The sequence below is a fragment of the Lathyrus oleraceus genome, chromosome 5, assembly GCF_024323335.1.
Source record: "Lathyrus oleraceus cultivar Zhongwan6 chromosome 5, CAAS_Psat_ZW6_1.0, whole genome shotgun sequence".
Lineage (NCBI taxonomy): Eukaryota > Viridiplantae > Streptophyta > Magnoliopsida > Fabales > Fabaceae > Lathyrus > Lathyrus oleraceus.
In genome coordinates this window covers 249,105,319-249,249,497 of record NC_066583.1, presented here as the reverse complement: position 1 = coordinate 249,249,497, position 144,179 = coordinate 249,105,319, and the positions used below count along the sequence as shown (strand labels likewise).

The 144,179-nt window shown below is 40.1% G+C and overlaps 1 protein-coding gene across 3 annotated transcripts; it reads right to left on the bottom strand.

Annotated features, from left to right (window-relative positions):
* Nucleotides 1–12,180: 12,180 nt before the first annotated feature.
* On the bottom strand, nt 12,181–16,135 carry LOC127083548 (uncharacterized). Of its 3 annotated transcripts, none has more exons than XM_051023858.1 (7): nt 15,695–16,135; nt 15,396–15,592; nt 14,681–14,761; nt 13,428–13,688; nt 13,141–13,218; nt 12,671–13,058; nt 12,181–12,599 (listed from the first exon to the last, which is right to left on the bottom strand). In XM_051023858.1, exons 1-6 carry the CDS (start codon nt 15,810–15,812, stop codon nt 12,708–12,710), a joined length of 1,086 nt encoding a protein of 361 aa, XP_050879815.1. In that variant the 5' UTR covers nt 15,813–16,135; the 3' UTR covers nt 12,181–12,599; nt 12,671–12,707. The 3 variants fall into 3 exon arrangements, with proteins under 3 accessions (XP_050879815.1, XP_050879814.1, XP_050879813.1); XM_051023857.1 differs by having other exon boundaries at nt 12,181–12,521; XM_051023856.1 differs by having other exon boundaries at nt 12,181–13,058.
* Between the last annotated feature and the right edge of the window lie 128,044 nt (nt 16,136–144,179).

Here is a 144,179-nt window from a genome sequence, read left to right as displayed (position 1 = left end):
CATAAGTAATCCCCTTATAGGACATGGAGAGTGAAGCATGAAGCAAGCTTCAAGAAGCACCCCTAGAGCCAGTGGATTAGAAAAGGAAGCTTATCCTCAATGTTGGCATTCATTTGGTTGTTTTAGCATTCCATTTGTAATTTATTTCCATGTTAGACGTTTATTTACTTTTAAGCATTATTGTTTTCTTTTAAATGGTATATTAATGAAGTGATTATGCATTTTTCTGAATTAATCATGCGTATTCACTCATTTTTCATTTATATCAAAAAACAAAAAATATTTATGTCATTTCACTTGTCTTTATAAAATTGTTGTTTTAACAAATATTGGAGGGAGGATGATGAAAACAAAATACACATAAATTCTAGGAAATGTTTTCGAATAGAACTTTGTTGATGATGTAAGACATTGTTTCAATCTCCAAATACTGAAGAGATAAGGAGTTAATCCCAAGTCAACCACTTTGAGCCTAGAAGTCGGTGTTTTTTTCGGAATTAAAAACCCTTAATCTTAACCCGGGGAAGGGTAGTTTGTTCAGCTAATCTGGCTTTGCATTCAAATTGCAAGAGAAAACATCCCACTTGAGGATTAACCATATGATATCCTTCACATACATCTTGAAGTGTCGAAGAAGTTGTGAAAAGCCAAAAGATTATAGTGGTTGTTCCTTAGTAATCAATAACATGGAAGTCGCATTTTTTCAACAAAAAAAAGTTCGCTAAGTCAAACACCACAAAAAATGACTTAGGAAAAAACCAGGGCATCCCGGTGGACCAAGTGCTTCAAAGAAGCGGTCTAGGAAAAATTAGGGATAACAAAAGAGGTCATAGAATCCCTAACAAAAACAATAGAAACAAATAAGGTGATTGTCATTTCAAAAAAAATCATCTTGAATCCTCATCTTTACCCTTACATTGTCAAACTCTCTTGAGATTTGAATGTGTATGTTGAGTTAATTGAACGTCTAGAAATTATCAGGAAGAAGGGGTGGGTTAAAATTAAATTTTGAGCCATATATCCTTTTGTTCAAAAGCCGTGAACCAGACCATATTACAACCTTTAAATACCGAACTTAGGCATGGTTTATTCTAAAAGCATACTACAACAAGGTTACGTTAACATGACTCCAAACGATCTTTGTTAATCAATTGTATTGATTGCATTATCTTCCATATTGTGAATGGCTAGATCAACATTGTGTTCTGATCATTAACATGTTTACTGCTTTTTACCAAATTGATATCAATAAATTTTTATTTCGAATTTTTGCATATGCACTGCATTAAAATTACCATTTTGAATGAACTATTTTAACTGCAATTCAACACTTAGCACTAAAGGAATCCCAACTATATGCAGTCAGTTGAGGAACTTGATCAGGTGAAATAAATCTAGTCAGGGGAAAATCACTTTGAGTATCAGTCAATCCGAGTCAATCAGCCTAAGAGTTAGGTTAGTCAAGAACAAATCTCTTTAAGACTCGGACTAGGGAAAACCTTAAAGAGCACAGTGAGTCCAACTCTACAAAGGTAGGTCAATCAGAAGTCTATCATTCAAAGAACCATTTAATCAGCGGAAGACCACTTCGAAGATTCAAACATTAGGGTCAAGCATGGCAAGACTACTTTCAATTCCTTTCAAGGCAAATATTTCCAAAGACCCGGCAGACTGGGGCCAGATGAGACACAAAGGGGCAAGTCCTCTCTTTGCCTTTAGGTTGCTTGAGTAAACTTTGGCATACGTCAATAATTATTAAGTTTGAAATGAGTGTCGGGAAATCATGCTAGTGACCCATCAATCCTCTGAAAGTATCCCCTCGGCTATTTATAACTATCAAGCTTGATAGAATTCTCCTTTGAATGCATCTAGCACAAGATATTGGTTGAGTTCTCATTTTTGAGGAATCAACACCTCCATAAACAGCCTCTACAAACTCCCAGTCTGCATAGAGTTTGAATTTTCATATCATGATCATTCATACATCATGCATAAATTCATAAAGCATGCATAACCCTATACAGCTTCCCAAAGACTTGTTCTAGTCAACTTTTTTACCCTTTGATCAAAGTCCAACTTCATTGGCGCCTATAAAGAAAAATGTTTATTCGTTAGGGTTCAATGGCCCATTTACTATCTGATGTACTCCCTGATCTCCCTTTTTATTCTGATATATTTCCAGAACCCCTATTTTGTATCTGAGGCATTTCCATATATTTCCTTTATAATTCTGATGCATTTCCAAAGTTTGTTTCTTTTACTCTCCGACGAATTTCCGGACGTGTCGTTTTTGTTCTGATGTATTTCCAGAACCCCTATTTTGTATGTGAGGTATTTCTATATACTCCTTTGTAATTCTGATGCATTTCCAGAGTTCGTTTATTTTACTCTCCAATGAGTTTTCAGACTCGTCTTATTTGTTCTGACATATTTCCAGGACCCTTTTATTATTATCTAATGTATTTTCAGTTATTCCTTTGTAATTTTGAGGCATTTTCTGAGTTTATTTTTTCATCCTCTGATGAACTTCCAGATGCGCCTTATTATCCGACGTATTTTTGGATTATTCCTTTATCTCTCTAATGAATTTCTAGATTGAGTGTTGAGTTATGAGGTATTCTTATAACCTATCCAATGTTTTTTTGGATTATTCATTTGTCTCTCTAATATATTTCCAGATTGAGTGTTGAGTTCTGAGGTATTTCCAGAACTTATCTAATGTATTTCTGGATGTTTTCCCGCCTATCTGATACATTTTCAGATATTCCATTATCATTTTGATGTCTTTCTAGAATTTGTTTCTTTTATCCGATGTATTTTTGGATGTCTGTCTATCATTCTAATGTATTTCCGGAACTTGTTTCTTCTAACTGATGTATTGTCGAATGTGTTTGTCTTTAGGTTGTATTTTCATAATTTATTTGTTCTTCTATCTAATGCATTGTCGGATGTGTCTTTTATTCTGAAGTATTTCCATAATATGTTTCTTTTATCTAATGTATTATCGAATGTGTTTGTCTCTCTAATGTATTTCCAAATTTAGTGTTGTGTTCTGAGGTATTTCCAAAACCTATCTGATGTATTTCTGAATTATTCATTTGTCTCTCTGATGTACTTCTAGATTTAGTATTGAGTTCTGAGGTATTTCTAGAACCTATCCAACGTATTTCCAAATTATTCCTATGTCTTTGTGATGTATTTCCATAATTTGTTTCTTTTATTCGATGTATTGCCAGATGTTATCTTTCTGATGTATTTTTAAAACATACTTTGAATATACCCTAGTGTCTTTTCTCCAGCAAATTGTCATCCCCAGTGAGTCTTCACCATCATTGTCCTTTTCGTTTCCTATGAATCAATATTACACATATTCCCATCATTCCCCACAGGTTCACCTTTCATTCTCTATCCATCATTAAAACATCTCGCTAGGGTTCATTTCGTATCACATCATATCTCAAGCAAACCAAAACAAACAAAAAAGAGTCAAATGCATAACATATCATCTCATATCATTTCATTTTATTTCATCAAGGGAAAAAATTTGAGTCATTTAGTATTTATTTATCTCCCACTGCGATCATATGAAGAGTGTCCCTCTTCATATTCACTGGTTGAAGATACTTAAATAAGGGCAACTGTCTCACCCTAATTTTGCCCCTCAATCAGAAAATCGATACATACATCATAACATTCACATCATCTGCATAGTATAACACGTATTTCATCCCACATAATTCTTAAAATGTCGACCATAATAATTTTTCAGTTTTACAAACAGACCGGGTGAATCGTTTCTCAAATGTGCGTCAAATTAACGGGTGAAATTTTTTGAGATAAGGCTTGCAGTTTTCAATTTTATTCATCTATGGTTCGCGTAATTCAGCCTGGCGTGCTCGTTTATATTTTCGACTCCATTTGCGCTCACATTTCGATCAGTCTGGGCCTTTTCAACCGAGCATATTTTATTGCAAAATACGATCTTTATTTATCTATTTTCTGGAAGTTTATTTCGCTTACTTCATGCAAATGCATTCACTTTATTTTTTCGAGCATTTTTGCGCCAAGTTTTTACTCATTTTAATCCATTTTGTTTTTGTTTTTTTGTCAACATGTTCATAAAAAAAAGGACTATTCTAATTTTCATTTTGATTTTTTTTGTGTGTTTATTTAAAATTGTTTGATTTTTACTTGTTTTAATTCATTTTCATCTCAAAAGCATCTAAAAGGGTATTGGTGACATTATAAAAATTAATAAACCATAATTCACTAATATAAATACACTTGTTGTGAGAGAGGGAACACACAAAAAAGCACTAGGCGACGAATCCCTTCATTGTTCAAAAATCAGTAAAAAGAAAAAAAAAGGTGAGAAAAGATAGGAGGGACCCATTAAGAAGCACACACGCAACACACATGAGAAGGAGGATTTTGAAAGTCTTAATTCAAAAAAAGAAGAAAATGTTTTTAAAAAAAAAAAAGACATCTCCTTTCAGACTTTTTTTCTCTTCTCTTGCCATTTTTCGCTTTCCTCATTTCATTTTCATTTTTCCATTTTTCTTTCCTTATTTTCCACTGACATTTTCCTCTTCTTCATAACCGATCCAACATCATTCCACCTCAACCTCCACACCGTTCTCCCTCCTCCACCACCTCCATCACCACCCTCCTCTCTTTCTTCTCAACACTTAACATCTTCTACCTACACCCTCCATTAAATCTCAATCATATTGTTCCTCTTCCTCTTCTTCATCAAACACTCCCCAAACCACCAAACACGACCAGTAACCGCCACACTCACTCCCTCAACTGCCTCAAACAATACTCACCCTCCGTCTTGCTCCAAAACAAAAATCATATCACCACTTCAACAACACCCACGACCACCTCACACACCGTTGTCTCCTTCCTCACTCACCATTCAAACCCCTCCAAAATCGGCCAATAACCACCACCTTTACACTGTGAATCACACACACTAAACCACCCATTCAAGCATATATATCCACACCGTTGTTTCTCGTCGTACGACTCACTGTTACACCATCAAAACCAAACCTCTCTCAACAAGTCTTTATCCTTCCATTTAATTATGTAATACATTGTAGTCGAATAATAATAACATGCATGGGTTGCAGTTGTTATATTTATGCTTTTGGTTATGTTGAAATCGTGTTGAATTTGTGTCGATACGTTGCTTCATATACGTGTGTCACGTGTGGCATTTTCTTCGGTTGCGATGATTACGTTTTTGTGTTAGTTACATAATTGATTTCTCTTTAAATTACAGGAAATTATGTCTTAGCACGTTAAGTTTCATTTTCTTTGCGTTTTCATTTCCCTTCAGTTGGATTTTGCACGGTTTTGGTCCATTTTGCGATGATCGTGTTGAGCGTAGCAAGTTAATGGATGATTTTCATGGTTTTTTTGTGACATTTTAGTGGTGGTTGTTGGGTTTCAATTTTGTATGTTCGTCTGATGGTTTAGAATAGCGACAATCCGCACTTGTTCTTCTTACCAATTCGCGTTTCGACTTACAACGTTTGCTTTCACAATGTTATATTTTATTGCTTCTTGATTTTATTTTCAATGGCCGCTTACGCGTTAGAAATTTGAAATTCAATTTATGTTAGATACATCAATCTAACATCGTTATATTTAAATCGAATCTGAATTTGTTATGGTAGTTTTCCATGTCTTCGTGTACGCGACATTGATTTTCACCCTACCGTCATGATTTCGATTCGTGCATGTTTCATTTTGATTTATTCTTTCGATTTAATTATGATGGATGTGCGCTATAAATATCATGTATGCTTTTGTATCCTTTTATCATGTTGAATGTCTTGTATATACTCGATTTGATCCTTGTAGCGCTAATTTATGCCATGTGCTTGAGTTTGCGTCACTAAACTTTAATTCACACCCCTTTCCATCCAATTCACACCTTTCTGTTATGATTCCTCGCTTCCCATTCATTTCAAACCATTTTCACCATCGATTCAAGATCACTTCAAACCATTTTTTTGAACCATTTCGCAAACGCAAATCAAACACTCGATCCAACGTCAAACTCTTTTCCCAAATGAAAATCCAAAAAAAAAATTAATCATTAACTAATATCTTTTTGCAAATAAAGATAAAAAGGAAATGTGGTGTATCCCACGAGCTCCCGAGAGTTAGGGTACAAGATGTGGTTCTCGACCATCCGAAACTTGTCATCCTTTAAAAAAACTCTCAATGCGATTGTTGCAAATCATTTTCACAAATAAAACCAAAAACACTTTAAAATATATAAAAAAATCAAAGCTCGTCATCACCCAAAAATATCCAACACATCAAACTCTTTTGTTGCCGCCGCACAGTCAAAAAATATTTTTTAAACGAAATATGTTTTTGTCTCGAGACATTTGCAAAACAATGCGTCTACATATGTTTTAGTTGAGTTATGTGACATTTTCTCGTGAATGTTGATATCTAAAAATTCATTCAATATGATGCAAACGCCTGCTCCTCTAAACTCTTTTGAGTAAGCAATATTTTCCATTCAATTGTGACAACGACAACTTTCACTAAAATCGACCAACAAACAAATATTTTCTACCCAGAACTACGTAGCTTTGATTTGTCCATCGCACCGGGAGATACGTAGGAGCGATATTTTAAGTCTCGTCAGACACCCTAATAAAAAATAAACCTTTTAGTCCTATTCTTTTTCCTTTTTAATAACCCGAGGAAGTCAAGCATTTCAAAAGCTAACACTAATGCACATAACTAACTAAATGGTTCTCGTTGACTACAATAGATGTGAAGGGTGCTAATACTTTCCCCTTGCATAATCGACTCCCGAATCCGATTTGGTTTTGACGACCATATCCAAGTCGAAACCTCAAAAATATAAGAATTCCAAAATGTAAACCAAGTTTAAATCAATAATTCCAAATCTGAAGCACAAAATTCAGAACCATGAAAGCTTACCAAAACTGAATCCCATAGCACAATTAAATCGAAGTCAAAACTGAATCGTAATTGAGAGAGATTGAACGGATTGGTTGTTGTTGTTAGGTAAGCTTGAGTCTGAGCATTTCGTTGTTATTAATTGTGTGAGAGGGGCGTGCGAAAAATGCTTGTCCGAAAAAATTGTGTTTGAGAAGCGGTTATATGTTTTTTCTCATTTCCATTGTGTTTCTACGTTTTTATTATTTATAAGTTGGTCACATATCATTACTTGACTGGTCATTGTATTAAATTATAGACACAATCTTATGCGCATATCTTATAAACCTTATCATGGTTATGCGCAATTATAATAAATAAAAAATTAAATGAAGATAAAAAGATTAAAGTTTGTTTAATCGGTTATTTTTGTTAGTTAATTTTAATTAACTTAATGATTGTATTAATTTTTTCAAATAAATCATGATAATTAATTTTAATTAGTTTAATTAATTGATTTGATCAATCTTAATTAATTAAATATGATAATTCATTTGATTATTTGATTAATGGGCCTGAAATCTCTTTTATTTACTTCATTATCCCCATGTAGTCAAATGTACCTTCATCCCTTAATTGTAATTTCTCGCACCATTTCAATATGCTTCCTTGTTGTTTAGGTAGTTTAATTGAATTAACTAAATAACTTGACTACCTAAAATCAACTTTCAAAATGACCAAAAATAAGCTTAACCCAACGTCGAGCATATTTACCAAATCAAACTTAATGCAACGCTAAAACGATGGATCTAACGTCAAGTTCCATTTTTTTATCATTCAAATTATTTCATAAGATTCAAACACTTGATCCAACATTAAGTAGTTCATTTTCAAAAGCTTTTCACAATAACTTGGATTAAAAAGGATTGATTGGGTGTAGACTTTCTCTTTCCCCGAGTGTTTGGACATTATTGTAGAGCTCCATGTTCGAACACTCGTCTTCTGTATTAAAACACAATAATTGATTGAATTAAGTTGGTTATTCTATAGAAGAAAAATGATTGATTGGGTGTAGACCTTCTCTTTCTTCGATTATTTGGGCACTATTATAGAGCTCTTTGTGCGAATAATTATCTTCTGTTAACGAACCTTAACTTAATTTGCCACATATTTTTCACAATAAATATGAAGAAAAAGGATTGATTGAGTGTAGATCTTCTCCTTTCCCGAATATTTGGACACTGTTGTAGGGCTCTCTATCTGAATACTCGTCATCAGACTAAAAACACTCTCAACACATCAAACTTATCTTTTCTCGTCCTTATGCGACTTTGAAAACCTTTTTTCAAAATGAGTATGTTTTATCCATTTCGACGTGAAACAAACAAAGACTTCTGCCTCCAAGAGTGAGCAACAAGTAAAGGTTTAACCGCTCAAAATTTTCTAAAGCATCACTCTCTAAAATCAATCAAAAAAACATTTTTTTTACAAAGAACTACGTAGCCTTGAGGTCTCCATCCCACCTAGAGATACGTAGGATCAGAATTTTGAAATCTTATCAGGCACATTAATAAAAAAAACTAAAAATATTTTCTTTCTTTTTCTCACCCAATAGATAGAAGATTGCAAACTAGTATCACACTTACATTCATTCGCATAACTAACTAAATGGGTCTCGTTGAGTACAACGGATGTGAGGGATGTTAATATATTTATCTTGCATAACTGACTTTTGAATCTGCTCTTACTTGCGACGACCATTTCTTTTTATCTCCGTGGATTTTATCGATATTTTCCTTTCTTTTTGAAATAAATAAAGCTCGATGGCGACTATATTTTTATTTCGAGCGTGTGATGCTCTCGGATAATTTTTGTGTTACGACACACATAATCATCTATCATCTTATACAAATATTGTATCTCGTTCTAGGATCTTTGATCTCTTTTTGTAACTTATTCTTATGTTTATATATTTGCGTGGTATGAGTGATATTCTCAAGATCCCACTCTTGCAAGGACAAAAATATATGTTTAGGTGGAACGTGACGTTTTATCAAATCAACAATATGGTTCCGCTCGTCTGAACTCAGACGACCAACAAACGTATTACCTTCAAATCTATCAGGTAAATTGTGGTTGTGTAATCCATATTTTACATCAATCTTCCATCTTGAACCATCTTTAGACGTTGTTGATTTGATTTTGAATGGACAACCACATTTTTTATTAACACTTTATGTTACACTTTCCGCTTCCTTGTATTTTTTTCATTTATCACATTCAAATATTAATTTGTTGTTATTCGTATCTTTTCTGTTTTGGTATTTGGACGAGTAATGATGACAATTATTTTAGGTCTGATCTTAACCTCCTTAATCCATTTTATTATTTTTTTTCTCGTGTAACAAATTCTGATGTAATTGAGAATTAATCAGTTTTATCTACATATATTTTATTTTTATTGCATATCATTAAAGATATATATATATATATATATATATATATATATATATATATATATATATATATATATATATATATATATATATATATATATATATATATATATATATATATATATATATATATATATATATATATATATATATATATATATATGTGAAACATATAAAAAATTTAAAATTAAAAAACAATACATATCAATTTCCTTGTAGGTGAGTTATTCGGTCAACAAAATTTACATATAATGAATTACTTATAACTAAGTTATCTGATGATAACAATTAATATCCAATAATCAATATTGTATAACATTTTTGTGATAATAATTAATATCCAAAAAAATGAATTATTTTTTTATTTTTTAAATTTTATTTTAAGAAAAACATTACAACTTTTTTTCAAAAAAAAATTAAAACAATTTTTTGTTTAAAAAGTATTTTAAAATTTTATTTTAAAAAAATGATAAAAAAATTAAAGTATTTCGTTCTTTTTTTTTTCAAAAGATAAGGTCTTAAGTCTCCTTTTTTAGGCCTCCTAAAAAACATGAATATATATTAATATTAGGAGGCTTAGAAAATGTTCAAGTAATTGGCCTAATTAATGGGACTTTATCATGTAGGATTTTTTAAGAATCGCTCTTTTAACTTTTTTCGCTAAGCTCTCTTAGTAATTATTGGAGATTGTTCGATATATTTTATGTTTTACTCGTATATTATGCCAAAAAATTTAAAATACCTTTAAAATCTGGATTTTGAATTTCGTACGCATTAAAAATACGCAGATAAGAGTAAAAATATATGAATTTTGGAATCTGAACGCACCACACACCATAATAACTTTGTTTCAGAACCACAGTCAAACTAAAAATAAAAAAATTATAGATTTCAAAATACAAATTTCAATCTTCAAACGGTTTCATTTAAGTATTTGTGCCCTCTCTTTCCCTCTTTTTTTCCCTTCCATTTGAAACAAAACAAAACCAACAGAAGAAGCAGAGCTCTCATCTCTCACATTGATCCGAAATTTCTCTCAATTTTTACTAATGTGCACTGAAACATATGATTTTCATCAAATTTTATTCTTTTCCATTCAAACTAAGCAGAAATATCTTTCACAATTGATAAGTTTCTCATATTCTTTCTTTTTTTATGATGCATGCAAAATTCTGCAATAGGTTACAATTAAAATGCGTTAGGATACACTGAATAGAATTTGGTGTGAATTTGAGACTTTGACGGTTAGAGCACGTACAAGAACGCATTTTGCTCTGGTGCGTTTTAGTCTGAGTTTTGAAATACAGACCCTTACTACGGATAACAAAATTTGGATTATATATTTTTCATTATGTTTTTTTAATTTTGCTTATTGATATATTGATTCATCTTCTTTGGTTTTGACATGTCTTTTCTTGTTTGATTATAGAAAATAATGGCTGAAGAACAACTAGATACATATATGATCGAGTGGTCAAATATGCTTAAGTGTGTAAGGAGAAAGTTAGACTCTCATGACCCACAGCTAGAGAATCGTCGTGTACTACTGAGGAATCGTCTTCACGAGATCATGTATCTCTGGCTCATGGCGAAGCACATACTACTCGTGTTCATGTTGATATACATGCACGTGATCCACATCCTGCATAGGACCTGATGTTGCACTTGTTAGTTTTTTAAGAGGCCCCGAAGACACTTCACTACTTCCTATATGCACAACATGGTGCAGTTCACGTGTGAGAGTAAGAGGTAGCATAAATATTTCATTGCTCTTTTAAATATTTTGTTATACTAATTGAATTGTTTGACGTTCAAATATTTATTTGTGTAGTATCGTGACACGTTGAAATGTGTAAACCATGACAGGAAGATATCAAAGATGACGTAGCCTTATGAACCAGGAAGTCTTAGAGCTATCTAAGGTGAAGAACTTTACTAGGACTAAATATGATTATATAGAACATGATTTATATTTTACATTCGTTGAGAGATGACACGCAGAAACATCGTCATTTCATCTTCTGATTGATGAGATGACTATCACACTTGATATAACATACCTCTTACATCCTCCAATCACTTAATGATTGTTAGATCACTCTAGAATTACTAGACCTAAGACTCCGACTTGATGATGGCATAATTAGAGGTTGGTTCAGGGAAAACCCTAGAGAAGATAGAAGACCCTAGAGAATGTCAAATTAGATTATCATATTTGAATTTCTAGGTAATCACTACATGAGATGAGATGTAATGAAGACTACTCTAATAATTTTAGAGCATCCCATGTCCATTGTGAAGACAATTAAGTGCATATTCTTTTGCTTTGGTCTTGTGGTTGACTATGTTTGGGGCTTGACCCCTTGTTACAAAAACAAAATCACTAGATACAACCCCATTTGGTTCGGCTTTTTGCTATTTGTTTAATCAAAACACCAACTTTACAAACTATGGAGTTTAAAAAAACAATAACATGCAATTAGTAGCAAAAGATACAGAGCATGAGATCGCGTGGGTTACATCATAATAAAATATAGATAAACAATCAATTTAGAGAGCAGTTGGCAAATTGTGCCATTCACTTTGGATCTACCAAAGATGGAAAATGGAATCAAAATACATCAATTTTATTATCTTGTCTCCTATCTTCCTATTTTACTTTAAATATACACCAACCATGCAATAAAATCCATTATATTCTCCTGAAATGTTAAACTTGTGCCGCAATATTCCTAAACAAGTGAATGGCATTAGTCATCTAATATTCTTTTTTTAATAGAAAGCTAAATAAATAAAGGGTTGACTTTATACAACAATAATAATCAAGTCTTATCCAATTAAGCGAGATCAACTACATAGATAATATTCGCTCTAATGTTCTATCAAGAACTATTCTTCTATCCAAATCGTGATAATGACACGACAGAAGATGAAAAACACTAATAAGCAATATCAAAGTTGAGCATATGCATAACATCAATGCCTTTACCTTAAATCATCGACACAAATTTACAAGCTGATATTTAGATTACTAGCTAAAAGGTTGGAATTTCAAGCTATAGGTTGGCCTAAGCTTCGCAACAACAAAAAACAGCCGGCAGCAAAATATAGTACTTCACCTAGCATTCCCTGGTACAGCAAGATACCATTATCAGTCTAGGTTGGACAAGAATTTCTAGCAAAATATAGTACGTCATCTAGCATTCCCTGGTACAACAGGATACGATTATCAGTTTAGGTTGGACGAGAAGAATTTCTAGCAAAATATAGTACATCACCTAGCATTCCCTGGTACAACAAGATACCATCACCAGTTTAGGTTGGACGAGAAGATTTTCGAGTAACTCTTCTTAAATCAGTGACAGCTGATGATGATTGAGACGCAGTAGGGCCTGCTATATCTGCTTCATGAGTTCTCCGTAGTCTAGTCCTTCTTCGCACCCGTTCATTGTCATGCTGGCTTTCTCTATGTTCATTGAGATCGTCCTGATTGCTGCATCCAACTCCGTCATCCTCAACAATCATATTGGCTCTTCGCTTCTTTCCTTTAGAACCAGTAGGCTGTTGGCTTTGCCTAGGCCCATTATCATCTTCAGTCTCTACATATTCTGCTTTGGGTATTGTAAATGGCCATGAAGTGCCACAACTTGGGCAAACTTTTGCAGCCTAAACACCAATGAATAACAGCATTAAGACATACAGGAACTCCACATTTCTAAGATGGTAAAAATTGAGCTAGACTTCATACCTTTATCTGGGAAAAAAGTTGCTTCAGGCAGTATTGATGAATTCGTACAGTACAATTTTCATTTTTGCACAACTCTGCCTGTTATGCAATGACCAATGAATAAGTAAATAATCATATCAGTAGTCTTTTTCAACATTTTCCCTACAATTTCCATGGTACAGAATATTGAAAACCCAACAGAAAAAGTAAATATAGAAATCTATGCTGATTCAAAATAACTACAACCAATGATGTGAAAAGGAAAAAGAAACTGAGAGTAAGACTGTAAAAATGTAAAGCGGGACAACCTTAATTCCAGCTTCATTGCAAACTTGACAGGATGGAACATCATTACTTCGAAACCAGCTGCGGAGATCAAGGAATGATTTTACACCAAGTCTAACATCACCATCTGTGGTCAAATTAAGCCACGAGTCCCTCACAAGTTCATTTAGAGTTTTTTCCTTTTGAGACAAATTAAAACTCTTAAATGCATATGGCACCTGTGGTTGGCTTCCTTGACATTGTTGTTGCCCTCCTTGAGACTCTGAACTGGTCCCAATTGTAACCTGCACATAGCCCGTGAAATTTGAGCACTATTGTCACCAATCATAAATATGTGAGTTGTATAGAAGATTTTCTGATAACAATAGAACTGCAGCATGGGTCTATGTCACTCTAACTCCCTATAGGTGTTACAACATATTTAAGAACTGTGTTTTAAAAAACAGAGTATTGAAGAGCTGGTACCATAAAGAATGCAGTTTCATAATGACATGCCGGATAGCATCCCACAAAACAGGGTAGCAGTATAGCGCAAAATGACAATCCTAATTGATGAAGAGAAACATCAAGTGGTGGGCCTGTGTTATGTAGTATAATGGCAACTGCCCTCACAAAGCCAAATAAGTTCAATTGAATATATTTAATAGTTTCGTCACAACCTCATAAAGGTAAAATATATAAATGAATTGTAAGAGAATGATTTATGATAATTTTGACGATGAAAATTCATACAACGTTTTCAAAATATGTAAATGACAATTCTAATTGTATAAGCTTCGCTATTTTGGAGTTTTTTTCCATAAGATTATATACTATATACTTTGTAAAAGTTTATACTGTAATGGTTTTCTTTATAAAAATTTATGGAATATTTTCTAGACCAGCCATTGAGACAATGAGTAAATTCTCAACATGAGCTGGGAAGAAGATTTGGCAATCAAAGGTCTGCCCTGCCATCAAATAAGAGCGAAAGAAGTATAGAATCTAAGTTTAATGAGATGAGAATTGGTAATGTTTATCAGAGGAAAACTAGAGATTGTATGATAAGAGTTACATAATTTCCATTTGATTGCACATATTAACAAGTAGATTCTCACTAATTAGGGTTGTTTGGCCCTGTCCAAACATCAAAAAATTCTCATGTATCTGTTTTGTAAATTGCAAGTGCTTTAAATTGATGTGTTTGATTATACTTCACAGTATCAAAGGCTAGTAAAGTAAATCAAAATTCAATTTCTGATGAGCAGAAAAATCTAGGTAGGTGAAAATTTATAACCTGGCCATCCAAATTAAGATTGAGAGCACCAATGGTGGAGATAAAACCATTTGCCGTGTCATCTTGAACTATTGCTTCAATCTGTTGTTTGACATTAAAAGAAAATAATAAGTGGTTAGTCTCAAGATGTCATAATATAAGACCAAGGTATTAAACTGAACAACCAAATGATATTGTTCACATAGAAACATGCATATTCTATGTTGAACATACGCAAATGGGAGAAGAGGTCCTAATCCAATTAATAATTGTTGAAATCTCTCCTTGAATTTATCAGTTTGTGGCTACCTAATAGTAAGAGTAAATGAGAATTTATTACACACAACATGATTTGCAGTTTATGAAAGATTCAGAACCTTATTTCTGACCAATCTTCTTTTAACTCTATGATCTTGTACACATGGATAACATTTGCACGCTGAAAACTCAGCAACCTCATCTAACATACAATCAACATTAAACTTCATTCACTTTGACCTTAATTATATTATTGACCAAAACCATTTAAAATTTCCATCCTCAGATTTCAATATTTCCTTATAAATCATCCCTAGTAAGACATTTACTACAAATAACCGTGTGTCCTAATATGATAGACAGACAAACCAAAAGAACTTCACCGATAGTGGATTATACAAAGCAATTTGTAGAGCCTATAACTTCTATCACGCACTTATGCAAACAGAAAAGCAGAGGCAAGTACAATTACACTTACAATAGCCTTATAAAAAGCAATCTGCGGAACTGTGTACTTGGTCCCGAGCTTTGATTGTTCATCGGAAACAGTATTAACAACTCCATAATAAACATGGCCATCATATTGATCAATGCAGGCACGTAACTCAAAATTGGCACAAGTTAGAGCCTTGTTTATTGCCAGAATAAATGCATCAAATAGCCGACGGTCAGTGCCTATACAAGAACAAAGCAATACAATCAAAATCATGATAAAATAAAAAGCGGAAAAATAGTAGCAATCAAAAGTAAAAAATTAGGAAAATGAAAAATGAAAACCTGGACTTTTCTTAGTGAGGTCCTCAAACATGGAATGTAGGTCTTTCTCCTTGAGTGGACCTCGTGACAAGAGAGCTTGAACTATGACGTGGTGTGTTGGGCTTAACCCACCCGACATGAGAAACCCTAATGTGGAATCAACTTTGGGAAATTAGGGTTAATCTGCTAGTTTTTTGAAGAATGAAAAGTGATTGGTGAAAGTTTTCAAGGATTTGAATGTTGGAGCAGTAAGGTTTTGGTGTTTAGAGGGAAATTATACGGTTAGAAATGGAGCATGAGCGGTGTGAATGGTGCCGGAAAAAGGAGAAATTAGGGGTTAGAGAAGTTGAAATGCTGGGTTGCCGAAAATAAGGGAGGAAAAGAGAGGGAAAACAAATAAGGATATTTCTCACCGAAAATTTGGGGAAAATAAATCTGCCTCTCGCGGGATAGATAACAATGGAAACAAAATGAAATTCGCACTTTATTATATTATTTATATAAAAAAAATTAAATACATTCAATAATTAATTAATGTATTTGAATAATATATAGGTCAAATACAATACATCATTAATAAAGTCATCTTTCTATATATAATGAGCCAATTGCTTGTGCTAGTTATCTTAAGAGGTGTACACCAAGTTGAAAAACAACTCGAGTGAAGGCTTTCAAGATTTATGATAGGCACACAATTGAAATATTTTCATGTAAATCTAGAATTTCATATGAAGTTAGGAAGAGATAACAGATAACTTTTAAATGCTTCAAGAGAACTACTTCATATACGTGTGAACATGCATTCATAAAACATGATTAATCATTACTACAAAATATATCTTTGATAAAACTGTATTATTATGGTCCCCTAAATTACTGTGGTAATAACTGATATTCGCTCGCCTTCAGAAATATGTAACACTTGTGAAGTGTTACAGTATGTTTGAATTCAAAAATATGCAACACTTCGTGAAGTGTTGCAGAATATTAAATAATACAACCTTTGAAAATTGTTGTAATGTGAAATAATGCAACCTTTGAAAATTGTTGCAGAATGCGAAATAGTGCAACATTTGATAAAAGTGATATTGTAGATGAAACAATGCAACATTTAGCAAAAGTGTTGTTGAAACAATGTCAGTTTGACCTATAAATTGAGCATTCAAAATTCATAAAAATACATTAAAAAAACATATTTTTTTCACACAAAATTATGGATTTCATCTTCCATACATTCGAGTTTTCATCGATCTTGTGCAAACTCGAGTATTAGCTGAATTATTCGAGTTACTCTTACATTCCAACTCTAAGACATTTGAGAGTGCTTCAAATATTTATAAGGAAGATGATTTCGTTCATGATTCTAACTCGGATCTATTCATATTGAATTAATTTTCTAACAATCTTATAAGTGTTTTAAATAATGACAACGAAGGTTTCCCTTTTAACTATCAAATGATAAATTATTGTGTCGTAGACACATTCTAAACACAAACAAGAATTGATGTCATAAGCCCGGATATGATTTTATTGTTTCTCATAAAAATTCAAACATATAAAAATTATAATATCAAAATCTCAAATGTAAATTTTTTAGATTGATATTATGATTTTTAAAATTTTTTAAAAATGATTAATACAATAGTATTTTGAAATGATTGACATGCATATATAAATAAAACATATTTGAACGTTACTGATGCATTTATTTAGTGTTAATGCTACGTTCTATGTCAATAAATTTAATTTAAAATAAAAATAATTCATTAGATATTGTATCATATATTATGTTGTTCATATATATATATCGGATAAATTTAAAACTTAACCTAACATGTATACATATTTCATAATTCATATGTCATACAATTTAAAGTTTCAATAATAATAATTATTGAGATTAATCATTTTAATCACTATACTTTAAGCTAATACAGTTGGATTAGTTGTATGGTTAGTTAATTGAGTTTACTCTATTGTGATTGGTGGTTATGAGATAAGGTTGCAATATATAAGCAATGCATTGCCACATGTAAACCATCTAATTGAATAACAGTTTTCTTAATATCTTCTTCTTTCTTCTTCGGTTAATTCCTTTGTTAATTCATCTTCCTTATGTTAACCGTTTAACATTGCTTCTGTTATGCTTCTCAATTGATGAAGCTGGATTAATCATAATATGGTATCATTCGCCAATTCGATCCTCCTTCCGCTGCTATCCAACTGAATCTTTTTACACCATTGCATCTCTTCTTTCAATTCTTTCTGCATCCATGGCTCCCTCTCGAGCTTCATCTTCATCAACTGATCCTGCTTTGGATCAAACCTCACCCTATTTTGTTCATCCCAGCGATGGCCCTGGTTCAGTAACAATCCTTCCCAAACTCACTGGTTCCAACTATCATTCATGGGCTCGAAGCATGAAGAGGGCTCTTGGTGGCAAAATGAAGATTGAGTTCATTGATGGATCTCTCCCTGTTCCAACAGATTCTTTCGATCCATCTTTGTGTGCTTGGAACCGCTGCAACATGCTTGTACATTCTTGGATCATGAATTCTGTTTCAGATTCAATCTCACAGTCCATAGTTTTCATGGAGAACGCGCTTGATGTATGGAACGATTTGAAAGAAAGGTTTTCCCAGGGTGATCTCATACGAATTTCTGAGCTGCAACAAGAAATTTACAACTTAAAACAAGAAACCAAATCAGTTATTGATTTTTTCTCTGATCTTAAAATTCTTTGGGAAGAACTGGATTTGTATTTGCCTCTATCAACCTGCACCTGTCGCATAAAGTGTACATGTGACGCTATGCGCAGTGCAAGGTCTCATCACCAGCTACTGCAGATTATCAGGTTCTTGACTAGTTTAAATGAACAATTTGCTGTAGCGAAGTCCCAAATCTTGTTAATGGATCCTTTGCCAACTATGAATAAGATATTTTCCATGGTGATTCAACATGAGCGCCAACTCCAGCTCCCTATTCCAAATGATGAATCTCAAACATTGATTAATGCTGCTGATTCCAAGAGGTTTGGAGCAAGAAATAATGCTTTCAAACATGGTGTTCGCATTTGCACATTTTGTGGCAAGACTAACCATACTGTTGAAAATTGCTTCAAGAAACATGGTGTTCCACCTCATATGCAGAAACAGTTTTAGAATTCAGCTAACAATGTGGCATCAGATGGAAATAATGATGGATCTTCATCTCATGGTGTTGACATTCAAAGTGACAATTCACCTATGACTCAAGGTCAATTCAGTGCCTTAATGGATCTACTTCAGAAATCAAGTATTGGTCAATCTTCAGGACATGCTTCTTCCAACCAAGTTGCTATTGGTCATCCATCAACAGGTAACACATATCATTGCATGCATAGTAGTAGTGGTGGTTCTTGGATCATTGATTCAGGAGCCACTGATCACATATGTAGTTCTGTCAAATGGTTTCATTCACATAAGAAAATTATTCCCATCACTGTTAGATTACCAAATGGACAATGCCTTGTTGCTAATCACTCTGGCACAATTTATTTTTCTCCTGATTTCATTATGCATAATGTGCTTTTGCTCCCTGAATTTTCTCTAAACTTATTATCTGTTTCAAAATTGTGTGAATCCTCTAATTACAATGTCAATTTCCTCAAATCACAATGTGTCATACAGGACAAAATCACCATGAAGATGACTGGTTTTGCTGAGCAGAAAGATGGATTGTACTATCTAACACTGAGAGATAATGATTCACCTACTACACACACACCTGATTTAACCTCTACTTTAGCAGCCAATGTCATTTTACCTGATAAAGCCTTATGGCACTTTAGATCAGGACACTTATCTCAAAACATATTATTGTACCTACATTCCCAATTCCTTTTTATCAAAGTTAATCATAAAGATTTCTGTGATGTTTGTTGCTATGCTAGACAAAGAAAACTCCCTTATACTGTTAGTAATAATAGAGTTGCACGCCCTTATGACTTGGTTCATTTTGATATTTGGGGACCTCTTGCAGTCCAATCTTTACATGGCCATTCATGCTTTTTAACTGCTGTTGATGATTGTAGCAGATATACATGGATAACATTGATGAAAACCAAATCTGAAGCTAGACAGCATGTTATAAATTTTGTCAATCTCATAGAAAACCAACATAAGCTCCATGTCAAAATTATCAGAACTGATAATGGCCCTGAGTTTAACATCCCTGGATTTTTTTCATCTAAGGGAATCATCCATCAAACCAGCTGTGTTGAATCTCCACAACAAAATGGTCGTGTGGAGAAGAAACACCAACATTTACTAAATGTTGGAAGAGCCCTCCTTTTTCAATCAAAACTTCCAAAAGAATTTTGGTCATATGATATTCTGCATGCAACATTCATTATAAACAAACTCCCTACACAAGTTTTAAACAATCTTTCTCCTCATTTCATACTGCATAATGCACATCCAGATATGCATAGTCTCAAAGTATTTGGCTCTCTTGCTTTTGCATCCACACTACATATGCACAGAACAAAACTTGAGCCAAGAGGTCGAAAATGTATTTTCTTAGGATATAAGAATGGTATGAAGGGGTGATACTCTATGACATTAACAATCATACAATTCTTGTCTCTAGAAATGTCATACATCATGAACATATTTTCCCTTATTCAAATGTTAATTCCACTAATTGGACATACCATCCTTACAAAGATCCTAATGACTCACCACAAAATGAACCTATCATACATGTTCCATCACAAAACATTGAATCCACAACTGAGGAACATGAGCATCATCCTAACACAACCATTGACACACTGCATCATTCAAATATTCACCCTGAATCTTTAGATAATACTGATGAAAACCATGACACTCAACCTGTCCCTGATACACCAGATATTGACAGCATCCAATCCAGGCATGTTAGAGCTAAACATACACCTCATTATCTCTCAGATTATGCGTGCAATACATCTGATGTATCAGCAGTCAAGTCATCATCAGGTACAACCAAAACTAATTATCCTATTTCAAATTATGATTCCTTGCATTTTCTATCTGCATCTCATCATGTTTTTGCATCCAATATCACTCTTACACATGAGCCAAAGAACTACAAAGAAGCATGTTTGTCTGAACATTGGATCAAGGCCATGAAGTCTGAATTAGATGCATTAGACAAGAATAGGACTTGGAACATAGTTGATTTGCCACTGCATGTTAAACCTATTGGCAACAGATGGGTTTTCAAAGTGAAACATAGAGCAGATGGCACAATAGAAAGGTATAAAGCTAGACTTGTTGTAAAAGGGTACAACCAAATTGAAGGGCTTGACTTCTTCGACACCTTTTCACCTGTAGCAAAGCTTACCACTGTCAGAACCCTTCTTGCAACTGCAGCCATCAACAATTGGTTTTTACATCAACTGGATGTTAACAGTGCCTTTCTACATGGGGAATTGCAGGAAGATGTGTATATAACTATACCTGAAGGTGTTACATGTCACAGGCCCAACCAAGTATGCAAACTCCAAAAGAGTTTATATGGTCTGAAACAAGCCAGTCGCAAATGGTATGAAAAACTAACAGCTTTACTACTGCAACAAGGATACACTCAGTCTACTTCTGATTATTCTCTCTTCACTTTGAAAAATGATGCTCACTTTACAGTCATCCTAGTATATGTTGATGACATAATTCTAGCTGGAACCTCTTTGCCTGAATTTGATCGTATTAAGCTCATCCTAGATGAAAATTTCAGCATCAAAAACCTGGGCATACTCAAGTACTTTCTTGGCCTTGAAGTTGCTCATTCACATGTAGGGATTTCACTATCACAAAGAAAATACTGTCTTGATCTCTTGCAGGAATCTGGTATGCTTGGATCCAAACCAGCTCCCACACCTACTGATCTATCTGTTAAATTACATGCTGGTAGTGGCAAGGCCTTTGAAGATATTGGAGCATACAGACGACTGATAGGACGTCTGCTGTATCTTAACACCACACGCCCAAACATCACTTATGCCATGCAACAACTTAGTCAATTTCTGCATAATCCAACAATGGCACATTATCATACTGCCTGTAGAGTCATTCGCTACTTGAAGAACAACCCTGGCAGAGGAATATTATTTCGAAGAAATGCTGAACTACAACTGCTTGGTTTCTCAAATTCTTATTGGGCAGGCTGCATTGATTCAAGGAGATCCATTTCAGGATACTGTTTCTTTCTTGGCACTTCTCTCAGATCATAGCGTACAAAGAAGTAGGACACTATTTCCAGATCATCATCAGAGGCTGAGTATCGAGCACTGTCGTTTGCCACATGTGAAATGCTTTGGTTGATAGTTCTCATGAAGGAGCTGCACATCAAGTGTGCCAAACTCCATGTTCTTTATTGTGACAGCCAAAGCGCAATGCATATTGCGTCCAATCCGGTATTCCATGAACGAACTAAACATCTCGAAATCAATTGCCATTTGGTCTGTGAGAAACTTCAACAAGGTTTACTTCGACTCCTACCTATTTCTACTCATGAGCAGGTTGCTGATTTTCTAACCAAGGCATTACCAACTTCAACCTTCAACAATTTTATTTCCAAGTTTGGCATGATCAACATTCACCATGCTTAGCTTGAGAGGGTTTGTTGAGATTAATCATTTTAATCACTATAGTTTAAGCTAATACAGTTGGATTAGTTGTATGGTTAGTTAGTTGAGTTTACTCTATTGTGATTGGTGGTTATGAGATAAGGTTGCAATATATAAGCAATGCATTGCCACATGTAAACCATCTAATTGAATAACAATTTTCTTAATATCTTCTTCTTTCTTCTTCTGTTAACTCCTCTCTTAATTCATCTTCCTTATGCTAACTGTTTAACATTGCTTCTGTTATGCTTCTCAATTGATGAAGCTGGATTAATCATAATAATAATAATTATGTATGTATCAATATTATTATTTTACTATATCATTTTCTAAATATCATTAGTAATATTATTATAGTTAATTGAATTTGAATTATTATATTAATGCTTGTTAATTACTAAGGTGATTAAATTTATTTAAATTTTATGATTTTAAATTATGTGTCTTAATTATAATACTAATGTTAAGTGAATAACACGCTTTTATTCAATGAAATTTATTATTATAAGTATATAAAGATCATCAATAAAAATCATGACTTATATAGATTTTTAAATTTGAAGTTTAATATAACTATTGAATTCTGAGATGTGAAATTTTTTAGAATCTTATCACAAAGAATAAGGAATTCGAAATTCCCACAAATGAAGAACCTCGTGAGGAAGGTTCTCCACGGATTATTGAAACACAAATTGAAAGTTTGTCACTAATGAAGAATCTCGTGAGGAAGATTCTTCATGGATTGTTGAAAAACTATTCGAACTTAGAATAAGCAAGAGAGTCTAAAAGACTAAAGATTCAGAACCAAACAAAACTGATAGTCAATTTATTTGTTTTATCTAATGGAAGAAAATAGTAAGAATTTTGTTCGTAATATTCCTATTATTCTTCAAGTGAAAGATGATCCTGAGACTTATAAGAAAGCAATAGCTTCAAGGGACTCATCTTGTTTAGAAGAAAGTCTCATAGTGTGATGGTACACTAAACACCTATAAGTCCAAATTAATGACCAAAAGTTTTTTAAACAAAAAGAAGGTGTTTATCATTTGACACATATACACTAGTAGTAAGCACATCAAAAATTAGAGCATCTTTTGCATTAGTTTATTTGCATAATCTTATAGTTCCTGAAATCGGTGTTAAAATAACATTCTTAAATAGAGATCTCGATGGGGAGATTTAAGTGGAGTAACTAAAAGGTTATGTGGAAATGAACAAAAGGTGTGTAAGTTTGACAAATCATTGTATGGATAAAAAGTTTGACTCTGTCATTATAAGATTCACCAATTAAGGGGAGACACGCAACTTAGGGGGGACTTTTCAATAATTATCAAAACACTAATTCAAAGAGTTTTTCATCATCAAAAGGGAGATTGTGAGGAATACGTCTTATATCTAGTTAAATTTTGATGAAGACAAAGATTATCAAAGAAGAAAAGGTTCAAAAGTGTCATGCACATCATTGATGAAGTTGATAAAAAAAGGTTTAGCATATAAATTCAATTGAATATTTGAGACAAGTTGTCGCATCCGCGAAAAACAACCGGCGGGAAAAAACAAAACAAACAGAGCCGCCACCGTGCGTTATTTATCCTAAAAGAGGGAAAGGAAACGCTCGAAGTAAACCTGGAAAAGACATGGTCTCGCGACCAAAGAGAGATGGGATCGGGAGTCGGTTACGCAAGGGGAAGGTATTAACACCCCTCACGTCCGTCGTACTCGACGGGATCCACGCTCAAAAAGATAGAAGAAAGGTTGCTAAACACTGCTCAAAATAATGCACACACACACTGGAAAGAAACACAGGTGGGAGAAGAGGGGAAAGGGCTCGCTAGGATATCGCATCCTATGCCTACGTATCTCATTTGGAATGAGAATCAGAGCTACCGTAGTTCGGCTCACGCACGCCAAACAAAACACACACATGAAACCGACCGCCAATCGCTGGACTTACGTCAGACTCCACACAAAACGGCAAACATGGAAACCGAATGCCAATTGCTGGACTTACATCAGACTCCGAACCAACAAACACACACAGGAAACCAACTGCCAATCGCTGGACTTACGTCAGACTCCTACACACACAAAGGGTTTAACCGGACGCTGAATCGTCAAAAGCAACAAAAAGTTGAACAAACAAGCTAACAGGGAGTCTGGTACTCGAGCCTGCTAGCTGTCAAGCAAACACACACAAAAAGGAAAAGGGTGCCCGGAGAGATCTCGCACGATCTCCTGCCTACGTACCTCATCTGGTATGAGGATCAGGGCAACGTAGTTCCCCTTAACAGGGGAGAAACTTTCTCCTAACCAGAGACTGGGAAATGACAAACTAGAAGGGAGACTGACTCGAGCCTAATAGTTATCATGCAATCCACAGTGGTCCTAGGTTGAGGTTTCTATCTAACTTGCACAGGCAGCAAGCTATCCTAAACAGCACAGGCAAAAGCAAACATACACACAATTAGCACACACTATATACAAACAAAGTGGGCTCACACAAGGTTAGGCTATGAAACACAAGCCAGCTGGAATCGGGTGTAGTTAGCTCTTAACCCTAACATTGAGAGTTAGGGTGAAGCAGATGAAATGGGAAGTGAGGGTAAGACCTCACAGCTCTTATCCCTATCCTGGGAGAGCTTCAGACAAATGAAAGTGCGGGAGTTCAGAAAGTTGGAACTCTTCTCCGCATATGACTGACACAACATGATCTTGGGTTAATATCCACAATGCATCAACACATGGTGTGAGCAAAGTGGATGACACACAGAATAGCAGGAGATGGATTGCACATCTCTTTTATCTGCCAATTGCCTTATCAAAGGACTTTTCCTGCTTGGCACAAAGATAAACAAACACAAGCATTGCCTCTTAAGGAGGGCTTCAGACAGGTGCCTGCCCAAGTAACAGGACAGGTCTTCCAGACTACATGAAGTCAGAGAGTTATACCTATGTGGTTAAGCAACCAAGCAAAAGCAAGTTCAAATTGAACTTAAGCAACTTATGTACCTGTGGAAACATCACACAAATCAGTTCAACTGTACAGACAAACAGACAACACTAATATCAACAGTCAAACCCAATGATCAAAGGCATAAGCAAACAAGTCAAACTCAAATGAGTTAACAACCCTACAAAATACACAAAGTTAGTAGCCAAAATCAAACATCAAATGCTCAAGTGAGGTAGCATCATGAACCATAGAACCTGGATGTTCAACCTGAAATCAAAGCTCAAAGATGAGACAAACCACTAGGTCAAGGCCTAGGGTCAAAAAGGGAGAAAAAATTCAAAACAGAACATGAAAATTGACATGAATCAACTTCAATCAATTAAGAATATAATCCAAAAAATCCCACATCAATATCAATTACCAATTTCATTTCATGAACCAAATATGGCAAGGTATGCACATTGTAACCACATTGTGACAACAGAATGAACAAATGCACATTAATTCAAAACTGCTTCAATTAATTTTGGCAAAAATCATGGGTAAACAGAACACACAACATGATCATCACACAAAAAATTAGAGCATTTGGGCAACATTAGGCATGGTAATCAAATTGCATAAGCCAAGGCAAACATAAACAAGCACATGTGTGACACCAAATGGTACACCAACTTAGCATAAGCCTAAAACAGAAATGAAACATGGTAAAAACCTTAAACCAAAGCCAAAACACCATTCAATATGTCTAGAATTAGTGTGCCAAATTTCACATCCATTGGATAAAGAACAAGCATTTCACAATCACATGAAGATCAAGACACTTCAAAAGCTCAAAAATGACCATCCAGAATGAAAAATCTCAATCAAATCAGAAATCAATCCACAAATTCTACCAAAAATCATGAGCATTAACAACATTCATATCAAGCACCATACAAAAAATCAGGACATTTGGAATTCATTTGGCATGGTAAATGCATCAATCAAGTTGAACATCACAAGGTGTGACACAAATTGTCACACCTACCTTAGAAAAATCATAAGTCAGTAATGGCAATTGATAAAAATTCAAACTCAACACCAAAATGTCCAGCAAGATGTCTAGTTTCTACATGTCAAATTTCATGAGCATTGGATGAAAATTGAGCATTTCACAAATGAAGAAGCAAGGCAATGTTAAGATATGATACATGTACAATAACCCTAGGGCAAAAAACAAAACCAGCCAAGCAAAAATTCCATTTTAATCATAAAAAAAACTAGACACAAAATGTGATCTAATGCAAAAATTCCCATATTTTTTGGATCATTATTTGATTTGTTATGAATTTTTAAAGTTAAAGAAAAAATAAAAAATGTATGAAGCCATGGCATATGAACATGTGAAGAAAATAAATGGAGCATATGAAGAAATGTTGAAGCCAAGGATCAAAGCATGTAGCATTTTGAATATCCAGCGCGCCAGGCCAAACGACAACGTTTCAATATGAAACCCTAACGCGCGCTCAAAACATATTTCAAAAAATCCGCAGGAAACTCCCTAAGTAATGCTATGAAGGTTGCAACAGAATTCGCAGGTAAACTTGTAGCAAATCTGGACATGCATGCACACGATGAAGAACACTATGAACAACTTCATCCAATTTCCAGAAATTTTTTCAAACGTTCCAGAAATGCAAATCACGTATATCATTCAACTTATCATGTATCAAGCAACAAGAATCAATCATTATTTCATGAAATTACACACAAACACGCATGAATCGAAGGATCTAACATTTCACATCCAAACTTAAATCACACAGTTCTCCATGGATATGGCACCAAATCGCTCGATTCAAAGTGCAGATTACTCATCATTCAATGAACTACAAGAATATATCAACAATTTTGAGAATTAAGGAAGTGGAAAAAGTGACCTCTTGAAGTGCAGCTTTGAATCCACGTGCTTCCAAGGCTTGGCAAGGCTTAAATCTTCTTCCAATGTGCTTCTAGAGATGTATGATGATGAAATGGAGGCTCAAATGCTCTTGAATTCGACTGAATCTCCAACTGCCATGAAAGCTTCAATCTATGAACATGAACTCTTCAGCCACGATTTCCCTTGAATCTTGATCCAAATATGCTCCACAATACCTCTGGATGATGAATGAACCAAGGAAGAATGCAAGTGTTTGAAGAAATTTGAGAAAAAAGTGAGAGAGAATTTTGAGATTTTGAGAATTCTAGATCTAAACTTGGGAAATGTGATGAATTCTGTTATGATTTGTGTTATATATGCTTCACTAATCATGTTTAATTAACCTAAACCAAGTGCTAATGAAAATTAATTAAGTTTGGAGGTGTTTTGCAAAATTGATCTTTCACCCTTATGCATGGACATGCATGGATGAACAGTACGAATTTGGCCTTGATTTCACTCAAAATGATGTTTTGGAGCCAATGGTGATGGTCACATGTGCAAATAATTCACCAATTTTGAATTTCATTTTTCCCTCCAAAAATTAATTGAATTTTCAAATATTTACGTGAATGTAATGCATGTCATGTAATGTATGTTTTGGATAGTACATGTCAAGACATGAACAATGCAAAAAGAACCACTCCATTTGGCCTTTTGGTTTGAAAGTTATGCATGTTTGAAGTTACATGTTCACTTGACCAAGTTTGATCCATATCTATTCAACCACACATGAGAAGTTAATGATCTTGGACTTTTTGGAAATGGGAGAGAAAGATCTACAACTTTCATGTTCAACAAAATTTCATTTGAAGCATTTTTGATGATGTAATCTTGAGTTGAAAACCTTTCCATTTTTGGCAATTTCAAATTATAAGTCACTTTCTATTTTTGGAAAGTTTTGTCCTGACTTTATTTTCTTCAATGTTGATGTTTGAAATGTCAAATGAGACTTGTTTGAACATGAATGAAGTATTTCTAATCACCTCCCACCTCCAAATCCAACAGTTGACTTGTGGTTGACTTTTGTTGACTGATAGATGACTTGGTCATGCACAGATGAACTTGAGCCTCAATCCCTTGATGAAATGGCTCCAAAATGAAACCCTAGCTTATACAAGCTCAATAAAAACACATGAAGATCTCCATCTCATTAAAGACCTCCTCTCCTTGAAAAACCCTGATTGGCATAACTCCACTGATTAGGGTTGACCAGAGGTCAAAACCCTAATCCCAAGGAACTGATCAAGGACAATGAATCTTGATGATGATGATGAGACCATGATGATGATGATGTACCATTTCAACCAAGATAATACCCAATCTCCTTGAGGAACCAAGAACCCTAATTGAAGCACAAAGCCTCAGATGATTAGTGATCAATTCATGAGACCCTCAAGCTTGAATCTTTTAACCTTTTTATCTTCTGAGCAAGACTTAGGAGAAGGACTTGCTTATTGTTTCCACATGATATGCAAAGATGTAATGAATAATGTCCTAAAAAATGAAATGCAATATGCTAAGCTAGTCCCAAGAGAGGAGGGCAAATTTTGAGGTGTTACAGTTGCCCCTATTCAATCCACTGTGAACCTGTCGATATGAATAGCCTCGGCTTTCAGATGATCAGGGTGAATAATGATTGAATACCAAGAACAGACGAACAATTTGCACTCTGATGGGAAAATAATTAACAATGCCTATCAGAATCGGCAAAGAAGCAATCTCAAAAGAAGAATTCGTCTGGTACGGAGAAAGTCGACCTGAATACCGAAAAGAAACGTTGACCTGAATACCCAAAATAAATGGTAACACAGGAATAACCATGGCCTGAACACCGCATCCTCTGGGGATTATTATCTTTTTTTTACTTTTTCTTGAACCCCGGAACTTTCTGATTGATACTCTTTTTTGCTTTTCTTGAACCCCGAACAAATATTTTCTTCGCACGATTGATCCCGGATCACCGCATTTGAACCCCGACAACTTCATAGTACTCGTGCTTGCCAAACAATGAACCCCAGTCTCCATTTGAACCCCATTCGCCTGACGATAACTTGTGATCACCATTGTGAACCCCGTTCTCCAAAAAACACCCCGTGTCTCCCTTTCTCCATTTGAACCCCGTTCTCCATTTTCTTGTGATAATTCCGTTGGCAACGTCGGAAATAACACCAAAACCCCACTCTGATGGCGACATATCAGAGGGTACACCTTCACAAAAGGAAGGCAACATGTGCATCTCTTCCTCAGAAGACACCCATAACGACCTCTGTTGACCTCAGCCAAAGTCTAAGGTGACACATGAACAGAAGATAATCCTGAGGACCTCATCCCGGATATAATCTCCAACTCCAATCTCCGTTTGAACCCCGCTCTCCAGAAAATGTCTCAACACTTCCTTTTCTCCAATTGAACCCCGTTCTCCAGAAAATGCCGCAACACTTCCTTTTCTCCGATTGAACTGTATTTTCGCGCTGATCGCGTAACGTCCTTTGATTTTATTTCCATCTCCGCCCGACGGAAAAGTTTCCTCCAGTATCGTACTACTGGGGAACATTGCTAACATGACGTCATGATGCTAAACTCCTCAGAGTAACATCTTCCAACTTCTATCTCGCACGACAGAAATCTCCTCCAGTATCATACTACTGGGAAATACGGTTGACCCAACACCACGATGCTAAACTCTTCGGAGTAACATCTTCACCATCCGGCGAAACCAAATCTCAAGTGGTAACCACGGCTCGAGTAACTGATACTTGCAATGCTGCTGATTTTCTAACTAGCAAAACCACTCCTCAAATGGTAACCACGGTTTGAGTAGCATCTTCACCCACTGGCAAAACCAAATCTCAAACGGTAACCACGGCTTGAGACTAGCTTATGCTTGCAATGATGATGCATGACTTTTTTCAGCGTAATGCTCCATAATCATGGAAATGCTACGCGATTTATTATGCAATATGTTATGCTTATCTACATGATGAATGCATAAAAAAGTATCCCCCTTAAGGGATTCTTCTGGGGAGGTCGAGGCAATCTACTGAGGAACTCGCCAATACTCCAATCTCCACCCTGCTGGGGAATAGCACTGCTGCTGGGAAATAGGCCACCCTCACCAGGAATAACCTCCTCTGCACCCGATCCGCTTGGGGACCTCGCTGGGGAATAAACCACCAACGCACTCTGTGGGGAAACAACGGTCTCTGACTTGCTGGGGATATAATAATCCCGACTCTGCTTGGAGAAACCACTACCAATAGATACCTCTTTCTGGGAAACAGCAACCTTCGGGCCTGGCTGCTGAGGAAACACCGATCTAAAACCTGCTGGGGAGATAACAATCCCGACCCTGCTAGGGAAAACACAGACCTTGAATCTGCTGAGGAGGTAACAACTCCGCCACTGCTTGGGGAAAACAGGAAGTTCCGGTACTGAACACCCGTCGACCCATCGAACCATAGCATTCATCATCCAAATCCAATGTCAGCTTTCCAATTTTGAGAACTCCCAGACTCGTCTGGACTTTTCTGATTCATCCCCTTGTATTCTTGACTGCTCCGTCCTCTACGGAGAACAAACTCTTTATATTGGTACGAACTTTCTAATCTTCAGACTTTGAAGAGTCTTCTTGATTAATTCTCAAGGATCGTCGTACGTCTTTTCGCCGTCTTTCCACCATTCCTCAATTCATTCGTCCCTGATTGGACTCCGTGGGGATCTTTTGTCAAAAAGCTTCCACATCACAACCTGCAAGTGAGTGAAAATATCTAACAGTACCTGCAAAAGAGATCGTTAGATAAAAACCGTGCCCCATGCGTGTCGAGATTCAACACTTGAGTCACTCCACCTTCCGAATAAGATTTCAAGTTTCAATCTTATAAACATGCATTGGAAGGGACCTGTATGTCTTAAAATGCAAAGATTCTTTATCACAAACAATTGGATGTTTTTGCAATCAAAGCGGTAATGAAAACAAAAACAAAATTATTTGACTGAATATGCATTTTATTGAGTGAAAAGTGTGGCTCATGAATGAGCAATACAAAGGAAGCAATTCCTGAAAAGAGGTAATTGCGCACAAAAGGAAAAATCTATCCTAATGGCAATGTGAAACCGTGATCTCATCGAGTTCCAACTCAGTTACACCCCATATGTCCTCAGACTCTCCGTGCTTTCTGCCTTCTGAACAAGCCGTTTCCGACTGATCCCTACCGGGGATTATCCATGTCATATCCAAAGTACAAACGATCATGCCAGACGCAGTTGTTCGTTTCAATTCCTCTTTTGCCTGGACCGCCCTTTCGGGTTTTCAGTCCACCGGGATACCCTTTTTTGCCCAAGTCGCCTTTTCAGGTTTTCGACTTGCCGGGTGTACAGTTTTTCTTTTTTTATCCCTAATTTTTGCCCGAACCTTTTTTTCATTTTTTTTTGGTTCGCCGGGATGCCCATTTTTGCCTGAACTATTTTATTCTTTTCGTCCAGCGGGTCTCTTATACGAAGTATTTTTTAACTGCGTCCGCATTCACAGGGGATGGAAAATCCTCGCCATCCATGGTCGTTAACAACAAGGCTCCGCCAGAGAAAACTTTCTTGACCACGAATGGACCTTCATAATTGGGTGTCCACTTGCCTGTCATACGGTGAACTGGACCTTATTGGATTTGTAATCGCAATGTCGCGGTTAGCAAGAGTCGCCACCGACTTTTCTTTTATCCCATAAGGAAAGGTGGAAAAGAACAGGAAAGACCTTAATTTTAAATTCTTAGGTTCGGGAGGTACTTTATACAAAGGGAAGGTATTAGCACCCTTTGTATCCATGGTTATCCATGGGCTCTTAATTGCTCAATCATTTATGTTTTATAATTTGAAAAAGGTGGTTGAGAAATGTGTGAAAAATGTTTTGAAAAATGAGAATTTAACTTTGTAATGATTCTTGCATGAATATATACAAAGTGGTTATCTCGTTTGGTTTTTTTCGAAAGTAGTTTAGAAAAATATAACTCGGCAATGATCCTAGTACGGATGTATGCTAAGTGGTGACTTTCCAAAAAAAGAGGTTTGAAAGGTGTGAGGTGAAAAGTATATTTTTGTTATGAATGAGCAATTAAGGTTATACCTATCCGAGGTCTTTCCGGGCATTTCCTATCCTTATGAGGGTAAAACTGTCTTTACTATTGAGAAGTAAGTAGTTTTATCCTGGGGATGTAGGAGGGTCATCGTAGGGTCATTGATTGGTCATTGAAGGCAACAGTTGTGAGGATACCTTAGCATTCGAAGGGACTATCATCATTTAACCGTAGGCTACACCGAAGGGTCATCGAGGGACAAAATCGTATTTTCGAAGGCAACATCCGAGGGACTATGATGATTTTACCGAAGGGTCTTTGCTAAAGATATCCCCATATTCGCGGGACATGACCGTAATATTGTAATCGTGGGGTAATAAAGAGAGGTCCGATATCATTTAATTAAAGTCCATGTTTTAAGTTCATTAGGTAATTATGGTGATATCGCATTAAATCGATACATTAAAATCAACACATTAAAGATCAATACATTAAAATTGGTTAGGCGACCAATATGAATTTTCACATTGAAGTGAAATAATTTAGAATCCATCTCCATGAAGGCTTCCCATGCGTAAAGTGGAGTACCTATTTCTTCGGAAGTATGCTAGCCTTTACACCATGAACACACGGATTAAAGCATCGAGGTAAAATACAATTGGAAATTGCACCATAAAATAAATATAACAGCCAGGAACTTAAGCCAAATAATGCAGAATCATCATTAGGTAAACATAAAATGGGCAATAAAAAGGCAAAGCAGCCCCTGGCCCGTTCGCTTCTGCTTCGCCTAGCGAAGGCTCAGCGAAGGCTCGCTGCGGGCTCGCCTAGCGATGAGCTAGCGAGCGGCCACGGGTTTGAAATTATGACCTCAATCAGCAGCATGGCCTATGGCCTCTAACACATAGTTATATGGTTCAGTTTCACAATGTTCAAGCACATTTAAATTCTCATGCAAAGCTTCAAAATGTTTATGAATTCAATTATGATATCCTCCACTAATTAAGAACATGAAGTGGTACCATATACCAAAAGAGAGTACAAAACGATGTCACATGCAAATTAAGACACTAATGCGGTACCACATGCAAAATAAGAATACCAAGTGATAATCATGTGTAAATTAATATCCTAAAGTGATATCATATGCCAATTAAGAAACTAAAACGATAATAGTGAGGCAAACCTGTTTGCAAATCGAGTTGCAACCTTGAATTGGCGAGCCGGATTGAGTTGGGCGGCGGTAGCTTCGGAGCGGGTAAGCGGCCTTCAGGGTTTCCGCCTTCTGAACTCTTTGGATCAGCAGGGTTTCTGTGTTCCTCACTCCGGATGCGTGTTTCCGTCCGTCTTCGTCCGTCTCTGTGTGTTTTTTTTCGTGGCAGCAGAGCATGTATTTATAGTAGTGGCAATGGTGACCTAATGGGCTTAAAGTGAAGTCCAAAAATTCAAATTCTCGCAAGCTTCGCTAGGCGAAGGAATTGCTCGCCTAACGAGCAAACTAGGTCTGGGCTTTTTTGCTGGATCTGATGCTTCGCTGGGCGAGTGGTATGATGCAATGTTCGCTAGGCGAAGCCGCTGCTCGCCTAGCGAGCAAACTGTTTTGGGCCGCCTGTGGATTGGGCCTGTAGTGAGCTGGGCTCTTGTCCATTTGGCATCAGTGCCTTGCAGAACAAGTCAGAGGGTCTTGGAAAATGCTTTGTAACACCAATGGGCAAATTTTGGGGTATGACAGCTGCCCCTGTTCAATATTCTCGAACCGAGAGAGTAGAATGGCATGTGTCGTTCGTGGTCTGGAGGTGAAAGATTATTGAACACTAGAATGCCCCGAAAATTTGCGCTTGTCCATCAGTCTTGACGGAGATGGGCTTAAAGATGCCATCCAAGAGACTTGCTGAGGAGATTTCCAGATTGTGTCGTACGTTAGACGATGTCTGCAGATATGGATGTCATACCGGGTCATACGCTAGACCGTATGGTGAGCCATCCATTATGCTGTCGACTTCGCTGGGGAGTCAGAGTATGCTATATGCTGCTGGGGATATGGGATCAGCATGGATCGTACGTTAGACCGCGTCTGAATACCAAAGTGAGTTGTTCATTAGGCGGATGACTTTGCTGGGGATGAAAGATCAGAATGGATCGTATGCTAGATCGTATTTGAGTTGCAGAATGGGCCGTACGTTAGGCTGAATCTGCTGAAAAGGGAGTAGTCGTATACTAGACCACCATTCAGGAATGTACCTGTCCGAAGGTAGCACCTGAGCAAGGGAGTAGCCGTATACTAGACTACCATTCAGGAATGTACCTGTCCGAAGGTAGCACCTGAGAAAGGGAGCAGCCGTATACTAGACTACTATTCAGGAATGTACCTGTCCGAAGGTAGCACCTGAGAAAGGGAGTAGCCGTATACTAGACTACCATTCAGGAATGTACCTGTCCGAAGGTAGCACCTGAGAAAGGGAGTAGCCGTATACTAGACTACCATTCAGGAATGTACCTGTCCGAAGGTAGCACCTGAGAAAGGGAGTAGCCGTATACTAGACTACCATTCAGGAATGTACCTGTCCGAAGGTAGCACCTGAGAAAGGGAGTAGCCATGTACCAGACTACCATTCAGGAATGTACCTGTCCGAAGGTAGCACCTGAGAAAATGAAGGTTTAACTTGGTCGTCCATTAAACCATACTTGAGTTGTTGAAGATCAGAACGGATCGTACGTTAGATCGTATCTGAACTGAAGATCCAAATGGGTCGTACGTTAGACCGTATTGGAGTTGCAGAATGAGCCGTACGTTAGGCTGTATCTGAAGAAGAAAGTAGTCGTACGCTAGACTACACCCCGGAATATACCGTACGCTAGGCAGCATCTGAGGATTTGAATATCCAAATGGGTCGTACGTTAGACCGTATTGGGGTTGTTGAGAGTCAGAATGGATCGTACGTTAGACCGTATCTGAGTTGAAAGAGTCATATGTTGGGCTGAATCAGAATGAACCGTACGTTAGGCTGTATCTGATAATATTTGCTGCATTGGCGATAAATGTCTGGGATGGGCTTATAGATGCCATCGTTGGGAGGATGTCAGTATGAATGTTGACACAGAGTATATCTGAGAGCTGTACTCGAACCTTGAAGGTGATCAGGAGGATAATTAGCCTGAAAAACAAAGTTAGCTTCATGCGATGTCATGATGCATGAGATGCAAATGTTACATGCGTGCGGACCTGGTATGCATGTGTATGCATGTATATGTTATGAAATGATGTAAAGTGTATGATGCGGAATGAAGTAAATGTGAGCGTTGTATGCAGGTATGTAATATGAAATGATGTAACGAATGCATTAGGCGTCTGAAACATTCTTCCAGGGGACACTACTGGGGAGATAGATCTCAATCCGCTGGTCGGAGACATTGGTATTGATGGCCCTTCCTTAGTTGGGGGTTTGGGTTCTGTCCAACGGGGCCTGGCTGGGGATAGAAGGGATGACCTTTCGGTAGGGCGGTGCCGACCTCTTCTGGGGGATAATTGGCGTTGCCGGGGAATTGGATTAACAACGGACTCCTTGGGGTAGCGTGATTAGACCTTCTCCTCGACCCTGAAGTCGTGTAGTAATTGCTATTGCTATTTTAGGCATGCATTTTTGTAAACATTGGTCATATTCAAGTGCATAAGTCAATTCAAGTTAAATCGATGGACGTTTACGCAAACAAAACAGAGAAAGTAAGACAAAATCATGAAATTGTATTGATTTTGAAAGAGAGCCTATAAACAGGCAATTTGTGTACAAGGAGACAGAAATCCTAGTAAGAGGAAATTGTCAAGACAACAAAAAGAAAGCTATGCAGAATAAGTCCTATTGATTTTGATTCCACTACTGTCATTATGTCTTTAAGCATCCCATCTCCTGCTGTCGGATAGAAGTGATTGGCTTGTTCAGTCCCTTGAACTTGGTTGAAGCTGGCAGAGAACGGGACATAGTCATACGCTTTAATCCCTAATTTTTGCCTGGACCGCCTTTTCAGGTTTTCAGTCCACCGGGATACCCTTTTTTGCCCAAGCCGCCTTTTCAGGTTTTCGACTTGCCGGGTATACGTCTTTATATATTTATCCCTAACTTTTGCCCGAACCCTTTTGGTTCGCCGGGATGCCCTTACTTTTGCCTAGGTACGTCGACCTAGCGGGTCTCTTTTATGCGTAGTATTTTTTAACTATGTCCGCGTTCACAGGATGCGGGAAGTCTTCGCCATCCATTGTAGCAAGTATCATGGCTCCACCAGAGAATACCTTCTTAACCACAAATGGTCCTTCGTATGTGGGAGTCCACTTGCCTCTGGGGTCACCTTGTGGTAGAATGATACGCTTGAGCACCAAGTCGCCAATTTGGTACACCTGTCTCTTGACTCTTTTGTTAAATGCCTGGGTCATGCGCTTCTGATATATCTGCCCGTGACAAACAGCCGCAAGTCTCTTCTCGTCAATCAAGTTTATTTGATCAAGTCGAGTTTGAATCCATTCACCTTCATCTAAGCCTGCCTCTTTTATGATTCTTAGAGAGGGAATCTGGACTTCCACTGGTAAAACGGCTTCCATTTCGTAGACTAAAGAGAAAGGAGTTGCTCCTGTCGAAGTGCGTACTGAAGTGCGATAACCATGGAGAGCAAATGGTAACATCTCATGCCAGTCTTTGTACGTTACTGTCATCTTTTGTATGATCTTCTTGATGTTCTTATTAGCAGCCTCCACGGCGCCATTCATCTTTGGCCGGTACGGAGAAGAATTATGATGCTTTATTTTGAACTGCGTGCAGAGTTCAGTAATCATCTTGTTGTTCAAATTAGTACCATTGTCGGTGATAATTCTTTCAGGGATGCCATATCGACAAATAAGACTATTCTTGATGAACCGTGCCACCGCATTCTTGGTGACAGAAGCAAATGAGGATGCCTCTACCCACTTTGTGAAGTAATCAATGGCGACGAGAATGAAGCAATGTCCATTAGAAGCCGTAGGTTTAATCTCTCCAATCATGTCGATGCCCCACATTGCAAAGGGCCAAGGTGCTGTCAACACGTTCAATGGAGCAGGAGGCACATGTACTTTATCTGCATAGATCTGACACTTGTGGCAGGTTCTGGAGTGATGGTGACAATCGGCTTCCATGGTAGACCAATAATACCCTGCTCTCAGAATCTTCTTGGCCATCGTATGTCCATTAGAATGAGTCCCAAAAATACCGTCGTGCATGTCTCCCATAATTCTTTCTGCTTCCTTTCTATCCACACAGCGAAGCAGAGTCGAATCATGATTGCGTTTGTATAACACTCCATTACTCAGAAAGAATTTAGCGGAGAACTTCCTCAGGAATTTTCTGTCCTTGATGGATGCCCCTTCAGGGTATTCCTGAGCTTCTAAATATCTTCTCACGTCGTGGAACCAAGGTTTCTCCTGTACCACCTTAGTGTCAAGTTCATAGCAGTGTGCTGGTTCATCTAATCGTCCAATGGTAATCATGGGAGCTTCGCTACCCCATCTGACTCTGAACATAGATGACATGGTAGCTAATGCGTCTGCCAACTGATTCTCCTCTCGTGGAATATGTTCAAATGTAATCTCCTCAAAGTATGGGATCAATGTCATCACCCGCTCTCGATAAGGGATGAGATTTGGATGTTTAGTCTCCCATTCTCCGTTGATCTGACTGATTACCAAGGCCGAATCCCCGTACACACTCAAAAACTTGATTCGCCAATCTATAGCAGCTTTGAGTCCAAAAATACATGCTTCATACTCAACCATATTATTAGTACAATGAAAACAGAGTCTAGCAGTGAAAGGTGTATGGTAACCTCCGGGAGAAATGAGTACAACCCCAACACCATGGCCCAATGCATTAGAAGACCCATCAAAGACCATAGTCCATCGGGATCCCCATTCGGGTCCTTCATCTGGTTTAGGTTTTTCATTATCAGCAACAACCATGACATCCTCATCTGGGAACTCAAAATTCATAGATTGGTAATCATCCACCGCTTGATGAGCCAAATGATCAGCCAGCACGCTTCCTTTGATTGCTTTCTGGGTAGTGTACTGGATGTCATACTCTGTTAAGATCATCTGCCATCTCGCTATTCTTCCGGAGAGGGCGGGCTTCTCGAACATGTATTTGATGGGATCCATCCTAGAAATCAACAAAGTGGTATGATTCAACATATACTGTCTTAGTCGGCGAGCAGCCCAGGCCAAAGCACAGCAAGTTCTCTCGAGCAGTGAGTATCTTGTTTCACAGTCGGTAAACTTTTTGCTCAGGTAGTATATGGCATGCTCTTTTCGACCAGACTCGTCATGTTGCCCCAATACGCACCCCATTGAATTTTCTAACACGGTCAAATACATGATTAGAGGTCTTCCTTCAACTGGTGGTATCAGAATCGGAGGTTCCTGGAGGTAGTTCTTGATTTTGTCAAAAGCTTCTTGGCATTCGTCATTCCATATCATCTCTTGATTCTTCCTCAGCAATTTGAAGATGGGTTTGCAGGTAGCGGTCAAGTGGGAGATAAATCGAGCAATGTAGTTCAAGCGTCCCAAGAAACCTCTGACTTCTTTCTCTGTACGGGGAACTGGCATTTCTTGAATAGCTCTCACTTTAGCCGGGTCAACCTCAATTCCTTTACCACTGACAATAAAGCCCAAGAGTTTACCGGATCTTACTCCAAAGGTGCATTTGTTCGGATTCAATCTCAACTTGTACTTCTTCAACCTCTCGAACAGTTTGTATAAATGATCGAGATGTTCTTCTTCAGTATGAGATCTAGCTATCATGTCATCCACATATACTTCTATCTCATGATGAATCATGTCATGGAACAAAACCACCATAGCACGCTGGTATGTTGCCCCGGCGTTCTTTAGACCGAATGGCATTACTTTGTAACAGAAAGTGCCCCATTGCGTCACAAACGTAGTTTTTTCCATGTCCTCAGGTGCCATCTTAATCTGGTTATATCCCGAGAAACCATCCATGAAGGAGAATACTTTGTGTTGAGCGGTATTGTCTACCAGAACATCGATGTGTGGGAGTGGAAAGTCGTCTTTGGGACTTGCCTTATTCAGGTCTCTGTAATCTACGCACATCCGCACCTTACCATCCTTCTTTGGCACTGGCACCACATTAGCAACCCATTGAGGATAAGAAGTAACGGCTAGGAAACCGGCATTGAATTGTTTCATAACCTCGGCTTTGATTTTCTCAGACATTTCAGGACGCATGCGGCGAACCTTTTGCTTGACAGGACGGCAGTCTTCCTTCGTAGGCAGCCGATGCACCACTATATCAGTATCCAACCCGGGCATGTCTTCATAAGACCAAGCGAAAACCTCTACATAGTCATGTAACATCCGAATCAATCTTTCCTTGACACTGCTTTCCAATCCTGCTCCTATTTTGACTTCTCTTCTGTCTACCTCAGTACCCAGATTTACAATTTCGAGGGACTCTTCATGCGGCTGTATAGTCCTTTCTTCTTGCAATAACAATCTGGCAAGCTCTCCAGGGACTTCACAATCTTCCTCACTTCCATCTTCGGCTTGGTAGATTGGATTTTCAAAGTCATAATGAACAGTAGCGGAATTATTATCAATAGGATCCAGAGTGAGTACGGATCTGCAGTTTGTTACGTGAGTGTGTGTAAGAAAGCATAGCTTGTTTGAAAGACGACAGGAAAAATAAAGAGCGCAATATTTGAATGCGAAAACGTCCATAGATTTATTGAATATGAAAATATGCGTATGAAATGACAAAACCCTTAACAAATTAGCTATTGTGCCCCGGGTATAGACACAATGTTTTAAGAAGTTCAATTAGAATTTGCAATGCTAAATAGACAATAACAATTACTCCTGACTAAAGGAGATCGGGATAGTGTCTTCAGCCTTCCAATTATTGAGTCCGTCACCAATTGTTGGGTAGATCCAGCTATCCAGGTCGCAATCACTGTCAGCATCTTCTACAGCATTGATTTGACCTTTGACCATCTTTTCAGAGCTAAATCCCAGACCAGATTTATCAGACTTGTAGGGTATGTTGATCAGTCGACCCCAGCCAGTACAGCCGCCATCTTCAACTACAGCTTGAGCATCTTTCAGAGAAATCATAGCAGGAGGAGCACGACCAACTTTGGGCATACAGGGAGTTGGCTTAAGGACAGGATCGGGCGGGGAAACCACTTCAAATGACTGAGTTGGAGTCTCGAAGAATTCACCATCCATTTCGACGTACCTGAAGGTATGCACACTACTGACAATGTATTCTTCTTCCCCACACACAGTGACAATCTTTCCCTCTATTGGATATCTCAGCTTTTGATGGAGAGACGAAGCTACAGCACCTGCCCCATGAATCCAGGGGCGTCCCAGCAAGCAGGAATAGGCGGGGCGAATGTTCATTACATAAAAGGTAGTGTTGAAAACCTGAGGCCCTATCTTGATAGGGAGAACAACTTCACCGTGGACAACACTCTTTGCACCATCGTAAGCCCGCACCACAATGTCACTAGGCTTCAGTTCAACGCTCTTGCAGTCAAGTTTCTCGAGCACGGCTTTCGGTAACACATTCAAAGAAGAGCCATTATCGATCAGCACATGAGACAGGGTGATCCCTTTACACTCAATGGAGATATGCAGGGCCTTATTATGGTTCTTTCCCGCTGGTGTCAGATCAGCGTCGGAAAATCCTAGGCCATTGTCAACAGCCAAGTGAGCCACATAATGTTCGAACTGATCGACGGATGTTTCCTGAGGCACATGAGCAGTCTTCAAGAATTTTATCAACGCATTGGCATGAGATTCAGAAGATAACAGCAATGATAGCATCGAGATTTTAGACGGGGTATGCCCCAACTGTTCTACCATATCAAAATCACTCTTGCGGATGATTTTCAGCACTTCTTCCATTTCTCGTTTGGCAACGTCTTCAGTAGTAGCTTCGATCGGTGTCTCTGACTGAGAAGGGTTGACTGGTTCCTTTCCTCGATTTTCGGGAACCGGAGGTGAGATCTTTGGAGAGAAGATCCTTCCGCTTCGAGTAACTTTACTAGTCCCAACAATGTCATTAGGATTAGCAGGATCACCAACTTGCTTTACGCCATGGATATAAACCTCACCTCCATAATTCCACGGAATGGCCTTGCTTGAGGAGTACGGTATTGGGCCAGGTGCAGTAATGATCAGGGGAACTACCTTGGGCTCAGCAATGATCTTCACAGGTACCCTGGGAGCGGTAATCTTAACCGGAACTTTGGACCTTGCAATCATAGATATTTCTTCAATAGGGTTTTCCGTTTTAGAAACCCTTTCAAAGAGAATTGTACGATCGTCCATCAGCTGTTGAATACCATTCCTCAACTTCAGACAGTCCTCGGGCCAAAGTGTGCAGAGATTGCAATCTTCAGTACAACCTGGAAATAAACCAGCTTGCAATAAATTCCGCTTTATGATCAGGAGAGGAGATGTTAAGTCCGCTACAGTAGTGATGAGAGAATCGTCATTGAGAGCATTAACAGCCTTGTCATGATTAGGCATAGGTGCATTGATGACATTAGGAGTCTCCGGAGGCTCGAACTCAATTTCCCCAGCATCGATCATGTCCTGAATCTTATTCTTCAACAGCCAACAATCATTTGTATCATGCCCGGGGCTATCGGAGTGATATGCACACCTGGCATTGGGATTGTACCGAGGCGAAGCAGTGTTGACATTTGTAGGAGGACCTCTGAGAGTGATTAGGTTTACCTTTAGCATACTTTGCAGTGCTTGTGCTAAAGTCATATTGAGCTTGGTAAACTACCTTCTTGGTCTGTCTTGTCTTTGCTGGAAGTTTTGAGCTGGCGGGGCTGCGATCGTCACTGCTCCGATGGCATGGTCACCGATTTTCTTATTATGGTTCTTTTGACCATACACAGCATTCGATTCATTCTTCCCATGGTAGGACTTTTTACTGCTTGTAGAAGTAGCGACCTGTAGCTTTCCACTTCGAATGCCGCTCTCCACCCGTTCACCTGTCAGTATAAGTTCAGTGAAACCTGATGAAGAACTCCCCAGTAGGTGGCTGTAGAATGGGCCAGTCAGGGTACCCATGAACAAGTCTACTAATTCTCGGTCAGTCATAGGGGGTTTGACCCTGCCGGCCAAATCTCTCCATTTCTGAGCATACTCTTTGAAGCTTTCTTTAGATCCCATGGCCATATTCTGCAACTGTAGTCGAGTAGGTGCTAATTCAGAATTGTACTGGTACTGCTTATAGAAAGCTGTTGCTAGATCAGTCCAGGTGTGGATGTCAGAACTCTCGAGTTGATAATACCATTCCAACTGAGTGCCAGACAGACTTTCTTGGAAGAAATGGATCCACAGTTTCTTGTCAGTGGTATGCGGCTGAATCTTTCTCACATAAGCCCTTAGATGCATCTGAGGACAAGACGCACCATCGTACTTAGTGAAAGTGGGGATTTTGAATTTGCGAGGAATGGTCACATCGGAGACCAGACCCAAACTTTCGAAATCTAGACCAGGCGCCTTCTGACTCTCCATGGCTAGCATGCGTTCTTCCAGCAATTTGTATTTGTCATCTCTTGGAGAGTACTGCTCATTCTCATACTCTTCATCATCATCCTCAGGGTTAGAGAAACCGACATTCTCCTCCTCTGAATCATCCTCCGCCTCCTCTTCTGGACCGTTCGGGATTCCAAATTTGATTCCCGTAGCCTGTCCTTTACGCCTTCTTCCCGGGTTAATGAAACTCACAGCTTTCTTGTCCTTCTTCTTTTCGGCCAAAAGAGCCTTCAGTTCCTCCTGCCCCTTGGATAAGCTTAGCATCATCTCCTTGAATTGAGCATTCTGAGTCTGGAGATCTTTGACAGTTTGTTCGAGATCCATTTTTCTGTTTAAGAGGCAGACCGTGAGAATATGGTCCTTTGGGATACCTGTTATGCAATGTTATGTTATGCGATGCAATGCATGAAATGTTTTCAAGGACTTTTGGAATTTAACTCTGCATAAATCCCCAACAAGAGGGAAATGTTTTATTGCTATTTTTTTTTTATCAATGTTCATTACAAAAGGAATAATAGTAAAAATACAATGAGAGCTCAAGTCTCCCAGGGGCGACTTCTTTTCGGGAGAAGATATGCATTGAGTCTTCGTTCCTCATTAAGCTGACTGGTGAGATCTAACACTTTCTTCCTTTCTACATTGAACTGAGCTTCGAAAGTATCTCTCTCTTCTCTCAACTGGGTCCAGAATCTTTTCAATTCCTCAACGTCAGTAGGCCTATCTGGATAAGGAATGGTCTGGGAAGTACCTCCTTCGACCTCTGATTCAACAATCAATAGTCCGACTGCAAGATATGGCATGACAAGTTCGCGAGCTCTGGCGCGTACCCATCTGAGATAAGGCTCCATAGGAATAGAATTTTTCTTTCCTAAATTGCTTCTTTTCACCATGCCCCAAGCTCGTACAAACCTTTGGCGGAGACCTTGAGAGTCATTGTCATAGTCAAACACTATACCTTGAATAATCATTTCATGTGGACCATCTCTTCGAGCATGCCCAAACTGACGTAGGGCTAAGGCAGGATTATAAGTAATACCTCCTCTTATCCCCATGAGTGGTACATTAGGGAATTCTCCACAACGGTCGATGATGATAACATTTTCTCTGAGGTTAGAACACCACCGGATGTCTGAATGGGAGAGTGCCATTATCCTTTGAGACCATTTCAGATTTTGATCATTCTTCAAGACTGATTGAGGGAGGTGCGAAATAAACCACCTAGACAACAAAGGTACGCAGCACATGAGAGTCCCTTGCTTCTTCATAGTACGAGTGTGAAGGGAATGCAAGACATCTCCAAGCAAGGTAGGCACAGGGTTATGAGTGAGGAATACCTTAATAGCATTCACATCTATGAACTGGTCCGGATTAGGGAATAGCACCAAACCATAGATTAGCAATGCTAGAACATCTTCAAAAGCATGGACATTCATAACTTTTAGGAATTCTCGGGCCTTACTTATCAGAAATTTGGCAAGTAAACCTTTAATTCCACTTCTTGTGACCCAATTAGTTTCAATGTCGGACTTTGTCATGTGTAAAGCGGCGGCAATTTCTTCGGCCTTTGGCATCTTTTCTAAACCGCTGAAGGGTACTTGACCGAGGATAGGTATCCCAAGCAGCTTGGAAAACTCTTCCAATGTGGGTACCAACTGATAATCTGGGAAAGTGAAGCAATGATGCTTAGGATCGAAGAACTGGAATAGGACTCTCATCATATCTTCTTTGAAACCAGTGGTAACTAAGTTGAGAAGATGACCATGTTTCTTGTTGAACTGAGCATGATCGGGGAGTTCTGACACCAAATCCTTGAGTTGAGGAGAGATTGCTACAAGATTGATCCGGATAGTCTTCCTGGAAGCCATAACCTGTTTAACAGAGCAAAGCTAAATTCCTAAGTCCTTGAAATGGTTAGTATGATGATGCTATGATGTTATGATGTCATGATGTTATGATGTTATGTAAGCACAGACATGTCACACCACAATCATTCCTAGGTTTTAAGGCTTGCCTGAGTTCCACAGGTAAGTACCCTCCCACTGAAGTTTAGTTGGTTCAACCTGTCCTAGAATAGTAACCGGGTTCTAGAAGGATCTCAAATCATCGACCTTTCCTTAAGTCCACTTCAGTGCAACACCAAGTGGTTGACCGAAGCTTCCCTAAAGTCCAATCTCAAAGAGTGTAGTATCGAGTATCAACCAACCTCAGTCGGAACCGAAGCCAGTTATCTCACTACTTTCTAATGGCTAGGATGAGTCAATTAGGGTTCTACAGGTCTGGTTAATGCTTTGACGACACCACGCGGAAGCCAAATTTTTCCTCAAGTAAACATGAGGACCATCAGGACAACCAAAGTGCCACATTAACCGTAGCCATCATTTTAACCATTCCAGTATACGCCGGATAGTCGCGATGATCTATTGCTACTTACCTAGGGTACACTAGATCCGGGTGTAGGATCTTTCACTCAGACAATCCCTTAAAACGAAAGAACAAATTAAAACAATAAATGATTTTTTAGGGTGGACCTCTCTTTATGTCCCCAGCAGAGTCGCCAGTTCTGTCATACGGTGAACTGGACCTTATTGGATTTGTAATCGCAATGTCGCGGTTAGCAAGAGTCGCCACCGACTTTTCTTTTATCCCATAAGGAAAGGTGGAAAAGAACAGGAAAGACCTTAATTTTAAATTCTTAGGTTCGGGAGGTACTTTATACAAAGGGAAGGTATTAGCACCCTTTGTATCCATGGTTATCCATGGGCTCTTAATTGCTCAATCATTTATGTTTTATAATTTGAAAAAGGTGGTTGAGAAATGTGTGAAAAATGTTTTGAAAAATGAGAATTTAACTTTGTAATGATTCTTGCATGAATATATACAAAGTGGTTATCTCGTTTGGTTTTTTTCGAAAGTAGTTTAGAAAAATATAACTCGGCAATGATCCTAGTACGGATGTATGCTAAGTGGTGACTTTCCAAAAAAAGAGGTTTGAAAGGTGTGAGGTGAAAAGTATATTTTTGTTATGAATGAGCAATTAAGGTTATACCTATCCGAGGTCTTTCCGGGCATTTCCTATCCTTATGAGGGTAAAACTGTCTTTACTATTGAGAAGTAAGTAGTTTTATCCTGGGGATGTAGGAGGGTCATCGTAGGGTCATTGATTGGTCATTGAAGGCAACAGTTGTGAGGATACCTTAGCATTCGAAGGGACTATCATCATTTAACCGTAGGCTACACCGAAGGGTCATCGAGGGACAAAATCGTATTTTCGAAGGCAACATCCGAGGGACTATGATGATTTTACCGAAGGGTCTTTGCTAAAGATATCCCCATATTCGCGGGACATGACCGTAATATTGTAATCGTGGGGTAATAAAGAGAGGTCCGATATCATTTAATTAAAGTCCATGTTTTAAGTTCATTAGGTAATTATGGTGATATCGCATTAAATCGATACATTAAAATCAACACATTAAAGATCAATACATTAAAATTGGTTAGGCGACCAATATGAATTTTCACATTGAAGTGAAATAATTTAGAATCCATCTCCATGAAGGCTTCCCATGCGTAAAGTGGAGTACCTATTTCTTCGGAAGTATGCTAGCCTTTACACCATGAACACACGGATTAAAGCATCGAGGTAAAATACAATTGGAAATTGCACCATAAAATAAATATAACAGCCAGGAACTTAAGCCAAATAATGCAGAATCATCATTAGGTAAACATAAAATGGGCAATAAAAAGGCAAAGCAGCCCCTGGCCCGTTCGCTTCTGCTTCGCCTAGCGAAGGCTCAGCGAAGGCTCGCTACGGGCTCGCCTAGCGATGAGCTAGAGAGCGGCCACGGGTTTGAAATTATGACCTCAATCAGCAGCATGGCCTATGGCCTCTAACACATAGTTATATGGTTCAGTTTCACAATGTTCAAGCACATTTAAATTCTCATGCAAAGCTTCAAAATGTTTATGAATTCAATTATGATATCCTCCACTAATTAAGAACATGAAGTGGTACCATATACCAAAAGAGAGTACAAAACGATGTCACATGCAAATTAAGACACTAATGCGGTACCACATGCAAAATAAGAATACCAAGTGATAATCATGTGTAAATTAATATCCTAAAGTGATATCATATGCCAATTAAGAAACTAAAACGATAATAGTGAGGCAAACCTGTTTGCAAATCGAGTTGCAACCTTGAATTGGCGAGCCGGATTGAGTTGGGCGGCGGTAGCTTCGGAGCGGGTAAGCGGCCTTCAGGGTTTCCGCCTTCTGAACTCTTTGGATCAGCAGGGTTTCTGTGTTCCTCACTCCGGATGCGTGTTTCCGTCCGTCTTCGTCCGTCTCTGTGTGTTTTTTTTCGTGGCAGCAGAGCATGTATTTATAGTAGTGGCAATGGTGACCTAATGGGCTTAAAGTGAAGTCCAAAAATTCAAATTCTCGCAAGCTTCGCTAGGCGAAGGAATTGCTCGCCTAGCGAGCAAACTAGGTCTGGGCTTTTTTGCTGGATCTGATGCTTCGCTGGGCGAGTGGTATGATGCAATGTTCGCTAGGCGAAGCCGCTGCTCGCCTAGCGAGCAAACTGTTTTGGGCCGCCTGTGGATTGGGCCTGTAGTGAGCTGGGCTCTTGTCCATTTGGCATCAGTGCCTTGCAGAACAAGTCAGAGGGTCTTGGAAAATGCTTTGTAACACCAATGGGCAAATTTTGGGGTATGACATTGCCCCTACGATCGTTTTGAGGAGGAAGGATCCTTTTCAGCACCATATCACCCACGTGATATATCCTAGGTCGTACCTTTTGGTCAAAAGCACGCTTCATCCTTTGCCGGTACAACTACCCATGACAGATGGCCGCCAACCTCTTTTCCTCAATCAGGCTCAACTCTTCGTACCGGGTCCTTACCCATTCAGCCTCTTGCAATTTCACGTCCATCAGGACTCTCAAAGAGGGAATTTGAACCTCAACCGGTAGCACGGCTTCCATTCCATACACAAGCGAGAAAGGCGTTGCCCCAGTAGATGTGCGCACCGAGGTTCGATACCCATGAAATGTAAATGGCAACATCTCATGCCAATCTTTGTAGGTCACAACCATCTTCTGCACAATCTTCTTTATATTTTTATTGGCTGCCTCAACCGCCCCATTCATCTTCGGACGATAAGGAGAAGATTTGTGATGCTCAATCTTGAATTCCCGGCACAGTTCTGCCATCATCTTGTTGTTCAAATTAGAACCATTATCAGTAATGATTCTCTCGGGAACCCCATATCTGTAAATGATGTTTCTCTTGATAAATCTGGCAACGACCTGCTTCGTCACGTTCGTATAAGAGGCTGCTTCCACCCACTTGGTGAAGTAATCGATAGCCACTAATATGAACCGATGTCCGTTTGAAGCCGTAGGCTCAATCTTCCCAATCATATCAATGCCCCACATAGCAAACGGTCACGGAGACAACATCAAGCTCAACGAATTTGGAGGCACGTGCACCTTATCAGCATAGATATGGCATTTATGACACTTCCGCACGAAATTGAAACATTGGGCCTCCATTGTCATCCAATAATAACCTGCCCTCAGCAGCTTCTTTACCATCGCATTCCCACTGGCATGGGTACCGAACGACCCTTCGTGAACTTCTTTCATCAATTGGCTTGCTTTTTTATCATCAACACATATGAGCAAGACCCAATCAAAATTTCTCTTGTACAAAACCCCATCCTTATTCAGGTAGAACACCATGGCCAACCTCCTCAGAGTCTTCCGGTCCTTCTTGGATGCTCCCTCAGGATACTCTTGGGTCTCTAGATAGCGCTTGATATCGTAATACCACGACTTCTCATCATCAGGCGCTGTACCAACAGCAAACGCATAAGCCGGTCTATCCAGACGTCCCACCTCAACACTGGGGAACTGATTTCACCACTGCACCTTGATCAAGGCAGCCAGAGTAGCCAAAGCATCTGCCAACGGATTCTCTTCTCTGGGCACATGATGCAATACCACTTTGGTGAAAAACGTCAACAATCTCCTCGTATAATCCCGGTAAGGAACTAAATGAGACTGATGCGTATACCATTTTCCGTTAACCTGATTCACAACCAAAGCCGAATCTCCATATATAACAAGGTTCTTGATCCTCAAATCAATCGCCTCTTCAATCCTCAAGATACAAGCTTCGTATTCAGCCACGTTGTTGGTGCACTCAAATGTTAGCCGGGTAGCAAAAGGAATGTGGGACCCTTTCGGCGTAACCAACACAGCACCAACACCACTACCATTCACGTTAACGGCCCCATCAAACATCAGAATCCATTCGGATTCAGGGTCAGGCCCCTCCTCCGGGATTGGTTCCTCACAATCTTTCGATTTGAGAAACATGATGTACTCATCAGGGAACTCAAACTTCATCGGTTGATAATCCTCAATAGGTTGCTGAGCGAGGTAATCAGACAATACACTCCCCTTGATTGCTTTCTGAGAGGTATACTGTATATCATATTTGGTCAAAATCATTTGCCATCTCGCAACCCGTCCGGTCAATGCTGGCTTCTCAAAAATGTACTTGATTGGATCCATCTTGGAAATCAATAAAGTGGTATGAACCAGCATATACTGTCTCAGTCGGCGAGCAGCCCAGACCAAAGCACAACAAGTTTTCTCGAGCAGTGAATATCTTGTTTCACAGTCGGTAAACTTTTTGCTAAGGTAGTATATGGCATGCTCTTTTCGACCAGACTCGTCATGCTGCCCCAATACACACCCCATAGACCCCTCGAGGACCGTCAAGTACAGGATTAACGGTCGTCCCTCCACAGGAGGCATCAAAATCGGAGGCTCCTGCAAATACTCTTTTATCTTTTCAAATGCCGCTTGGCAATCATTATTCCACCTGACCGTTTGATCTTTTCTCAACAATTTGAATATTGGTTCGCACGTGGCTGTTAGATGAGATATGAACCGCGAAATGTAGTTCAGTCTACCTAAGAAACCACGAACCTCTTTCTCTGTTCTCGGTTCAGACATTTCTCTTATTGCTTTTAATTTATCATGATCAACCTCGATTCCTTTTTCACTTACAATGAACCCCAGCAATTTACCGGACCGCACTCCGAAAGTGCACTTATTCGGATTCAACCTCAGTCTGAACTGTCTCAGCCGATCAAACAACTTGGCCAGATCTACCAAATGCCCCTCTTTAGTCTAGGACTTTGCTATCATGTCATCAACATAGCATTCGATTTCATGATGAATCATATCATGAAACAAAGTCACCATGGCCCTCTGATAAGTAGCACCGACATTCTTGAGACCGAATGGCATCACCTTATGATAAAAAGTGCCACACGGTGTGATGAACGTTGTTTTCTCCATATCATCTGGCGATATTTTGATTTGATTATAGCCAGAAAAGCCATCCATGAAGGAAAACACCGAGAATTGAGCTGTATTATCTACCAACACATCTATGTGAGGTAATGGGAAATCATCTTTTGGGCTAGCTCTGTTCAGATCCCGGTAGTCCACACACATTCTCACGTTCCCATCTTTCTTCGGGACTGGCACTATATTTGCGACCCAAGGTGGATAATTAGTGACAGCAAGGCAACCAGCATCCCACTGCTTCTGCACTTCCTCTTTAATTTTCATGGCCATCTCAGGTCGAGTTCTGCGCAACTTCTGCTTCACTAGAGGACAATCTGCTCTCAATGGTAGCTTGTGCACAACGATATCGGTATCCAACCCTGGCATATCTTGATAAGACCAGGCAAAGATGTCGACATACTCTTTCAACAATGCCACCATTCTGCTCTTAACACTTTCCTCCAAAGCGGCCCCGATTTTCACTTCTCTTCTGACCTCTTCGGTACCCAGATTCACAACTTCAACCTGCTCCTCGTGCGGCTGAATCACCTTCTCCTCTTGCTTTAACAACCTGGCTAACTCCTCCGGCAATTCACAATCTTCTTCGCCTTCGTCTTCGGCATGATAGATCGGATTGTCGAAGTCATATGAGGGTGTAACAGGATTGTTATCAATGAGATCCGGCGAGAAATCGCATCTGCATGAATGTTGATTCATGCATTGCTTTAGAACCGGAGCGAGACAAATTGAAAAAGAAACATGAAAACATTGCCATTTTTATTTTTGTTTTTTTAAACTGTAAAAATAAATGAAAAACAGGGAACACCGCTTTTAATTGAAAAACATCCTTTCATTTATGATGCAAAAAATTGCAAAATGAAACATGAGGTGGCCCTTACAATGAACCATTACGTTTCGGGCAAAACGTATGGCTTTCTGTTAGGGGCCAATTAGTACTACTTTTATATCATTTTATTGGTCCCTTTTACCAAGTTTTGATGTCATTACACACTTTTTATTCTTATTAATTCGTATAAATGCAATTACGTTTAATTTATTTTGTTTTGAATAGTTATTTCACATTTCTATTAGTTTTGTAGAATTTTTGGATGAGAAAGCTTTTGGATTGCAGCATCATAATTTGGAAGATTTTGGATGAAGCTTGCAAAGCAAGGAAACTGAGGCAGCATCAGTTCGCCCCGCGAACCCTGTGAATCCAGCAAACTGATTTTTGGGTCAAAAGTGCTGTTTTGAAGGCCAGCTGGTTTTGCCATTTTGGTGTCTACCTTGGGATAGCCTTTCTGCTTTGGATGGAAATGATCAATTAAGGAAATGTCAACTCTTTTAGGAGAGAAAAACACATTATTCACATTCATTCATTATCATCCACACATTGATCTTGAGAGCTTTTTGTAAGAGAGAAAAACAGAGTTTTTCTTCTTTAACTTTCTGCTTTGAACAATGATGATGAGGAGCTAAACTCCCCTTTGTCAAGATTGGAGGTAGTAGCTATTCTCATATGTTTATGTATTCTATTTGATTTATATATATGATAAAGATTGTTGATGTATTGAATACTGTTTTTGCCCTAAGTTGAAAACCAGATTTGAGTAGTTGTCGAGAGAGATTATTTGAGTCTTGACATAAAACAGATTTTCAAGTAGTGAATAAGTTGTAGAGATAGATTTATTCATTACTCTTCTTTGGTATTAAGCATTAAAGATTGTTATATTGATAGTTAGGTGGAGAGATCGTATAAGGATCAATATAGTGATTATCACAATATCATTTAGACATAAATGACTTTGAGAGGATACTTGAACATCATCAATAATCTTGAATCTATTTATTTATCATAAGGAATCATAAGCATTTGAAATAGTGAACTCCAATCTTGCCAAGCTTTTATAATTGATTAAAACCATTTTATTGATTTTAGTGACATTTACTCACAAGATAACTTTCCAACCAAAACAACCTTGTTACTTTCTAAACTTACAACATTTGGATTATAGAACGGCGGTAATATCAACCAATCTCTGTGGATACGATATAAAAATATTTGCCGAAATTATACTTTTCAACAAATTGGCGCCGTTGCCGGGGATTGGTGTTCGATATTACAAGCATTGCAATAATTCATTGTTTTAAGTTTTGTTACTTTTATTGTTATCCCTCTTTTGTTTCACTTGGTTTGTTAGTTTTGTAGATTCTAGTGCATGCGAGGAAAAGCAACCGAGGAGCAACTTCAATTCGATCCTGAAATTGAAAGAACACTTCAGAAGCTCAATAGCAAAACACGAAGAAGAAGGAAACTAGCCGAAGAGAGGAACCGGAGAGAAGAAGCATCTACTTTCGCACTTGTTCCAATCGAAGAAGTGGTTGTAGAGGCTTGTGAAGGAAACATGGCGGATGACAATCGTACCGAAATGTCCGCTAATAGTCCAAGAAGAAATGCTCAATTTTCCCATGGAGGAAGAAATACGGAGATGAAGACCGGAATCCTCCAACTTCTCTACGCAAATCCATTCACCGGAATGGACCATGAAGATCCGTATACCCATCTCATCAAATTCTATGAGATTGCGGGTTCTACGGGAATAGACGAAGCGGGTGAAGAAACATTATTCAAGAGGATGTTCCCACACTCCTTAGTGGGAAAGGCAAAAGAGTGGTACCTTGATCAAACAGCAAGAGTGATGACGGATTGGAATTTGTTAGAAGAAAAGTTCTTAAAAAGATATTTCCCTCAATCCCGATTCATGGAAGCCAAAACGGCTATTGCGGTATTCACTCAACGAAGCAACGAATCTTTAAATGAGGCTTGGGAAAGGTTCAAGTCAATGTTGAGAAAATGCAAGGGTCATGGTTTTGATGAGCTCACTCAAATCCATATTTTTCTAAATGGACTCCAATCAACTCATAGAACACTTTTGGATGCTACCGCGGGTGGTTCTCTTATGTCAAAGAATGCTGAAGAAGCTAAAGTCATTATTGATCGGATGGCACTCAATGATCGTCAAAGTCAACATGACTGTAGTCCTTCACAACGGAAACCGGGAGTTCTTTAAATACCAATGATGCCATCCTTGCTCAAAACAAGTTACTTTCTCAACAAGTGGAGTTGCTTACTCAACAAATGACCAAGCTTCCACAACAAATGAAGGAAATTCAAGGTTCTCAAGTACGACATCAAGTAGCATGTTGCGAATTATGTCAAGGAGATCATCCTACTGGTTTTTGTCCTCCACTAGAAGAAGTGAGTTATGTGAACAATCAAAATCAAGGCTATCAAAGGAACAATCAAGGTTATCAACCATCAAGGTTCAACAACCAAAATTTTCAGCAGCAAAGTCCTTACCAACATCCAAATTCTCAAGGACAGCAGTCGCAAGGAGGAAGTTCCAAGCTAGAGGATACTCTTCAACAATTCATGCAAGCTTCCATGGCAAATCAGAAGAGTAACGAAGCAGCAATTAAAAATCTGGAAACTCAAGTAGGCCAACTTGCAAAGCAACTATCGGAACAAAATGCAGGATCTTCTTTCTCCGCTAACACTCAACCCAACCCAAAGGAGCATTGTAAAGCAATTTTTACTAGAAGCGGTAGAGAGTTGGCAAGTAAAAAAGGTGAGGAAATTACAGTTGAGAATGATATGGATGTTGTGCTGGAAAATGAGGATGGGGCTTGTGGGAAGGAGAAAGTGGCAGAAACTGCTAAGTTCGCGCCGCGATCTTCCTTCGTGCCGCGAAAACAGCAGAATCAGCAATTGATGGAAGAACAGCAGTGTGAAGCGGAAATGAGGAAGGAAATTAAACCAAGAGAAAAGAAAACAAGAGACAAAGTAGTGAATGTCATTCCAGTTCAACATCTACCCTATCCGCACGCACTATCAAAGAAGGATAATGCTAGACATTATGCACGGTTCATGGACATCTTCAAGCAACTCCAAATCAACATTCCATTTGCTGATGCATTAGAACAAATGCCACGGTATGCTAAGTTCATGAAGGACATTCTTACAAAGAAGAGGAGACACGTGGAAGACGAAACCATCTTGCTTGATGCACGTTGTAGTGCCATCATTCAAAAGACCCTCCCAAGAAAGGAATCTGATCCGGGCCAAGTCGTTTTACCGGTAACCATTGGAGATACCTATATTGGTAATGGCTTAATTGACTTGGGATCTAGCATCAATTTAATTCCCCTATCCATTGTCAAAAGATTGGGAAATGTTGAGATCAAATCTACAAGGATGACTTTACAACTAGCTGACAAGTCTACCACTTCACCTTATGGAGTTGCTCAAGACATGTTAGTGAAGGTGGACAAATTCTTGTTTCTGGTAGATTTTATGATAGTAGACATGGATGAAGATCGTGAGGTTCCTATAATTCTTGGAAGACCATTCATGAAAACGGCCCGAATGATGATTGATATTGATGATGGACTAATGAAAGTGAGGGTGCAAGATGAAGAGGTAGCCTTCAATCTTTTTGAAGCCAAAAGGCATTTCAATGGTAAGTGTGAGTCTTTCCGAATCGATGCCACCAAGGAGGAACCAGTGGAGATCGCAAACCAGGCTCATGTTTCTAACCCATCTGTCATACCCCAAAATTTACCCGTTAATTTTGCAAGACAGTTTTAAGGCACCCCAACTTATTTTCCAAGGCATTGACCTTAAAGGAACCAAGACCCAGCTCACAGATGGCCAAATCCAGAAAATGGCCCAAACTGGCATGCTCGCTAGGCGAGCAACTCCTTCGCCTAGCGAACCCTTCGCTACGTCACTCGCCTAGCGAAGCTTGCGAATACCAGAAAATTTTGGGCTTCATTCTGAGCCCATTAGGTCACAACAAACCATTATAAATACCAACATTTCAGTCAGAAAGGGGGACAACAGAAGGAGACGAATCGGAACCCTAGCAATCAAACCTTGGAGGTTAACCAAGAGAATTCAGAGCAACTCTAAAGGAAACCCTGAAGGCAATTCATCTGCACAAAGGTTACCTCCGCCCAACTCAATCTGATACCAAAAGTGATCTGCCAATTCAACGTTACAATTCAATTGCAAATAGGTTTGCGCATCACTACTGTTTTATGCTTCCAATCTGTAATCTCTAAATACATAATGCATCATGATTGAATTTTTGGACATGTAATTAGATTTTGCATGTGAGTTTAAGTATGCCTGAATATCCTGAATGTTTGACCATGTTATTTCTGTAATTGAATGCCATAGGGTGTGTAGCTTGCTGAAATTGTACTGTTATCAAAACCAAAACCCGCAGCCGCTCGCTAGCCCATCGCTAAGCGAGCATGTAGCGAGCGTTCGCTAAGCCTTCGCTAGGCGAGGCAGCAGCGAACGTGACAGTCGCTGATTTTTCTGTTCTGTTCTATGTTTATCGGATCTGTTTTATTCTATGATTTTTCTATTCTGTTATATTCTGTTCTACCGCTGTGTTCCTTTTGTTTGGTGCAATTCTCGATTGCACCCTGATTTGGTATTCTGACCTATTTGCTGAGTTTTGTAAGGGCTCACATGCTCCCGGAGAAGGTAGCTTGTTAGGTATTCCACTTTATTTGTGGGATACCCATGTGGAGATTCATCTTAATTATACCTAATTGATTTTAATGTGGATGTCATACGGTGAACTGACTTTGTGTGTTTTTACTTTGGAAAGCAAATGTCGCGGATAGCAAGAGTCGCCACCGACTTTTCTTTTATCCAATAAGGAAAGGTGGAAAAGAACAGGAAAGACCTTAATTAGATTTTGGGTTCGGGAGGTACATTATACAAAGGGAAGGTGTTAGCACCCTTTGTATCCATGGTTATCCATGGGCTCTTAATTGCTTGATCACTTATGTTTGTCTGAAAAAAGTGTTTGTGAATTGCTTAAAAAATGTTTTGAAAAGAGAGCTTAACTTTGTAACGATTCTCGTACGAATGTATACAAAGTGTTTATCTCGTTTAAATTTTGAAAGCGGTTTAGAAAAATTTAACTTGGTAACGATTCTAGTACGAATGTATACCAAGTGGTGATTTTCTAGTATTTGCAAAGTGTGAGGTATGAAAAATATTTTAGGTTGTGAGCTAGCAATTAAGAGTTATACCCACCCAAGGTCTTTATGGGCATTTCCTATCCTTATGAGGGTAAAACTGTCCTTACTATTGAGAAGTAAGTAGTCTTATCCCTTTGGATGTAAAGGGACATCGTAGGGTCATCGTTTGGTCATTGAAGGCAACATTTGTAAGGATACCTTAGCATTCGAAGGGACGATCATCATTTAACCGTAGGCTACAACGAAGGGTCATCGAGGGGCAAAATCATATATTCGCAGGCAACATCCGAGGGACTATGATTTATTTTATAGGGACATGATGATTTAACCGAAGGGTCTTTGCTAGGTGTATCCCCGCATTCGCGGGACATGACCATAATACCGTAATATCGTAAGGCAACAAAGAGAGGTCCAAGATCACATATTCAAAGGCAATATTTTACAATCAATTAAGTAGTTGTAATCAATTAGGTAATTAGGTCCATATTGATTAAGTAATTAGGATGAATCTCCACATTAAAATCAATTAAGTAAATAGGATGAATCTCCACATTAAAATCAATTAAGTAAATAGGATGAATCTCCACAAGGGTATCCCACAAATAAAGTGGGATACCTAGCAAGCTACCCTCTTCGGGAGTATGTGAGTCCTTGCAATATTCAGCAAACAGGTCAGAATACCAAATGGGGGTGCAATCAAGGATTACACCGCAAAAGAAATATAGCAGTAGGAATGTCAGGCAAAATAACGCATGATTAAAATAGAACAGATCAGATGAGCATAGAACAAAACAGCCAAAATATTAGCGACTGTCACGTTCGCCTCTGCCTCGCCTAGCGAAGGCTTAGCGAATACTCGCTACATGCTCGCTTAACGATGTGCTAGCGAGCGGCTACGGGTTTTGAATTTCAGAACAGTACGATCTCAGCATGCTGCACGCCCTATGGCATTCAATTACAGAAATAACATGGTCAAACATTCAGGATATTCAGGCACATTTAAACTCACATGCAAACTCTAATTACATATCCAGAAATTCAATCATGATGCATTATGTATTGAGAGATTACAGATTGGAAGCATAAAACAGTAGTGATGCGCAAACCTGTTTGCAATTGAATTGCAACGTTGAATTGGCAGGTCACTTTTAGTATCGGATTGAGTTGGGCGGAGGTAAACTTTGTGCAGATGAGTTGCCTTCAGGGTTTCCGTTAGGGCGCTCTGAATTCTCTTGGTTAGCCTCCAAGGTTTGATTGCTAGGGTTCCGGTTCGTCCCCTTCTGTCTTCCTCTGTCTGACTGAAATGTTGGTATTTATAATGGTTTGTTGTGACCTAATGGGCTCAGAATGAAGCCCAGAATTTTCTGGTATTCGCAAGCTTCGCTAGGCGAGTGGCATAGCGAAGGGTTCGCTAGGCGAAGGAGTTGCTCGCCTAGAGAGCATGCCAGTTTGAGCCATTTTCTGGATATGGCCACCTGTGAGCTGGGTCTTTGTTCTTTTAAGATCAGTGCCTTGAACAATGAGTTGGAGTGCCTTGAAGAATGTCTTGAAAGATTAACGGGTAAATTTTGGGGTATGACAGCTGCCCCTGTTCAATTTTCTTGAATCGAGAGAATTAGGATGGTATGTATGCCATTCGTGGTCTGGAGGTGGAAGATTATTGAACACTTAGAATGCCCCAAAATTTTCACTTGTTAATCAACAGTTTGTCTTGATGAAGATGGGCTTAAAGATGCCATCCAGGAAGTTTGATGATGAGAGCTTCAGAGTGCGTCCTACATTAGATGATATCTGAAGACATGGGTGTCATACCGGGTCATACGCTAGACCATATAGTGAGTCATCCATTAGGCTGTCGACTTCGCCGGGGAGTCAGAGTGTGTTATACGTTGCTGGGGATAAGGGATCAGAATGGATCATACGCTAGACCGTATCTGAATAGCAGAGTGAGTTGTTCATTAGGCGGATGACTTCGCTGGGGATGAAAGATCAGAATGGATCGTACGCTAGATCGTATCTGAGTTGAAGATCCAAAGGGGTCGTACATTAGACCGTATTGGAGTTGCAGAATGAACAGTACGTTAGGCTGTATCTGAAGAAGAAAGTAGTCGTACGCTAGAGTACATCCCGGAATGTACCGTACGCTAGGCAGTATCTGAGGATTTGAAGGTCAGAATGGATCGTACGTTAGATCGTATCTGAGTTGCAGAATGAGCCGTACGTTAGGCTGTATCTGAAGAAGAAAGTAGTCGTACGCTAGACTACACCCTGGAATGTACCGTACGCTAGGCAGTATCTGAGGATTTGAGGATCCAAATGGGTCGTACGCTAGACCGTATTGGAGTTGCAGAATGTCAGGATGGATCGTACGTTAGATTGCATCTGAGTTGAAGGAGTCATATGTTGAGCTGAATCAGAGTGAACCGTACGCCAGGCTATATCTGATAGTATTTGTATATGTTGTATTTGCAATGAATATCTGGGGTGGGCTTAATGATGCCACCATTGGGCGGATATCAGAGCGCTTGCCAGAGTGAATGCTCATATGGATTGTATCTGAGAGATGTAGTTGAATCTTGAATGTAATTGATAAAGATGTCCGTCTGGATGGACCTTTGTTTTGACTGTATCAGGAGGATAATTAACTGAAAAATAAAGTTAGCTCCATGCCATGTCATGATGCATGAGATGTTTTATGCTTATGAAAATAAATGCGAACAATGTATGCATGCGCATGTTGTGAAATGATGTAATGAATGAATTATGCGTCTGAAAAGTTTTTTCTGGCGACTCCCTGGGGAAAATAAGCCCCCATCTTCTGGTTGGAGATACTTGTATTGATGACCCTTTCTCATCTAGGGATACTTGATTTCTGTCTGATGGTAGAAATATTTAACAGAAGCCCGGCTGGGGACGGAAGAGATGACCAATTTGTCTAGTAATGCCAATTGCTTATAGGGAATAACTGGCTTTGCTGGGGAATAGAATTAGCAACGGATTCATTGGAAAGCATGGTTAGACCTTCTCCTCGATCCTGAAGTCTTTAGTAATCGCTATTTCTATTTTATGCATGTATTTTTGGTAAACATTGATCATATTCAAATGCATATATTAATTCAAATTAAATAAATGGACGTTTACGCAAACAAAACAGAGAAAGTAAAACAAAAGTATCTTTTTGGGAACAAAATTGTATTGATTTTGAAAGAGGGCCTATAAACAGGCAATTTGAGTACGAAGAGACAGAAATCCTAGTAAGAGGAAATTGTCGAGAAAACAAAGAAAAAGCTATGAAGAAAAAGTCCTATTGATTTTAATTCCGCTACCGTCATTATATCTTCAAACATATCATCTCCTACTGTCGGATAGAAGTGATTGGCTTGTTCAGTCCCTTTGGCTTGGGTGAAGCTGACTGAGAACGGGACATAGTCATACGCTTTAATCCCTAATTTTTGCCTGGACCGCCTTTTCAGGTTTTCAGTCCACCAGGATACCCTTTTTTGCCCAAGCCGCCTTTTCAGGTTTTCGACTTGCCGGGTGTACATTTTTATATATTTATCCCTAATTTTTGCCCGAACCCTTTTGGTTCGCCGGGATGCCCTTACTTTTGCCTAGGTACGTCGACCTAGCGGGTCTCTTTTATGCGTAGTATTTTTTGACTATGTCTGCGTTCACGGGATGTGGGAAGTCTTCGCCATCCATCGTAGCAAGTATCATGGCTCCACCAGAGAATACCTTCTTAACTACAAATGGCCATTCGTATGTGGGAGTCCATTTGCCCCTGGGGTCACTTTGTGGTAGCATGATACGCTTGATCACCAATTCGCCGATTTGATACACCCGTCTCCTGACCTTTTTGTTGAATGCCTGGGTCATGCGCTTCTGATATATCTGCCCATGACAAACAGCCGCGAGTCTCTTTTCATCAATCAAATTTATCTGATCCAGTCGAGTCTGAATCCATTCATTCTCGTCTAAACCTGCCTCTTTCATGATTCTTAGCGAGGGAATCTGAACTTCCACAGGTAAGACGGATTCCATTCCGTAGACTAAAGAGAAGGGAGTTGCCCCTGTCGAAGTTCGTACTGAAGTGCGATAACCATGAAGAGCAAATGGTAACGTTTCATGCCAGTCTTTGTACGTCACTGTCATCTTTTGTATAATCTTCTTAATATTCTTATTAGCAGCCTCCACGGCGCCGTTCATCTTTGGCCGGTACGGAGAAGAGTTATGGTGTTTTATTTTGAACTGCGTGCAGAGTTCAGTAATCAGCTTGTTGTTCAAATTGGTACCATTATCAGTGATAACTCTTTCAGGGACGCCATATCGACAAATAAGACTATTCTTGATGAACCGTGCCACCACATTCTTGGTGACAGAAGCAAATGAGGCTGCCTCTATCCACTTTGTAAAGTAATCAATAGCTACGAGGATGAAACGATGTCCGTTGGAAGCAGTAGGTTTAATCTCTCCAATCATATCAATGCCCCACATTGCAAAGGGCCAAGGGGCTGTCAACACGTTTAATGGGGTAGGAGGCACATGTATTTTATCCGCATAGATCTGGCACTTGTGACAAGTTCTGGAGTGATGGTGGCAATCAGCTTCCATGGTAGACCAATAATACCCTGATCTCAGAATCTTCTTGGCCATTGTATGTCCACTAGAATGAGTCCCAAAAATACCGTCATGCATGTCTCCCATAATCTTTTCTGCTTCCTTTTTATCCACACATCGAAGCAAAGTCGAGTCATGATTACGTTTGTATAATAATCCATTACTCAAAAGGAATTTAGCGGAAAACTTCCTCAGAAATTTTCTGTCATTGATGGACGCCCCTTCAGGGTATTCCTGAGCTTCTAAATATCTTTTTACTTCGTGGAACCAAGGTTTCTCTTCTACTTCAGCAGCGTTAAGTTCATAACAATATGCTGGTTCATCTATTCGTTCAATGGTGATCATGGGAACTTCATTGTCCCATCTGACTCTGAACATAGATGACATGGTGGCCAAGGCGTCTGCCAACTGATTCTCTTCTCGTGGAATATGTTCGAACGTAATCTTTTCAAAGTATGGGATTAATGTCAACACCCGCTCTCGATAAGGGATGAGATTCGGATGTTTAGTGTCCCATTCTCCTTTGATCTGACTGATTACTAATGCTGAGTCTCCGTACACTCTCAAAAACTTGATTCTTAGGTTTATAGCAGCTCTGAGTCCCAAAATACATGCTTCGTACTCGGCCATATTATTGGTACAATCAAAACATAGTCTAGCGGTGAAAGGAGTATGGCAACCCTTGGGAGAAATAATTACAACCCCAACACCATTGCCCAATGCATTAGAAGAGCCATCAAAAACCATAGTCCATCGGGATCCCAGTTCGGGTCCTTCATCGGGTCCAGGTTCTTCGTAATCGGTAACAAGCATGACATCCTCATCTGGGAACTCAAAATTCATAGATTGGTAATCATCAACCGCTTGATGAGCCAGATGATCGGCTAACACGCTTCCTTTGATTGCTTTTTGGGTAGTATACTGGATATCATACTCTGTTAAAATCATCTGCCATCTTGCTATTCTTCCGGAGAGGGCAGGTTTCTCGAATATATATCTGATAGGATCCATCTTAGAAATCAATAAAGTGGTGTGACTCAACATATACTGTCTCAGTCGGCGAGCAGCCCAGGCCAAAGCACAGCAAGTTTTCTCGAGCAATGAGTATCTTGTTTCACAGTTGGTAAACTTTTTGCTAAGGTAGTATATGGCATGCTCTTTTCGACCAGACTCGTCATGTTGCCCCAACACACACCCCATTGAATTTTCTAACACGGTCAAATACATGATTAGAGGTCTTCCTTCAGCTGGTGGCATCAGAATTGGAGGTTCTTGGAGGTACTTCTTGATTTTGTCAAAAGCTTCTTGACATTCATCATTCCATATCATCTCTTGATTTTTCCTCAGCAACTTGAAGATGGGTTTGCAGGTAGCGGTCAAATGGGAGATAAACCGGGCAATGTAATTCAAACGTCCCAAGAAACCTCTGACTTCTTTATCTGTACGGGGAACTGGCATTTCTTGAATAGCTCTCACCTTAGCCGGGTCAACCTCAATTCCTTTACCGCTGACAATAAATCCCAAGAGTTTACCGGATCTTACTCCAAAGGTGCATTTGTTCGGGTTCAATCTCAGCTTGTATTTCTTCAACCTCTCAAACAATTTGTACAAATGGTCGAGATGTTCTTCTTCAGTATGAGATCTGGCTATCATGTCATCCACATATACTTCTATTTCATGATGAATCATATCATGGAATAAAACCACCATAGCACGCTGGTACGTTGCCCCGACATTCTTTAAACCGAATGGCATTACTTTGTAACAGAAAATGCCCCATTGCGTCACGAATGTAGTTTTCTCCATGTCTTCAGGTGCCATCTTAATCTGATTATAACCCTAGAATCCATCCATGAAGGAGAATACTTTGTGTTGAGCGGTATTGTCTACCAGAACATCAATGTGCGGGAGTGGAAAGTCATCTTTGGGACTCGCTTTATTCAGATCTCTGTAATCGACGCACATTCGCACCTTACCATCCTTCTTCGGTACCGGTACCACATTAGCAACCCATTGAGGATAAGAAGTAACAGCTAGAAAACCGACATTGAACTGTTTTATAACTTCGGCTTTGAATTTCTCGGACATCTCAGGACGCATGCGATGAACCTTTTGCTTAACAGGATGACAATCTTCCTTCATTGGCAAACGATGCACTACTATATCAGTATCCAGTCCTGGCATGTCTTCATACGACCAAGCAAAAATCTCCATATAGTCATGTAACATCTGAATCAATCTTTCCTTGACACTGTCTCCCAAGCCTGCTCCTATTTTGACTTCTTTCTTGTCCACTTCAGTACCCAAGTTTACCATTTCGATTGACTCTTCATGCGGCTGTATAGTCTTCTCTTCTTGCAGTACCAGTCTGGCAAGTTCTCCAGGTACTTCACAATCTTCCTCACTTCCATCCTTGGTTTGGTAGATCGGATTTTCAAAGTCATAATGAACAGTAGTAGAACTATTATCAACAGGATCCAGAGTGGGTATGGATCTGCAATTTGTTACGTGAGTGTGTGTAAGAAAACATAGCTTTTTTAAAAGATGACAAGAAAGATAAAGAGCGCGATATTTGAATGCAAAAAGTCCATTGATTTATTGAATGTGAATATGCTTATGAAAATGACAAAACCCTTAACAAATTAGCTATTGTGCCCCGGGTATAGACACAATGCTTTAAGAAGTTCAATTGTAAAATTTAAAAAATTGCAACACTAAAACAGACAATAACAATTACTCCTGACTAAAGGAAATTGGGATAGTGTCTTCAGCCTTCCAATTATTGAGTCCGTCACCAATTGTTGGGAAAATCCAGCTATCCAGATCGCAATCGCTATCAGCATCTTCTACAACATTAATTTGATCTTTGACCATCTTTTCAGAGTTAAATCCCTGACCAGACTTGTCAGACTTGTATGGTACGTTGATCAGTTGACCCCAACCAGTACGACCACCGTTTTCAACCACGACTTGAGCATCTTTCAGAGAAATCATGGCAGGAGGAGCACGAATAACCTTGGGCACAAGGGGAGTTGGCTTAAGGACAGGATTGGTCGGAGGAACTACTTCAAATGACTGAGAAGGAGTCTCAAAGAATTCACCATCCATCTCGACGTATCTGAAGGCCTACACACTACTGACAATATATTCTTCTTCTCCACACATAGTGACAATCTTGCCCTCTATTGGATACCTCAGCTTTTGATGGAGAGACGAGGCTACAGCACTTGCCCCATGAATCCAAGGGCGTCCCAGCAAGCAAGAATAAGCAGGACGAATGTTCATTACGTGAAAGATAGTGTTGAAGACTTGAGGTCCTATCTTGATAGGGAGAACCACTTCACCATGGACAACACTCTTCGCACCATCGTAAGCACGCACCACAATGTCACTAGGCTTCAGTTCAATGCTTTTACAGTCAAGTTTATCGAGCACGGCTTTCGGTAGTACATTCAAAAAAGAGCCATTATCGATCAACACATGAGACAAGGTGATCCCTTTACACTCAATGGAGATATGCAGAGCTTTATTGTGATTCTTTCCTGCTGGTGTCAGATCAGCATCGGAAAAGCCTAAGCCATTGTCAACAGTCAGGTTAGCAACATAGTTTTCGAACTGATCGACGGAGGTCTCCTGAGGTACATGAGCAGTCTTCAAGAATTTTATCAACGCTTTGGCATGAGATTCAGAAGATAATAACAAGGATAACATCGAGATCTTAGACGGAGTATGCCCCAGCTGTTCTACCACATCAAAATCACTCTTGCAGATGATTTCAGCATTTCTTCCATTTCTTGTTTGGCAACATCTTCGGTAGTAACTTCGACCGGTGTCTTTGACTGAGAAGGGTTGATCACTGGTTCCTTTCCTCGAGTTTCAGGGGCGGGAGGTGAGATTTCTAGAGAGAAGATCCTTCCACTTCGAGTAACTTTACTAGTCCCAACAATGTCATTAGGATTAGCAGCATTACCAACTTGCTTTACGCCATGGATGTAAACATCACCTCCATAATTCCACGGAATGGCTTTGCTGGAGGAATACGGTACTGGGCCAGGTGCAGTAATGATTAGGGGAGCTACCTTGGGCTCAGCCGTAATCTTCACAGGCACTCTAGTAGCGGTAATCTTCACTGGAACTTTGGACCTAGCAATCACATATATTTCTTCAGTAGGGTTTTCCACCTTAGGAACCTTTTCGAAGAGAATTGTGCGATCATCCATCAGCCGTTGAATACCATTCCTCAACTTCAAGCACTCGTTGGGTCGGAGTACACAACGATCACAATTTTCAGCACAACCTGGAAATAAACCAGCTTGCAATAAATTCTTCTTGATGATCAGGAGAGGAGATGTTAAATCAGCTACATTAGAAATGTGAGAATTGTCATCCACAACATTAACAGTCTTGTCATGGTTAGGCATAGGTGCAGTGATGACATTAGGAGTCCCTGGAGGATCAAATTCAATTTCACCAGCGTCGATCATATCCTGAATCTTATTCTTCAACGACCAACAATCGTTTGTATCATGTCCGGGGCTATCGGAGTGATATGCACACCTGGCATTGGGATTATAACGAGAAAAAGTAGTGTTGGGATTCGTAGGAGGATCTCTGAGAGTAATTAAATTGGCCTTTAGCATACCCTGCAGTGCTTGCGCTAAAGTCATATTGATTTTGGTAAACTGCCTTCTTGGCCTGTCTTGCCTGTGCTGGAAGTTTTGAGATGGCGGTGTTGCAATCGTAACTGCTCCAACGGCATGGTCACGATTTTTCTTGTTATGACTCCTTTCACCGTACACAGCATTTGATTCATTCTTTCCCTGATGGGTCTTTCTGGTGCTTGCGGAGGTAGCTGCCTGTATCTTTCCACTTCGAATACCACTTTCAACACGTTCACCCGTCAATATAAGGTCAGTGAAACCTGATGAAGAACTTCCCAGTAGATGGCTGTAGAATGGACCAGTCAGTGTACCCATGAACATGTCCACTAATTCCCGATCAGTCATAGGGGGTTTGACTCTGCCAGCCAAATCTCTCCATTTTTGAGCATATTCTTTGAAGCTTTCTTTAGATCCCATAGTCATATTCTGCAACTGTAGCCGAGTAGGCGCCAATTCAGAATTGTACTGGTAGTGCTTATAGAAAGCTGTCGCTAAATCAATCCAGGTGCGGATGTTAGAGCTCTCGAGCTGATAATACCACTCCAACTGCGTGCCAGACAGGCTCTCCTGGAAGAAATGGATCCATAGTTTCCTATCAGTGGTATACGGCTGAATCTTTCTCACATAAGCTCTCAGATGCATCTGAGGACAAGACGCACCATCATACTTAGTGAAAGTGGGGATCTTGAATTTGCGAGGAATGACCACATCAGAGACCAGTCCCAAGCTTTCGAAATCCAGACCGGGCGCCTTTTGACCCTCCATAGCTAGCATACGTTCTTCCAGCAACTTATACTTATCCTCTTTTGGAGAGTACTGTTCATCTTCATAATCTTCCTCGTCGTCCTCCTGGTTGAGAGGATCAGCATTCTCATCTTCCGAATCATTTTCTGTCTCCTCTTCTTGATCCTTCGAAAGTCTAATCTTGACTCCTGCAGCCTGTCCTTTAAGCCTTCTTCCCAGGTTAATGTAACTCACAGGTTTCTTGTCTTTCTTCTTCTCGAGCAAGAGAGCCTTCAGTTCTTCCTGCCCCTTGGATAAGCTCAGCATCATCTCCTGGAATTGAGCATTCTGAGCTTGGAGATCTTTGACAGTTTATTCGAGGGCCATTTTTCTGTTTGCAATAGGAAGACCATGAGAACATAGATCCTTTAGAATACCTGTTATGCAATGTTATGTCATGCTATGCAATGTATGAAATGTTTTCAAGGACTTTTGGAATTTAACTTTGCGTAAACCACCAAAAAGAGGGAAACTTTTATTAATAATTTCTTTAATCAATGTTCATTACAAAAGGAAATAAATGAAAGCTCAAATCTCCCAGGGACGGCTTCTTTTTGGGCGAAGATATGTATTGAGTCTTCGTTCCTCATTAAGCTGGCTGGTGAGCTCTAATACTTTCTTCCTTTCTGCAACGAACTGAGTCTCAAAAGTATCCCTTTCCTCTCTCAACTGGATCCAGGATCTCTTTAATTCTTCCACATAGGTAGGCATATCTGGATAAGGAATGATCTGAGGAGTACCTCCTTCAACTTCTGGTTCAACAATCCGCGGTCCGACTGCAAGATATGGCATGACAAGTTCACGAGCTCTGGCGCGTACCCATCTGAGATAAGGTTCCATAGGAATAGAGTTTTTCTGTCCTAAAGTACTTCTTTTTACCATGCCCCAAGCTCGTACAAACCTTTGAAGGAGACTTTGAGAATCGTTGTCATAGTCAAACACCGTGCCTTGGATAATCATTTCATGTGGACCATCTCTTCGAGCACAACCAAACTGACGTAGGGCTAAAGCAGGATTATAAATAATACCTCCTCTTATCCCCATGAGTGGTACATTAGAGAATTCTCCACAACGGTCGATGAGGATAACATTTTCTCTAAGATTGGGACACCAACGGATGTCTGAATGGGAGAGTGACATTATCCTTTGAGACCATTTCAGATTTCGCTCATTCTTCAAGATTGATTGAGGAAGGTACGAAATAAACCACCTAGATAATAAAGGTATGCAGCACATGCGAGTCCCTTGCCTTTTCATAGTACGGGTGTGAAGGGAATGCAAAATGTCTCCAAGCAAGGTAGGCACAGGGTTATGAGTGAGAAATATCTTAATAGCATTCATATCTATGAATTGATCCGGGTTAGGAAATAGCACCAAACCATAGATTAGTAATGCTAGAACATCTTCGAAAGCATGGACATTCATAACTTTTAGGAATTCTCGGGCCTTATTTATCAGCAATTTGGCAAGTAAACCCTTAATTCCACTTCTCGTTACCCAATTGGTTTCAATGTCTGACTTTGTCATGTGTAAAGCTGCGACAACTTCTTCAGACTTCGGAATCTTTTCTAACCCACTGAAAGGTGTTTGATCAAGAATAGGTATCCCAAGCAGCCTGGAAAATTCTTCTAATGTGGGTACCAATTGATAATCTGGGAAGGTGAAGCAATGATGTTTAGGATCGAAGAACTGGAATAGAACTCTCATCATATCTTCTTTGAAATCAGTGGTAACCAAATTGAGGAGATGACCATGTTTCTTGATGAACTGAGCCTGATCGGGAAGTTCGGACACTAAATCCTTGAGTTGAGGAAAGATTGCTACAAAATTGATCCGGATGGTCTTCCTGGGAGTCATAGCCTTACAAAATAGAGCAACGTTAAATCCCTAAGTCCTTGAAATGGTTAGTACAATGTCATGATGTTATGATGTTATGATGTTAAGTAAGTAACAAATACAAACAAGTCACACAACAATCCTTCCTCGGTTTTAAGGCTTGCATGAGTTCCATAGGTAAGTACCCTCCCCACTGAAGTTTGGTTGGTTCAACCTGTCCTAGAATAGTAACCGGGTTCTAGAAGGATCTCAAATCATTGACCTTCCTTTAAGTCCACCTCAGTGCAACACCAAGTGGTTGACCGAAGCTTCCCTAAATTCCAATCTCAAAGAGTGTAGTATCGAGTCTCAACCAACCTCAGTCGGAACCGAAGTCAGTTATCTCACTACTTTCTAATGGCTAGGATGAGTCAATTAGGGTTCTAAAGGTCTGGTTAATGCTTTGATGACACCACGCGGAAGCCAAATTTTTCCTCAAGTAAACATGAGGAACATCAGGACATCCAAAGTGTCACATTAACCGTAGTCATCATTTTGACCATTCCAGTATACGCCGGATAGTCGCGATGATCTGTTGCTACTTACCTAAGGTGCACTAGATCCGGGTGTAGGATCTTTCACTCAAGCGTAAAATACCTAAGCAATCCCTTAAAAGTAAATCAGACAAATTGAATAAGTGATCTTGTTTTTAAGGTAACCTCTCTTTTTAAGGGTCCCCAGCAGAGTCGCCAGTTCTGTCATACGGTGAACTGACTTTGTGTGTTTTTGCTTTGGAAAGCAATTGTCGCGGATAGCAAGAGTCGCCACCGACTTTTCTTTTATCCAATAAGGAAAGGTGGAAAAGAACAGGAAAGACCTTAATTAGATTTTGGGTTCGGGAGGTACATTATACAAAGGGAAGGTGTTAGCACCCTTTGTATCCATGGTTATCCATGGGCTCTTAATTGCTTGATCACTTATGTTTGTCTGAAAAAAGTGTTTGTGAATTGCTTAAAAAATGTTTTGAAAAGAGAGCTTAACTTTGTAACGATTCTCGTACGAATGTATACAAAGTGTTTATCTCGTTTAAATTTTGAAAGCGGTTTAGAAAAATTTAACTTGGTAACGATTCTAGTACGAATGTATACCAAGTGGTGATTTTCTAGTATTTGCAAAGTGTGAGGTATGAAAAATATTTTAGGTTGTGAGCTAGCAATTAAGAGTTATACCCACCCAAGGTCTTTATGGGCATTTCCTATCCTTATGAGGGTAAAACTGTCCTTACTATTGAGAAGTAAGTAGTCTTATCCCTTTGGATGTAAAGGGACATCGTAGGGTCATCGTTTGGTCATTGAAGGCAACATTTGTAAGGATACCTTAGCATTCGAAGGGACGATCATTATTTAACCGTAGGCTACAACGAAGGGTCATCGAGGGGCAAAATCATATATTCGCAGGCAACATCCGAGGGACTATGATTTATTTTATAGGGACATGATGATTTAACCGAAGGGTCTTTGCTAGGTGTATCCCCGCATTCACGGGTGTAGCACCTCAAATTTGCACCAATCATTGTACATACATTTTCATTATTAGGTCATAACATTAACATAGTCCACTGCATAGCATTGCATTGTCCTTTGCCCAAGTGCAGTCCATCAAGCAAGTAAGTGCATTTTCCATTGAGGCAAGGCCCTAGGGTTGGTCCAACATGTTCACATGACCTAGGGGTCCTTTGGAAGTGATTTGGTCAAGTATTGGATGCTCAGAAGTCATCAGTCAATGTGCGGTCCACCAGAAACCCTAGGAGGTCAAATATGGTCAACTGTGGTCAACTGTGCATTTAATCAGTGATTGGATGGTGGGAATTGGTTTGAGAGGTCTCATTCATGTCCATATAAGCCTCATATAACATGTCAAGCATCCACATTAAAGAAATTTGAAGTCAAACAAGAAATTTCCAAAAATAGAAAGTTGACCTGTAATTGGAATTTGCCAAAAATGGAAAGTCTTGCTCCTCAAAATTACTTCATCATACAAGCTTCAAATGAATTTTTGCCCAACATGAAAGTTGAATATCTTGTTCTTGCCTTTCCAAAAAGTCCAAGAACACTCAATTCCCATTTATGGTTGGCAAGTTATGATCAAATCATTCTCAAGAATTTTTGAACTTCAAAGTGGCATATCTTCCAAACCATTTGGCCAAATTGGGTGGGGTTTTTTGCTACAAGTCCTATTTGATGTGCTCTATCCAAATCTTTCATCACAATTCACCAAAAATGTTCCAATCAAAATGGCATTTTTTAAGTAGCATGAATTAAAATAAGTGAGGTGGAAAAGTGACCTTTCAAAATAACCAATTCCAACAATTTCTACCATTTGAATTTGACTAAAAATCACATTTGGAGTTTGTCCAAGGCCCAAATTCGCAGCTGTAGCACATGGACATGTAACATGAGTGGAAATCCACAAATTAGCAAAAAACACTCCATTATGCAAATTCTGATTACACTTCATTAACCATGCTTAACAAACACTAAACAGACTATATATGGACATTTTTCTGCTGAAAAGCCCTAGCCACAACACAAAAAACCAGATCAAAATATCAATTTCTCTCAAGCTCTCATTTTGCTCATTTGAAACTTTTTCTGAAAATCTTCAAAGAGCACAAGCCTTGGTTGATTGTTTCATCATACTCCATCCTTTTGGAAGCTTTTGTGAGCATCAAACAACCACTGTAAGCTGGAACCGCACTGTTGCATTAAGAGTTCATCCATGGCAGATTTTGATTGAAGCTAGAAGCAAGGCATCTGAGCACTCCATACTTGTCCATTCATCATCTAAAGTATCAAGAGGCATCTGTTTCAACTAAACGCAACCAAACAACTCCAAGTCATCACAGTTCTTCAAATCTGGTAAGAAACTCAAACTTAACCATTCTTGAAATCATGTAGTGTATCTTGAAGATCTTCTTACCATGAATATGCTGAGCTTTAAATCGTGAAAAATGGCTAGGTATTGAGAGAGAAACATGAAACTTAAGTTGTGTTGTCAAATTTGTTTTTGCATGATTCATACTGTGTAGCCTGAATTGATGAAAAATAAGGTTGGATTGTGCTTGTACGAAGTTAGACGAGTTGATTACTGTGCTCGATTCCCATTTCTGGGAAATTTGTTCTTCATCATGTTGAATACGCACTGTAGCTGCCCAGAAACCCTAATGCATTTTCCAGAAAAGCGCGTTTGGCCATTTGAGTCTGTTCTTTGCATGGGAAACACTATTCCATTGGCCATTGTAGCGGTGTATTCGTCGCTATATGATTTATTGATTAAATCATAAGCAAAGCATACAATGAATCGAGTCGCCACCGCACTTTTATTTATCCTAAGGACTGGTTAAAAAGCGAACAAAAACCTAAGAAGTTTTACACGTAGAAAACCAATGAAAAGATCAGAGAATCTGGATAAGGGGTAAATTACGCAATGGGAAGGTGTTAGGCACCCATCACGTCCTAGGTACTCCTAGGGAGCCCTTTTCACATTTGTTGTATAAAAAATGTTTATTTGTTTTGACATATTGTGCAAACATGAGTGGGATGATGAGAAAAGAATGTACAAGTTAATTATTTTTGTGTTCGAACGGATGAACTCGTTGCCTACGTACCTTCCATCAAAGGTAAGGATCAAAATGCCGTAGTTCGGCTAAAAACTTCCAAAAGTTAGTGGATTCAATTTTAAAACAAGAGCACTAAGGTCTTACGTTACCCACGGGAGAAAACTCAACCTTATGAAACAACAAGTCCACCATGTGAGAAAAGCTTCCACTTGCTAGTGAGGGGTTGACCCTATAATAAGCAAGGAAGACTTACAATTCAATCAACTAAGGACAAATAGGTGAGATTAATATCAACCAACTAGGGTAAATCAAACCTATAGCTAATGTATGAAAACTTAACAGACATGGACAAAGCCACAAAATCATTTGAATGGGTGAAGTTATTTGGATTATTTACAAAAAGGTCAAAGTATGATTAAAGTCAATTCAAAATGAAGTATTTACAAAAATGAAGTTTGGAAAATCATGGACTTAAGGTCCAAGTTTCTAATTTGGAAAGAAGTGAGAATGTTTGCACAACATGTATATACAAGTTTGACAAGTCAACAATGTGAAAAGGATTTGAAATAAAAAGGTATGGATGGTGGAGTGTAAAACTTCCTAGAGGTTCACCTCTTGAAATCATATAGAAGATGATTCAAGTGTGTCCTTTGGAATGAGGCAACAAGGCGAGTAATCAAAATAAAAGCAAGGTGATACCGGATGCCATCAATGGTCTTATACCAATCTCACAAAAGCAAAAGCGGATGTCGGATACCAATAACTGGGTTTACACCAACCTCCTAAAGTAAAACAATGATACCGGATGCCATCAATGGTCTTATACCGATCTCACAAAAGCAAAAGCGGATGTCGGATACCAATAAATGGATTTACACCAACCTCCTAAAGTAAAACAAAACTTGGAAGTCAGATGCCAATCTATCTGGACTTAAACCAACCTCCAAAGTATGGTCATAGGAATACAAATGCCACATCACAGGGACTTACAATTGCATCCTCTCACACAACAAACAAGAGCAAAGAAGATATGAGTGACCAATGAGGTCTTACACTCTATCCTTCCATATCATGGGAACAAAAGCCAATTAACATGGACTTACAATTGTCCTCAATGGGCAAACAAACATAGATCACAAGGATATGCAATAATGATCATACAAGAATTAACAATCAATAATGATGAATGCACAATGGCAAGTAAGCAATCATGTTCAAATGAATCAAATAATCAATCAAACAAGTTCAAGTAGCACACACTATAACCATTCAATGAGGCTCAAGCAAAAGGGTGAGGCATTAAAGCCAACTGTAATAGGGTTCAAGTTGCTCTTAACCTTGCCATTGAGGGGCTAAGGTGAAGCAGATGAAAGGATATGAGGGGTGTGCCTCATCACTCTTATCTCTGGTCAGAGAGAGTATTGAATATCAGAAGGTGTGGGAGTTCAGAAAGATGGAACTCTCTCCACAAATTAGACTCGGTAGATCTTGGGTTAGGATCTCAATGCTACAACCATGTAATGGGAGCAAGGAGAAGACTCACAGAATAGTGGGAGATAGGCTACATATCTCTTGTATCCACCAATTGCCTTATTTAAAGGACTTTTCCTGCTTGGGACAAACATAAACAATCACAAACATCGCCTCTTAAGGAGGACTTCAGACAGTTGCCTGGCTAAGTAACAAGCCAGGTCTTCCAGACTACATGAAGACAAGAGAGTCTACCTCAATGCAAATTGCTATTAAGCAAAGCAAAGCAAGTTCTTAAGAGAACTGAGCAACTAAGGGTACCTGAAATCAATCAAATATAATCAGCATCCCAACATAAACAAAACAGACAAGGTAATAAACCAATAGTCAATCACAATCATACAATAATGTGCATAGCACCAAGTCCATGTAAACCAAGCACCCTACAACACAAACAAGTTAGTTCACAATAGTCAAATGAAACAATTCAATTATGAATCAACCTCCTTAAGGCATTAGCTTCTTAACCTGAAAAGTCAAAGTCAAACTCAAACATGAGTAACAAGACCACTAGGACAAGCCTAGGGTCCAAAAGATGGAAAAATGTAAAACAGCAAGTGGATCATGATCAAAGTCAAGATAATTCAAATAAGAAGAGATCCCAATTGGTCTCATATCCAAACTATGCACTAATTTCATTTTATGCACAATTTAATACAAAGTGAGCAAAGTTGAACCACATATGAACAACCAGAATGATTTCAATCAAAAAAATATCAAAACAGCTCAATAAATCCCACAAAACTTATATCCTAAATAGAAGACATTAAATGAGCTACATATCAATTTTCATGCCATTTGGATAAAAGGAACTATGGGAATTAAATCAACATGTTAAGGCATGCAAAAACACAATCAAATCAAGTCTCCAAATGAGTACCAACTTCAATCAATTGTAAAACAGTGATATCACATTAGAAATGGGTGGGACCAAAGCCAAATTAAAGCTATACATATTAGGAAGCACTCCACCAAATTTCATATTCATGGGATAAGGGATGAGCATTTAGCAATACATGTAAGTTTGCTACTCAAGAAACCATCCAAAATTGCTAAACAGCAATCAAAAATCCAAATCAATTAGAAAATGGATCAATTAAATCCACAAAAAATCATGGTGAAACCTAACATACAAAAGTCATCTCATGCAAAAAATCAGAGCCATAGGCCTAGGGGAAGCATGGAAAAATAATTCATGAACTCAGCATAGCATAGTGTGACACATATTGTCACACTAAAAAAGAATTAATCATATCTATCAATCCAGAGGTCCAAAAATCACAAATGATACACCAAAAATTCCAGGAATGTGTCAAGAATCATCATATGAATTTTCAATTAATTTGGAGCTAGCATGATTACTTGGTGATTAAAATGGTAAAACACATGAAAATAGCACACATGATAAAGATCAATATACCATTCCAAAATTCTACCAGGCACAACTTACACTACTATGCCTAAAAAAAAGTAGACAAAAACTGGAGTCTATCAAAAAAAGTCCCAAATAATTTGGACTAAAATTGGATTTTATGTGAATTTTTAAAGATTTGTTAATTATGTGAAATAATTATTTAATGTGAATATGGTTTAATTAATCCACGAATGGCATTTCCGTAATAAACCTAGCCAAGGCCAAAACGCACAGTGGCATCATTAATGTGCTGGCAGCGTTTCATTGGCCGGCTCCTGGCGGCAAACACATTTCGAAAAGGCCACGCGAATGAAGAGGATCAAACAGCGGAAATGCCCAGAATTTCTTCGTCTTCACCGTATGTTCATATGTTCATCATCTCCAGCTTCCGTCACGAGCATTTCTTCACCAAATCGTGCAAGCCTTATACCAATCTCTTCGTCTCTCAACGTAGGTTATGAATATGTCCACGAAATCGTCTAAAGATTAACGTACAAAAAGATCTAATCGAAAGAAGTTTCACACACAAATATTCAGATCAACATATCTAGCTCCATACTCAACGGAATCACGCGATTCAAACATCAAATTAACCTACATTCCACGAACTATCTAAGCCATATCTTGATTTCAAGAATTGAAGGTTTCGAAAAATCACCTTCTTGAAGCGCAGCCGTGAAATTCTCGTGTTATTGGCCTTGATTCTTGAAAACGGATCGTGATTGGTGATGTAGAAGGTGAATACAAGTGATTGTTCAGCTCAACAGTGATTGAAGAAGAAGAAATATCAAACCGCCATTGAAGCTTCAAGGTTGCAACAGTTGGAATTTGCACGGTTCTTGCTTCAATTACCACGAACAGAACTCCACAAATACCTGCAAATGATGAATACAACAAAAAATTGCACAAAGATTGATGGATTCCTGATGAATTGATCAAAAAAAAGTTTGTGTGAAAAGTGGAGAAAATTGAGAGAATTCTAGAATTTTTTGCTTTGATCTCAAAATTGTGATTATTCCCCCTTGCAATTCAGTTATAATTAAGCTTATATACCATTGTGTTAATCCACCCTTAATCATGATTAGTCAATTTTTTGATGATTAGCAAATGAAGCTTCTTTGTACAATTTGGCCTTTTTGCCCTTGGATGACTAGAACCAATGTAACAGTGATTTTTCAATTTGAACAAACCATAAATCTCATTTGGAAGCTATTGGAATTGGTCCCATGTCAATATTCCATGTAATTTGAGTTTTGGACCATTTTGCCCTTGCATTTTAATTGGTTCACTTAAAAAATGACCTTTTTATGTGAAGGTTTTTTGGAAAAATGTGATGATGGATTATGAAAGTACATGTCAAATGGGGTTTGCTCAAAGAAGAACCATCCAATTTGGCCATTCCATGTGAAAGTTATGCCACTTTAAATTTAGGCATTTTCTGAAAATGATTTGATCATAACTTGCCAACCATAAATGGGAAATGAGTGTTCTTGGACTTTTTGGAAAGGAAAGAACAAGATCTTAAACTTTCATGTTGGACAAAATTTCATTTGAAGCTTTTATCATGATGTAATTTTGAGGAGCAAACTTTCCATTTTGGGCAGGTGAGAATTACAGGTCATTTCCATTTTGGGAAACTTTTTGTCTGACTTCAAATCCTTCAACCTTGATCTTTGAAATGCCAAATGAGGCTCATATAGACATGAATGAGACTTTCCAAACCATCTCACACCTTTCAAATCCTGATTAAATGCACAGTTGACCACAGTTGACTTTTTTGGGGTTTTGGTGGACTGGGCCATGTTCTGATGAATTTCAAGCCTCTTTCAATTGAGATCTTGATTCCAAATGATATCACAAGTTATATGAACTCTCATGGATGATCATGGTGCCCAAATTCTTCAAGAATGGTCACCATCTAGCTCAATGGCTGATTTTGACTGCTTTAACTGATGATTGCTTCAGCTGCAAGTAACATGGTTAGATGACAATATTTTTGTACTTTTGGTCAGTAAACATATGAAAAGCAATGACATACAAATGCAACACATGCTTGGTGATCAAGAACCACACTCACAAGATACCCACCCACTAGGAGGCAAACAAAGGTGCATAATGATCCTTGAGGCAATGATATGATATGATATGAGCCATGAGGGATCTTAGGGCAAAAATTGGGGTCTTACAGATGCCCCTATTTAAGGTCATTCTACCCGGAGAAGTGAAGTTTAGAAATCTTCATCTCGACGCGGTAGAATGGGCTTAAATAACAGTAATGAGACAAATTTTGGTCCCTAAGAGACCTCATGATGCAGATGTATGCGTGCTAAGAGACACAAACTCTGTGAGGATAATGATTCACACAGAAGAAAAGACGATCCATCGGAGTAATACACTCACCAGGAACAGAGACTCTAACAAGACTCTCATGGGGATTCTTATTGGGGATAATAAAGAAAAAGAATGTGTGAGCAAGACACGACTTCGATTTGGGGAAAACAAAACTGACCTAGCGTGTGCAAGACACGACTCTGATTAGGGGATAACAGAAATCAGACTGGAGACCTTACTGGGGAAGTGAAAGGACTCACACTGGGGAGAGGCAACTCCAAAGGAAAATATTTCCTATTGGAAAGACTCAAGCTGACTCAAAATTCATGTATTGGGGAAAACGCCAATACAGCAACACAAACAGCAATACAACTCCGCTGGGGAAATCTAGAAAAGACTTTCCAGGGGAAACCCAAGGGTGAAATGTTACCGGTATAAGGGCAACAAACTCAGGAAGAATGAATATCTAAGACCGGTATAAGGGTGATAGATATCAATCAATCCAAACATCTGAGAAAGACCTGAAAAAGGTACATAAACTCAGGAAAATCTGACTCCACAGGGGACCAAGGTCATAATAGGGAGCAAAAAGGAAGGAACACCAGGGATACCGAGGTATATAATAGGTGACCGACCGAAACGTGAATTGGTATATATGCCAAAACACTCAACATCCTGAAGAAAGCTAGAAAAACAGACTTGTTTATAGGATGGATATTCAATTCCACAAGGAATACGAATCTCACTCTGCGGAGAAAACAATCAACAGATTGACCCAATAGTGTATGAGACATATTATTCATTACCGGCAGGCCGTGAATAATATACTCGAAAAGGAGGAGACACCAGAGATACCAGAGTATATAATAGGTGACTAACCAAAGATGTGAATTGGTATATATGCCAAAACACTCTTCATCCGAAAGGAGGGCTTGAAAAAGCAGATCGACTTACAGGATGGACATTCGAATCCGCAACAGGAAAACGAATCTTACTCCACTGGGGACACAAACCCAAAGAGTGCATGAGATATAATATCCATTACCGTCAGAACATGGATAGAATACTCATATGAGATATATTATCTATTACCGGCAGACCATAGACAATACACTCGCATGGTAAGAAACACCAGGGATACCGAAGTATATAATAGGTGATCTACCGAAAACGTGGATAGAATACTCGTATGAGATATATTATCCATTACCGTCAGAACGTGGATAGAATACTCATATGAGATATATTATTTGATGAATTTCAAGCCTCTTTCAATTGAGATCTTGATTCCAAATGATATCACAAGTTATATGAACTCTCATGGATGATCATGGTGCCCAAATTCTTCAAGAATGGTCACCATCTAGCTCAATGGCTGATTTTGACTGCTTTAACTGATGATTGCTTCAGCTGCAAGTAACATGGTTAGATGACAATATTTTTGTACTTTTGGTCAGTAAACATATGAAAAGCAATGACATACAAATGCAACACATGCTTGGTGATCAAGAACCACACTCACAAGATACCCACCCACTAGGAGGCAAACAAAGGTGCACAATGATCCTTGAGGCAATGATATGATATGATATGAGCCATGAGGGATCTTAGGGCAAAAATTGGGGTCTTACAACCATGACCAATCATCACGTGACACGCTTCTTTTTGATACGCAGCGTTTCATTAACATGAACGCTTTATTACAAGTTTGCCACCGGCCATTTAATTATTTTATTTAAATCATTATCATTTCAATTTTTATTTCATTTTGGTATGGCATCTTGAAAAATTCATAAGTTGATCATCTCTTATCCAAAATTCATGGGATTTTTTGCAAAATGTTCATCTTGATCTCTAGTTTTTTATCATGATTTTTCCAGATTTTTTGCATGAATGGATTTTTAATTGTGCTAGGGTTTGTCATATGTATCCATTTTATGTATGTGTTGCCAAATCAATTGTGAAATGTTGATACATTATCCAATGCTTCCCAAATTGTTTGTGCTTAAACTAGACACATTCATGGTGATTTTGGTGTAGAGTTTGTGAATTTATCATTGCTGGTTTGTGAGTTATGATTTTCTGAATAGGGGTGTGACAATTTGTGTCACACCATTGATGTCCAACTTCATGATTTTAATTACCTTGTCTAATGAACTCAAAATGGTCTGATTTTTTGCATGAACATGCTTATGGATGTTGAGAATGTGTGTTAATTTTTCTGGAATTTTGGAATGCATTTTCTATTTGATTGATAATTTCTCCCCTGTTTGACCAAAATGTTGACTTTTATGATACATGATGCCATATGATTTGTGAAATTCTCATACATTATTGGATGGACATGAAATTTGACATGTGATTAGTAGACATCTTAAGGTTTATCATGGTTTTAGTCCCATTCATTTCTCATATGTTGTCACTGATTTATGATTTATTGAAGTTGGTGCATGTTTGGTTGACTTCTTTGAGCATGTTTGAACTTGCCTTACCTTTCTGATTTTCATTGACCTACTTCCCTTGATCCAAATGAGTTGAATTTTGGTATGCCTATCATGTTGTGAATGATGTTTGATCATGAATTATTTGAGAATTTATTGAGATGTTTGAGATTGAATTTGACCTAAATCATTCTGTTGACTTCTTTGAGCTTCCATATGCCATGCTTTGACCTAAATTGCTTATGAAATGATGAGGATGGTTGATATGAACATGAAACCAATTGAGTTTGTTTCTTGATTGTTTGAACTTGTTTTTGGACACTTGTCACTTGCTGTTTTGACTTTCTTATCTCTTTTTGACCCTAGGCTTGTCCTAGTGGTCATGTTGCTCATGTCTAAGTTTGTTGTTTCAGGTTAAGCAACAAATGCTTCAAAGAGATCAATACAAATTGAATGAGCTTATTTGATTATCATGACTAACTTGTTTATTTTGTAGGTTGCTTGGCTCACATGCTTTGAGCCTTGTGCATTGCACATTTAACTGATTGTGTTGACTGTTGATCTCTATCTCATTTTGATTTAATTTTGAATTGTATACTGATGTTGTCTGACTGGTTTCAGGTACCTTTAGTTGCTTATAGTTCTTTGAGAACTTTGCTTTGCTTTGCTTAATAGCAATTTGCATTGAGGTATAACTTCTTATCTTCATGTAGTCTGGAAGACCTGGCCTGTTACTTGGCCAGGCAACTGTCTGAAGTCCTCCTTAAGAGGCGATGTTTGTGACTGTTTACATTTGTCCTTGTATATGTTCAAAGACCTCCTAAGTGAAGAGGCATTGGTAGACACAAGGGATGTGCAATCCATCCCCTGCTATTCTGTGTGTCATCTGCTTTGCTCACACCACTGTGTTGATGCATTGCAGATACAAACCCAAGATCTTGTACCATTGTACAGTCGAGTCAGTATCAAATGTGTAGAAGGGTTCCCACTTTCTGAACCCACACATTCTTGTCTTAAGCTCTCCCTGACCAGGGATAAGAGCAATGAGGCACACCCCTCATATCCTCTCATCTGCTTCACCTTAGCCCCTCAATGGCAAGGTTAAGAGCTAACACTACTCAGTTCCAGTGGTTTGTTTATTGAGGTTGATATGACCCCTCGACTAAAACCTAACCTTGTTTGAGCCCATTGCTTGCATATAGTGTGTGCTACTTGTGCTTGTGTGTTTGCTTTAGCTTGCTTCCTGTGCAAGTTAGGTTTGGTTTGGCTTGCTTCCTGTGCAAGTCATGTTTAGGATAGGCTTGCTTCCTGTGCAAGTTAGCTAGAAACCTTAACTTAGGGACGATATTGCATGATAACATCTAGGCTCGAGTCGTAGTCTCCCTAGTTGTGTATCCCTCTGTTATCTGGTTAGGCTGGTCCTGTGTCCCTCCGTAGGGGAACTACGTCGCCCTGATCCTCACACCAGATGAGGTACGTAGGCAGGAGATTGAGCCGATCTCTCCGGGCGCCTTTTCTTTTCTTTTTAACCTTTGTGTCTCCCCACTCTTTGTGTGTGTTTGGTTCGGATGCTGATATAAGTCCAGTGATTGGCATTCGGGCTCCACGTTTACCTGTGTGTTGTTTTGTTTGATTTAGCGTGTGTCAGCCGAGCTACGAATGCTCTGATTCTCCTTCGTCCAAAGGAGATACGTATGCATAGGATGCGACATCCTAGCGAGCATGTGTCGTTTCCCCTGTCTGAACTACTTTGACTCTGATGTCCATGCCTGATAGACTAAGTAGGCCCAGGACGCGATGTCCTGCCGAGTCAGTCTTGTTTGTTTTCTTGTGTCTCCTTCAGCCTGTATAGATGTTTATTTGAGCAGTGTTTTAGCAACCATTTCCTTCCTATTGTGCGTGGATCCCGTCGAGTACGACGGATGCGTAGGGGTGCTAATACCTTCCCTCCGCATAATCGACTCCCGATCCCATTCTCTTTGGTCGCGAGACCATGCTTTTTTCCAGGTTTACTCTGAGCGTTTCCTTTCCCTCTTTTGGGATAAATAACGCACGGTGGCGGCTTTGTTGTTCTTGTTTTCCCGCCGGTTTTTCGCGTAATGCGACAGCTGGCGACTATGCTGGGGAGAATTAGAGAAGTTGACCTGTGCTGGTCCATCTTCCTTAAGCGAGTCTCTCCTAGCGCTCTCTAGGATAGGGTTTTGATTGCTTTGTGCTGTTATTTATGGCATTCATTGTATATATGTGCATTTATTGTTTGCATCTATTGTGTGCATTAATGTTTGCATTTATTCATATTCATCTGCTGGCTGTGCTGTGTCTCTCTGTTGGGGTGGGAGTCACTTGAGGTAAAAGGCCCAATACCCAGGCTATGAGTGAAATCTAGGAACCTAGGAATAGAGTGATTCATGGGAAGCGGGTGGTATTACGCCACTTAGCGGAACATTGATATCACAAGCAGTTCAGACCCTGGTGGGATATTATCGTTACATACTTCGGGTGTGTATATGATGATATTCTGCGAAAGGTTATTTATGCTGCGTTTCTCTCGACCTTACCTTGACCTAGATGACACCCGTGAGCGGGGAGGGAATGATCATTACAGGTACAGTTGCTGACTTATTGGTGACTTGTTGGTGACTCTTGGTACTGATGGTGACTGTGAATTATGGACACTTATTTCTGGGACGCCGGAGTTCTGTGCGTGGTTTCTCAGCGGGTTCCGTTTATTTCGGATCCCCGGGTTGAATTTGAGAGTACTTGTTCAGAGGACCTGACTGTCATCCGTTCAGTGGATGTTCCTGTGATGATAGTGATGTAATCTCCAGTTCCGTTTATTTCGGAACTCCCCAAGTTGGATTTATGGTGACCTAGTCCTTCAGATAACTGTGACTGGTTCAGAGACTTAATGGGTCTACAGATGACTTGGTGGCACAGTAACCTGCATTCATGCATTTGCATCATATCATTTTGCATTCATCTGCATTCAACTCATGTCTGTCCATACTCAGGGTCCATTATTTTTTAATTGAGACTCAGGTTGAGAGACATCCAGATGTCAGAATGTTGTTGATAAAATTTTATCTGTCTCGATGAAACCGGAATCAAAGGACAAAATTTTCCTGGTATGGATAGACATTGCATGCGTGAGTCATACTAACATTTTTGCTGTTTTGTAGGTGTCAGTGACTAATTGGTGCGCATAACTCTTCCGTTCAAGTAGCTCAGACTAATGGATCCTCCCAACGCCGATATCTTCGAGTTGAAAGAGATGATAGGGGAGTTGTTCAAAGCCGTGCAGGGGCTCGCCTTGGGGCAGAAGGCGATTGCTGAGAGGTTGGATAGGATTGAAAGCTGGATGACAGAGGAGAAAGTTCAGGGGGATGCTCCGTCATCTGTGGTACAGAAATCCTCTGGTGATAGTCAGCTTAAGAAGGTCGAATCAGATGGTGTGCCAGCAAAGAAAGAGCGCAGTAAGGATCGTTATCATCCTTATGCTGCCGCTGTAACCGCTCCTGTGGGTAATCCACTTGTACCACAGCAACAACCACCACCTCAACAGAAGGCGCAGAGAGTTAGGAGCCAGGTGAAGAAGAAAAAGGAGGATCGTCAGTTTGAGGAGCCACCTGTGACCTACACCCTTTTGTTCAGGAGACTGAGGGATTTGAGGTTAGTCCGGCCAAGGATTTTGATTCCCATAGCACAACAGAAGAGGCCTGCACACTATGATGAGAATGCCAGGTGCGAGTTCCATACTGAGGCACCCGGGCACAGTGTTGAGGGTTGTAGGGCTTTCAAGCATGTTGTCCAGGACATGGTGGACTCCAAGATCATCAGTTTGGCACAGATCATGGAGGGGGATGTCAACCCTGTACCCAGGAAGAGTCCTGTAAAGATGAAGATGGTGAAAAAGGACAAGAGAGGAATGGGGGTGACTGAGGAAGATCAGCTAAAGGTTCCAATGGCTGTGGTCCCAAAACCTCGGGTGCAGGATGGAGTTTTCCCTGTTAGTGATAATTGTTGTGCGGCCGTTGCCACAGAGGGGTGTGCGTTGATAAGAGATACGACCCAGAAGATGACAGAAGTGGAAATGGACAGTGAGAAAGTTGAAACACCCAGTCAAGTAATCGAAACCGTCAAGGTGGAGAATGCCTTTGCTGCTGAGAAGAAGAAGTTATCCATTTCTTCTTATAAACAAGCTCTAGAGGTGGTGAAGAACAAAGAGGCCCGAGGTTGGGGTAGAATCATTGACATAGTGGTAAAGGCAGACATGTTCGGGATTGGTTATCCAGATCAAGAGTCGTCTAGACCAAACAGAGGACGTCGTCCACCGTACATCTTTGTCAGCGCAGGAATGTTGGATTCTGATCATGCTTGTTCAGTGAGTGAAGAGATCGACCGCGACCGCGAGCTCGAGCTGTGGATAAAGTCGTGCGTACCAGGCGATTGGAAGGCCTCCAAGAGCATCACTGTCACTCATCCGGAAGTGTAGTATTTCTGTGTTTTAATGTTGTTTGCATGAAAGCCATACGTTTTGCCCGAAACGTACTGGTCCATTGTAGGGGCCACCTCATGTGTTTCATTTTGCAACATTTTGCATCAGTAATAAATGGATGTTTTTGTGATTAAAAGCGGTGTTCCCTGTTTTTCATTTTTTTGCAGTTTAAAAAAAATAAAAATGGCAATGTTTTTCGTTTTTCCTTTTGATTCGTTTTGTTCCAACCTCAGAAGTGGTTATCTTCCTGATCTCATTGATAACAATTCGGTTACACCTTTGTATGACTTCGACAATCCGCTCTATCATGCCGAAGAAAAAGGCGAAGAAGATCGTGATCTGTTGGAGCTAGGTTGTTAAGACAAGAGGAGAGGGTGATTCAACCGCACGAGGAGCGATTCAAGATTGATACTCCAGACACCGCCGAGATCAGAAAGTGAAAATTGAGGCTGCTTCAGAGGCGAGTTGAGGGCAGAATGGTAGGAGCATGTGGACACCTTCGCCTGGTCGTATCAGGATACGCCGGGGTTGGGTACCAATGTCATTATACACAAGCTACAATGGAGAGAAGACTGTCCTCTAGAGGAGCGGCACACCAGTGCCACGCATCGGAGCGACTTTGTTTCATGATATGATTCACCGTGGTATCACGTGCCATGCTGATGACATGATGGCAAAGTCCCAAGCAGGGAAGGGCATCCGATGGACTTGATCAAGTTGTTTGACGGGTTGAGATAACTCATACTGATGAGTTCGAGTGAGTGCACTTGTGGAGTGCTGTCCGGTAAGCTGCCGAGGTTTATTGTGAGCGGATAAGAGGAATCGAGCTCGATCCTGCTAAAAAAAAAAGAAGTGTAAGAAACGCCTGAACCAAAAACAAACAAAAAAGAAAGATATCAAACGGTCAGGTAGAATAATGATTGCCAAGGGGCATCGGAAAGAAAAATAAGTGGCAGGAACCTCTGATTCCGATACCTTCAATGGAAGAAACAATTGTTAATCTGGTACTTGGCAGCCCTCGAGGGGTCTATGAGGTGCGTACTAAGTCAGCATGACGAGTCTGGTCGAAAAGAGCATGCAATTTACCTTAGCAAAGGGTTTATCGACTGTGAAACAATACATTCACTGCTCGATAAAACTCGCTGTACTTTGGCATAGGCTGCTCGCCGACTGAGACAGTATATGCTGGTTCATACCACTTCGTGAATTTCCAAGATGGATCTGATCAAGTATAGGTTTGAGAAGTCAGCATGACCGAACAGGTTGCGAGAGGGCAAATGATGTTGATTGGATACAATATTCAGTACACCGCTCAGAAAGCAATCAAGGGGAGTGTACTGTATGATCATCTCGCCCGGCAACCCATTGGTGATTATCAACCAAGGAAGTCTGAGTTCCCTGATGAGGACATCTCGAGGTACTCAAATCAAAAGATTGAGAGTGACCGTTCCCGGAGGAGAGGCCTGACCCTGAATCCGAACGGATTCTGATGTCTGATGGGGAGTTTAAAGTGAGTGAGCTAGTGCTTCCCCGATAACATTTGGAATGCACCAACGACGGTGGCTGAGTACGAAGTTGGTATCCTGAGTGTCATACTTCGGTACGTGCATCTACTGGGGCAGCGCCTTCCTCATTTAGTATGGGATGGAAGTGATATTGCCTGCTGGAGGCTAGATCTCATTGTGGAGAGTCCGGACGGACGAGAAGTTAGAAAAGGGCGAGTGGATGAGGACTCGGTATGACACGTTGAGCCTGATTGAGAAAAGTGGCTGACAGTTACTTGTCATGGGGCAGTTGTACCCTGTAAATGAAGCGTGTTGTTAACCGAGAAATGCGACCTCGTGGGTAGCATGGAAGAGATGTGGTGTTGAAAAGGATCCTTCCTCCTCAAGACGATCGTGGGGCAAATGGATAAACAGTTATGAGTGTCCATTCGTGGTTAAGGAGGTTTTCTTAGACCAGGCCATGTTGTTGACGACCACGGATGACGAAGACTTTCCATGAATGCGAACGCAGTTAAAAAATACTTCGTGAAAGAGACCCGCTGGACAAAAAAGAATAAAAGGGTCCAGGCAAAAAAGGGCATCCCGGCGAACCAAAGAAAAAAGAGAAAAGGTTCGGGCAAAAGTTAGGGATAATAAAAGAAAAAAAATTGTACACCCGGCAAGTCGAAAACCCCACAAGGGCGACTTGGGCAAAAAAGGGTATCCCGGTGGACTGAAACCCGAAAGGGCGGTCCAGGCAAAAGAGGGATTGAAACGAACAACTGCGTCTGGCATGACCGTTTGTGCTTTGGTTAAGACATCATGGCTAATCTCCGACAGAAATCGATCGGAAGCGTCTTGTTCAGAAGACAGAAAGTGCGGAAAATCTTGAGGATATATGAGGTGTAACCGAGTGGGAACCCGATGAGATCATGGTTTCACATTGCCATTAGGATAGATTGTTCCTTTTGTGCGCAATCACCTCTTTCCAGGGTTTGCCTCCTGTGCGTCGCTCAGTTCTGAGCCACCTTTTTTGTTTCAGTCAATAAATGCGTGTTCAGTCAAATAAATTTTGTTTTTGTGTCATTACCGTTTTGATTACGAAAACATCCGTTTATTTTGATAAGAATAGTTGCATTTTAAAACATAGAGGTCCCTTCCGATGCATGCTTATAAGATTGAGATCTGGAAATCTTATTCGGAAGTTTGGGTGACCTAGGTGTTGAAATATGGGGCACGCCTGGGGCACGCTTTTATCTAACAATCTCTTGTGCATGTACTGTTAGATATCTTCATTCGCTAGCAAGTAGTGATATGAAACCTTTTGACGAAAGAGATCCCTGCAGAGCCCGACCAGGGGCAATGGATAGACAAACGGTGAAAAGCCCGTGACAGAGTTGTGACGGCGACCCTGGAGGATTAATCATCTTCAAAGTCTAAGGACTGGAAAGTTTGTATGAATCCCAGGAATTCGATCTTCGTGGGATGAATCAGAAGAGTCTGGGCGAGTTTGGGTGTTCTCAAAAGAGGAAAGCCGACACTGTGGGTGGACGATGGATGCCGCTGTTCGGCGACTCGACAGGTGTTCTGTGTCCAATAAGCTGTATTTCCCCAGTGGGTGTGAGAGGGTTACCTCCCTAACAGATTTGAGATCAGTGTCTCCTCAGCAAGCCTGAAGGTTACTGCCTTCCCAGTAGGGTTTGTGTTGATGGTTTTCCCTCAGCGAGGTCCCCAAGCGGATCGGGTTCGGAGAAAATCATCCCCAGTAGAGATAAGAATGGGTTGCCTCCCCTAGCAGGGTAATCTCCAAGCAGTTCGGGTTCGATGGAGTGCATCCCCAGCAAGGTTTGTCTTTCCCCAGCAGGGTGGAAGTTGACGTGGTTATAAGATCCTCAGCACAGTTCCTGGAGTTCCCCGGTGTTGTCTCTGGAGGAGACGTGTGTTTATGCATTCATCATTTAGATAAGCATAACATATTGCATCATTAGTGCATAGCATTTCCATGATCATGGGGCATTGTGTAAAACAAAAAAAACTCATGCATCAACATTGCAAACATATCCATTAGCCCTAGGCCGTGGTGACCAGCCGAGATTGGGTTGTTGGAAAGAGTTTAGCATCGCGCCATTGGATCGGCTTCAGAATTGGGTTCATCAGCATGGTTGAGAGGTTGGTGCTTTCCCAACAAGTGACTCCTTAGTTGAGTGGGTATCCCCAGCAGTGTTACTCCCCGAAGTTGGCAGCATCTTGCAAGCTTGGGTCCTTTCCCTTAGCATAAGTGGGTGTGTCTGATCTCTCCATGTAGAGTCTACCCTTTAAGCAGAAAGTGTCTACCATTTCATTCTGCGCTCCCCACTGAGTTATATCCTCGTGGATGACGGTTGTTTCCGTTCCCTCCCTAACGGGATGGGTTTTCCCTATTGAGTTCTTTCCTCATTAGGATGAGTCCTGTTTTTGTTTGCCTTTTTGGATCGATCCTAAATTGGCTTCCTGTTGGCTGTCTCCCGTGCTTCCCTGGGGCATAAATGAATAGTCGCTCACTAACCGGCACTCATTCATCTCATCCTCAGCGGAATTTGTGGCTTCTACCTACAAACCGGTAGTTGTAAGTCCTATCTTTCTGGTTTTCTACCTACTAGCTGGTAGCTGTAAAATCCCACTTTTCATCCCCTAGCAGAGTTAACCCTTTGTGCTCATCCTATCGATGACTGGTTACCTTTCTGTGGCTTTCTGCCTACAAACCGGTAGATGTAATCCCCTCTTTGCAGTTATCAGTATCCGGCTTGCGGTATTGATACTCTTTTCCCCTTTGGATACTTGCCTTGATCAAGCAGTATTGTCCCCATTGGGTCTTCCCCTTCTTTTTGGATACTTGCTCCGAGTAAGCAACTTTATCCTCTGTTGATTGGTCATCTTTGCATACCTAGTCCTGGTACCGATGCTTTTCTTTTCGGTCGATTTATCCATTTAACAACCTGCAACCCGGTTATGGATAATCTTCCATGCGAGGTTATTATCTACGTTTTGACGGCTATAGATAATATATCTCATGCGCTCGTTGGTCGAAGTGTTGTCCCTCCCAGCTGAGTAAGATTCGTATTCCTTGTGGAATCGAATGTCCATCCTTTAACAAGTTTGCTTTCGCTCTCTTTAGGATGATGTCGGTCGATTATTCATTTAACAACCTGCAACCCGGTTATGGATAATCTTCCATGCGAGTGTATTATCTACGTTTTGACGGCTATAGATAATATATCTCATGCACTCTTTGGTCAATCTTTCGATTGTTATCCCCAGCATAGGTCTTTGGCATGCGTGTCGGATCACTTATCACTGTTTTATCATCTTCGCCGATGCTGATAGGCATGAAGAATTTTCCGGTGTTCAGACCGAGGCGGTATTCAGACCGAAGTGGCATTCAGGCCAATTTCCGATTTTCAGATCGAAGAAGTTTCCGACGATCAGGTCGATGTACTTATGGCATTCAGGCCAATTTCCGATTTTCAGATCGAAGAAGTTTCCGACAATCAGGTCGATGTACTTATGGCATTCAGGCCAATTTCCGATTTTCAGATCGAAGAAGTTTCCAACGATCAGGTCGATGTACTTATGGCATTCAGACCAATTTCCGATTTTCAGATCGAAGAAGTTTCCGACGATCAGGTCGATGTACTTATGGCATTCAGGCCAATTTTCCGGTGTTCAGACCGAGGCGGTATCCAGACCGAAGTGGCGTTCAGGCCAATTTCCGATGTTTCAGATCGACATCAAATCTCTCATATTCCGATGCTCAGTATTCAGACTGACGAGAGGCGCTCAGGCCATGGTTATCCCTGTGTTACCATTTATTTTGGTATCCAGGTCGATGTTTCTGTTTCGGTGATCAGGCCGACTTTCTCCGTTTCAGACGGGTCATTGTTTCAAGACTGTTTCTTTGCCGATCCTGACAGGCGTTGTTAATTATTTTCCCAGTAGAGTGCAAATTTCTACGGTTCTTTATATTCAATCCCTGTTTACCCTGAAAGTCTGACAGTCGTTGCTCTCATCCATTCGGGTTCCCAGCTGATTGAATAGGGGCAGCTGTAGCACCTCAAATTTGCACCAATCATTGTACATACATTTTCATTATTAGGTCATAACATTAACATAGTCCACTGCATAGCATTGCATTGTCCTTTGCCCAAGTGCAGTCCATCAAGCAAGTAAGTGCATTTTCCATTGAGGCAAGGCCCTAGGGTTGGTCCAACATGTTCACATGACCTAGGGGTCCTTTGGAAGTGATTTGGTCAAGTATTGGATGCTCAGAAGTCATCAGTCAATGTGCAGTCCACCAGAAACCCTAGGAGGTCAAATATGGTCAACTGTGGTCAACTGTGCATTTAATCAGTGATTGGATGGTGGGAATTGGTTTGAGAGGTCTCATTCATGTCCATATAAGCCTCATATAACATGTCAAGCATCCACATTAAAGAAATTTGAAGTCAAACAAGAAATTTCCAAAAATAGAAAGTTGACCTGTAATTGGAATTTGCCAAAAATGGAAAGTCTTGCTCCTCAAAATTACTTCATCATACAAGCTTCAAATGAATTTTTGCCCAACATGAAAGTTGAATATCTTGTTCTTGCCTTTCCAAAAAGTCCAAGAACACTCAATTCCCATTTATGGTTGGCAAGTTATGATCAAATCATTCTCAAGAATTTTTGAACTTCAAAGTGGCATATCTTCCAAACCATTTGGCTAAATTGGGTGGGGTTTTTTGCTACAAGTCCTATTTGATGTGCTCTATCCAAATCTTTCATCACAATTCACCAAAAATGTTCCAATCAAAATGGCATTTTTTAAGTAGCATGAATTAAAATAAGTGAGGTGGAAAAGTGACCTTTCAAAATAACCAATTCCAACAATTTCTACCATTTGAATTTGACTAAAAATCACATTTGGAGTTTGTCCAAGGCCCAAATTCGCAGCTGTAGCACATGGACATGTAACATGAGTGGAAATCCACAAATTAGCAAAAAACACTCCATTATGCAAATTCTGATTACACTTCATTAACCATGCTTAACAAACACTAAACAGACTATATATGGACATTTTTCTGCTGAAAAGCCCTAGTCACAACACAAAAAACCAGATCAAAATATCAATTTCTCTCAAGCTCTCATTTTGCTCATTTGAAACTTTTTCTGAAAATCTTCAAAGAGCACAAGCCTTGGTTGATTGTTTCATCATACTCCATCCTTTTGGAAGCTTTTGTGAGCATCAAACAACCACTGTAAGCTGGAACCGCACTGTTGCATTAAGAGTTCATCCATGGCAGATTTTGATTGAAGCTAGAAGCAAGGCATCTGAGCACTCCATACTTGTCCATTCATCATCTAAAGTATCAAGAGGCATATGTTTCAACTAAACGCAACCAAACAACTCCAAGTCATCACAGTTCTTCAAATCTGGTAAGAAACTCGAACTTAACCATTCTTGAAATCATGTAGTGTATCTTGAAGATCTTCTTACCATGAATATGCTGAGCTTTAAATCGTGAAAAATGGCTAGGTATTGAGAGAGAAACATGAAACTTAAGTTGTGTTGTCAAATTTGTTTTTGCATGATTCATACTGTGTAGCCTGAATTGATGAAAAATAAGGTTGGATTGTGCTTGTACGAAGTTAGACGAGTTGATTAGTGTGCTCGATTCCCATTTCTGGGAAATTTGTTCTTCATCATGTTGAATACGCACTGTAGCTGCCCAGAAACCCTAATGCATTTTCCAGAAAAGCGCGTTTGGCCATTTGAGTCTGTTCTTTGCATGGGAAACACTATTCCATTGGCCATGACCAATCATCACGTGACACGCTTCTTTTTGATACGCAGCGTTTCATTAACATGAACGCTTTATTACAAGTTTGCCACCGACCATTTAATTATTTTATTTAAATCATTATCATTTCAATTTTTATTTCATTTTGGTATGGCATCTTGAAAAATTCATAAGTTGATCATCTCTTATCCAACTTTCATGGGATTTTTTGCAAAATGTTCATCTTGATCTCTAGTTTTTTATCATGATTTTTCCAGATTTTTTGCATGAATGGATTTTTAATTGTGCTAGGGTTTGTCATATGTATCCATTTTATGTATGTGTTGCCAAATCAATTGTGAAATGATGATACATTATCCAATGCTTCCCAAATTTTTTGTGCTTAAACTAGACACATTCATGGTGATTTTGGTGTAGAGTTTGTGAATTTATCATTGCTGGTTTGTGAGTTATGATTTTTTGAATAGGGGTGTGACAATTTGTGTCACACCATTGATGTCCAACTTCATGATTTTAATTACCTTGTCTAATGAACTCAAAATGGTATGATTTTTTGCATGAACATGCTTATGGATGTTGAGAATGTGTGTGAATTTTTCTGGAATTTTGGAATGCATTTTCTATTTGATTGATAATTTCTCCCCTGTTTGACCAAAATGTTGACTTTTGTGATACATGATGCCATATGATTTGTGAAATTCTCATACATTATTGGATGGACATGAAATTTGACATGTGATTAGTAGACATCTTAAGGTTTATCATGGTTTTAGTCCCATTCATTTCTCATATGTTGTCACTGATTTATGATTTATTGAAGTTGGTGCATGTTTGGTTGACTTCTTTGAGCATGTTTGAACTTGCCTTGCCTTTCTGATTTTCATTGACCTACTTCCCTTGATCCAAATGAGTTGAATTTTGGTATGCCTATCATGTTGTGAATGATGTTTGATCATGAATTATTTGAGAATTTATTGAGATGTTTGAGATTGAATTTGACCTAAATCATTCTGTTGACTTCTTTGAGCTTCCATATGCCATGCTTTGACCTAAATTGCTTATGAAATGATGATGATGGTTGATATGAACATGAAACCAATTGAGTTTGTTTCTTGATTGTTTGAACTTGTTTTTGGACACTTGTCACTTTCTGTTTTGACTTTCTTATCTCTTTTTGACCCTAGGCTTGTCCTAGTGGTCATGTTGCTCATGTCTAAGTTTGTTGTTTCAGGTTAAGCAACAAATGCTTCAAAGAGATCAATACAAATTGAATGAGCTTATTTGATTATCATGACTAACTTGTTTATTTTGTAGGTTGCTTGGCTCACATGCTTTGAGCCTTGTGCATTGCACATTTAACTGATTGTGTTGACTGTTGATCTCTATCTCATTTTGATTTAATTTTGAATTGTATACTGATGTTGTCTGACTGGTTTCAGGTACCTTTAGTTGCTTATAGTTCTTTGAGAACTTTGCTTTGCTTTGCTTAATAGCAATTTGCATTGAGGTATAACTTCTTATCTTCATGTAGTCTGGAAGACCTGGCCTGTTACTTGGCCAGGCAACTGTCTGAAGTCCTCCTTAAGAGGCGATGTTTGTGACTGTTTACATTTGTCCTTGTATATGTTCAAAGACCTCCTAAGTGAAGAGGCATTGGCAGACACAAGGGATGTGCAATCCATCCCCTGCTATTCTGTGTGTCATCTGCTTTGCTCACACCACTGTGTTGATGCATTGCAGATACAAACCCAAGATCTTGTACCATTGTACAGTCAAGTCAGTATCAAATGTGTAGAAGGGTTCCCACTTTCTGAACCCACACATTCTTGTCTTAAGCTCTCCCTGACCAGGGATAAGAGCAATGAGGCACACCCCTCATATCCTCTCATCTGCTTCACCTTAGCCCCTCAATGGCAAGGTTAAGAGCTAACACTACCCAGTTCCAGTGGTTTGTTTGTTGAGGTTGATATGACCCCTCGACTAAAACCTAACCTTGTTTGAGCCCATTGCTTGCATATAGTGTGTGCTACTTGTGCTTGTGTGTTTGCTTTAGCTTGCTTCCTGTGCAAGTTAGGTTTGGTTTGGCTTGCTTCCTGTGCAAGTCATGTTTAGGATAGGCTTGCTTCCTGTGCAAGTTAGCTAGAAACCTTAACTTAGGGACGATATTGCATGATAACATCTAGGCTCGAGTCGTAGTCTCCCTAGTTGTGTCTCCCTCTGTTATCTGGTTAGGCTGGTCCTGTGTCCCTCCGTAGGGGAACTACGTCGCCCTGATCCTCATACCAGATGAGGTACGTAGGCAGGAGATTGAGCCGATCTCTCCGGGCGCCTTTTCTTTTCTTTTTAACCTTTGTGTCTCCCCACTCTTTGTGTGTGTTTGGTTCAGATGCTGATATAAGTCCAGTGATTGGCATTCGGGCTCCACATTTACCTGTGTGTTGTTTTGTTTGATTTAGCGTGTGTCAGCCGAGCTACGAATGCTCTGATTCTCCTTCATCCAAAGGAGATACGTATGCATAGGATGCGACATCCTAGCGAGCATGTGTCGTTTCCCCTGTCTGAACTACTTTGACTCTGATGTCCATGCCTGATAGACTAAGTAGGCCCAGGACGCGATGTCCTGCCGAGTCAGTCTTGTTTGTTTTCTTGTGTCTCCTTCAGCCTGTATAGATGTTTATTTGAGCAGTGTTTTAGCAACCATTTCCTTCCTATTGTGCGTGGATCCCGTCGAGTACGACGGATGCGTAGGGTTGCTAATACCTTCCCTCCGCATAATCGACTCCCGATCCCATTCTCTTTGGTCGCGAGACCATGCTTTTTTCCAGGTTTACTCTGAGCGTTTCCTTTCCCTCTTTTGGGATAAATAACGCACGGTGGCGGCTCTGTTGTTCTTGTTTTCCCGCCGGTTTTTCGCGTAATGAGACAGCTGGCGACTCTGCTGGGGAGAATTAGAGAAGTTGACCTGTGCTGGTCCATCTTCCCTAAGCGAGTCTCTCCTAGCGCTCTCTAGGATAGGGTTTTGATTGCTTTGTGCTGTTATTTATGGCATTCATTGTATATATGTGCATTTATTGTTTGCATCTATTGTGTGCATTAATGTTTGCATTTATTCATATTCATCTGTTGGTTGTGCTGTGTCTCTCTGTTGGGGTGGGAGTCACTTGAGGTAAAAGGCCCAATACCCAGGCTATGAGTGAAATCTAGGAAACCTAGGAATAAAGTGATTCATGGGAAGCGGGTGGTATTGCGCCACTTAGCGGAACATTGATATCACAAGCAGTTCAGACCCTGGTGGGATATTATCGTTACATACTTCGGGTGTGTATATGATGATATTCTGCGAAAGGTTATTTATGCTGCGTTTCTCTCGACCTTACCTTGACCTAGATGACACCCGTGAGCGGGGAGGGAATGATCATTACAGGTACAGTTGCTGACTTATTGGTGACTTGTTGGTGACTCTTGGTACTGATGGTGACTGTGAATTGTGGACACTTATTTCTGGGACGCCGGAGTTCTGTCCGTGGTTTATCAGCGAGTTCCGTTTATTTCGGATCCCCGGGTTGAATTTGAGAGTACTTGTTCAGAGGACCTGACTGTCATCCGTTCAGTGGATGTTCCTGTGATGATAGTGATGTAATCTCCAGTTCCGTTTATTTCGGAACTCCCCAAGTTGGATTTATGGTGACCTAGTCCTTCAGATAACTGTGACTGGTTCAGAGACTTAATGGGTCTACAGATGACTTGGTGGCACAGTAACTTGCATTCATGCATTTGCATCATATCATTTTGCATTCATCTGCATTCAACTCATGTCTGTCCATACTCAGGGTCCATTATTTTTTAATTGAGACTCAGGTTGAGAGACATCCAGATGTCAGAATGTTGTTGATAAAATTTTATCTGTCTCGATGAAACCGGAATCAAAGGACAAAATTTTCCTGGTATGGATAGACATTGCATGCGTGAGTCATACTAACATTTTTGCTGTTTTGTAGGTGTCAGTGACTAATTGGTGCGCATAGCTCTTCCGTTCAAGTAGCTCAGACTAATGGATCCTCCCAACGCCGATATCTTCGAGTTGAAAGAGATGATAGGGGAGTTGTTCAAAGCCGTGCAGGGGCTCGCCTTGGGGCAGAAGGCGATTGCTGAGAGGTTGGATAGGATTGAAAGCTGGATGACAGAGGAGAAAGTTCAGGGGGATGCTCCGTCATCTGTGGTACAGAAATCCTCTGGCGATAGTCAGCTTAAGAAGGTCGAATCAGATGGTGTGCCAGCAAAGAAAGAGCGCAGTAAGGATCGTTATCATCCTTATGCTGCCGCTGTAACCACTCCTGTGGGTAATCCACTTGTACCACAACAACAACCACCACCTCAACAGAAGGCGCCGAGAGTTAGGAGCCAGGTGAAGAAGAAAAAGGAGGATCGTCAGTTTGAGGAGCCACCTGTGACCTACACCCTTTTGTTCAGGAGACTGAGGGATTTGGGGTTAGTCCGGCCAAGGATTTTGATTCCCATAGCACAACAGAAGAGGCCTGCACACTATGATGAGAATGCCAGGTGCGAGTTCCATACTGAGGCACCCGGGCACAGTGTTGAGGGTTGTAGGGCTTTCAAGCATGTTGTCCAGGACATGGTGGACTCCAAGATCATCAGTTTGGCACAGATCATGGAGGGGGATGTCAACCCTGTACCCAGGAAGAGTCCTGTAAAGATGAAGATGGTGAAAAAGGACAAGAGAGGAATGGGGGTGACTGAGGAAGATCAGCTAAAGGTTCCAATGGCTGTGGTCCCAAAACCTCGGGTGCAGGATGGAGTTTTCCCTGTTAGTGATAATTGTTGTGCGGCCGTTGCCACAGAGGGGTGTGCGTTGATAAGAGATACGACCCAGAAGATGACAGAAGTGGAAATGGACAGTGAGAAAGTTGAAACACCCAGTCAAGTAATCGAAACCGTCAAGGTGGAGAATGCCTTTGCTGCTGAGAAGAAGAAGTTATCCATTTCTTCTTATAAACAAGCTCTAGAGGTGGTGAAGAACAAAGAGGCCCGAGGTTGGGGTAGAATCATTGACATAGTGGTAAAGGCAGACATGTTCGGGATTGGTTATCCAGATCAAGAGTCGTCTAGACCAAACAGAGGACGTCGTCCACCGTACATCTTTGTCAGCACAGGAATGTTGGATTCTGATCATGCTTGTTCAGTGAGTGAAGAGATCGACCGCGACCGCGAGCTCGAGCTGTGGATAAAGTCGTGCGTACCAGGCGATTGGAAGGCCTCCAAGAGCATCACTGTCACTCATCCGGAAGTGTAGTATTTCTGTGTTTTAATGTTGTTTGCATGAAAGCCATACGTTTTGCCCGAAACGTACTGGTCCATTGTAGGGGCCACCTCATGTGTTTCATTTTGCAACATTTTGCATCAGTAATAAATGGATGTTTTTGTGATTAAAAGCGGTGTTCCCTGTTTTTCATTTTTTTTGCAGTTTTTAAAAAATAAAAATGGCAATGTTTTTCGTTTTTCCTTTTGATTCGTCTTGTTCCAACCTCAAAAGTGGTTATCTTCATGATCTCATTGATAACAATTCGGTTACACCTTTGTATGACTTCGACAATCCGCTCTATCATGCCGAAGAAAAAGGCGAAGAAGATCGTGATCTGTTGGAGCTAGGTTGTTAAGACAAGAGGAGAGGGTGATTCAACCGCACGAGGAGCGATTCAAGATTGATACTCCAGACACCGCCGAGATCAGAAAGTGAAAGTTGAGGCCGCTTCAGAGGCGAGTTAAGGGCAGAATGGTAGGAGCATGTGGACACCTTCGCCTAGTCGTATCAGGATACGCCAGGGTTGGGTACCAATGTCATTATACACAAGCTACAATGGAGAGAAGACTGTCCTCTAGAGGAGCGGCACACCAGTGCCACGCATCGGAGCGACTTTGTTTCATGATATGATTCACCGTGGTATCACGTGCCATGCTGATGACATGATGGCAAAGTCCCAAGCAGGGAAGGGCATCCGATGGACTTGATCAAGTTGTTTGACGGGTTGAGATAACTCATACTGATGAGTTCGAGTGAGTGCACTTGTGGAGTGCTGTCCGGTAAGCTGCCGAGGTTTATTGTGAGCGGATAAGAGGAATCGAGGTCGATCCTGCTAAAAAAAAAAAGAAGTGTAAGAAACGCCTGAACCAAAAACAAACAAAAAAGAAAGATATCAAACGGTCAGGTAGAATAATGATTGCCAAGGGGCATCGGAAAGAAAAATAAGTGGCAGGAACCTCTGATTCCGATACCTTCAATGGAAGAAACAATTGTTAATCTGGTACTTGGCAGCCCTCGAGGGGTCTATGAGGTGCGTACTGAGTCAGCATGACGAGTCTGGTCGAAAAGAGCATGCAATTTACCTTAGCAAAGGGTTTATCGACTCTGAAAGAATACATTCACTGCTCGATAAAACTCGCTGTACTTTGGCATATGCTGCTCGTCGACTGAGACAGTATATGCTGGTTCATACCACTTCGTGAATTTCCAAGATGGATCTGATCAAGTATAGGTTTGAGAAGTCAGCATGACCGAACAGGTTGCGAGAGGGCAAATGATGTTGATTGGATACAATATTCAGTACACCGCTCAGAAAGCAATCAAGGGGAGTGTACTGTATGATCATCTCGCCCGGCAACCCATTGGTGATTATCAACCAAGGAAGTCTGAGTTCCCTGATGAGGACATCTCGAGGTACTCAAATCAAAAGATTGAGAGTGACCGATCCCGGAGGAGAGGCCTGACCCTGAATCCGAACGGATTCTGATGTCTGATGGGGAGTTTAAAGTGAGTGAGCTAGTGTTTCCCCGATAACATTTGGAATGCACCAACGACGGTGGCTGAGTACGAAGTTGGTATCCTGAGTGTCATACTTCAGTACGTGCATCTACTGGGGCAGCGCCTTCCTCATTTAGTATGGGATGGCAGTGATATTGCCTGCTGGAGGCTAGATCTCATTGTGGAGAGTCCGGACGGACGAGAAGTTAGAAAAGGGCGAGTGGATGAGGACTCGGTATGACACGTTGAGCCTGATTGAGAAAAGAGGCTGACAGTTACTTGTCATGGGGCAGTTGTACCCAGTAAATGAAGCGTGTTGTTAACCGAGAAATGCGACCTCGTGGGTAGCATGGAAGAGATGTGGTGTTGAAAAGGATCCTTCCTCCTCAAGACGATCGTGGGGCAAATGGATAAACAGTTATGAGTGTCCATTCGTGGTTAAGGAGGTTTTCTCAGACCAGGCCATGTTGTTGACGACCACGGATGACGAAGACTTTCCATGAATGCGAACGCAGTTAAAAAATACTTCGTGAAAGAGACCCGTTGGACAAAAAAGAATAAAAGGGTCCAGGCAAAAAAGGGCATCCCGGCAAACCAAAGAAAAAAGAGAAAAGGTTCGGGCAAAAGTTAGGGATAATAAAAGAAAAAAAATTGTACACCCGGCAAGTCGAAAACCCCACAAGGGCGACTTGGGCAAAAAAGGGTATCCCGGTGGACTGAAACCCGAAAGGGCGGTCCAGGCAAAAGAGGGATTGAAACGAACAACTGCGTCTGGCATGACCGTTTGTGCTTTGGTTAAGACATCATGGCTAATCTCCGACAGAAATCGATCGGAAGCGTCTTGTTCAGAAGACAGAAAGTGCGGAAAATCTTGAGGATATATGAGGTGTAACCGAGTGGGAACCCGATGAGATCATGGTTTCACATTGCCATTAGGATAGATTGTTCCTTTTGTGCGCAATCACCTCTTTCCAGGGTTTGCCTCCTGTGCGTCGCTCAGTTCTGAGCCACCTTTTTTGTTTCAGTCAATAAATGCGTGTTCAGTCAAATAAATTTTGTTTTTGTGTCATTACCGTTTTGATTACGAAAACATCCGTTTATTTTGATAAGAATAGTTGCATTTTAAAACATAGAGGTCCCTTCCGATGCATGCTTATAAGATTGAGATCTGGAAATCTTATTCCGAAGTTTGGGTGACCTAGGTGTTGAAATATGGGGCACGCCTGGGGCACGCTTTTATCTAACAATCTCTTGTGCATGTACTGTTAGATATCTTCATTCGCTAGCAAGTAGTGATATGAAACCTTTTGACGAAAGAGATCCCTGCAGAGCCCGACCAGGGGCAATGGATAGACAAACGGTGAAAAGCCCGTGACAGAGTTGTGACGGCGACCCTGGAGGATTAATCATCTTCAAAGTCTAAGGACTGGAAAGTTTGTATGAATCCCAGGAATTCGATCTTCGTGGGATGAATCAGAAGAGTCTGGGCGAGTTTGGGTGTTCTCAAAAGAGGAAAGCCGACACTGTGGGTGGACGATGGATGCCGCTGTTCGGCGACTCGACAGGTGTTCTGTGTCCAATAAGCTGTATTTCCCCAGTGGGTGTGAGAGGGTTACCTCCCTAACAGATTTGAGATCAGTGTCTCCTCAGCAAGCCTGAAGGTTACTGCCTTCCCAGTAGGGTTTGTGTTGATGGTTTTCCCTCAGCGAGGTCCCCAAGCGGATCGGGTTCGGAGAAAATCATCCCCAGTAGAGATAAGAATGGGTTGCCTCCCCTAGCAGGGTAATCTCCAAGCAGTTCGGGTTCGATGGAGTGCATCCCCAGCAAGGTTTGTCTTTCCCCAGCAGGGTGGAAGTTGACGTGGTTATAAGATCCTCAGCACAGTTCCTGGAGTTCCCCGGTGTTGTCTCTGGAGGAGACGTGTGTTTATGCATTCATCATTTAGATAAGCATAACATATTGCATCATTAGTGCATAGCATTTCCATGATCATGGGGCATTGTGTAAAACAAAAAAAACTCATGCATCAACATTACAAACATATCCATTAGCCCTAGGCCGTGGTGACCAGACGAGATTGGGTTGTTGGAAAGAGTTTAGCATCGCGCCATTGGATCGGCTTCAGAATTGGGTTCATCAGCATGGTTGAGAGGTTGGTGCTTTCCCAACAAGTGACTCCTTAGTTGAGTGGGTATCCCCAACAGTGTTACTCCCCGAAGTTGGCAGCATCTTGCAAGCTTGGGTCCTTTCCCTTAGCAGAAGTGGGTGTGTCTGATCTCTCCATGTAGAGTCTACCCTTTAAGCAGAAAGTGTCTACCATTTCATTCTGCGCTCCCCACTGAGTTATATCCTCGTGGATGACGGTTGTTTCCGTTCCCTCCCTAACGGGATGGGTTTTCCCTATTGAGTTCTTTCCTCATTAGGATGAGTCCTGTTTCAGTCTGCCTTTTGGATCGATCCTAAATTGGCTTCCTGTTGGCTGTCTCCCGTGCTTCCCTGGGGCATAAATGAATAGTCGCTCACTAACCGGCACTCATTCATCTCATCCTCAGCGGAATTTGTGGCTTCTACCTACAAACCGGTAGTTGTAAGTCCTATCTTTCTGGTTTTCTACCTACTAGCTGGTAGCTGTAAAATCCCACTTTTCATCCCCTAGCAGAGTTAACCCTTTGTGCTCATCCTATCGATGACTGGTTACCTTTCTGTGGCTTTCTGCCTACAAACCGGTAGATGTAATCCCCTCTTTGCAGTTATCAGTATCCGGCTTGCGGTATTGATACTCTTTTCCCCTTTGGATACTTGCCTTGATCAAGCAGTATTGTCCCCATTGGGTCTTCCCCTTCTTTTTGGATACTTGCTCCGAGTAAGCAACTTTATCCTCTGTTGATTGGTCATCTTTGCATACCTAGTCCTGGTACCGATGCTTTTCTTTTCGGTCGATTTATCCATTTAACAACCTGCAACCCGGTTATGGATAATCTTCCATGCGAGGTTATTATCTACGTTTTGACGGCTATAGATAATATATCTCATGCGCTCGTTGGTCGAAGTGTTGTCCCTCCCAGCTGAGTAAGATTCGTATTCCTTGTGGAATCGAATGTCCATCCTTTAACAAGTTTGCTTTCGCTCTCTTTAGGATGATGTCGGTCGATTATTCATTTAACAACCTGCAACCCGGTTATGGATAATCTTCCATGCGAGTGTATTATCTATGTTTTGACGGCTATAGATAATATATCTCATGCACTCTTTGGTCAATCTTTCGATTGTTATCCCCAACATAGGTCTTTGGCATGCGTGTTGGATCACTTATCACTGTTTTATCATCTTCGCCGATGCTGATAGGCATGAAGAATTTTCCGGTGTTCAGACCGAGGCGGTATTCAGACCGAAGTGGCATTCAGGCCAATTTCCAATTTTCAGATCGAAGAAGTTTCCGACGATCAGGTCGATGTACTTATGGCATTCAGGCCAATTTCCGATTTTCAGATCGAAGAAGTTTCCGACGATCAGGTCGATGTACTTATGGCATTCAGGCCAATTTCCGATTTTCAGATCGAAGAAGTTTCCGACGATCAGGTCGATGTACTTATGGCATTCAGGCCAATTTCCGATTTTCAGATCGAAGAAGTTTCCGACGATTAGGTCGATGTACTTATGGCATTCAGGCCAATTTTCCGGTGTTCAGACCGAGGCGGTATCCAGACCGAAGTGGCGTTCAGGCCAATTTCCGATGTTTCAGATCGACATCAAATCTCTCATATTCCGATGCTCAGTATTCAGCCTGACGAGCGGCGCTCAGGCCATGGTTATCCCTGTGTTACCATTTATTTTGGTATCCAGGTCGATGTTTCTGTTTCGGTGATCAGGCTGACTTTCTCCGTTTCAGACGGATCATTGTTTCAAGACTGTTTCTTTGCCGATCCTGACAGGCGTTGTTAATTATTTTCCCAGCAGAGTGCAAATTTCTACGGTTCTTTGTATTCAATCCCTGTTTACCCTGAAAGTCTGACAGCCGTTGCTCTCATCCATTCGGGTTCCCAGCTGATTGAATAGGGGCAGCTGTAGCACCTCAAATTTGCACCAATCATTGTACATACATTTTCATTATTAGGTCATAACATTAACATAGTCCACTGCATAGCATTGCATTGTCCTTTGCCCAAGTGCAGTCCATCAAGCAAGTAAGTGCATTTTCCATTGAGGCAAGGCCCTAGGGTTGGTCCAACATGTTCACATGACCTAGGGGTCCTTTGGAAGTGATTTGGTCAAGTATTGGATGCTCAGAAGTCATCAGTCAATGTGCAGTCCACCAGAAACCCTAGGAGGTCAAATATGGTCAACTGTGGCCAACTGTGCATTTAATCAGTGATTGGATGGTGGGAATTGGTTTGAGAGGTCTCATTCATGTCCATATAAGCCTCATATAACATGTCAAGCATCCACATTAAAGAAATTTGAAGTCAAACAAGAAATTTCCAAAAATAGAAAGTTGACCTGTAATTGGAATTTGCCAAAAATGGAAAGTCTTGCTCCTCAAAATTACTTCATCATCCAAGCTTCAAATGAATTTTTGCCCAACATGAAAGTTGAAGATATTGTTCTTGCCTTTTCAAAAAGTCCAAGAACACTCAATTCCCATTTATGGTTGGCAAGTTATGATCAAATCATTCTCAAGAATTTTTGAACTTCAAAGTGGCATATCTTCCAAACCATTTGGCCAAATTTGGATGGGATTTTTTGCTACAAGTCCTATTTGATGTGCTCTATCCAAATCTTTCATCACAATTCACCAAAAATGTTCCAATCAAAATGGCATTTTTTAAGTAGCATGAATTAAAATAAGTGAGGTGGAAAAGTGACCTTTCAAAATAACCAATTCCAACAATTTCTACCATTTGAATTTGACTAAAAATCACATTTGGAGTTTGTCCAAGGCCCAAATTCGCAGCTGTAGCACATGGACATGTAACATGAGTGGAAATCCACAAATTAGCAAAAAACACTCCATTAAGCAAATTCTGATTACACTTCATTAACCATGCTTAACAAACACTAAACAGACTATATATGGACATTTTTCTGCTGAAAAGCCCTAGCCACAACACAAAAAACCAGATCAAAATATCAATTTCTCTCAAGCTCTCATTTTGCTCATTTGAAACTTTTTCTGAAAATCTTCAAAGAGCACAAGCCTTGGTTGATTGTTTCATCATACTCCATCCTTTTGGAAGCTTTTGTGAGCATCAAACAACCACTGTAAGCTGGAACCGCACTGTTGCATTAAGAGTTCATCCATGGCAGATTTTGATTGAAGCTAGAAGCAAGGCATCTGAGCACTCCATACTTGTCCATTCATCATCTAAAGTATCAAGAGGCATCTGTTTCAACTAAACGCAACCAAACAACTCCAAGTCATCACAGTTCTTCAAATCTGGTAAGAAACTCAAACTTAACCATTCTTGAAATCATGTAGTGTATCTTGAAGATCTTCTTACCATGAATATGCTGAGCTTTAAATCGTGAAAAATGGCTAGGTATTGAGAGAGAAACATGAAACTTAAGTTGTGTTGTCAAATTTGTTTTTGCATGATTCATACTGTGTAGCCTGAATTGATGAAAAATAAGGTTGGATTGTGCTTGTACGAAGTTAGACGAGTTGATTACTGTGCTCGATTCCCATTTCTGGGAAATTTGTTCTTCATCATGTTGAATACGCACTGTAGCTGCCCAGAAACCCTAATGCATTTTCCAGAAAATCGCGTTTGGCCATTTGAGTCTGTTCTTTGCATGGGAAACACTATTCCATGGTGATTTTGGTGTAGAGTTTGTGAATTTATCTTTGCTGGTTTGTGAGTTATGATTTTTTGAATAGGGGTGTGACAATTTGTGTCACACCATTGATGTCCAACTTCATGATTTTAATTACCTTGTCTAATGAACTCAAAATGGTATGATTTTTTGCATGAACATGCTTATGGATGTTGAGAATGTGTGTGAATTTTTCTGGAATTTTGGAATGCATTTTCTATTTGATTGATAATTTCTCCCCTGTTTGACCAAAATGTTGACTTTTGTGATACATGATGCCATATGATTTGTGAAATTCTCATACATTATTGGATGGACATGAAATTTGACATGTGATTAGTAGACATCTTAAGGTTTATCATGGTTTTAGTCCCATTCATTTCTCATATGTTGTCACTGATTTATGATTTATTGAAGTTGGTGCATGTTTGGTTGACTTCTTTGAGCATGTTTGAACTTGCCTTGCCTTTCTGATTTTCATTGACCTACTTCCCTTGATCCAAATGAGTTGAATTTTGGTATGCCTATCATGTTGTGAATGATGTTTGATCATGAATTATTTGAGAATTTATTGAGATGTTTGAGATTGAATTTGACCTAAATCATTCTGTTGACTTCTTTGAGCTTCCATATGCCATGCTTTGACCTAAATTGCTTATGAAATGATGATGATGGTTGATATGAACATGAAACCAATTGAGTTTGTTTCTTGATTGTTTGAACTTGTTTTTGGACACTTGTCACTTTCTGTTTTGACTTTCTTATCTCTTTTTGACCCTAGGCTTGTCCTAGTGGTCATGTTGCTCATGTCTAAGTTTGTTGTTTCAGGTTAAGCAACAAATGCTTCAAAGAGATCAATACAAATTGAATGAGCTTATTTGATTATCATGACTAACTTGTTTATTTTGTAGGTTGCTTGGCTCACATGCTTTGAGCCTTGTGCATTGCACATTTAACTGATTGTGTTGACTGTTGATCTCTATCTCATTTTGATTTAATTTTGAATTGTATACTGATGTTGTCTGACTGGTTTCAGGTACCTTTAGTTGCTTATAGTTCTTTGAGAACTTTGCTTTGCTTTGCTTAATAGCAATTTGCACTGAGGTATAACTTCTTATCTTCATGTAGTCTGGAAGACCTGGCCTGTTACTTGGCCAGGCAACTGTCTGAAGTCCTCCTTAAGAGGCGATGTTTGTGACTGTTTACATTTGTCCTTGTATATGTTCAAAGACCTCCTAAGTGAAGAGGCATTGGCAGACACAAGGGATGTGCAATCCATCCCCTGCTATTCTGTGTGTCATCTGCTTTGCTCACACCACTGTGTTGATGCATTGCAGATACAAACCCAAGATCTTGTACCATTGTACAGTCGAGTCAGTATCAAATGTGTAGAAGGGTTCCCACTTTCTGAACCCACACATTCTTGTCTTAAGCTCTCCCTGACCAGGGATAAGAGCAATGAGGCACACCCCTCATATCCTCTCATCTGCTTCACCTTAGCCCCTCAATGGCAAGGTTAAGAGCTAACACTACCCAGTTCCAGTGGTTTGTTTGTTGAGGTTGATATGACCCCTCGACTAAAACCTAACCTTGTTTGAGCCCATTGCTTGCATATAGTGTGTGCTACTTGTGCTTGTGTGTTTGCTTTAGCTTGCTTCCTGTGCAAGTTAGGTTTGGTTTGGCTTGCTTCCTGTGCAAGTCATGTTTAGGATAGGCTTGCTTCCTGTGCAAGTTAGCTAGAAACCTTAACTTAGGGACGATATTGCATGATAACATCTAGGCTCGAGTCGTAGTCTCCCTAGTGTCGCATCCTGCGAAAAATCAACCGGCGAGACTCAAAAATAAAAACACACAGAGCCGCCACTAAACGTTATTTATCCCAAGATAGGGAAAGGAAACGCTCAGAGAAACCTGGAAAGACATGGTCTCGCGACCAGAGAGAAAAGGTTCGGGAGTCGGTTACGCAAGGGGAAGGTATTAGCACCCCTCACGTCCTAGGTACTCCTAGGGATCCACGTCCTAGAATAAAGAAAAGGTTGCTAAACATCACACACACACACAGGGAACGCATGTGGGGTTAGGAGAAACGGGCTCGATAAGGTATCGCACCTTATGCCTACATATCTTGTCTGGAACAAGAATCAGAGCCACTGTAGTTCGGCTTACGCACGCCAAACAACACAAAACAAACAAGAGTGGCAAACATGGAGCCCGACAACCACTTGATGGAATTATGTCGGCATCCGAACCAAAACACACACAAAACGGCAAACGTGGAGCCCGACTGCCAATCACTGGACTTACGTCGGCATCCGAACCAAAACACATAGTCAGATAACAAGTAAACACACGCAAAAAAGAAAAAGGTTGCCCGGAGAGGTCTCGCACGACCCCCTGCCTACATACCTCGTCTGGAACGAGGATCAGGGCGATGTAGTTCCCCTGAAAGGGACTAAATTGCTAACCAGAAACCGGGGAAAGATACACAACTAGGGAGCTGAGACTCGAGCCTAATGTTGTCATGCATCGTTAACCCTAAGTTCGGTTTTCTATCCTACTTGCATAAGCAAACTAACCTAACCAGGAAAGAAGCTAGCACACAAGCATACAACCATATATCATCAAATGAGAACAGGTATCTCAAACAAGCATGTCAATCAGATATCCACATAACACGCACTATAGCCAAACAAGGGGGCTCAATCAATCAGTTTTGACTGCCTAAGCAATCGTCTGTACAGGCTGTGTTTGCTCTTAACCTTGCCATTACGAGGCTAAGGTGAAGCAGATGATGGGTGAAGTGAGGATCAGACCTCACAGCTCTTATCCCTAACCAGGGAGAGCGTCTGACAAATGAGCATGGGTCCAGAATGGGGGGACCCTTCTATACTCGGAGACTCTGACTCAATGTGCACTGCACAGATCTTGGGCTTTTGATCTCAATGCTACAACCATGTAATGGGAGCAAGGAGAAGACTCAACTGAATAGTGGGGGGTAGGCTGCATACCCCTACCTTCCACCAATTGCCTTATTTAAAGGACTTTCACCTGCTTGGGCTTGAAAATAAACATACACAATCATTGCCTCTTAAGGAGGACTTCAGACATTTATTTGCCCGGCCCGGTAACAGCCGGGTCTCCAGACTACATGAAGTCAAGAGGACTTACCTCAATGCGAGTTGCTTAAGCAACGCAAAGCAAAAGTTCACAAGGAACTGAGCAACTAAAGTACCTGGAAACAATCCAACACAGTTAGTACTCAATCAGACAAACTGTACAGCAAGTGTTCAATCAATCAAACTATACAAGCTATGCACAAACAAAGCAAGCCAAAGCTCAAGCCTATGCTTCACAACCTACAAAACACAATTATGTTAGTGTACAAACATCAACAACATCAATCAAAATTGATTTGGACCATTATCCATGTGCATTGCTTTTTAATCCTGAAAAATCAAGCAAACATTAGCAACTAGACCACTAGGCCAAGCCTAGGGTCCAAAGGCAAGAAAAAAATCTCAAACAGCAAGGTATCTTCAAACCAAATTCAAATTAACATCAAACAAGAGCAAACATCATTGGTCTCATGTTTATATCATCCATTATGTTCAATTCATGCACAAAACAATCCCTATTGGTTCATATGAAGCATCAAACATACAAACAGAAGTATTGCATTCAAATCCATACCAAAATACATCCAAAAATTCTCAAATTAAATACACCTAAACAGGGGATAATCAAGGTCTACCATGTCAAATTTGAGCTTAATTGGGCAAATGGAACCATGTCAATGAAAATCAACAAAAACAGACACAATTTCATGCTTCAACTCACAACATCAATGCATACATCCACTTCAAAAAATCATAACTCATTGAAAACAATAAAGAAATGGATGAGACCAAAACAGGGATGTCACACAATGTGTCTATTACAAGCATATCAAATTTTATGGCCATACAATACAACATGAGCATTTCACATCAAAATTACAAACCTAGGTCACATGAGCTTGCACATTCAATCATCAGAAATGAAAAATCATGATCAAATTGAAAATGCAGTGAAAAATTCTACAAAAATTCATCAAGCATCCTAACATGTCAAAAATTCACCCTGCAAAATTTCATTCAATTCTAACATGTATAGGTCATCCAATTAAATTCCACAAGTTGACATCAAGAGGTGTGACACAAATTGTCACACCTATGTTCCAAAAATCATAACTCAAGGGCCAGGTATCAAAAATCCACAAAATTTACATATAAATGAACCTCAATGAATCAAGAATCACCACAAAAATTGGCACAAATTTATTTTACAATATGGACATTTCATGATCAAATTGGTGAGATGTATCAAAAATGAACATACATGAGAAAAGCCTAAGCCAAACAACATTTTTACCAAGCACAACTTTGACCAATAGGTCAAAAAAAATTCCACAGTCCAAGACAAAGTCAACAAAATTTTTCTCACAATTTTCTGATTTTTTTTCTATTTTTTATGCATTTTTTAATGTCCTAAACAATTTCTAATAATTAAACATAATTAATTAAAATAGCAGTGGCGTTTTGGTAATTCTTTATGGCGGGAGCGGGAAACATCAGATTTAAAAATTCAAACACAAATGAAGATCTGGCACACGAATTTCATCTCTTCCAACTCAAATATTTCCAGAAAACGAAAATCATGATGAACAACAAAAGTCAATGGAAATTAGCAAGCTTATAGTCGTTGGACTCGTCTCTTCAAGAGGATTACAAATATCACACTATTACATCCTAAAAGTTCCTAAATCAAAAGAATCGAACAACCTAGGGTTTGCATTCATAACTTCAATTCAAGATTTCTCCTCCTATGGTTCATCATTCACAAATCTAATTACATCACCATGATCTACATAACATGTACTTCCAAACGCATATGATCTTGAAGCAAATCATGAAACTCGAAAATTGCTCAAACCTGGAAATGGCCGTGTGAAATTCCAGCTCTTCGCGTGAGCTGACCTCAAACAGTAGCGCCAATAGCTTTAGGAAGTTGAATGATGTGTTCAGAATCAATTGCTTCGACCTCTATTGCTCGAAATCCGCATTTGCCATGGATGAGGTGGTTTTGAACAGCCACGATCTAGCCTTCCACATGCTCCATTCTTCACAAACAGTTGGAGAAGATGATTAATAGAGTTGAATGCAAAAGAAATTTTGAAGTTTGGTTGAGATTTGAGGAAGATTGAAGGATTTGAGGGTTTGGTGTTCTTGATGCAATGTGAGAGAAATGGAGATTTTCAGATCTGAATTTTGGTAGTTGTGTTTTCTGTTATGATTAGGAGAGTTTTAGGAATATATATGGATGCTTAATCTTCCACTAATCCACTTAATTAACAATTTGACATGTTAAGTGAAATTGTAATTTTGCAAATGAGGGCAAATTGGTAAATACACTATGCCAACTCATGCCAGCTGTTTTGACAGCTCATGCAATCCCCAAATGACATATGTGATGTGTAGAAACTTGTTTCATGTCCATTGGTTGCTTAGATCTCATTTTCACCTTGTATTTGCAAAATGTCCATTTTAGCACTTCATTTTTCAAACCACATTCCAAATTATAAGCCTTATGCATGAAATGAAAATTCAAACAAGCTTAAAATGCCATTCCTGAGGTGTTGGAAAAAGTCCCATTCAAAAATTCCAATTATTTTGACATTTGGACAATTTCGCCCCTGATCCAATTCAGCTGTCCAGTTGAAAAGTGACTTTTTGCCTTGGCCATTTTTGAACAAATCCAATGATGCACCCTCAAAGTACATGTCAAATGGAGTTTGTGCATATAAAGAACTTGCAATTTGGACAAAGTATGTGGAAATTATGGCCTCCTGATTACGGGTCATTTTTGAATTTCACTGAGCCCTAATTTTCAAACCATACATTGGATTTTCAAGTTCTTGGACTTTTTGGAAAGGTGAGAACAAGATCTACAACTTTCATGTTGAACAATTTTGCATTTGAAGCTTCCTTGGACACGTGGCTTTGAGGTCCAAAACTTTCCATTTTTGGAAACTTCAACTACAAGTCACTTTCTATTTTTGGCAGTTTTTGTCCTGACTTGATTTTCTCCATTCTTAAGCTTTGAGATGTCATATAACACTTGTTCCAACATGAATGAAGTGTCTTCAACTCATTTCCATCTCCAAATCCACCTGATCATGTACAGTTGACCACAGTTGACTTTTCAACTGACAGATGAATCAGGCAATGCATTGATCAAATTAAGCCCCAATCTTCAACTGAAATGGCTCAAGGGTGCAACCCTAGCCTCAATAAACTCAATATAACCAAATAATGAACCCCATAACCATCATGAACCTCATCTCCTGATTAAGCCCTGACTGGCCCAATGCAGCTGATTAGGGTTGACCAGTGGTCAAAACCCTAATCTCAAGGAATCTTCTTCAATCTCTTGATGAAATCCAACCATGACGATGATGATGTATCATTGTAATCAATACCAACATCCATTGAGAATCATAAACCCTAACTCACAGCCCAATCCTCAGATGGCCAATGATCAGTCAGTAAACCCTAGGCTTGCACTTTGACTTCCTCATCTTCTGATCAAGACTTGGGAGAATAGCTTGCACAATGTAACCACATGATATGCAATATGAAATGCCTAATGACCTAAAAATGATATGCAATATATGTTAATGCTAGTCCCAAGAGAGGAGGGCAAATTTTGAGGTGTTACAGCTGCCCCTATTCAATCCACTGTGAACCTGTCGATACGAAATAGCCTCGGCTTTCGGATGATCAGGATGAAGAGTGATTGAATACCAAGAACAGACGAACAATTTGCACTCTGATGGGATATAATTAACAACGCCTGTCAGCATCGGCGAAGAACACAATCTCGAACAAAACGTCGACCTGGATACCAAAATAAATGGTAACACAGGGATAACCATGGCCTGATCACCACACATCCACGCGGGATTATCACTCTCTCCTTTTTAAGCTTTTCTTGAACCCCGGAAATTTTTCTCTGCGCAAACGATCCTCAGATCTCTGCATTTGAACCCCAGAAAATGTCTCAGCACTCCTTTTTGCCAAAACAATGAACCCCGATCTCCAATCTGAACCCCAGTCGCCTGACGATGACTCGCAATTGTCAATATGAACCCCGTTCTCCAGAAAATGCCGCAACATCTCCTTTTCTCCATTTGAACCCCAGAACATGCCTCAGCATTTCTTTTCTCCATTTGAACCCCAGAACATGCCTCAGCATTTCTTTTCTCCATTTGAACCCCGGAAAATGCCTCAGCATATACTCTTCTCTGATTGAACCCCGATCTCCAGAAAATGTCGCAACATCTCCTTTTCTCCATTTGAACCCCGGAATCGCGCTGCTCGCGTAACGTCCTCCGATATCATTTCCATCTCTGTCCGACGGAAACATTTCCTCCAATATCGCACTACTGGGGAACACTGCTGATCTGACGTCATGGTACCACACTCCTCAGAGTAACACTTTCAACTCTGGGCAAACCACCTCTCAAACAATAACCACGGTCTGAGACTAGCTTTATGCTTGCAACATGATGCATGATCTTTTTCTGCGTAATGCTCCATAATTACGGAAATGCTACGCTATTATTTATTTTTCTATGCAATATGCCATGTTATTTCTTCATGATGAATGCATAAAAAGTATCCCCCTCAAGGGACTCTTCTGGGAAGCACGAGACACTCTGCTGAGGAACTCGCCATTGCTCCAACTCCAACCTGCTGGGGAATAGCACTGCTGCTGGGAAATAGGCAACCCTTGCTGGGGAAACCTCCTTTGCACCCAATCCACTCGAGAAACTGCTGGGGATAAGCACCACCAACACTCTGTGGGGATACAACAGTTTTTTGACTTGCTGGGGATATACATCCACCTCTGCTTCGGGAGACCCTCACAGATACCTGACAACTTCACTGGGGAAATGCTCACAGATATTCCGCTGGGGAAATAGCAATCTCCAGGCCTTGCAACTGGGGAAACATTGATTTGACACCCGCTGGGGATGACTATCCTGACCCTGCTAGGGAACAAATGCCACTCCGCTGGGGACAACCCATGCAATCCACACGTAGGATACGCTCAGCTGGGGATGCAAAATCCGTCTGCTACGGGAACTTGTTCAATCCTCTGGTAGGATGAACACTGCTGGAGATATATTTCATTGAAACCCGCTCCACTCGGGGAACTGCTGGAGATATATTTCTTTAAACCCGCTCCACTCGGGGAATAGCAACCTTCAGACCTGGCTGCTGGGGAAACACCGTTGTAAACCGGCCAGGGACAACCATCCTGACTCGGCTGGGGAAATCCACAGACCCTGGATCTGCTGGGGAGCTAGTCCTCTAATTCTGCTCGGGGCCTAGCTGGGAAATGAGAAAAGTTGGCACAGAACACCCGTCGACTCGTCGAACCACGGTATCCACCTCCAATTCTCGTATCAGCTTTCCACTCTTGAGAACTCCCAGACTCGTCTGGACCTTTTCTGCTCCATCATCTTGTATTCCAAATCGCTCCGCGCTTGACGGAAACGTACTCCTGGGAGTTATACAGAAATTTCAACCTTTCGACTTTGAAGAGTCTTCTTGGTTAATTTCAAAGGTCGTCGGACGTCTCAACGTCGCTCATCGCTTCTCTACCCATTCGTTCCTGATTGGACTCTGCGGGGAATTTTACAGACTTTTCAATCTTCTGATTTTGAAGAGTCTTCTTGGTTACCATCAAGGATCGTCGCACGCCGCAACGTCTTCGTCATTTCTCACATATTCGCTCCTGAACGAACTCTCTGGGGATCTGTTACAAAGCTTCCACATCACAACCTGCAAATGAGTGAAAAGTATCTAACAGTACCTGCAAAACAGACCGTCAGATAAAACCGTGCCCCAGGCGTGTCAAGATTTCAACACTTGGGTCACTCAACCTTCCAAATAAGATTCCAAGCTTCCATCTTACAAACATGCATTGGAAGGGACCTGTATGTCTGAAAATGCAAGATTCTTTATCAAAAATATCTGGATGTTTTTGCAATCAAAGCGGTAATGAAAGACAAAAACAAAATTTATTTGACTGAATATGCATTTTATTGATTGGAAAGGTGTGGCTCAAATGAGCAATACAAAAGGAAGCAATTCCTGAAAAGAGGTAATTACGCTCAAAAGGAAAAATCTATCCTAATGGCAATGTGAAACCCGTGATCTCATCGAGTTCCAACTCAGTTACACCCCATATGTCCTCAGACTCTCCTTGCTTTCTGCCTTCTGAACAAGACGATTCCAACCGATCCCTACCGGGTATTATCCATGATGCTTCAACCAAAGCGCAAACGATCATGCTGGACGCAGTTGTTCGTTTCAATCCCTCTTTTGCCTGGACCGCCCTTTCGGGTTTTCAGTCCACCGGGATACCCCTTGTTGCCCAAGTCGCCTTTTCAGGTTTTCGACTTGCCGGGTGTACCGTTTTCATTTATATCCCTAATTTTTGCCCGAACCTTTTTTTTTCTGTTTTTGGTTCGCCGGGATGCCCATTTTTGCCTGGACTATTTTGTTCTTTTCGTCCATCGGGTCAATTTATACGAAGTATTTTTTAACTGCGTCCGCATTCACAGGGGATGGAAAATCCTCGCCATCCATGGTCGTTAACAACAAGGCTCCGCCAGAGAAAACCTTCTTGACCACGAATGGACCTTCATAATTCGGTGTCCATTTGCCCCTTCGATCGTTTTGAGGAGGAAGGATCCTTTTCAGCACCATATCACCTACGTGATATACCCGAGGTCGCACCTTCTTGTCAAAAGCACGCTTCATCCTCTGTTGATACAACTGCCCATGACAGATGGCTGCTAGCCTCTTTTCCTCAATCAGGCTCAACTCTTCGTACCGGGTCCTTACCCATTCAGCCTCTTGCAATTTCACGTCCATCAGGACTCTCAAAGAGGGAATCTGAACCTCAACAGGCAATACAGCCTCCATCCCATACACCAATGAGAAAGGAGTTGCCCCAGTAGATGTGCGTACCGACATGCGATACTCATGCAACGCAAACGGCAACATTTCATGCCAGTCTTTATAGGTTACCACCATTTTCTGCACAATCACACCGTCGGTGCATTCAAACGTTGTCCGGGCAACAAAAGCTCATTCACCTTAACCTCCCCATCAGACATCAGAATCCGTTCGGATTCGGGGTCAGGCCCCTCCTCCGGGATCGGTTACTCTCAATCTTTCGATTAGAGCACCTCGAGATGTCCTCATCAGGGAATTCAAACTTCACCGGTTGATAATCTCAACGGGTTGCTGGGAGATGTAATCAGACAACACACCCCTTGATTGCTTTCTGAGAGTATACTGATCAGTCAATACTCTTTTGCACTCTCACAACCCGTCCGGTCGATGCTGGCTTTTTTCAGAATTCTACCTGATCAGATGCATCTCGAAATCCACAAAGTGGTATGAACCAGCATAAACTGTCTCAGTCGGCGAGCAGCCTATGCCAAAGTACAACAAGTTTTTTTCGAACAGTGAATGTATTGTTTCACAGTCGGTAAACTTTTTGCTAAGGTAAATTGCATGCTCTTTTCGACAAGACGCGTCATGCTGACCCAATACACCTCGTAGACCCCTCGAAGGCTGTCAAGTACAGATTAACAGTCTCTCCTCCACAGGAGATATCAGAATCAGAGGTTCCTGCAACTTATTCCTTTATTTCTTTCAATGCCCCTTGGCAATCATTATTTCACCTGACCGTTTGATTTTTTTTTCAACATCTTGAATATAGGTTCGCACGTGGCTGTTAGATGAGATGTGAACCATGACAGGTAGTTCAATCTTTCTATGAAACCACAAACCTCTCTTTTTCTTTCTCGGTTCAGGCATTTTTTCTTTTCTTTTTTTTTTTTTTTTTTTTTTTTTTTTTTTTTTTTGCAGGATGAACCTCGATTCCTCCCTTACAATGAACCCCAACAGCTTACCGGATCGCACTCTGATAGTGCACTCACTTGAATTCAACCTCAGTTTGAATTGTCTCAACCGGTCAAACGACTTGGCCAGGTCTGCCAGATGCCCCTCTTCTGTTTGGGACTTTACTATCATGTCATCAACATAGCATTTGATTCCATGATGAATCATATCACGAAACAAAGTCACCATGGCTCTCTGATACAGGCACCGGCGTTCTGCTTCTTTGGAGGACAGTCTTCTCTCCATGGTAGCTTGTGCGCAATGACATTGGTATCCGACCCTGGCATATCCTGACACGACCAGGTAGAAGCATCCACATGCTCTTTCAACAGGGCTACCATTCTGCTCTTGGCTTGCCTCTGAAGCGGCCTTATTTTCCTATTTCTTTCCTGACCTCGGCGGTGCTTGGGATAACAATCTCGCATCGCCCTTCGTGCGACTGAATCACCTTCTCCTCTTGTTTAGACAACCTGGCTAATTCCGGCAAATCACAATCTTCTTCGCCTCCTTCTTCGGCATGATTGCTCGAATTGTCGAAGTCATATGAGGTGTAACCCAATTGTTATCAACGAGATCCGGAGAATTATTTTTCGACTTTGGGACGAGACAAATCAAAAAAGAAAAATGAAAACAAACATTGCCATTTTTATTTGTTTTTAAACTGCAAAAATAAATGAAAAACAGGGAACACCGCTTTTTGACTGAAAAACATCCATTTATTAATGATGCAGAAAATGCAAATTTATGAACATGAGGTGGCCCTTACAATGAACCACTACGTGTCGGGCAACACGTATGGCTTTCATGCAGATAAAATCAAAACAGAAATCATTACTCTTCCGAATGAGTGACAGTGCTGATCTTTTTAGGCCTTTCAGCTTCCTGGTACGCACGGCTTTATCCAACCACTGAACTTGCAGTCACTGTCAGTCTCTCCACCTACCGCACAGGCGCGATCTGAATCTTCAGTAATTGCACTCACCATCGCCTGACCATGTGCCGGCATGGGATTAGCATTAACATTCGGTGATGGCGCAAAATTGAGGGCCTTGGAATCCACCAGGTCTTGGACTACGTGCTTAAAAGCTTTGCAGTCCTCTACACTGTGCCCGGGAGCACCCGAATGGAATTCACATTTGACATTTTCATCAAAATTGGCTGGCCTTTGATCGGGTCCCATAGGTGCCAAAGTCCTCAACTGTACCAGCCCCATATCTTTCAGCTTTTTCAATAGGAAAGAATATGTCACAGGCGGCCTGTCAAAATGCCGATCACTCATCCTCCTCCTGACTGGATATCCTACCCTCTGAGACCTCCGCTGAAATGGCTGACGCTGCTGTTGCTGTTGTGCAGGCTGATTGTCAGCAGGAATAGTTACCGCAGCGGTGTGCTGGTAGTAACGACCCCTACCGTGTCCTCTCTGGGCGTACACAGCACTCGATTCACCCTCATCCTTGTGCTGGTCATTACCAAAAGATTTCTTCGGTCCAGATGACGAAGCGTTTCCTTGCATGTTTCCCATCTTCAGCCAGTCTTCAATCCTCCCCACCTTTCCGGCAATTACTTTCTGCCCCAAGGCGAACTCTTTCATGACATTGGTCAACTCTCCCATCTTCTCTTTCAGCTCGAGAATGTCAGCGTTGGACGGATCCATCAGTTTGGATTTGTTGCCCCTAGCAGGATATCTGAGCAAACAAGCTATGCGCACCGGTTGACACCTACAAAACAGCAAATGGGTTAGTATGCATGGATGCAACATCTATCCATATGAGGAAGATTCTGTCTTTCGATCCTGGTTTCATCGAGACAGCTAATATTTTGACATCCACATTCTGAAATTCAAGATGTCTCTCAACCAGATTCTCAATCAATAATACTCCCCATATGGCTAGACGTGAGTTTGATGCAGATGAATGCAAAATGAGAATGATGCAGATGTATGCAATGCACTGGGCCATCCTCCAAGTCATCTGATCATTTGTTGCTCTGAGTCACAGCCTTGATTTCTGAACTGATCATAACCATCTGAGGGAATATGTAACCACCAATCTGACCCACGGGTTCCGAAATAAACGGAACTGATACATCATCATCATCACCAAACCACAATCTCTGAGCAGACACCTATAATCATCTGAATCGGCCCGGGGAATCCTGAAATAAACGGATCCCCACTGATAAATATCTCGGCCCGGGGAATCCTGAAATAAACGGATCCCCACTGATAAATCACGGACAGCACTCCGGCGTCTCTGAAATAAACGGCCATAAATCCGACTTATAAATAGGACCCACGGAACAAAAGTCACCATCTGAGTCACCATCTGGACATGCATCTGAAAGAATCACCCTCCCCTCACAGGTAAATTCTAATCAGGTCATCCTAAGGCGGATAATAGTCTCGACAATCGGGCAGAGATACTCAATGGGTTTGCCCTTTCGGGTGTGCCATTGTAGCTCTCCTGAGATCGTCTAAACCAAAGATCCGGGAAATGATCGGTCACCAGAGTCAACAGCTCAGATGAAGTAACTAAGCCAAAGTGGATACTCCACAGAGGAAAGCACTATCAAATGAACCTCGTCCGGCTTGTGGCACATCACGCCGCCAGGCACATGTTGATCTAACATGAAAGAGGCAACGTGAGACCACACTAGTCCTAGGTGTATACTCGGGCCTGGGTTTTAGCCCCACTCAGAACACCCACCCCACACAGAGGAACCACCTGCACAGGACGGCAACAACATGATAGTATGATGCATGCAAACATTTAATGCAAATATATATACACACTGGTTAGAATAATAACTGCAATAAATAACACACAACAAGCAACCCAAACCAATCCTAGAACGCTAGGAAGGACTCGCTTAGGGACGATGGACCAGCATAGGTCTACATCAGGTTATCCCCAGTGGAGTCGCCAGCTGTCGCATCCTGCGAAAAATCAACCGGCGAGACTCAAAAATAAAAACACACAGAGCCGCCACTAAACGTTATTTATCCCAAGATAGGGAAAGGAAACGCTCAGAGAAACCTGGAAAGACATGGTCTCGCGACCAGAGAGAAAAGGTTCGGGAGTCGGTTACGCAAGGGGAAGGTATTAGCACCCCTCACGTCCTAGGTACTCCTAGGGATCCACGTCCTAGAATAAAGAAAAGGTTGCTAAACATCACACACACACACAGGGAACGCATGTGGGGTTAGGAGAAACGGGCTCGATAAGGTATCGCACCTTATGCCTACATATCTTGTCTGGAACAAGAATCAGAGCCACTGTAGTTCGGCTTACGCACGCCAAACAACACAAAACAAACAAGAGTGGCAAACATGGAGCCCGACAACCACTTGATGGAATTATGTCGGCATCCGAACCAAAACACACACAAAACGGCAAACGTGGAGCCCGACTGCCAATCACTGGACTTACGTCGGCATCCGAACCAAAACACACAGTCAGATAACAAGTAAACACACGCAAAAAAGAAAAAGGTTGCCCGGAGAGGTCTCGCACGACCCCCTGCCTACATACCTCGTCTGGAACGAGGATCAGGGCGATGTAGTTCCCCTGAAAGGGACTAAATTGCTAACCAGAAACCGGGGAAAGATACACAACTAGGGAGCTGAGACTCGAGCCTAATGTTGTCATGCATCGTTAACCCTAAGTTCGGTTTTCTATCCTACTTGCATAAGCAAACTAACCTAACCAGGAAAGAAGCTAGCACACAAGCATACAACCATATATCATCAAATGAGAACAGGTATCTCAAACAAGCATGTCAATCAGATATCCACATAACACGCACTATAGCCAAACAAGGGGGCTCAATCAATCAGTTTTGACTGCCTAAGCAATCGTCTGTACAGGCTGTGTTTGCTCTTAACCTTGCCATTACGAGGCTAAGGTGAAGCAGATGATGGGTGAAGTGAGGATCAGACCTCACAGCTCTTATCCCTAACCAGGGAGAGCGTCTGACAAATGAGCATGGGTCCAGAATGGGGGGACCCTTCTATACTCGGAGACTCTGACTCAATGTGCACTGCACAGATCTTGGGCTTTTGATCTCAATGCTACAACCATGTAATGGGAGCAAGGAGAAGACTCAACTGAATAGTGGGGGGTAGGCTGCATACCCCTACCTTCCACCAATTGCCTTATTTAAAGGACTTTCACCTGCTTGGGCTTGAAAATAAACATACACAATCATTGCCTCTTAAGGAGGACTTCAGACATTTATTTGCCCGGCCCGGTAACAGCCGGGTCTCCAGACTACATGAAGTCAAGAGGACTTACCTCAATGCGAGTTGCTTAAGCAACGCAAAGCAAAAGTTCACAAGGAACTGAGCAACTAAAGTACCTGGAAACAATCCAACACAGTTAGTACTCAATCAGACAAACTGTACAGCAAGTGTTCAATCAATCAAACTATACAAGCTATGCACAAACAAAGCAAGCCAAAGCTCAAGCCTATGCTTCACAACCTACAAAACACAATTATGTTAGTGTACAAACATCAACAACATCAATCAAAATTGATTTGGACCATTATCCATGTGCATTGCTTTTTAATCCTGAAAAATCAAGCAAACATTAGCAACTAGACCACTAGGCCAAGCCTAGGGTCCAAAGGCAAGAAAAAAATCTCAAACAGCAAGGTATCTTCAAACCAAATTCAAATTAACATCAAACAAGAGCAAACATCATTGGTCTCATGTTTATATCATCCATTATGTTCAATTCATGCACAAAACAATCCCTATTGGTTCATATGAAGCATCAAACATACAAACAGAAGTATTGCATTCAAATCCATACCAAAATACATCCAAAAATTCTCAAATTAAATACACCTAAACAGGGGATAATCAAGGTCTACCATGTCAAATTTGAGCTTAATTGGGCAAATGGAACCATGTCAATGAAAATCAACAAAAACAGACACAATTTCATGCTTCAACTCACAACATCAATGCATACATCCACTTCAAAAAATCATAACTCATTGAAAACAATAAAGAAATGGATGAGACCAAAACAGGGATGTCACACAATGTGTCTATTACAAGCATATCAAATTTTATGGCCATACAATACAACATGAGCATTTCACATCAAAATTACAAACCTAGGTCACATGAGCTTGCACATTCAATCATCAGAAATGAAAAATCATGATCAAATTGAAAATGCAGTGAAAAATTCTACAAAAATTCATCAAGCATCCTAACATGTCAAAAATTCACCCTGCAAAATTTCATTCAATTCTAACATGTATAGGTCATCCAATTAAATTCCACAAGTTGACATCAAGAGGTGTGACACAAATTGTCACACCTATGTTCCAAAAATCATAACTCAAGGGCCAGGTATCAAAAATCCACAAAATTTACATATAAATGAACCTCAATGAATCAAGAATCACCACAAAAATTGGCACAAATTTATTTTACAATATGGACATTTCATGATCAAATTGGTGAGATGTATCAAAAATGAACATACATGAGAAAAGCCTAAGCCAAACAACATTTTTACCAAGCACAACTTTGACCAATAGGTCAAAAAAAATTCCACAGTCCAAGACAAAGTCAACAAAATTTTTCTCACAATTTTCTGATTTTTTTCTATTTTTATGCATTTTTTAATGTCCTAAACAATTTCTAATAATTAAACATAATTAATTAAAATAGCAGTGGCGTTTTGGTAATTCTTTATGGCGGGAGCGGGAAACATCAGATTTAAAAATTCAAACACAAATGAAGATCTGGCACACGAATTTCATCTCTTCCAACTCAAATATTTCCAGAAAACGAAAATCATGATGAACAACAAAAGTCAATGGAAATTAGCAAGCTTATAGTCGTTGGACTCGTCTCTTCAAGAGGATTACAAATATCACACTATTACATCCTAAAAGTTCCTAAATCAAAAGAATCGAACAACCTAGGGTTTGCATTCATAACTTCAATTCAAGATTTCTCCTCCTATGGTTCATCATTCACAAATCTAATTACATCACCATGATCTACATAACATGTACTTCCAAACGCATATGATCTTGAAGCAAATCATGAAACTCGAAAATTGCTCAAACCTGGAAATGGCCGTGTGAAATTCCAGCTCTTCGCGTGAGCTGACCTCAAACAGTAGCGCCAATAGCTTTAGGAAGTTGAATGATGTGTTCAGAATCAATTGCTTCGACCTCTATTGCTCGAAATCCGCATTTGCCATGGATGAGGTGGTTTTGAACAGCCACGATCTAGCCTTCCACATGCTCCATTCTTCACAAACAGTTGGAGAAGATGATTAATAGAGTTGAATGCAAAAGAAATTTTGAAGTTTGGTTGAGATTTGAGGAAGATTGAAGGATTTGAGGGTTTGGTGTTCTTGATGCAATGTGAGAGAAATGGAGATTTTCAGATCTGAATTTTGGTAGTTGTGTTTTCTGTTATGATTAGGAGAGTTTTAGGAATATATATGGATGCTTAATCTTCCACTAATCCACTTAATTAACAATTTGACATGTTAAGTGAAATTGTAATTTTGCAAATGAGGGCAAATTGGTAAATACACTATGCCAACTCATGCCAGCTGTTTTGACAGCTCATGCAATCCCCAAATGACATATGTGATGTGTAGAAACTTGTTTCATGTCCATTGGTTGCTTAGATCTCATTTTCACCTTGTATTTGCAAAATGTCCATTTTAGCACTTCATTTTTCAAACCACATTCCAAATTATAAGCCTTATGCATGAAATGAAAATTCAAACAAGCTTAAAATGCCATTCCTGAGGTGTTGGAAAAAGTCCCATTCAAAAATTCCAATTATTTTGACATTTGGACAATTTCGCCCCTGATCCAATTCAGCTGTCCAGTTGAAAAGTGACTTTTTGCCTTGGCCATTTTTGAACAAATCCAATGATGCACCCTCAAAGTACATGTCAAATGGAGTTTGTGCATATAAAGAACTTGCAATTTGGACAAAGTATGTGGAAATTATGGCCTCCTGATTACGGGTCATTTTTGAATTTCACTGAGCCCTAATTTTCAAACCATACATTGGATTTTCAAGTTCTTGGACTTTTTGGAAAGGTGAGAACAAGATCTACAACTTTCATGTTGAACAATTTTGCATTTGAAGCTTCCTTGGACACGTGGCTTTGAGGTCCAAAACTTTCCATTTTTGGAAACTTCAACTACAAGTCACTTTCTATTTTTGGCAGTTTTTGTCCTGACTTGATTTTCTCCATTCTTAAGCTTTGAGATGTCATATAACACTTGTTCCAACATGAATGAAGTGTCTTCAACTCATTTCCATCTCCAAATCCACCTGATCATGTACAGTTGACCACAGTTGACTTTTCAACTGACAGATGAATCAGGCAATGCATTGATCAAATTAAGCCCCAATCTTCAACTGAAATGGCTCAAGGGTGCAACCCTAGCCTCAATAAACTCAATATAACCAAATAATGAACCCCATAACCATCATGAACCTCATCTCCTGATTAAGCCCTGACTGGCCCAATGCAGCTGATTAGGGTTGACCAGTGGTCAAAACCCTAATCTCAAGGAATCTTCTTCAATCTCTTGATGAAATCCAACCATGACGATGATGATGTATCATTGTAATCAATACCAACATCCATTGAGAATCATAAACCCTAACTCACAGCCCAATCCTCAGATGGCCAATGATCAGTCAGTAAACCCTAGGCTTGCACTTTGACTTCCTCATCTTCTGATCAAGACTTGGGAGAATAGCTTGCACAATGTAACCACATGATATGCAATATGAAATGCCTAATGACCTAAAAATGATATGCAATATATGTTAATGCTAGTCCCAAGAGAGGAGGGCAAATTTTGAGGTGTTACACCTAGTTGTGTCTCCCTCTGTTATCTGGTTAGGCTGGTCCTGTGTCCCTCCGTAGGGGAACTACGTCGCCCTGATCCTCATACCAGATGAGGTACGTAGGCAGGAGATTGAGCCGATCTCTCCGGGCGCCTTTTCTTTTCTTTTTAACCTTTGTGTCTCCCTACTCTTTGTGTGTGTTTGGTTCGGATGCTGATATAAGTCCAGTGATTGGCATTCGGGCTCCACGTTTACCTGTGTGTTGTTTTGTTTGATTTAGCATGTGTCAGCCGAGCTACGAATGCTCTGATTCTCCTTCGTCCAAAGGAGATACGTATGCATAGGATGCGACATCCTAGCGAGCATGTGTCGTTTCCCCTGTCTGAACTACTTTGACTCTGATGTCCATGCCTGATAGACTAAGTAGGCCCAGGACGCGATGTCCTGCCGAGTCAGTCTTGTTTGTTTTCTTGTGTCTCCTTCAGCCTGTATAGATGTTTATTTGAGCAGTGTTTTAGCAACCATTTCCTTCCTATTGTGCGTGGATCCCGTCGAGTACGACGGATGCGTAGGGGTGCTAATACCTTCCCTCCGCATAACCGACTCCCGATCCCATTCTCTTTGGTCGCGAGACCATGCTTTTTTCCAGGTTTACTCTGAGCGTTTCCTTTCCCTCTTTTGGGATAAATAACGCACGGTGGCGGCTCTGTTGTTCTTGTTTTCCCGCCGGTTTTTCGCGTAATGCGACAGCGGAACATGACCATAATACCGTAATATCGTAAGGCAACAAAGAGAGGTCCAAGATCACATATTCAAAGGCAATATTTTACAATCAATTAAGTAGTTGTAATCAATTAGGTAATTAGGTCTATATTGATTAAGTAATTAGGATGAATCTCCACATTAAAATCAATTAAGTAAATAGGATGAATCTCCACATTAAAATCAATTAAGTAAATAGGATGAATCTCCACAAGGGTATCCCACAAATAAAGTGGGATACCTAGCAAGCTACCCTCTTCGGGAGTATGTGAGTCCTTGCAATATTCAGCAAATAGGTCAGAATACCAAATGGGGGTGCAATCGAGGATTACACCGCAAAAGAAATACATCAGTAGGAATGTCAGGCAAAATAACGCATGATTAAAATAGAACAGATCAGATGAGCATAGAACAGAACAGCCAAAATATTAGCGACTGTCACGTTCGCCTCTACCTCGCCTAGCGAAGGCTTAGCGAATACTCGCTACATGCTCGCTTAACGATGTGCTAGCGAGCGGCTACGGGTTTTGAATTTCAGAACAGTACGATCTCAGCATGCTGCACGCCCTATGGCATTCAATTACAGAAATAACATGGTCAAACATTCAGGATATTCAGGCACATTTAAACTCACATGCAAACTCTAATTACATATCCAGAAATTCAATCATGATGCATTATGTATTGAGAGATTATAGATTGGAAGCATAAAACAGTAGTGATGCGCAAACCTGTTTGCAATTGAATTGCAACGTTGAATTGGCAGGTCACTTTTAGTATCGGATTGAGTTGGGCGGAGGTAAACTTTGTGCAGATGAGTTGCCTTCAGGGTTTCCGTTAGGGCGCTCTGAATTCTCTTGGTTAGCCTCCAAGGTTTGATTGCTAGGGTTCCGGTTCGTCCCCTTCTGTCTTCCTCTGTCTGACTGAAATGTTGGTATTTATAATGGTTTGTGGTGACCTAATGGGCTCAGAATGAAGCCCATAATTTTCTGGTATTCGCAAGCTTCGCTAGGCGAGTGGCATAGCGAAGGGTTCGCTAGGCGAAGGAGTTGCTCGCCTAGCGAGCATGCCAGTTTGAGCCATTTTCTGGATATGGCCACCTGTGAGCTGGGTCTTTGTTCTTTTAAGATCAGTGCCTTGAACAATGAGTTGGAGTGCCTTGAAGAATGTCTTGAAAGATTAACGGATAAATTTTGGGGTATGACAGTGGAGATTCATCCTAATTACCTAATTGATTTTAATGTGGAGATTCATCCTATTTATTTAATTGATCTTAATGTGGATCTAATTACCTAATTGATTATAATGTGGGGGATTCACCCTAATCGCCTAATTGATTGTAAAACATTGCCTTTGAATATGTGATCTTGGACCTCTCTCTGTTGCCTTACGATATTACGGTATTATGGTCATGTCCCGCGAACGTGGGGTTACACTTAGCAAAGACCCTTCGGTTAAATCATCATGTCCCTATAAAATAAATCATAGTCCCTCGGATGTTGCCTTCGAATATATGATTTTGTCCCGCGATGTCCCGTCGTTGTAGCCTGCGGTTAAATGATGATCGTCCCTTCGACTGCTAAGGTATCCTTACAAATATTGCCTTCAATGACCAAACTATGACCCTACGATGTCCCTTTACATCCAAAGGGATAAGACTACTTACTTCTCAATAGTAAGGACAGTTTTACCCTCATAAGGATAGGAAATGCCCATAAAGACCTTGGGTCGGTATAACTCTTAATTGTTGGCCCACAACCTAAAACATTTTTCATACCTCACACTTTGCAAATACTAGAAAACCACCACTTGGTATACATTCGTACTAGAATCATTGCCAAGTTACATTTTTCTAAACCACTTTCAAAATTAAACGAGATAAATACTTTGTATACATTCGTACAAGAATCATTACAAAGCTAAACTCTCTTTTCAAAACATTTTTTAAGCAATTCACAAACATTTTTTCAGACAGACATAAGTGATCCAGCAATTAAGAGCCCATGGATAACCATGGATACAAAGGGTGCTAACACCTTCCCTTTGTATAATGTACCTCCCGAACCCAAAATCTAATTAAGGTCTTTCCTGTTCTTTTCCACCTTTCCTTATTGGATAAAAGAAAAGTCGGTGGCGACTCTTGCTAACCGCGACATTTGTTTTCCAAAGCAAAAACACATAAAGTCAGTTCACCGTATGACACCATCAGAGAAATCTCTTATCGGAGTCTACAAAGTTTTGACCCAAAATGAAGGAGAAGAGATGGAAGCAATGTTGCATGAACTAGAATCTCGTGGAGAACTTGTTTATCATGAAGAGACAAACGAAGGCTTAGATATGACAAAGGAAGTGGAAGAGCCAAAACTAGAGCCAAATTTGAAGTATTTGTTCTTGGGTGATGACTGTACTAAACCGGTGGTCGTTAGTAATACATTGTCCACAAAAGAGGAAGACAAATTGATTCAAGTGCTAAAAAAGAAGGAGGTTGTCAAACTATTGGAGGCCGGGATGATTTGTTCTATCTCTGATGGTGAATGGGTGAGTGTTGTGCAAGTAGTTCCGAAGACAGGTGGTATCAGATTTTATCGAAGGTTCATCAAGAACCTCTTGAAGACAACAAAGCCCTTGATGAAGTTGCTCAACAAAGCCGGATCGTGAAGACCGTTGAACCGTCGAGCTCTAAACGACGTTAAACAAAGCGCTTGTTGGGAGGCAACCCAACGTTGTAAGTCTGCATTTTAATTTTTTTTCTGCTGTATGAGTTTCTGCTGTGTTAAATTTTGAAAAAAATTGGGTTCTGTTTTTCACAGTTCGCCCCGCGAACACCGTTCGCCCCGCGAACTGAATTCACAGCTTCAGTTCGCGCCGCGAACAGTGAATGGCAGAACTATTTTTTTTTAAAATTTCCTTCAGTTCGCCCCGCGAACTGAAAAAAGAAATTTTTTTTTTGTTTTATGTCATTTTCGTTTCATTCCTATTTTCACGAACTTAGGAGATTCTTTCAACAACCTCGCTACTCCACGTCCAAACCTCCAAATTTCAAAACTTCCCCTCTCCATTCCCTTCCTAAGAGGATTTTGTTGATTATGCTAAGTGGCCTGAGGGCAGGCCAATTTTTTTGGGGGGGTGTAGGAGGTGGTGTAACCATTGGCGATGAGTTGAAGGAAGATTGAGGAGTTTGTTGAACTTTAGAGTTTGGCTTGATAATTGCATGAATACTTTTTGAGATTTAAGTGTGTTACAATCAAATTGGTTTACCAACATTTTTTGTTTAATTGTTCTTACTCTTAAGTCAAGCTTAAAGCAACCGAGAAACGATCGCAAAGAAAGAAGCATAGGACACCTCGAGTGGTGATGATAAGAAGTAGTGTCGGTATTTCAAGGTACACTTTATCGCTTTCTAGACTTAACATGAGTAGTTTGATGGTTTATGCAAATTTCATATCATAAACTCATTGAAATGTATGTCATCTTTGAATCAAAATAGGACTTAACCATTTGTGAGGAAGCTTTCCATTGTACACTAAAAAGCGGGAAACCGAGCATTATTTTAACTCATTCTTATCATGCTAAATCATGCATCAATCTATTTTTGTGTGAAAATTTTGAAAATGATAGAGGCATTGTTTGTGAGAAAAACCACTTGACCAAAAAGTTTGAATCAACTAACCTTGTGAGGAATAATCCTTAGTTAAACCCCTTTGAGCTTAGTTTAGGATTCATTTGATTGATCATTGTAAAATCAATTGAAAATTGTGGAATAAATGAATCCTAATTTCTTTCGTATCAGTTGAAACCTCAAACCGAGTTGTTTGCAAAATTTTGTCTTTTGCTTATGTCTAAGTAGGGAGCATTATTGAATAAATTTGGTTTTGGAATCTAAAGTTGGGGAGAGTAAAGTGAAAAGTTGATTAGAAACTTGGAAAAGTGAGTTTTTATAAAAGGGTGAAAATATGAAAAGAAACAAGAAAAAGAAATCACCCTTGAAACCATAGAACAAAGAAAAGAAAAAAAAAGCAAAGAAATGCTCATGGTTGTGTGGATGTAAAAAGAAAAAGAAAAAAAATAATATGGATCAAAGAAATGGAAATTGTGTAGAGTTGAATATTTGGGAATGCTCCCTTAGGATAGGCAATTTGGTTGAATTCTCTTAATCATATTCTTTCTTGTAACCTAAGCCACATTACAACCTTTGAAAGACCTCTTGATTCACATTTTTCACATGATTTGGTATTTGTTGTGATAACCGTATGATTTGAGTTGTTGTTGATTTAATTGCTTGGATGAGTGAAAGTAACCCTTCATGTTATTCATCATCATTATGATGTGTGTGTAAGTTTGATTCAATTTTGACATATATGGCTTTGAATTCCTCGGTATGATTTCTGCACTTTGTCATTTCCCTTATTCATGTTTTGTCTAGAATTGAGATAGGTGAATTGAGAAAATGCCAAACGCTTTTGAACCATTTGAATGTCCTTGGTAAATCCTTGTTTCAATCTTTTGTGTCATTGCTTTGGTTGTAAGGGTGAAAACTTTTGTTTAGGGACAAACAAAATGCTAAGTTGGGGAGAGTTGTTAGGGACCAATTAGTACTACTTTTTATATCATTTTATTGGTCCCTTTTACCAAGTTTTGATGTAATTACACACTTTTTATTCTTATTAATTCGTATAAATGCAATTACGTTTAATTTATTTTGTTTTGAATAGTTATTTCACATTTCTATTAGTTTTGTAGAATTTTTGGATGAGAAAGCTTTTGGATTGCAGCATCATAATTTGGAAGATTTTGGATGAAGCTTGCAAAGCAAGGAAACTGAGGCAGCATCAGTTCGCCCCGCGAACAAAGTTCGCCCCGCGAACTGAATGAGACAGCATCAGTTCGCCCCGCGAACAAAGTTCGCCCCGCGAACCCTGCGAATCCAGCAAACTGATTTTTGGGTCAAAAGTGTTGTTTTGAAGGCCAGCTGGTTTTGCCATTTTGGTGTCTACCTTGGGATAGCTTTTCTGCTTTGGATGGAAATGATCAATTAAGGAAATGTCAACTCTTTTAGGAGAGAAAAACACATTATTCACATTCATTCATTATCATTCACACATTGATCTTGAGAGCTTTTTGTAAGAGAGAAAAACAGAGTTTTTCTTCTTTAACTTTCTGCTTTGAACAATGATGATGAGGAGCTAAACACCCCTTTGTCAAGATTGGAGGTAGTAGCTATTCTCATATGTTTATGTATTCTATTTGATTTATATATATGATAAAGATTGTTGATGTATTGAATACTGTTTTTGCCCTAAGTTGAAAACCAGATTTTAGTAGTTGTCGAGAGAGATTATTTGAGTCTTGACATAAAACAGATTTTCAAGTAGTGAATAAGTTGTAGAGATAGATTTATTCATTACTCTTCTTTGGTATTAAGCATTAAAGATTGTTATATTGATAATTAGGTGGAGAGATCGTCTAAGGATCAATATAGTGATTATCACAATATCATTTAGACATAAATGACTTTGAGAGGATACTTGAACATCATCAATAATCTTGAATCTATTTATTTATCATAAGGAATCATAAGCATTTGAAATAGTGAACTCCAATCTTGCCAAGCTTTTATAATTGATTAAAACCATTTTATTGATTTTAGTGACATTTACTCACAAGATAACTTTCCAACCAAAACAACCTTGTTACTTTCTAAACTTACAACATTTGGATTATAGAACGACGGTAATATCAACCAATCTCTGTGGATACGATATAAAAATATTTGCCGAAATTATACTTTTCAACACTTTCATGCAGATAAAATTGAAAACAGAAAATATTACTCTTCAAGTAGAGTGACAGTGATGATCTTTTCAGCCTTCCAGTTCTGGACTTCCATCTCGCAGTCGCTGTCAGCTTCTTCACCCACCACACAGATGTGATCTGGATCCAGCATTCCAGCACTGGTGAATGTGAATGACGGACGACGTCCTCTGCCCTGTCCAGACGAGCCTCGGCCCGACTGATAACCAACCCCGAATCTATCCTTCTTAGCGGAGATGTCCATCATCTTCCCCCAACCAGGAGCTTCTCCACTCTTCACCACCTCAGCGGCCTGCTTATACGAAGAAATGGACGGTTTCTCCTCTTCTTTGGCGAAAAGAGCATTCTCCACCTTAACGGTTTCGAATGCTTGACTCGGCGTTTCCCATATCTCACCGTCCATTTCAACATATTTGAACGACGATAGGTGGCTGACAAAGATGTCTTCCTCCCCATAAACGGTGACGACCTGCCCGTCCCAAATATACTTCAATTTCTGGTGCAAAGTCGAAGTCACTGCCCCTGCAGCATGAATCCATGGGCGACCCAACAGGCAACTGTATGCCGGCTGAATATCCATGACATAGAATACCAACTTGAACACCTCAGGTCCGATCTTCACCGGAAGCTCTACTTCTCCAAACACCGCCCGCTTCGAACCGTCGAAGGCCCTCACTATCAGGTCAGTGGGCGTCAGGATTAACCCTTCACAATCCAGCTTTGCCAGGGCTTTCTTTGGCAACACATTTAAAGAGGAGCCGATATCAACCAACACGTGCGAGAGCACCGCCCCTTTACATTCCATAGCAATGTGTAAAGCCCGGTTGTGATTCCTCCCATCCACAGCTAAATCCAAGTCAGTGAAACCCAGCCCATGACTGGCATTGACATTAGACACCACCGTCTCCAACTGATTAATTGTGATCTCTTGGGGAACATAGGCTCTTTTCAAAATTTTCAATAAAGCCTCCCTATGCCCCTCGGAGCTCAACAACAACGACAAGATTGAAATCTTGGATGGGGTCTGCTGTAGATGGTCAACAAGTTTGTACTCTGACTTCTTGATGATTCTCAGAAATTCTTCAGCTTCATCATCAAGTTCTTTCTCCGACCCACCAGGCGCCGGTGTCACCACAGGAGTACCTTCATTCACCACTTGTTTTCCTCTTGCCCTGGCTAAAGCCTCAGCCTTTTCTTTCTTTTCTTTTTCTCCTTCTCCACCCCTCAAAGCGTCGGGGGCAAACAACCTACCACTACGAGTGAAACCACTGGGTCTGGAATTATCCACCTTTGAAACGGTGGTTTCACCTGCAGCTTGATCCTCCAGCTTCTCTCCATTACAATACACCTCTCCACCATAATGCCACGACACGGCATCATCTTTGTCATAAGGAATTGGCCCAGGTACCGTAATAGTAACTGGAGCCGCATCTGCCAGCGTTGACAAATCAATCGGGTCGAAATAGATAGTTATGGTGGAGACATCTTCCTTCACCAAATCAACCTTCTCAAGCTTGAGGCTTCCCTCATCCATCAGCCTCTGGACAACCTCCCTCAACACTATACACCCATTGACAGCAACAGTGCACGCAACACAACAATCATCACAGCCCGGAAAGACCCCCTTCTTCAATAACTGCCTTTTGACCTCAGCCAACAGAGTCTTCAACTGACCAACACTTAACAACCCAATTCGGTCCTCATCAGAGATTGCATTCACCCCCATTTGACCATGCGCAGGCATGGGATTAGCATTCACATTTGGAGATGGAGCAAAGTTGATCGCTTTGGAATCCACCAAGTCCTGGACCACATGCTTAAAAGCTTTGCAATTTTCTATGTTGTGTCCAGGTGCACCAGAGTGAAACTCACATTTGGCGTTCTCATCAAAACTGGCTGGCCTCTGATCAGGTCTCAAAGGAGCCAAAGTTCTTAGTTGTACCAACCCCAAGTCTTTCAGCTTCTTCAACAAGAAGGAATAGGTTACAGGTGGTCTATCGAAGTGACGATCATTCATCCGCCCTCGCACCTGATACCCGGCTCTCTGCGGTCTCTACTAAAATTTCTGACGTTGTTGTTGCGGTTGTTGCTGTTGCTGTTGTGCAGGCTGATTATCAGCAGGAATAGTTACCGCAACAGTGTGCTGGTAGTAACTATCCCTACTCTGTCCTCTTTGGGTATATACAACACTAGTATCACCCTTCTTCTTCCTCTGACCATTTCCAAAGGGCTTCTTCGATCCAGATGACGAAGCACTACCCTGGATTTTCCCCGGCTTCAACCAACTTTCAATTCTCTCTCCGGCCACCACAATATCGGCAAAGTTGGTAACCGGGCAACCAACCATCCTCTCAGCAAATGTCCCCTGAAGGGTACCCATGAACAAATCTGACATCTCTCGGTCCACCAAGGGAGGTTGAACTCTGGCAGCCAACTCCCTCCACCTCTATGCATACTCTTTAAACCCCTCACTAGACTTCTGAGACATACCCTGCAGCTGGGTACGACTAGGAGCCATATCAGCGTTGAACTGGTATTGTTTAAAGAATGCATCTCCAAGATCTTGCCAGCTTTTAATATCAGAAGACTTCAGCTTGGTGTACCATTCCAAGGATCCTCCAGATAGACTGTCCTGGAAGAAGTACATCCACAGCTTCTGATCCATCGTATAAGCAGAGATCTTACGGACGAAGGCCTGAAGATGAGTTTCCGGACAAGAACTCCCATTGTATCTGTCAAATGCAGGCGCTTTGAACTTCTGTGGGATCACAATCCCCTCAACCAGCCCCATATTCGACATATTAACAAATCCCGGAGTAGCATGACTCTCTAAAGCTCTGATCTTCTCTGCCAACAACTGAATCTCCTTATTTGGCGGTTGGACACCATATTGACCGAACGGTTCATTAAGCATGGAGAATTGATCGGCTTCTCTGTCTTCCTCCCTATCCTCCTCAACCCCAAAGAAAGGAGGAAACACACTGTCCTTCAGATTATTGCCCATCTGACCGGGTCCACCACCTGTGGCAGCACCAAAACCACCGGCATTGTTAGTCACTACACCCACAGTTGTCCTCTTTCCACCGTCCCTAGAACCACCAAGACCATGGTTAGAGACACCATCCAGATTGACACCACTGTTGGCAGCTGAAGCCCGCTCGAGCTTCTCCACTTTATCAGCAAGTGCTTTCTGCCCTACGGCAAACCCTTGCATGATATTGATCATTTCGTTCATTTTCTCCTTCAGCTCAAGAAAATCTGTATTAGGTAGATCCATCAGCCTTGGTGTGTTGCGTCTGGTAAAATATCGGTGCGGACGGGTTGTGTGCAAGGGAATGACTCTACGCGCACGAGCAATGATTCCTAAAACAACCAAGCACGTTAGAAACCGGCTCCTGCAAAATAGAAGACAAGTTATTAGGATTATACATGAATGCAATGTCTATCCACATGAGGAACACTCTGTCTTTCGATCCTGGTTTCATCGAGACAGATAATAATCTGGCAGCAATATTCTAACATTCATAATTTGATTTCATTATGCAGAGCAGAGATATATGATTTAGCAAAGATACCACCCAACCATGTGTGTGCTGTGTGAGTGCATACAGGAAAGCAAATAAAGCTTGAAGACCAATCACTGAATGAAAACAACCATTGTATACCAAAAGTGCACTATAAGTGCGAGAGTCATACATCAAGTCTGATACAAATCACATACAATTCTCCAGAATCAGAAAGAAAATACAGACAAGTGAATTCCATCAACAGGCCTGACGGTAATCCACACAAATAAGAAAGGTCTACACTGAAGGAGGTCCCACAGACGGCTCTGGATCGTCAACCATCTTGGTAAACTTCACCGCGAACCTAAGCTCAGTGTTCTCCTGCTGCAGTCTTCCTATCTCCTTCTGGTGAATCTTCATCTGTCTGAAGTAATGATCCCTCTCAGCAATATAGTGATCTCTCTCAGCAATAATCTTCGCTTTCTCAGCTTCCCATTCTGTAGCAATGATTTTGGCTCTGGCATCTCTCTGATCCCTCACAAGGATTTGTCTCCTCTTCTCATCTTCAATGACCTTCGAAGCTCTAGCCAACCTCTCCTTGGTGATGTCGTGCTCCCTTGTGGATGACTCCAAAGCTTGGCTAACCTTACCATAATAAGCAGTGTCTGCCTCAAAGCGCTTCACCATAAGAGCATGTCTCTTATCCTGGTCCTCCATTTTCCCTTTGATTTCCTGATTAACCATTTGGACTCTAGCAACACTCATCTCCAACTCAGTCTTCTCTGCTTGCAGCTGATCTCTCTCCTTCTTCATCTCTAGGAACTCTTCCATACTGACAGAAAGATGTGATTCCTCAATCAACGGATACCAAGGATCAACCACAGGAAATGGTAGACAAGTGAGCTCCACTCTCTTGCTAAGCCAGTCATCAAACGGAGGAAAAGACCTGTTATTAGCTCTACCCCAAGAAAACTTGCCTTTCCTTTAAATGTTGCGCCATGCATCAGACACTTGCCTTAACCGTGACTGGTTACCCTCAACCGGGAAATACAAAGTTTCCTGAATCTCACTCTTGAGAGGAGGAACCTCCATAGCAAATCCCATTTGTCTCTTAAGAAGCGTCGGGTTATAATTAATGCAACCCTGAACTCCTATAAGAGGCACATTGGGAAAACTCCCGCAACTGCAAATGAAATCTTGTCCAACCCCACTACCATGAGTCCAAGCTATGTCTTTGGCCCGCAAACCCATCAACTTGGTCGCCTAATTTACAGTATGGTCAAGAAGAACAAAAGCACCCCTGGAAGGCAAATATCCCATAAACCATTTGTATAATAGCTGAGCACAACATCTGATCAATCCCCCACGCCTCTTCTCGTTCCGATTATGGACCGAGTAATAAACATCCCCAACCAGGGTAGGAATAGGATTCTTCTAAGAAAACAAACGGATGGCATTAATATCCACAAAGTTCTTCTGGTTAGGAAACAGGATGATACCATAGATGCCCACAGCAATCAAAGCACAAACAGCTTTCCAGTCCCTCAAAACAGCATGCTCCTTGGCTTTAGCCTCCAAGAAACTCAGATGAAAACCAGGCAACTTCCCTTTCTCTTTCAGACCTTCTTTAGTCACTTCTGGACTCAAATAAAGAGCACGGGAGATTCCACCAATATCAGGTTCTTCCTTAGTGGCATAGAAAGGCACCTGATTTCTGATCTGAATGCCCAAGATATCAGCATAGTCCTCCATCAAAGGCCCCAATAAGTAATCTGGGAAGACGAAACACCTTAAACCAGGGTCATAAAGCTGGAGAAGAGTATGGATGGCGCTCCTATCCCTGTCAGTGAGCCTGAAACCCATCTTCAGAATACCCCCATACGTCTCACGGAACATCCCCACATGGTCAGGTGTAATCAATGCTATCATCTCCTTCAGCACACTGATCTCTGGATCAAAGAAACTGTAGACAACATCGTCCTTCAAACCGGGCCTCATGTCTGAGCAAAGAAGTCTCTCAACCAGGATCTCAATCAAAAATGTCCCCTGCATATGGATAAACATGAGTTAGATGCAGATAAATGCAAAATGAGAATGATGTTGATGTATGAATGCAATACACTGTGCCATCCTCCACGTCATCTGAACATTCACTGCACTGAGTCACGGTCTCTGAACTGATCACAACCATCTGAAGGAATATGTAACCACAAATCCCACTCAGGGTTCCGAAATAAACGGAACTGAAGGATACATCACCATCATCACCAGAAAGTCCTCTGAATAGATAACCACAAGACCCTCTGAACCAGCCCAGGGAATCCTAAAATAAACGGATCCCCACTGATAAATACCACGGACAGAACTCCGGCGTCTCGAAAATAAATCCATAAATCCGACTTATAAATAGAACTCTGATCAATAGCTGAACCATTAGTCACCATCAAAGTCACCACCAGAACATGCATATGTAAGAATCAACCCTCCCCTCACAGGTGAATTCTAATCAGGTCATCCTAAGGCGGATAATGGTCTCGACAATCGGGCAAAGATACTCAACGAGTTTGCCCTTTCGGGTGTGCCGTTGCAGCTCTCTTAAGATCGTCTAAACCAAAGATCCGGGAAAGAACGGTCACCGAAGTCAATAGCTCAAAAGAGGTAACCCAACCAGAGTGGAATACTCCACAATGGAAGAGCTCTCTCAGATGAACCTCGTCCGGCTTGTGGTATGTCACGTCGCAACAACATGCCCAACCAACATGTGAGGAACGTGAGACCACACTAATCCTAGGTGTATACTCGGGCCTGGGTTTTAGCCCCACTCAGAACACCCACCCCAAATCAGAGGAATCACCTATACAAAAGACAACACAATGATAGTATGATGCATGCAAACATTTATGCAAATAATCACAATATAATAATCATAAATGCAATAAATAGAGCATCACAAGCAACCTAGACTATCCTAGAGAACGCTAGGAGTGACTCGCTTAGGGAAGATGGACCAGCAAGAGGTCAACTTCTTAAGTCCCCAACAGAGTCGCCAGCTGTCGCATCCGCGAAAAACAACCAGCGGGAAAAAACAAAACAAACAGAGCCGCCACCGTGCGTTATTTATCCCAAAAGAGGGAAAGGAAACGCTCGAAGTAAACCTGGAAAAGACATGGTCTCGCGACCAAAGAGAGATGGGATCGGGAGTCGGTTACGCAAGGGGAAGGTATTAGCACCCCTCACGTCCGTCGTACTCGACGGGATCCACGCTCAAAAAGATAGAAGAAAGGTTGCTAAACACTGCTCAAAAGAATGCACACACACACTGGAAAGAAACACAGGTGGGAGAAGAGGGGAAAGGGCTCGCTAGGATATCGCATCCTATGCCTACGTATCTCATCTGGAATGAGAATCAGAGCTACCGTAGTTCGGCTCACGCACGCCAAACAAAACACACACAGGAAACCGACCGCCAATCGCTGGACTTACGTCAGACTCCACAAAAAACGGCAAACATGGAAACCGAATGCCAATTACTGGACTTACATCAGACTCCGAACCAACAAACACACACAGGAAACCAACTGCCAATCGCTGGACTTACGTCAGACTCCTACACACACAAAGGGTTTAACCGGACGCTGAATCGTCAAAAGCAACAAAAAGTTGAACAAACAAGCTAACAGGGAGTCTGGTACTCGAGCCTGCTAGCTGTCAAGCAAACATACACAAAAAGGAAAAGGGTGCCCGGAGAGATCTCGCACGATCTCCTGCCTACGTACCTCATCTGGTATGAGGATCAGGGCAACGTAGTTCCCCTTAACAGGGGAGAAACTTTCTCCTAACCAGAGACTGGGAAATGACAAACTAGAAGGGAAACTGACTCGAGCCTAATAGTTATCATGCAATCCACAGTGGTCCTAGGTTGAGGTTTCTATCTAACTTGCACAGGCAGCAAGCTATCCTAAACAGCACAGGCAAAAGCAAACATACACACAATTAGCACACACTATATACAAACAAAGTGGGCTCACACAAGGTTAGGCTATGAAACACAAGCCAGCTGGAATCGGGTGTAGTTAGCTCTTAACCCTAACATTGAGAGTTAGGGTGAAGCAGATGAAATGGGAAGTGAGGGTAAGACCTCACAGCTCTTATGCCTAGCCTGGGAGAGCTTCAGACAAATGAAAGTGCGGGAGTTCAGAAAGTTGGAACTCTTCTCCGCATATGACTGACACAACATGATCTTGGGTTAATATCCACAATGCATCAACACAAGGTGTGAGCAAAGTGGATGACACACAGAATAGCAGGAGATGGATTGCACATCTCTTTTATCTGCCAATTGCCTTATCAAAGGACTTTTCCTGCTTGGCACAAAGATAAACAAACACAAGCATTGCCTCTTAAGGAGGGCTTCAGACAGGTGTCTGCCCAAGTAACAGGACATGTCTTCCAGACTACATGAAGTCAGAGAGTTATACCTATGTGGTTAAGCAACCAAGCAAAATCAAGTTCAAATTGAACTTAAGCAACTTATGTACCTGTGGAAACATCACACAAATCAGTTCAACTGTACAGACAAACAGACAACACTAATATCAACAGTCAAACCCAATGATCAAAGGCATAAGCAAACAAGTCAAACTCAAATGAGTTAACAACCCTACAAAACACACAAATTTAGTAGCCAAAAGCAAACATCAAATGCTCAAGTGAGGTAGCATCATGAACCATAGAACCTGGATGTTCAACCTGAAATCAAAGCTCAAAGATGAGACAAACCACTAGGTCAAGGCCTAGGGTCAAAGAGGGAGAAAAAATTCAAAACAGAACATGAAAATTGACATGAATCAACTTCAATCAATTAAGAATATAATCCAAAAAATCCCACATCAATATCAATTACCAATTTCATTTCATGAACCAAATATGGCAAGGTATGCACATTGTAACCACATTGTGACAACAGAATGAACAAATGCACATTAATTCAAAAATGCTTCAATTAATTTTGGCAAAAATCATGGGTAAACAGAACACACAACATGATCATCACACAAAAAATTAGAGCATTTGGGCAACATTAGGCATGGTAATCAAATTTCATAAGCCAAGGCAAACATAAACAAGCACATGTGTGACACCAAATGGTACACCAACTTAGCATAAGCCTAAAACAGAAATGAAACATGGTAAAAACCTCAAACCAAAGCCAAAACACCATTCAACATGTCTATAATTAGTGTGCCAAATTTCACATCCATTGGATAAAGAACAAGCATTTCACAATCACATGAAGATCAAGACACTTCAAAAGCTCAAAAATGACCATCCAGAATGAAAAATCTCAATCAAATCAGAAATCAATCCACAAATTCTACCAAAAATCATGAGCATTCACAACATTCATATCAAGCACCATACGAAAAATCAGGACATTTGGAATTCATTTGGCATGGTAAATGCATCAATCAAGTTGAACATCACAAGGTGTGACACAAATTGTCACACCTACCTTAGAAAAATCATAAATCAGTAATGGCAATTGATAAAAATGCAAACTCAACACCAAAATGTCCAGCAAGATGTCTAGTTTCTACATGTCAAATTGCATGAGCATTGGATGAAAATTGAGCATTTCAAAAATGAAGAAGCAAGGCAATGTCAAGATATGATACATGTACAATAACCCTAGGGCAAAAAATAAACCAGCCAAGCACAATTTCCATTTTAATCATAAAAAAAAACTAGACACAAAATGTGATCTAATGCAAAAATTCCCATATTTTTTGGATCATTATTTGATTTGTTATGAATTTTTAAAGTTAAAGAAAAAATAAAAAATGTATGAAGCCATGGCATATGAACATGTGAAGAAAATAAATGGAGCATATGAAGAAATGCTGAAGCCAAGGATCGAAGCATGTAGCATTTTGAATATCCAGCGCGCCAGGCCAAACGACAGCGTTTCAATATGAAACCCTAACGCGCGCTCAAAACATATTTCAAAAAATCCGCAGGAAACTCCCTAAGTAATGCTATGAAGGTTGCAACAGAATTCGCAGGTAAACTTGTAGCAAATCTGGACATGCATGCACACGATGAAGAACACTATGAACAACTTCATCCAATTTCCAGAATTTTTTTCAAACGTTCCAGAAATGCAAATCACGTATATCATTCAACTTATCATGTATCAAGCAACAAGAATCAATCATTATTTCATGAAATTACACACAAACACGCATGAATAGAAGGATCTAACATTTCACATCCAAACTTAAATCACACAGTTCTCCATGGATATGGCACCAAATCGCTCGATTCAAAGTGCAGATTACTCATCATTCAATGAACTACAAGAATATATCAACAATTTTGAGAATTAAGGAAGTGGAAAAAATGACCTCTTGAAGTGCAGCTTTGAATCCACGTGCTTCCAAGGCTTGACAAGGCTTAAATCTTCTTCCAATGTGCTTCTAGAGATGTATGATGATGAAATGGAGGCTCAAATGCTCTTGAATTCGACTGAATCTCCAACTGCCATGAAAGCTTCAATCTATGAACATGAACTCTTCAGCCACGATTTCCCTTGAATCTTGATCCAAATATGCTCCACAATACCTCTGGATGATGAATGAACCAAGGAAGAATGCAAGTGTTTGAAGAAATTTGGAGAAAAAAGTGAGAGATAATTTTGAGATTTTGAGAATTCTAGATCTAAACTTGGGAAATGTGATGAATTCTGTTATGATTTGTGTTATATATGCTTCACTAATCATGTTTAATTAACCTAAACCAAGTGCTAATGAAAATTAATTAAGTTTGGAGGTGTTTTTCAAAATTGATCTTTCACCCTTATGCATGGACATGCATGGATGAACAGTACGAATTTGGCCTTGATTTCACTCAAAATGATGTTTTGGAGCCAATGGTGATGGTCACATGTGCAAATAATTCACCAATTTTGAATTTCATTTTTCCCTCCACAAATTAATTGAATTTTCAAATATTTATGTGAATGTAATGCATGTCATGTAATGTATGTTTTGGATAGTACATGTCAAGACATGAACAATGCAAAAAGAACCACTCCATTTGGCCTTTTGGTTTGAAAGTTATGCATGTTTGAAGTTCCATGTTCACTTGACCAAGTTTGATCCATATCTCTTCAACCACACATGAGAAATTGATGATCTTGGACTTTTTGGAAATGGGAGATAAAGATATACAACTTTCATGTTCAACAAAATTTCATTTGAAGCATTTTTGATGATGTAATCTTGAGTTGAAAACCTTTCCATTTTTGGCAATTTCAAATTATAAGTCACTTTCTATTTTTGGAAAGTTTTGTCCTGACTTTATTTTCTTCAATGTTGATGTTTGAAATGTCAAATGGGACTTGTTTTAACATGAATGAAGTATTTCTAATCACCTCCCACCTCCAAATCCAACAGTTGACTTGTGGTTGACTTTTGTTGACTGATAGATGACTTGGTCATGCACAGATGAACTTGAGCCTCAATCCCTTGATGAAATGGCTCCAAAATGAAACCCTAGCTTATACAAGCTCAATAAAAACACATGAAGATCTCCATCTCATTAAAGACCCCCTCTCCTTGAAAAACCCTGATTGGCATAACTCCACTGATTAGGGTTGACCAGAGGTCAAAACCCTAATCCCAAGGAACTGATCAGGGACAATGAATCTTGATGATGATGATGAGACCATGATGATGATGATGTACCATTTCAACCAAGATAATACCCAATCTCCTTTAGGAACCAAGAACCCTAATTGAAGCACAAACCCTCAGATGATTAGTGATTAATTCATGAGACCCTCAAGCTTGAATCTTTTAACCTCTTTATCTTCTGAGCAAGACTTAGGAGGATGACTTGCTTATTATTTCCACATGATATGAAAAGATGTAATGACTAATGTCCTAAAAAATGAAATGCAATATGCTAAGCTAGTCCCAAGAGAGGAGGGCAAATTTTGAGGTGTTACACAAGTAACTAAGGTGCTCATTGAAATTTATACTATACTACTTTAAATTGCTCATAATTTAATCTCTCGCTTCATCTAAAAACCTTCTTGCATCATCATGCATGATTATCTAAAAATCTTCTTCATCTAATTCCTGTTACAAGTGTTTGTACACAAAATTGTGTTATAATATTGTGATATTCATTTGTCTCTATGTTGATTATATGATTGATCATTAGCAACGAGTTGAATGAAATTTTAGAAACAAAGAGGTTTCTAACTTCCATATATCGAGATGAAAGATCTTATACTAGTTGACACAATTTTGGGGTCAACGTAAAGCGAAATAGTGGGGGTTATGAACTTAGCCAAACACATTATGTTGAGAAAGTACTTGATAAGTTAAAACACTTAAATTTCAAAAAAGTGAGTACTTTATTTGATCCTAGTGTCGAGCTTCAAAATAATGATGAAAGAGTTGTGACTCAATTGGAATATGCAAGTGCATGTAATGTACTAGACCCGACATAACATTCAATATTAGTAAAATGAGTAGATTTTATTATCAATCCAAATGGTGAGCATTGGAAGGTCATCATTAGGATTTTTGGCTATCTTATGAAAACCATAAATTTTGGTATCCATTATGATAGATTTCCTGCCATATTAGAAGGATATACTAATGCGAGTTGAATATCATAAATCTGCATTTAGGTGGATATTTACACTAGATCTGAGTGCAATATCTTCAAAGATCAAGAAACAAATGTGGTTCACTCTCTCAACCATAAAATCAGAGTTCGGGGCTCTTGCTTCCGCTGGTGAAAAAGTTAAATGGTCTAGGGACATTCTGTTGGAAATTCCATTAACTAAAGACAATGTTTCAAAGGTGTTCATACATTATGGTAGTCAAGTCACTTTACCTAAAGCATACAAAAAGTGCATAACATAAAGTTTAGGCAAGTAGGAATTAGACATTCTTTCGTGAGAAAAATGATTAAGGATGTAATCATTTCATTAACATATATACAATCAAATTATAATTTGGCTGATTCATTTACTAAGCTACTGGTAAGAGACTTGGTAAAGACAATCTTGAGAGGCATGGGGTTGAAACTCCTTGAATAAGAGTTCCAACAGCGGCGACAACCTAATCTTACGTTAATAGAACATTAACCTCGAGATTCAATGGGTAACAACAAGTCATTGATTTGGATGTTTGTCGGACATTTGATAATAATGTTGACTATTTTAAATTGAGGTTGAGTTTTTTCAAACTCTTAATGAAATTCAATACCGAGAATAAGTATCTCATAGAAAATGATACAATATGAACTTAAACTATTTGAATTTCGAGAGGGTGTCATCTCAAAGTGAGATTTGGAGTTTTTTTCATGAAAAATTCATGAAATAGGATAGCACATGGCAATAAATAAGTGTTAGGCGAGATATGTAGGGGAAGAACCCTTAAAGAATGTGTGTAAGGTAACGCCGATTTAATCATATGGATTAATGGTTTAAAAGCATTACTATCTAACATTCTGATTAGGTATGTGTTGTCCTCACTAAGGTTAAGTTTTAAATCGAAAGATACCTGACTATATTAACATTCTTTATTTCTCTTTTTATGGAGTTAATCTTGTCATTATTAGAACAAGTGGGAGATTGTTGTATGTTATTAACAATTAATAATCTTGAGTGTATTCTAAAATGACAAGAAAATATTCAAGTGAATATTAATTTTAGAGTTCATAAATAGGTAACATTTGTGAAGTGTTCTAGTAAGTTTGAATTCAGGAACAGACAACATTTGTGAAGTGTTACAGTAGGTTTGAATTTAGAAATAGACAATACTTCATGAAGTGTTGCAAAATGCGAAATAGTGCAACCTTTGAAAACTTTTGTTGTAGGCGAAACACTACAACATTTGGTAAAAATGTTGTTGTAGGCGAAACAATTCAATATTTGAAAAATATTATTGTATGCGAAACAATGCAACATTTAGCAAAAGTGTTGCTGAAAGTATGTGTTTCATCAAAGGTCGTAATCTTAAGAGACACATCAGTTTGGCCTATAAATTGAGCATTCTGGATTCATAAAAATATATTAGAAAAGCATATCTTCTTCACACAAAATTCTGGATTTCATCTTCCATATATTTGAGTTTTTATCGGTCTTATGCAAACGCGGGTATAAGCTGAATTATCCTGGGTATTCCTCTGTTTCAACTCTAAGATATTTGAGAGTGTTTGAAATACTTATAATGAAAATGATTTTGTTCACGATTTTAGCTTCGATTTATGAAATTTATCTAACAACTAGTATGCTTTAATTCAATCAATGAGACAAAAGTAGAAAATTTTAATGAATATTACTACTTTGTTCCGTCTATAATAATTCCTTGTTATAGCTTATCATGATAATCATTTAAGAAGCTTTGTCAAATCACTTTGAAATATTATTTAAATATCTATACTAGTACTTGTATCATACAAAATTTATTGTTTAAATCTATTTAGTCTCCCTCTATCCGATGGAATTCGCGAACGAGAGTGTGAACCATGGCCAACAACTAAAATCGACGTCAGAGACATTCTTGTCGAAAACTTGCTTGGTTGGTCTGTGAGAAAGAAAAATTAAATCCTTCGCTGTAGCATAAAAATGTCATATTGAAACTTGGATCTAGAAGTGGAGTAATGAGTTTCTGACAATGGCGTTGATGCCATAAGTGTCGTCGGAGAAGATGTTAGAAGTGTCATCGAAGAAGACATTAGAAATGTTGTCGAAAAAGATACGGAAATTGTCACCGAAGAAACGCCAAAAGTGTCATCTGGGAAAATTTTAGCGAATTTTTTTGGATGATGTTTTGAAAGTAAGACGAAGCTCTTTAAGGGCCCGTTTGTTTTGCCTTTTTTTAAAAATGATTTTTATAGTGTTATATATTTTAGTGTAAAAAAAATTTACAAAGAAACTTTTCATAAAAGCTTCAAATGAAAATTTTGTTTGAATAGTTATTCTTAAAATGTTATTTTAGGTATTTTATCATTTTATCAAAACTTTTTTTGGATATCAAAATTTCAAAAAATCACTTAATTTTGAAGCTATTTCAAATAGCTGTTTCTAAAAGTCATTTTTGAGATACAATTTTTTTTTTAAAAATGGTGATTTTGACTATGTTTTGATCTTCAATAATGTATATTTATGTTATACAATGAACAATTCAATCTTTTAATTTATAAAAAATAA

What these genes read in the sequence shown, in the direction of transcription:
- LOC127083548 (XM_051023856.1), bottom strand. Translation starts at nt 15,812, where the DNA reads ATGTCGGGTGGGTTAAGCCCAACACACCACGTCATAGTTCAAGCTCTC. An exon ending in GCAATGAAGCTGGAATTAAG is followed by an intron (nt 13,219 to 13,427) that starts GTTGTCCCGCTT and finishes ATTGCATAACAG; the next exon opens with GCAGAGTTGTGCAAAAATGA. An exon ending in AACTTTTTTCCCAGATAAAG is followed by an intron (nt 13,059 to 13,140) that starts GTATGAAGTCTA and finishes ATTGGTGTTTAG; the next exon opens with GCTGCAAAAGTTTGCCCAAG.